The sequence below is a fragment of the Crassostrea angulata genome, chromosome 7, assembly GCF_025612915.1.
Source record: "Crassostrea angulata isolate pt1a10 chromosome 7, ASM2561291v2, whole genome shotgun sequence".
NCBI lineage: Eukaryota > Metazoa > Mollusca > Bivalvia > Ostreida > Ostreidae > Magallana > Magallana angulata.
In genome coordinates, this window is record NC_069117.1 from 8,329,953 (window position 1) to 8,452,561 (window position 122,609).

Consider the following 122,609-nt stretch of genomic DNA (forward strand, 5'->3'; position numbering starts at 1 on the left):
CCGCTCGTAAGGACGTAGAGAAGGAGTAATGGCTACCAGTAAATTGTTATTATAATTATATATGCAATATGTTGTTCAATATAATGGTGCTGGTGTGTGTTGTTTGTAATGAAATATACAGTATAAACGTTCTAACGAGCAGCAATCCATATTCATGAGTTTGTTATTTTTCGATTTATTTAGCATAGTCATACTATCATAGAGTATAACTAGAGCAAAGCTCGTTGCAAAGCAACGAGTGGGTCTTCCTTTAATGTCGGAAGTAAAGCTGGAAGTTCCTGTAAGAAGCAGAGCTCTTAAACCAATAACAAGAGTAACAAAAATAAAAAGATGAAAAAATCGAATTATTCCTGGTACGACTTAACAAAATCCGAATGATTTTAAGTACGACTTAACAAAAACCTTTCCGATTTCAAGAACGACTTAACAAAAAAAATCCGAATGTGTTACAGTACGACTTAACAATTAATTTTTAGGTACAAGTTAATTTAACCAAGATTTTGATACTAATTTCTTAACGAAAAAACGCGGAATCAAAATTTCCGGAAAAATCAATTTTAAAACCCCGATATCTCTGTAATGCATCGTCCGATTTTAAAACAGCTTTCAGTGTTAGATTCAGCTTATTAAGCTCTATAAAACACATATTCATTTTTGATTTGATCAGAAAATTCATTTTTTCGAAAAATTTGTTTCACTTCCGGTTTCGACCGGAATTGACAGATTTTCATTTCGAGCCTTATTACAGAGGTAAATCGACCAAATCATAACCATTGAGAATTTCAAGCCTCTATCTTAAAGCGTTTTTGAGAAACGCCGCGGACAAAATGACTTTTTGAAAATTTTAAAAATGACGTAACGTAAAAACGGAAGTGACGTTTGCAAACAAACTTCACAAACTTTGAGGTATTATAAATGCACACAACCTCTGAAAATTTCATCAAAATCGGTTGTAAACTTTTTGAGTTATAAAGCCGAAAAGGAGTCAGAAAAAAAAATAAAAAGAACTAGAGCAAAGCTCGTTGCAAAGCAACGAGTGGGTCTTCCGTTAGTGTCGAGAGTAAAGCTATAAGTTCCTGTATGAACCGAAGTTTTAAAACCAACTACAAGAGTAAATAAAAGAAAAAGATAAAACAATTAGAATAATTCTTGGTACGACTTAACAAAATCCGAATGATTTCAAGAACGAATTAACAAACACCATAACAATTTCAAGAACGACTTAATTAAAAAAAATTCCGAATGTGTTCAATTACGAATGAACAATTTCCGAATTAATTTAGGTACGAGTTAATTAAACTTTGAACATAACACTATTTCTTAACCAAGAACGCGGAATCAAAATTTCCGAAAAAACTCAATTCTTAAATCCCAATATCTTTGTAATGCATTTCCCGATTTTAAAACGAATTTCAGTTGTAAATTAAGCTTTATAAAAGTTCCTCTTTTGGTTTATGAATAACATAAAAATATTGCTCGGAAAAGAGTTATTATAAAAAAAACTTAGTAGCCCTTTTGTTCCCTAATTTGAGGGGTCAGCCCCTTATTTGATATCAAATAAAAGGTCTCGCAAATATAAACATATTTTATTCTACAAGTGTTCACGAATTGTGCTCGAGATATCTGAACAACTGTGTTTTAGGGACCGACCCCTAAACTCTTTACCGGGACCACAAACAACAAAATTTTAGGTATCATATTGTTGAGAACATTACTCTAAACAACTTTTGTTCTACATTGCTTTTCAGAATATTTCTCCTTTTTCAGATATTAATGATCAAAGTTTTGCATTCCTGGCCCATTGAAACCCGTAATTACGTATCAAATAACTTAGGTATGGTAATGTATAGATAAACAGCTGTACAATAAACATTTTTGCTTCTATAATTAATAACACATTATTGTTCAGTAAAGAGTTATTGTAAAAAGACATAAGTGCCCCTCTGGCCCCTAATTTGAGGGGCCAGCCCCTTTTTCTTGATATCAAATAAAAGGTCTTGCAAATATAAACATATTTTGTTCAATAAGTGTACACGAAATGTTAACTGTTCTCGAGATATCTGTACAAATGTGTTTTAGGGGCTGACCCTTAAACTCCTTAATGGGGTCATAAACAAAAAACATTTAAGGCAGCATTTTGTACAGAACATTATTTTGAGCAACTTTTGTTTTACATTGCTTTTTAAAATATTTCTCCTTTTTCAGATATTAATTATCAAAGATTTGAACTTCTGGCCCCTTGAATCCCCTAATTACGTAACATAATAACTTAAATATGTTACTGTATAAATAAACAGCTGTACAATAAACATTTTTGCTTCTATAACTGATAACAAATTATAGTTCAGTAAAGAGTTATTATAAGAAGACTTTAGAGCCCTCTTGGCCCCTAATTTGAGGGGCCAGCCCCTTTTTCTTGATATCAAATTAAAGGTCTTGCAAAAATACACATCTTTTGCATTACATTATTTAACAAAATATGTATACATCAAAAGATATTTCATAAAATGTTCAAAAATTTCGTAGAAAATTTTGGTGCTTATTTTCAGGTTCAGGCGAGCTTCAAAGCCTTGCACAATTGTCATAAGTGAAGGCAATGGGGTACATCTTTATACATTCATCTACAAACCCTGAAAATTTCAAGCTTCTATCTTGATTAGTTTCGGAGGAGATGCGTGGACAAAATGACCCTTAAAAATTTACAAAATCGTCAAATTCTGAAACCGGAAGTGACGTCATAAGTTCAAATTTTAATAACCTCGAGTATTTACGATACCAAACAAGTTCTGAAAATTTCGTGGAAATCGGTTGAATAGTTTTTGAGATAAAAGCCACAAAAAAAGTCAGAGGAAGAATAATAATAATGAACTAGAGCAAAGCTCGTTGCAAAGCAACGAGTGGGTCTTCCGTTAGTGTCGAGAGTAAAGCTAGAAGTACCTGTAAGAAGCTGAGTTCTAAAACCAATACCAAGAGTAACTTAACCAACAGGAAAAAATTCGAATAATTCTTGGAACGACTTAACAAAATTCAAATGATTTTAAGTACGACTTAACAAAAACCTTTCCGATTTCAAGAATGTCTTAACAAAAAAAATCCGAATGTGTTCAAGTACGACGTAACAATTATTTTTGGGACGAGTTAATTTTACATTTCACTTTGCGCTATTTTTTAAACCAAGAATGCAGAACCAAAGTTTCCGGAAAAATCAAATTTTAAACCCTAATTGTTCTATAGTGAATCGTCCGATTTTAAAACGAATTTCAACGTTAGATTAAGCTTAAAAAGTTCTTTGTTTTTGCTCAATGATTAATATCAAATTATCGCTTAAAAAAGAATTATTATAAAAAGACTTTGTAGCCCTTTTAGCCCCTAATTTGAGGGGCCAGCCCTTTTTTCTTGATATCAAATGAAAGGTCTCGCAAATATAAACATATTTTGTTCAACATGTATTCAGGAATTGGTAAACGTTCTCGAGATATCTGAACAACTGTGTTTTAGGGGCCGATCCTTTAACTCCTTATCGGGGCCAGAAACAAAAAAATTTAAGTTGCCATATCGTTGAGAACATTATTCTTAACATTTTGTGTTCTACATTGCTTTTCAAAATATTTCTCCTTTTTCAGATATTAATGATCAAAGTTTTAAACTTCTGGCCCCTTGAAACCCCTAATTACGTAATATATGACTTAGGTATAGTACTGTATAGATAAACAGCTGTACAGTGAGCATTTGTGCTTCTATAATTAAAAACAAATTATTGTTCAGTAAAAAGTTATTGTAAGAAGACTCTAGAGCCATCTTGGCCCCTAATTTGAGGGGCCAGCCCCTTTTTCTTGGTATTAAATTAAAGGTCTTGCTAATATAAACATATTTTGAGCAATAAGTGTTCACAAAGTGTTAACCGTTTTCGCGATATCTGTACAAATGTTTTAGGGGCCGACCCCTAGACTCCTTAATGGGGCCATCAACAATAAATTTAAGGTGGCATATTGTACAGAACAATATTTTGAGCAACTTTTGTTCTACATTGCTTTTAAAAATAATTGTCCTTTTTTCAATATAAATGATTAAAGTTTTGAACTTCTGGCCCCTTGAAACCCCTAATTACGTAACACATGACTAAGGTATGGTACTGCATAGATAAACAGCTCTACAATGAACATTTTTGCTTCTATAATTGATAACAAACTAATGTTCAGTAAAGAGTTATTGTCAGAAGACTTTAGAGCCCTCTTGGCCCCTAATTTGAGGGGCCAGCCCCTTTTTCTTGATATCAAGTTATAGGTCTTACAAATATAAACATCTTTTGCATTACATGTTTTAACAAAATATGTATACATCAAAAGTTATTTCAGAAAGTGTTCTATAATTTTGTGGAAAATTTAGGTGCTAATTTTCAGGTCCGGGCGAGCTTCAAGGCCTTGAACAATTTTCATTAATAAAAGCAAGGGGGTACATCTACATACATTCATCTACAATCCCTGAAAATTTCAAGCTTCTGTCTTGATTAGTTTCGGAGGAGATGCGTGGACAAAATGACCCTTAAAAATTTATAAAATCGTCAATATCTGAAACCGGAAGTGACGTCATCAGTTAAAAATTTAATAATATGTAGCGCCGGTGATGCTCTATAAGTCCTGAAAATTTCGTCGAAATCAGTTGACTATTTTATGAGATATAAGCCACCAAAAAAGTCAGAGGAAGAATAATAATAATGAACTAGAGCAAAGCTCGTTGCAAAGCAACGAGTGGGTCTTCCGTTAATGTTGGAAGTTAAGCTGGAAGTTCCTGTAAGAAGCAGAGCTCTTAAACCATTAACAAGAGTAACTAAAATAGAAAATGAAAAAATCGAATATTCCTAGTACGACTTAACAAAATCCGAATGATTTTAAGTACGACTTAACAAAAACTTTTCAGATTTCAAGAACGACTTAACAAAAAAAATCCGAATGTGTTCAAGTACGACTTAACAATTATTTTTGGTACGAGTTAATTTTACTTTGAACATTACACTATTTTTTAAACCAAGGACGCGGAATAAAAATTTCCGGAAAAATCAATTTTTAAACCCCGATATCTTTGTAATGCATCGTCCGATTTTAAAACGGCTTTCAGTGTTAGATTCAGCTTAATAATTTCTACAAAACACATATTCATTTTTGATTTGATCAGAAAATTCATTTTTTCGAAAAATTTGTTTCACTTCCGGTTTCGACCGGAAGACACAGATTTTCATTTCGAGCCTTATTACAGAGGTAAATCGATTAAACCATAACCATTGAAAATTTCAAGCCTCTATCTCAAAGCATTTTTGAGTAAAGTCCGGGACAAAATGACTTTTTAAAATTTTTAAAAATGACGTCACGTCAAAACGGAAGTGACGTTCTCTTTAAAACTGTAATATTTTTGAGGGACGCCAACTTGCAAAAATCTCTGAAAATTTCATCAAAATCGGTTAAAAACCTTTTGAGTTGTGAAGCAAAAAAGGAGTCAGAAGAAAAGAAAAAGAATAATAATAATAACTAGACACGATCTCGTTGCGAGCAACGAGGAGGTCTTCCGTCCGATTTTAAGAAAAGGAAATGAAATTGCCTTTGATCTTCATCAACGAAACATATCAGTAAATGCGGGGGGATCTAATTTTGTTCAACGAGTGTTTCGAAATTAGATTACGTTCTCGAGATATCTGGAAAAGATCATTTTAGGGGCCGGCCCTATAACTCCTTTAAGGGATCAGGTAACAAAACAATGATGGTTGCATATTGTTAAGCATTCGAAATTTTTCTCCATTTTAATATATTGAAGATCAAACTTTCGGACTTCTGTTCCCATAAACCCTTATTACGTAACAAAGGAGCAAACAATTGTCATTTATAGGTGTATAGTGTTTCGATGAATATAATTGCTTCTATAATGTATTACAAAATATTTCACAATTAAAAGTTATCATCAAAAGACTTTTAGCCCCTTAAATCCCCTAATTACGTAACATATGAGATTTCTTTAAATCATATATCGATGCATAACTGGAAGATAAACATTTTTGCATTTTAAACATATTACAAAATACTTCTCAGTAAAATGCTATGGAAGAAAAACTTCAGAGCCCTTTTGGCCTCTAATTTTAGGGGCCGGCCCCTTTTTCTTGATGTCAAATGAAAGGTCTTTTGATATTAAAAATATATTTTGTTCAACCAGTGTCTAGAAATTCGTTACCGTTCTTGAGCTATCTGGGAAAGAATAGTTTTAGGGGCCGACCCCTTATCTCCTTATTAGGGCCACAAAACGAAATTATGATGGTTGAAATCATTCTAAGCATCTTTTATTCTATATTGCTTTTCAAAATATTTGTCCTTTTTGTGATACAAGTGATTGAAATTTTGAACTTCTGGCCCCTTAAAACCCCTAATTACGTAACGCATGAACTTTTTTATATTATGAATAGTTACATAACTGTAAGATAAACATTTTTGCTTCTTAAACATATTACAAATTACTTCTCAGTAAAGTGCTATGAAAAAAAGACTTTAGAGCCCTTTTGGCCCCAAATTTTAGGGGCCAGCCCCTTTTCTTGTTGTCAAATGAAAGGTCTTTTAATATTCACTATATTTTGTTCAACAAGTGTCTAGAAATTCGTTACCGTTCTTGAGCTATCTTGGAAAGAATAGTTTTAGGGGCCGACCCCTTATCTCCTTATTGGGGCCAGAGAACGAAATTATGATGGTTGAATAATGTTTAGAACATCATTCTAAGCATCTTTTATTCTATATTGCTTTTCAAAATATTTGTCCTATTTGTGATATAAGTAATTGAAATTTTGAACTTCTGGCCCCTTAAAACCTCTAATTACGTAACGCATGAATTCTTTTATATTATGAATAGTTAAATAACTGTAAGATGAACATGTTTGCTTCTTAAACATATTACAAATTACTTCTTAGTAAAGTGCTATTGGAAAAAGACTTAAAAGCCCTTTTGGCCCCTAATTTTAGGGGCCAGCCCCTTTTTCTTGGTGTCAAATGAAAGGTCTTTTAATATTCAACATATTTTGTTCAACAAGTGTCTAGAAATTTGTTACCGTTCTTGAGCTATCTGGGAAAGAACGTTTTAGGGGCCGACCCCTTTTCTCCTTATTGGGGCCACAAAACGAAATTTTAATGGTTGAATATTGTTTAGAACATCATTCTAAGCATCTTTTATTCTATATTGCTTTTCAAAATATTTGTCCTTTTTGTGATATAAGTGATCGAAATTTTGGACTTCTGGCCCCTAAAAACCCCTAATTACGTAACGCATGAAACTATTTTTATAATGAATAGATAAATAACTGTTAGATGAACATTTTTGCTTCTTTAACATATAACAAAATATTTCTCAGTGAAGTGCTATGGAAGAAAGACTTCAGAGCCCTTTTGGCCCCTAATTTGAGGGGGCAGCCCCTTTTTCTTGATGTCGAATGAAAGCTCTTGTAAAAATAAATTTTAATTGCTCTACATGTCATACCGAAATATTTTCGAGATAAGAGATATTTAAAGAAAACTAAGAAAAATCACTACATTTTTTGCATCTCAATTTTCGGGTTCAGGCGAGCTTCAGCGCCTTTTGCGCCAGACACAAATGGCTCACTTTAGACAAAGCTACAATCATTTGTCTACAATTCCTGAAAATTTGAATTTGATATCTTTTATTGTTTAGGAGGAGTTCGACGGACAAGCTGACCCTTTAAAAATCGCTAAAACGTCAATATCTCTGAAACGGAAATGACGTCATCAAAATAAAAAATTTCCAATAAGGTTTAGATCATTATCTATTAGATCTGAAAGTTTCATAAAAATCGGCCAAGCCATTTCCTAGAACTTGCGTGCACAAAATTTGAAAGAAAAAAAAACAAAAATAATAATAATAGGGAAGAAGAAACCGAAGAAAAACAATAAGGTCTTCCGTTGGAAACGGAAGACCTTAATAATAAAAAGAAACCGAAGAATAACAAGAGGGTCTTCCGTTGAAAACGGAAGACCCTAAAAAGAATCCATAGAATAACAAGAGGGTCTTCCGTTGGAAACGGAAGACCCTAAAAAGAATCCGAAGAAAAACAATAGGGTCTTCCGTTGGAAACGGAAGACCCTAATAATAATAATAATAGAAAGAAACCGAAGAATAACAAGAGGAACAACGGAAGACCCTAATTATTTTATATTCGGACGAACGGAGTGAGGGAGAATATATATAATGTGGGTTGGGGGAAGGGCCGTAAGAGGCAAAACCGTGAGAAGACCCGCAAATTAATGTACCGATGTGAGAAGATAAAAAAGGCTACGTATTGTTAGACATTCAACTGAATTGTAGTTATCATTTTTCTTTACAGAATAACAACGACGCCACTGAAATCTGAACCTATGACTGACTTTTCCCGGGACATCCATAGCTGTATCGATTGGTTTCTTTTCAACTAGTTTTTCACACCTGTAATATCCGGTTTTGAATGATCGATTCTTCCTGATCTCCAAGTGAGTGAAAAATTCAATATGTAGCTCAATAAGAAAGAAATGCTTAAACTTACAAACTTTTTAAGGAGCAGAGTCTAAGAAAATTGCCATGCTCTGTGTCTTGCATCCTTATTTATCCCTGTAGCAACATTGCTACACGGGAAGCATATTCAAATACAGTACTGCGTAACAGAAAGGTCTTTAGCTGTTTAGAGTGACAGGTCACTGATAGTGAGTTATGGCAGGGGACATGTTACAAACGTTTAAAAACTGCTTAAAGTAAAAGTACAATAGAAATAAACGAAAAAGCTGAGTTCGGTCAACATGGAGTCTGATGAGCTTAATCTCCAGGAAACGCTGGTCAATAAAAATAAAACGAACAACGATGACTCCTTTATACGGGACATCCAGGACAACCTGCCTTCATCCTCCATCTACGTGTTCTTTTTGTCGATTTTCCTGGCCCAGGCCTGGGTTATTTACATCACTCTTTACAACTCACGGGTATTTGGGTTGGTAATTACCTGGATTCTCAACAAGTTTGTCAAATATGGACACATCAGTTTTGGTAAGTACATGTAATATTTGTTATCTTGCTACATATTTTCTGCATTTATGGCTAAAACAATAGAGAGGTTGAGATTTCAAACGTGTATGGGTACGAGTACTTGAACTAGGGGAATCACCTAAATTCTTCGCGCATTACGTCATCAGTTTTTGTGACAATATGGTTTCTACACGTTCTCTAAACTTGTGTCGTCTACATGTAAGTACAAACGTGTAGCTTTTTACAACAAATAAAATCTTATTGATGAGTGACTGTATTCTTGTGATACATTATATAGATTTTAAACTTTATTTGCATGAAAATTGATCAGAAATTTACCATTTGTTTGGAATTTTCAAAATAAATTCATGTCACAAAACTGTGTCGATTTACGTACTCGTTTATATCGTACAAGTTAAGAAATCTCAACTGATAAATTACAAAAGCGTGTACGTGTAGTTTTAACACATGCTCGCGTACCCATACATGTTTTAAATCTCAACCTCTCTAATGTTTCCAAAAGGACTTCACACATATATCACAAGTATCATAATTATTTGTATAATGTAAAGGGTTGCCAAGCTCCTTTAGTTTATATAAATTTTACATCACTATGATTTAATGCAGAAAAATATTTTCTATTTTAGGATCATTTTCCTTTTCTGTTTTGTCTGGAAAAATCATGATACGAGATTTCCATTACATAACAGAGGATTTCTCAGTGAGAATACAGTATGGGTGGATTATATTCAAATGGTGGCAGAAATACATTCCGAAAGATCTTACTGAAGGTATGTTGTTTATATTAAGTTTTCCATATGACTATATTTTGAATGATTTTGCAAACTATCAATAAAAAGATTTTGTTGTGTTGAAGTATTTAGCAGCAAGTGCAATTATATGTATTAGAATATCAATATTTTTCATAAGTTGTATAATTTCTTAAAGTTATAACACGAAGGAAAGGCAAATTGATAAATTTTTAACATGCATCATTTTCTTTCTTGGCAAAGTACTGTAGATTTCTTATTTTACCTGAGTACTTATAAATTCTGCAATTCAACCATTTTGCATCAAAGTGTGAGAATATAAAATAGCAAATGCTAAAGTTTTATAATAGTTATGTTTAGTTTATATCTAGATTTATATCTGGATTTTAAAATCCACAAAGTGTTCTTCTTACAATGCACATATTAATTCCTCGCATTTATTTAGGAATCTACAGTATTCTTTCCATAAGTGAAGTAACTTACTTCAGTCAATAAAATAAATGGTTAAAGTTTACTACCAAAATCTGCATGATCTTTGTTTTCAATTCAGAATTTATAAAATTGCAATATCATGTCTGTTATTTAGGTAAGTGTAATCTTTTTAATACCAGTAACATTTTACAACTGTTAATCACAACAGTTAATCATAAGTTTTTGTTTTCAAACTAATTCTAATCATTGATCAATTGTATTTTTAGACTTGTCACACATGGAAACAAGGGTTCAGATGTTTTTAGATGGATTTCAAATACATGTCTACAATAAAGTGGGCACATACGACCGACTAGATAAATTGTTTGGCAGCAGTGCAAATTTGACTGACCCTGTGGAAGCAAACTCTAACACTAAAAGCAGGTAAATAGATTGATTTCACAGGGGTTGTCGATATCTTTCTAATTTCCCCACATGCCTTTGTAAACATGAACAATTTTGAAAGGAAGACATTCTATTTGACAAGGAAATATTTATGAATTTTATGTTTGAATACTTGCAAAGATTGATGTATATATTAAAATAACATCGAATATCTGTGAGTTCTTATGTGAATAAGTATATAAAAAAGTAATGTCACCTTGATTACAGCTTACTGCTCTAATATGATATTCTTTAGGTCCGCTCTACACTGCCCTATAGTTTAACTTAGCATTTATGTCAGTTAGCAGATCATTGCTTCTTATGTCAGTCATCACCAATGATTTAATCTCAGAATGAAATCCTAGTAATAAATATTAATTGCTTTTTTTTTCTGGTTCATGCAGATATATAGATTGAAGAATTTGCTGGAAAACAATACAAAATCAACACTCTTTAAATTCTCCTAAATCAATAATGAGTACTGGTCAAATACATCAAAATATTGTTATATGTTAATATTTGAAATATTTCAATCCTATCTGTATGAGTTGTTAAAATGTAGTTAAGGAATTCATTTATTAATACATGAGCAAATTTAAAATACTTGATCTAACCAGATTTTTAAATGGATCGTGAATAACAATCGTTTTATTTTGGAAATTAATATTCAGTAGATGTAAACATTTGATATTTTAAATTGAGGTATCAAATGGCAAATAATATTAAGCCTTTCACAATTAAGTTTTCAAGTAATGAAAAACATGCAGTATTGCCACAGTTCCTGTATGATCTTTATATCTGTGGCAATTTTCTCCTTACATTGTATATAGTCAAAAAGTGCACAGGAGATGATTTAATTAGCTGAAATTGGATGCACTCTATTTAAAATTAATTTTATAGTGTAACTTATTTGGGTTAATGAACTTAAAATACGCATTTCTCTTTGACTCCAGTGCTACAAATGTGTCCAATATAAACTGGAGGGATCTCTTTCCAGTCATCAAAGTGGAAATGTCATCAGTAAGTCCCCCACTGCTTTCAAATCAGTCCAAATCAAATTTTAGAATCATTTGCAATTATTTACATAAAAACATAGTAGAAAGACATCTCTTCAATATGAAATATTATTAATTCATTTAGGCATATTTTGTTCATGAAGATGATATTTTAAGCTTTTAAAGTATTAATGTTTCTTGTTTTATTAAGTAAATGTATACTGTTGTGATATAGCGAAAAGTTATGTTAATTGTTATAAGCTATCTTTGCAAATTATATTTATGTTTGTTGTGGTCATAAAGATTTGTGAATAGTTTTCAAATGATAAGAACCATGTATTACTAATTTATTAAAGACATATGTGATATTATTTTCTATAATTATGCAGTATGTTCATTGATATATTTTGAATATTGTGTGTACATACTGTAAGAAACAAGATGGCTAATTATTCAACAAATTGAAAACTGGGATGGAATATAATGAATATTAAAGATATTCACACAATTATTGTAGGGAAGAATCATTTTTGGAAACCACCTAGTTCCACATTCCCTGATCTTCAGTTTTGAGGATGGTCACTTTACCTACACCACCAAGCCAGCTTCCACTCCATTTGACCAGTTCATGCACGATGCCACGGGGAAAGCAGAGAACTTCAAGCTCATGTTTGTTCAGAGCAACAAGTACACCGGCCCTTTAGATGAGTGAGTTATGTCCCCTATGTACTTTATACAATCATGCAGGAATTTATTGATAATGAATTTTAAAAAATCATAAGATAATTTCAGATGTTTCACTTATACGTGTACAATACATGTGAATGAGTTTAGTGTGTGTCATAAGATTGCATTTTTTAATTAACATTTATTTTTGAAACTTTTTCACTGCATGCTTTGAATTCAGAGCACCAAGATACATGGGAGAAGGATTCATAGTTCTACAAACCAGAAAGATTGACATTCATTTTTATATGGATGAACCAGGTATTGTTGCTACAAGTAGTCAATCAAGTTGTTTCCTTCTTTGTCTTTTTGCATTAATTAGCTGTATAAGTAGTAATTGTTGAATGACCCTTTGCAATTATTTCCCCCCAGGAATCGTTCCATATGAACCAGAGAGTGTGGAGCTGGCTGATGGAGAAACCGTGGTCCGCAGGACGTACCCCTGTCTGGGAATGGACGTAAAGTGTGGCAAAAACACAGACATCAACTATGGCCCTTGGGTTGATAAACAGAGGTACATTCTTTGAAATGCTGTTTATTATGAATTGTTCCTTTTAATATGTCTGTCTTTTGGAGGGCTTAATCGTGATGTAGACCCACCTGTTCCTCTGGATGTCCCGTTTTTCTGATAATCTGTTTGTGTCTGGTTCATACTCTGAGCAATATGGCAAAGGCATAGAGCTGTCAATTTCTTTGCATTTGATTCTTTACATATGGTTAGTTGAAATTTAAATTTTCTTCATAATGTTTTTTTTGCAGGGAGTTGCTATGGTTTCAAAATTTTGGTCTTTAATTCTTTGGAGGATTTATGTACTTTTCCTCTTTGTTCCTTTACAGGGAGTGCTGTGGTTTCAGTCTTTTGTTTCGAGCTATGTTTTTGTTCCATTACAGAGAGTTGCTGTGGAAGTTTTTCTACCCCGCCGACTACCAGGACATGGTCCCCACAGAGGAGGCCAAACCGGGGGAGTACAGGAACTACAAGAAGTTTGAATTCATGATGAACCTCATGCAGACCTCAACCATTGACATCCTGTTTACAAAAGATTCTGTAAGATTGGAGTACTGTTACATTTTCTTTCATTCTTAAAAAAAAAGATTTCAATATCATACTACTGTTAAGAAAAATGGAACTTTTTCATTGTACATCCTATTTACATTATATTTATTATATGTACTGTGTATTGTGACAGTCTTAAATTTTTATAGCATTTGGAAATGATATAAACTAATGCATATCGACAATTCTGAGTTTACATTAAGAAAACTACTGGAACAATAATTACTGACTTACATCACAATTTATGTGCACAGTGAACCTGTGTACTACTTGTATATACTAATACATGTATATCTGATTATCAATTTATGATTGCAGGAGACCCAGGCCATTCACATGAGCACAAGTCAGGGGTCGTATGTAGAGGTCACGGTGCCCTGGATCACCAGCCCCGATGGTTTCACCAGTACGGTCCATGGTCAGTTGCTACTGGTGGATGCCACCACTAGTCTACAGTACCGCTCACTGGTCGAGTGTGAAACTTTTGAGGTATTAACATACTATATGTAACAAACGAGTATGGTATATGTATGTACTTCGTTTATTAACTATTGTTGATATTATGGTGACGCTCCCTAAATAAGGGTGAAAGGAACTGTATACAACTGTACAATTACATGCACTGGTAGGCAATGTAAAAATGTTTTCAACTCCCAACTGTCCTCAGCAATGGTCACAAACAAAATGGCTATTGTCCGAAATTTATAATCTCTATGATAATTGAAAATCTAACAAAATCAATTTCTTTATAAAATTACTTTCAAGAAAAACTATTAATATCAGTACACTATATGAAAAGTACCTTGCATTAACATTATCAATATAATACTAATTCACATATGTGTTCAAAATGTTCAAACCACTTTCCTATAGATTAACTAACAGTATTATGATGTAATAAAAAAAACACATCTTGTTACATAAGCGTCCGTAGCATACTGGATAAGACAGTGGTCATCACATCCAGCGGCCAGGGTTCAATCCCCAGTGGAACCTCTTTTTTTTTATTTGAATTTTAAACTTACAGGGCTCGACATTAACGCTTGTCCGCTTGTCCGTTACCAGTTTTAAAAATATACGGACAAGTAAATATTGCTTGCCACTTGTCCGACTGGACAAGTGCATTTTTATGTAAAGAAGTCTCCAACATTTTAAAAAGTAAAGAAAGTTTTGTGATAAGTTTATCCGTAGTCCCGTTATAAGTTTATCGATTAGTTAATTTGAATTTCGATCCCGACTTGAAATTGAAATGCAATTGAGTTACTCTTGATCGAGATTAAAGTTCACTAATTACAAACAACTTTCAATATTGAACTGTAAAGGTGTGTATCTTAGTTCTTACACAGTACCAAACACACGTTATGAAAAAGAATTAAAGGAAGAACAGGTAGCAAAGATAAACTTAAAGGATTATGGAAAGAAATGTAATTTATATAAGGTTTCATTCATCATTGATAGACTATGATGACTTTCCATATGTTTAGTTTAAAAAAACAGATGAGAAATCAATTTAAGAGTTACATGTATTTTAAAACCTGATGCTAAATTTAAAATGTCTTGTAATTTGCCATGACAAAGCTACAGCTGACAAATCATGTTTAATGTTGTATGGAACCAATACATTTAGAAAAGGCACTTTCAGTTTCCATTTAAGAAGTCGATCAGGTTATTAATTATGGCAAGAATAATCAAATGACTTTATTTTAGTAATACAGAACTGTAGTTTTCAAGTTGACAATATTTGATCTTTAATATTGAAAATTTTTTGGACAAGTGAAGTTGAAGTTCGGACAAGTAAATATCTTGGTCACTTGTCCGAATGGACAAGTAGGAAAAAAACTTAATGTAGAGCCCTGACTTAGATATAAAATATTTATAAAAAAAATATGATATACAATTTTTCATCTCACATATACAAAGTACAATGTGTTTTATGTTGTAGAGCTCCAAGATGTGTATACATAAACTACCACTGTCTTAGTGAATGATTACAAAATGTCAGTTTACTGTGACACTGTTGATATGAATGTATTTATATTGATTTTCATTCATATTGCTGTTAAAAGATCTTATTGAATTTGTCCATATAACAAAAAATTAACTGAATTATATAGTGAAGGTCTAAAGTTTGATATTGTTTCACAAACCTCGCTCACAAATTTTATGTATAGATTGTATAGCTAACATTCACTTAATAACAAAGTATTTATACCTGACAGTTTACAGTGAAGGCGTCCTACCCCCTCTCCTGGAACAGCCATCAGGACTGGACGTGCGATTTTATTGCCTGCAAAACGGCCTTTTGTCTGATATTCGATCACAAACATTTTTTCTCAGGTAAAGAGAACTACATCTTTATAGTCAATTGTACAGAAGATTCTTTTAGAATTTGAAGCAAACAATTTTTGATGATAAAATATTCAACATTCTAAGTTAAGTTTATTTTAATTCAAGTATTTAAAGTCAAACTTCACATGTACATGTATTTTAGATGTTGCAAATACATTGTACAAATAACTGTTTTTAAATCCAAACTCAAAATTATTCTTTTATATGCCTTATAGTTAATCTTAAAAAAGTTTATAATTGAATTTTAACACCTTGTGATTTTTTTTTAACAGACCTGATCAATGATTGGTCGGTGAAGACAGTCCCGGACCTTTATCACTTCGTGCCGTACACCTGGACCATTAACTTTCAGATCAAGGAGTTTGAGCTGATTCTGGTGACCAATGAGTACAACTGGATTGACACCTCCTCTCATCAGCCAGAAAATGGTAGCCATTTATCGGTCATGCATAATGATAGACACTTTACATGAGCATGTAAAAATGTTTCTGAGATAATTTTTCTTTCAAAATCTTAATTTACATTGACTAGCCTTTCCATGTAAATTTCTTGCTATGTGAGCATTGATTGATTATTTCTACTTACAGCACAGATAGCTTTCTGTGGAGATCTTCTGGACATGTCCCTAGTTTTACCCTACACCGACTTTTTACCAGATACAGTTCACGTTGGACTTGTCTTCAAGGTCAGTGATAAAGTCCCATCAGCAGTGTGTAATATACTGTTAAGTTATTATATACATGTATAGCGTGTACAATATTTGGCAGAAATGATTTTTTCAACGAGTTAGGTTGGATTTGAATTAACGTATTCTGAGTGTGCCTATTCTTGCACATATATGAATAGCATAATGTGATGTTCTTAAGTTAATAGCAGAAGTGGCTTTAAGCCAGAAACATTAAAAAGAATACACAGCCAAATGTAATGTTTGCAGAATTGTCCTCTTTGAATGTTCTAAAAACTATTAATAGTAATTGCTTTTGATTAGGGAGAGAATGCATTTTGTCGCCTGTATCTTCCTGTTAACAACACAAGCCGCCATGTTCTGGAGGCTTTGTCAAAGAACGTGAAGCTGATGGATCGAAATGGGCAAATCATGGAGGAACCGTTCGGTTCAGAGAAAAAGCAGTGGAGAAGGATGACTCAAAGGAGGTCTGAATTTATACAAGACATAGGTTTATGTTTATGTTTATGTTATGTAGAAAGTTTTGCTGCAATGCAGTTCTCAACAGTTGATTTGGTGCTCTGATCTGAAATTCTTGATTTCAGCTGAACTCTAATATTTTATTTCTTGATGCCAGTATACATTTCTGGTAGTTATTGGAAGATTTTTAAAGGCAATGTTTATCAGAATTATTATGATAAATTCAGAGCACAGACCAAAGTTTCTCTTTTGATTTTTGACAGTGACGGCTGGGTTGACTGTTGGACCACTTCCAATGTGGCCATCAGCATTGGCTACAATTACCACCCAATGCCTGTCCTCCTCCAGCAGGCCCCGGCGGATGAAGAGTCCCTCACCGCCCCCCTCCGACCCTCCAAGTACCTCCACCTCCAGCCTCCAGACAACTTTGACCCAGGAGAGATGGATTCTGACTTGATCGCTGTGGAATTAGAGGTGGCTCCCTCCATGCTTTGTGTTTATGGGTCATTGCTGAGAAACTTCCTCCATGTCAAGGTAACATTGCTCTTCTTTTGGTTTCCATACAGTATCTATTAACATACAAGTAAACAACCAGGATATTAATATTAATGGTCTTTATTGTATACAAAATACAGATATAGGAATTGAAGTAAATGGTAAACTGTTAAGAAAACATCAGAAATTTTGACAAATTAATTCTTTTTCAGGAAAACTACTTAGGAGAAGATCAGAAGTTTACAGATTTTGAAGATGCAAACCAGACCCCTAGGAAGAGTGGACAGGGTAATCTAGGTCCCCTGTCTGAGGAGAAGTATTCACAGCCAAAGCCATTTGATGAGAGATATTATCGTCCATTTGCTGTCACTGTGTCTGTAGCTATACATGAAATTCATGGCCATCTAGTGAAGGTAGATAATGATCTATACATCTACTTTTACTTTCAATCTACATACATGTACATGTACATTTTCTTCAAACATGCATGTCAGACAATTGTGTACACATGAAGTTTATATGGATATTTTTCAATGAAATGTATATTTAGTTACCTTCATGAAGAATACATAATTGATATACTGTAGAACTGTAACATGGATGACTTGCCATGCCCAAGTATCATGCTGGATAGACTGTGCTTTGAGATGGACAAAGCGTACAAAGAGACCAAGCTTCAGCTACTTCTGTCTCCAGTCATCCTTATAGCCAAAGACACAGTGTCAGTAAGTGTCATTCCATTGTGCATCTACCGTATTCATCTGCCTGGCAGTATTCTAAAACTATTTACGTTAACAACAAAGAAGGAAGATTTCAAATTTGCTTTTACATTTGTATGATATACATTATTTCTTAGAATGCATTTGCTTGTAAATAAAACTTTATTAAAGAACTATATATGATATTAGTCAAATTTGGCCCCCAAAATTCGTTATTTTTAAAATGATTCAGGTACATTAATTTGTTGTGTTATTTTATAAAAGAGTTGACATGAAATATGTTTTTCACCTATTTATTTGATTTATATGCACTCACTGGCAGTATATGACGTCAGAAGTGACGCTATTTTTATAATTTAATCAAAATCAACCAAAAATTGACATTTTTCTGATCTTTTTTCGAATGGGAAATATAGAGCGACTCTTTGAACAAGAACGAACTTTTTGTCACTTATAAGTATTGGAAAGATACATCTTTGGTGAAAATATTTTGTTTGTTCAAGTAGTCGCTCAATGTTTCCTTAAAGAAAAACTGCCTCAAAACAAGCCGTTTTATGCTTAAAATGAGAAAATGGCGGGAAAAGGTATACTTTATGATATCATATTTTTAAATTGTGGGCACTAAAATCAAAATGAAAATTATGAAAAAACTTCAAATGTATATTTGTACAAATAAAACAAAGAATTGCAGTAAAATTACAATGTTCATTTTAGGGGGCCATTTTAGCCTCAAACCATATATAGTCCTTTTTATGTACCGATAAATATTATTTTTTAACTTTAAATTCAGTTTAATATGTACATTTTGTAGTTGATTGACCTTTTATTTTCAGAGGGAGAATGGCTCAAAACAGCTCAACGAGGGTCATCTTGGGTTGTCAGGGTTACAGGTCAGAGGTCATGCTATGTTCTCACACGAAGGCCTGCCATTGGACAGTGAGACGTTGGAATATGGTTGGTTGGTGGAGGCCATCATAGGGGACTTCACTGGCAAACTGACCTCAGCCCAGGTAATCAAAAGTATTTATACCAGTTTCTTGTGGACATCATATATGTACTAGCTGTTTTCTTTTGATATTTACTGACATTTACATGCAAATATGCAAAGATAAGTTTCTTATTTATATTATATTTCTGAACAGCTTCAGAATCTGGTAGAGTTTATCCAGACATTTATCATGTTGGTGGAGGACCCAGAAAACAGCATGGAGAGGCCCCAGCCCCATAAACAGTGTCAGCACATGCTGCCCCAGCCCCACTGTCGCATGCTGACCCAGTACAACTTTCCATGCCCCACTTCAGAAGAGATCAAGTACGAGATGGTCCGACTATCACTTGACTCTGTCAACTTCTCTCTGGTGGAGAGTGGCACTGCCCTCAATGTACAGGTATGGGGAGTCATCTTACCACCTCAACCAAAAAGATAACAAAACAGTTTCGGTGCTATCTTCAAAGTAATTGGTTTTTTTTTAAATTAAAAATTAGATGTACAGGTGAGAGTAGCCATATAACTACCTCAACCAGAAAGAAACGATGAACAACACTCTTAAACACAAATGTTCTTATTTTTTAATAAAAATGATTTCATAAGTTGGCCCCAATATTTGTGTACAGTTATTTTGATTTTAATAGATTAAAACATGACATGTATTTTTTAAAAAAATTTTGAGATTGATGTAAAGTGTATCAGATTTGTTGGTCACATCAATTATTTTAATTTGAAGAAACATTGACTGACATTTAATAATTCTGTGTAGGTCAGTACAGTGAAAATGTCAACCTGTAACCTTCATGGAACCAACACCAGGGCAGGAATCACCGGGCGGGTTGAGAACATCTCACTGCGACAGTTCATCGCATCATCTGTCCTCAAATACCAAAACACTCACCCAGAAATATGGCTGGAATCCGGAAGCTTGATATTCGGACCTCTTGATGCTGAAGCTGCTATGGCTCTGCCAAATCCAGATTTTCATGTTCTGCAGGACAGATTTTTAAGAATTCATGACAAAAAAACAAAACGGTTGTGGTTTCTTTGGTCAGTGAATGAACTGAAAACTCAGCCAACTGTTGTTGGAAAATGTGGTTGTCATGGAGGATGTGCATTTTTTGGAAGAAATAGGAATGGAGTTGGATTTTTCAGTCATCGAAAAACAAAGGAAGCTACCTCTAAAGCAGTTCTACAGGTGTCCCCTCAGGGACAGGACCCAGGGTTTGGACAGAGCTTGTTAGTCACAGACAAGCTTGTGTTTGATGTTTTACCAAATAATGGGGAACTCTCCCCAGCAAAGAACTTCTCCTTCACAAGGGGCTATATGAGTGATGTATTGACTCCTGAGTCTCCCGGAACCAACATTACTGTGATAGAGGACCGCTCATTGAGCCACAACAGCTCCACACTTACTGTAAGCAAAGCTGAACAGGATGCTTCACTCACTGAAACCAAGGATCATGTGGACTCCAGTTCAGTGAGAGCAGATTTCTCGGACAAGACTGTGAGTCCAGGATCAGAGTCCCTGCCACAAGACTCACTCACTAGTCCCGTGTCGGAAACACGCAGTTTAGTATCCAGACTTAGCAGCATGGAAGAGGGCCTTGCCAAACAAATGCCCAGTATCTCTAGCTCTCCTCTTTTGGAAGGCAGGCGGAAAGTATCTATGGACTTGGGAGATGTCCATTTAGCAAGAACTTCGAAATCTAATGTTTCTTTGCCATTATCAAGTAAGAGTCTGAGACAGGAAAAGACTTTTTCTGTTGTGTCATTGGAAAGTGAGAGATACTATTCAGCTGAGGAAGACAATCTAGAGAACACTACCGCTGTGTCTGGTGGGAGCATTGATGACAGCATGTTATCCACCGGAAGTCAAGATCAGACCCTGAGATCGACAGAAACTGATATGTTCAATGAGACAGTTGTACCAGGAACAGTCAGGAGGCCAGTGACAGAGAGACAAGACAGTGAATCAACCACAGGATCCTCTTCATCTTTTGAGTCAGCTGCCACAGATCAGAGTGATTCAAGTGATGATTTGGATGAAATGGACTCCCCAGAATTCATGGAGAATATATCCATGGTTGATTTACATGGACAAGTGAACAAACCAATCACACAGTCTCCAATACTCATGAGCTGCTACTCTGGTCACCTGACTCAATACGAGTGCAAGGATTGGTCCTCTTCTCAGCCAATCCAAGGATCTGGTGAGATGAAGCATGACCAATCAGCTTACTCCTTGTCCTCGGCCTGTCATTCTCTTCAGTATATTCACAGTCCAGCATGTTTACCACATTTTAAAAGATTGAGGCAGGGGTTTTCTCCTGGACTTATGACTGCCAAAGAAAAACTTGTCTCTAATGTTCATGATCAGGGGACTGCTGTAGATGGAAAAAATTCACAAGGTAAAATTTTACACATATGTAGAAATTAGTATTCATTTGTTTTAATTAATTTTAATGTATTGATAAAGTTGATCTTTTTAGGGGATACAGTGGAAGAAACACTTTTGGAAAATGCTTCCATCACAACAGGGGTAGTCAAACTTCATGGATCAATGGATATCACACTCACTCCCCTATTTCTGGAATCTTTTCAAAGGTAACATTAAAACATCTTTCTGGTTTATAACAAAATCTAACTACCATGGGACCAAGTCTTGGCAAGTACTACTTCTTGCCATTTCAATGAACAGTTACAATAAAGCAAGCAAAATTAAATCGTGGAAAGTGAAAGTACTTCGCAAGAATTGGTCTTATGCCAGTAAGTCTCGAGACTGAATTATAACTTACTTTAATGGTGGATAGATATGCTGAGGCTGTGACTCCCACTCTGATGTTGCTGCACCCCTCCTCTATTGTTGATGGCCTACACAGCCAGTGTCTGGAGCGCCTGAAGCGTCAGAACCGCCTGAAGAAGGGCAAGACATCTGGAGAGGAGGACACAGAGAAGCAGGTCCCAGAGAGACAGTTCAGTACGGACAGTCGCAATCAGGAGGGGGAGATGAAGACCTCCAGTATTCAGGCCCTACTCACCGTATCTAAGGTTTGTTGAGTCACCCAAGAAAGCATGTGCATCAGTATCAGTCATTAACAAATGTTTAAGATCTTGATTTTTGTTCATTTGGTAACAATATACATGTACAAGTTACTGTAAGTCATCGATCTATAACCCTAAAGTAGATGCCCGAAAATGGTTCTTTAGATGTGCAGTTTCTGTTTTCATGGTTCATACACATGTTAGTATATGGATATTATTTATGATTAATCTGTATTTCTGTGGGTTTTTTTTTTTTTATAATGTAGATCAACATTTGTGTTCTACAAGCTGGTATAGTAGAGGAGGTGATCTCTTTCTCTGCCCTGGATAACCTGCATGACCTGACGTGTGTATCACTGCTGGCTCTATGCATCGACAATGTGGAATGTCAGCTACTCTCCAACAGTCACTCGTGTAAAACTTTCACTGATGTCTCCCAGGTCAATAACCCACAGATGTCCCCAAAGAAACGGGCCGGCCGAACAAACACTGAAGTCAGTTTTGCAGAGAGACAGACAGACAAACAGCTGATAGAAGTGTGTCGGGAGGAGGATGTAGGAACGTTGAATATAGCCAGAATCCATCTACAGTTACAGAGACTGTTGAAAAACAGCAACTACCTGGATGATGATATTCATTTGACAGCTATCCCTGAACACAGGTCGAAGGTTCTGTTTAAGTTTGATGAGTTCCCCTTCTCTGGGCTCATGAAGATGAGGAGACACAGTAGTGCTCGGCGCGAGTCCATGTTACAGTCCCCAAAAACTCGTGTGGGCAGGAATGCATCGTTCAGCAGACAGTCAAGTCGAGATAGTGATGGTAGAGGGGGAACTCTTCCCAAACTTTTCAAACAAGGCAGCATCGAAGAGGAGAAGAAAACTCCTAAGCTCAAACGTCAGGAAAGTAGGGAATCTTACCGAGGTCATGATCGAGGTATCGGATACATCATGTTCGAGTGTGGCTTGGAGGATATCAAGGCCACTGCAGTTAGAAGACTTGGCTTCAAAGACATTGCTGATGCAGATTTTCTGAAGAAAATGGACAATATTTCCCGTAAATTGGAAGACATTCAGAATTCTACCAAACAGGACATTGAATGGCATCTGGGAGAGAAGAAAGAGCCAGTGTCTCCTACCAAGAAAGCACCCCCGAAACGTCAGGATGCTACAGAGGAAGCTTCACTTCATTCCTGGGATTCAAGGTAAAATATTGTTTATATATTTTTATATTTGATATAGATAAAAGTTGGCAAATATATATGAATTTGGAATATCCAGATACTGTACTTAATAAAAAGTAAGTTTTTGTTTAATGGTGTCTCCATTTGCCCATCTGACCGTTCCAGTACCTTGCTCTTTGAATTTTTTCATGACGAGAGTTCCCCCCATCATCCTTTTGAGAATAACACTATCGTATATGTTGTAACCAGAACTCCCCTTAATAATATTTTTAATTTTAAAAAATCATTGTTTTCAAATGGGTTAAATGTTAAAAGCAGATGGATATTAAGGTGCAGATTTTTTTTTCTTTTTCACTCTGGTCATAAATCATACACTTTTATTTCATGCTACTCTCTATACACAGATTATCATGAAAACTTTGACTGTCTGTTGTGTATAGTATGACTGTATGACTGGTCGCATCATACAGATGAATCATATAAGATGTAAGAACTGGGCATCATGTAATTAATTTTTCCATTCTCCCCCAGGGTGTCCATTCCCTCCAGCTGTTCCAGTATTGGTGACCCTCACATTGCTGAGGATCTTGAGGGTGACGCCTCCAGTGGAATCCTGGAACTCAAAACCATCTGGCTTAACTTCGCTGCTCCTCCTCCAATCTCCATCAAACGGAAAGTGGACTTCACCAGGTTATTTTTCTACATTATCATATTTTAAAGGAGAAAACCTGAATCTAAAAGAAAGACTTCGATTTTCTTTGGTGCTTGATGCAAACTCTGTACTGCACTAATGCCTTAAACATTAAAGCATCTAGATAGTTACCTACCAGATCTATTAAAAAGAGAATGGTTCGTAAAGGATCTCTGCAGATTTAGACATAAGCATGTTTTGTTAATTCTTGGTTTAATGTACATTTCATATGAGTTTCCCACACCATTTCATTATGGGATACATGTGCTATTTACTGATGACAAAATGAGTTTCCCACACTATTTCATTATGCAATACATATGCTATTTACTGAACACTGACAGGTTGGACTGGAACTTGCTTAGTACTGCAACAACTGCCATCAATGCCTGGCTGAATCCTGCTGACCGTCTGATGTGTGAGATCCGCTGTATGATGTTGACCCTCACTCGGAGAACCAGTGCAGTCATCGCCTGTATCATGACCAATGCACTGGAAGTAGAGGGAATCAAGCTCCCAAACAAAGTAATTTATCCAGTCAAACATTATTACTTTCATTCAGAATTTGCCTAGATTATCCAGCACTCATTTCGTATTTTTTTATTGCTCAGTAGAAATCAGATATTTTTATTTGGCTCTTTAGAGTAAGTACAGCAAAGTAACAACCCTAGCCCAGATTCTACAAGAAGAACCTTCTTGTCAGCTCCTCACAGCCCTGAGGCGGTACCTTAACAAAGTGGGAACAAAGCCAGTGGAGGATGCTGTAAAATCGGACACCATGCCTCAACTGATCACCATCCAGAAAGGCATCCTTGCCCTCACCAGGCAGTGGAAGAACCTGCTGTACATGCCTCAGACCAAAATGAGTTTCAAAGACCGGAAGAGTATGAGACCGTACACAGTGAAGTTTGCTGTTCCAGAAAATGGGGAAGACCATGAGATTTCTTTTGATATGGATAGCAATACTGAGTTACTGGACACAGTGGATGAGCGGGCCTCACTGCTGCTGTCAGAGGAGAGGTCTGTCCACCAATCCGCATCTATCCCAAGTCTTGCGGAGCACGTAGAGGTTCCTGAAGGGGAAAGCAGGAATTCCTCCTTCAAAAAAAAATATTTTGGAAAACTGCACCAGACTGGCTCAGGAACTCCCCCAACTACTAGTTTGTTTGATTCACCAGTCAAAACTAATTTGTTTAGTAAAATCAGTGCAAACCTCCAGACCCCAAATTTTGCCAGGAACGATAGTACTTACAGTTTCCACTCAGCAGCTGCAAGCTTAAACAGTATGGAAGACACTCCTCCTCCAACCCCAATGAAACCAGAATTGCCCAAGTCCTCCATCTTGAAAAACAAGGAAGATAAGATCAGTGATCTCTACCAGTGGATGTCCATGCAGAAGGACGACTTCAAGCAGCCTTTTGATGATAACCCTACAATAAAGCGGCATGACTCTTTGATCAATGCATTTGGAAGTGCTTGGAGTCAGGAGGACAGCAAACTGGATCTGACAGATGAACAGTTTGCTACCCTGACGTCCATCATGCAGCTAGCAGATGCACAGAGCTTGTTCAGACCTTTCTTACAGAGTGTGGGTTTACATGTTGAAGGAGTCAGGCCCTCTGCAATGATGAAGAAATTTGGTGGAGCTCTATCTTTGGAAGGGAAATTAAAGTTCTTGAAGATTGAGATTTCTGATTCAGGAAGAAGAAAAGGGAAAGGAAAGAGCAGGAAACATCGCACAAAATTGCTGAACTTGACAGATGAAATGCCAGCTTTCCTCTGCCAAGATTTCTGTGTTAGTGTTGGAATGAAGGATGTAGTAGATTTTGAAACCAAAGAGTCAGGAGAAGCCTTTGATCCAAACTGTCAGCTTAATTTTGCGATGCACAAACTGGAGGCCAAACCAACAACTCTACAAGTAAACTTCTCAATCAACTGTAATTCAGTAACACAACATGTAGATATGCCTCTCCTAAGGTTGATTCATCAGTTTGTAACAATGGCTGAAAATGTGGAAGAAACAAGGAATGAACTGAAACAAAACCATACTGCTGATGACTGGACCAAAACACACCGAAAACAGGAATCTAAGGGGTCGAACTCCAGTGGTGATACCGATACATCAGATGGAACTAGCCCAACAGAAATGGTCCAAAGTACATGGAAACCAGAGGCAAGGTTGCCTGTTTCTGTTAAATCTGATATATTGGAATCAGATTCATCTCAAGAATTAGGTAAAACAGCACCAGGAGGAGTTGAGGGTAGAGATGGAAGGGGGAACCAGTCCAGTTGTGTCCTCACCCCTCCTCAGTCCCTGAACCTCAGTAAAACTGTAGCAATCGACATTGAAGAAACGTCCTCACCGGCAGTGACTGAGAAAACATTTATAGATGAGCTCAATGCCACCACTCCCAAGTGTTGGAAGACCCTGTGTCATCTCCTGGAACTATATTCCACCATGCCAGAACCCAAGACAGTCAAGAGGAAGCCATCCTCAAAGTTGCCAGTAATTGAGGAGGAACCAGAGGCTGAGGTACAGGAGGAAGGTGAGGAGCAGCTGGAGACGCCCTCAGACACGAGTAAGACAGGAAACCATGCCAAGCTTGAGGAGCTAGATGAGGAGGAAAAGAATATTGGAATGCCACGTAAACCACGGCCATCCATCAGCCAGTCCAGGTTCAAACAAAGTAAGATGTTTTATAGAACTTCATTATGATATGATATAAAATAGCAGCATGGATAGCGTCTATAATTTTTATTCAAAATGTAATACAAAAACAAATATTTGCTGTTCAGTTCCTCTGAATTTTGATAATATTAATGATGTTAGGTAAAGTGATCAATGACATGTATCAGATGACCATGAGAAATTTTTTAAGAAAAATACATTTATCTCTTATGATATGGTTGTATGAATTTTACTGAGCTGGTTAAGCATCCATATGTCAGAGTGTCACTTTTAAAGCATACTATATTTCCCATTAAACTTAAACCAGTTCAGTGTAACTTCATTATGTACTATTATCCTGACAGGTATCTATGTGGGGGAAACAATTCCATTGGTTGTTTTTGGGATTGCCAAAGTACAGGAAGTGAAGATCCTAGCTGTTCTTAGTGGTCTTAAACTGGAAGCCTCTCTGAGAAATGTCCACGCCAGCGGTACATACAGGGAAAAGGTCAAAGGTCAGTGGTCAACTGCACATGGGTTTTCTCAAGGTGATAATTTCACTTGCTGCCTTCAAATACAATGGGTAATTTGTACCAGTAAGTAAATTTATGTTTGATCTTGTATATCTAGGTTTTGTCCAAAGGAAGTCTTCAGAATCGTCAGTCACTGCACACATCGGAAACACCCTTGTCCAGCTGTTTGAGGGCATCCCCCCAGAAATGAAGTAAGAGATGTGATAGGTAGAATACCGGTACACTAGTCTGGTGGGAGGGGGGAGAGAGGAGATGTAAAAGTATGGGACAGAGGAGTTGGAAAATTAGGTCTATTTAAAATAAGGTTCATATAAGCCCTTATGGGACCAAGCTCTTGGCTGGATGGGGCAGTGCAAGGGAGAAGGGTTAATTAACCTCCATGAGATAAAGATTGTAGAGAAAGCTATTCTAAGCTTATGTAAAATATGGTCTAAGGGAGGTATTATAAGCTTGTATGGAGTAAGGTTCTTAATCCATAAAAGTACATGTAAGTATTGGATGGAGATATTAGAGGAAGGTAATATATTTTTGTTTTGAAGACGGGATAAAGTTTTTTGGTAGAGAAGAATTAGAAATAATGAAATGGTACTGTGGGCCAGATATTTCCATAAACTTTTTGAAAGAATCATAATATTCTCAAAATTTAGATAGATTTTTTTTATCACTTAGAAATAGATGTATAAGCAATATTTAATATGTATAAATTGTTCCTACAACAACTCTTAAAGTTATTTTTTTGTAATTTGAAAGAATTTGTTGTAGTTATTTATGCCCCTTTTGAAGAGAAGTATTTTTCGTGTGGAAGTGTACCGGTTATAAGTTTCTCTGCTGTTTGACTAACTATCAATCTTGAGAACATTTGGTGCTAAACTCATGAAACTTCATACACAGATTGACCATGACATATTGATGACCCCAAAATTCAAGGTCATTGTAATAAGTGCTCTACTAAACATATGTTAGATAATTCCTAGCTGATATTTGATGTCATCCACTGCAGTTGACCAAGTGGAGGACCTCCATTGTTTTTAAATCAAATATCTCCAGGTTAAATTTCTCACTACCAAATCTTGTCAATATTTAAGGCATATATATTTCACAAACATTTATTGTGAGTAATATGGCATTGTTGATTACTTAGCCAATATATTCCTCGACTGTTCAAATTGTAAGTAAACTAAAACAAATCAAATCAACCATAAACGACTTTGTATTGATTGAGTGTGTAATACTTGACTTATTATTCATCTACTTAATACAAATTACTCATTGATATGAAGTGTGTATTTTTGCTTTTTATCTAAATCTTGTAAATATACAATATCATAATTTTCAATGTGTTAACACTAAGATATCAATATTTTTGTTACATGTATTCAGTAGTACATGTATAAGTGCATGAGAATATTCTTGACAAATACCCACAGTATATACATACATACATATTAAATAAAATATATAAAATTAAATAAAACATAGTACATTTATTATTATTTGTACAGGAGTGTATTATGCAAAATATCATTGATAATAAAGTTGTGTAATTAATTACTCATTGTAAATCCATAAATACAATATACATCTTATTTTATTATCATAATGATTATAGTATTGGTTTTGATTTTATGCATTTCAAAGTTTGAGCAATTGAGAGGGAAAGTATTTTTGACTTTCTTTAGAAAAATAAATCCTGAAATAAAAAGAAAACCAGGATAATTGTATGTGACTTGTTGCTATAGAACTGTGGTGACCATCACCATTGATAAGACCCAAGCTCTTCACACCACCATTCTGAGGAGGGGCAAGGAACATAACTCTGCCATGATCTCTGTCGGGCTAATTGAGGTGGATATCCCCCAGCACCCCGTCGTCTTGCATGGAATGATGACCAGGGGCTCCAAGCAAATATCTAGTACCCTGCAAGAATTCAGGAGGCCGGTTTCTAGGTCAAGGTTAGTCTCATGGAGGTCAGAGGTCAAGGTTATTAATTTTGTTTGAAATATACTTGTGTCAAGAGGATTATAATGTACATGTACCTTTTATACTGAAAAGAAGTAAACTGTATAAACTTTTGTTTGGATTATTTTGCAGTCGTAATTTGGATACTGTACAGGAAGTTAGCAGTGCAGAAACATTTACTGGGGAGGCAGTCAAGAAACCCAAGACACCAGCCAAAGAAGGAGAGAAAATCAATCGACCTAAATTCCTCCACATTCATGTCAAGGCCATATTTCAAGGACTCATTACAGGAGCTTCTCTCTTGCCCTCTTTAAAGGCTCAACATAAGGTTATTTCTCCTGATTAAATACATTCTAAGTTCCTACTGAATACCTGTTAATTCAATTAAGAACACTGTATAAATGAGTTGTATACCGGTAGTAATAACTCTGTTTGGTTTCTGACTGACAGACCGGTTCCATCACTCTGAGTGGTATGACCGGCAAGAAGTCCAGGTTCACAATGGATCTACAGAAACATCAACTCAGCTTCAAGTCCAAGGTAAGTCCAACTGTATCTTGTCTGTAACAAGTCTGTTATAATGGTATCTTGTACAAGGGAACTAAGGCATTTGCTATCTGGCAACTATTGCAGGATTTGATTACAAACGTTTTATGTGTGTTTATTGGGAGTTTTTGTTTTGATTTTTTTAGGGGGGTGTGTTTTGTTCTTTTTTCAAGGGGGTGGTTTGAGGGGGGGTGGGGTTGAGGGTATTTTATCAAATGTAATTTATATGAAAACATCATATATTCTATCTGTTCTGACTCCTACAGCGCTTAGAGACACAGGTAGGTAGTCACACCTGAGTGATCTCATGTCTGGTGATTACGCATTACTGACACACCTTCTTAATCTGTGGAGAGAAACACCTCTTGCTTCTTTACAAGTTCACTACAGCAAAAATCTAACTTTTTCATATTGCCTTAAATCTTTCAAGATTTGATATGAGTGTATCATTTGTGCAAATTTTACCCCTTAAAATATTGAATATAGAAATAATTTTTTTTCAAATTAATTTAATTATTAGTGTAATAATGCTTTGAAAGGTGGAGAGGGGGCTTTTTGCTTTAGATGAAATTATGACATCAAGAGTCAACAAACACAAAGTCCATTACTAGAGATTATAAAACTTAAATATGGTAGTTACATGTTTCAATTTTAGTCCATTATTTATGTGTTTCACTTTTAAATAAAATTTTGCGTAAAATTTAAAAATGTATGGAATCTGCACTGAAGTGAGAGTAGAATTGTGTGTTTTCACTGAGTGGGTAGATTTGGTTAAAGAGAGTGATTATTTGTCCACAGGTGTTACCAAATACAGCGTTTACCTTATCAGTAATTTTGACAGGGCTTTTTATAATTCTGTAGTTCTCTACAAGGCTATGCACACCCAGTTTTCTGTTCTCTTGACACTCTGACAAATCAAAAGATGTTAAAATAGGCAGATTGTTGCTTTATTAAAAGTAGTCAGCTATGCAAGAATAACTCTTAAAATTTTGTTTCGTTCTTCATTCATTTTCAACCAATATACAAATTATAAACAGCGACAGGTTTTTTTTTTTTGTTTACGATTAGTTAAGGAATATAACATTATTGAATTATTCTTCCTTCAGGTGCAGACAACTGAGACTTCACTTCCCTCCGAGGCAGAGATAGAGTTACCTCCCATCCACATGTATGCAGACTACCGACCCCACAAGCAGGGTGAGACCCCCTCAGATAAGCTCGGGGAGGGACTGGTGCTGAAGGAGGGGGATTTCCTGCATGCTGTGGCAGAGATAGGGATGCTTGAGCACAGTCTCACCACAGATCTGCTTAATCACCTTGTCTTTGTTCAAAAAGTTTTTATGAAGGTAATATTTGTGTACTGCTGACAGATATATAAGATAAGAAATAGGCGATTTATGGTAGTACATCTTATTTACTTGTTTTCCTTTAAATCCATCAAAAATTAAGCTTTTGTTTTATCTTAATGATGGGAGTTATGGAATGAGATATAAATATGCAACGTTATTGATTATGTATGACACCATGACCTACGCATATTATTTTATTGTATTGTTCATCAATGAATTATTTTGATGATGAGTTTTGTGTTTGTTGTGTAGGAGGTGAATGAACTGGTACAGAAGGTTTCTGGGTCGGACCAACCCGTCCCCCTGTGGGAGGAGGGGGAGGTGGAGAAACACACCACGCAGGATCTCCTCTACTCATTCAGCTTCAGGTTCAAGGTCAGGGACTCTACTTTTGTACTGAGCTGTAATTTGTACTGAGCCTTTTAGTGCAGTACTTAACAAGACTGAAGATAAACCACATTGTTTACATGATATCATTTATTCATTAAAATATAAAAACATATCACTTGATAGCACTCAAACAACTATAAAACTGCACTTAAGATGAGCTTATAAATAGTATCTTTTCACATTTGAAATGTGGCACTGTACATGTAATGGTACATGTATCATCACAATGTCTCAGGTGTTTGATCACTGTTACTGAACCTAATCCTGAGCTAGTCCACTCGGGAGAATGAGCACTGTGCAATCATCATTGTCTGAGCAAACTTCTCCACTTGGAGTTCTTCATGCCTGGTCTCAGGTTCCATGTCTGGTATAATTGCATTCTCCCTGAGACTAGGTATGGTTAGGGACAGGGCTGACACGAGTTGTTGACATTTCCTCTGTCGGTAGACAGAGTACATGTGTTTCATGCCATCAGCAACACACCTCCTCTTCATCAGCAAGAGTGCTCTCCCTCGATTCCCAATCAGCATGAAGTTACGGGCCTTGGTTGTCAGCTCCTCTCTGTAGTCATCTAACAACAAACAAACCACAAATTAATTCATTGATAACTTAATTCGTTGTTATTGAAAAGTGAACTTATTGATAAGTTCATTTTACATAGTTTGCTGATAAAGTTTAAAATATCCTTACTAGAATGTACTATATTTTTCCTTGCATCAAGAAATGTTGGGAAGTGTTTTTTGCTTTTATTTAATATTTAAGTCTTGCACTGCTAGATAAACTCTATCAAACAGTTCAATTGCTTACTTACTCAACTGTATGGTTTGCAGAAGTGCTCTGTCATGCAGGGATAGAATATAATAGACATCTCTCCCAATATCTGAGGGAACTAGAGGGTCCATGTTCAAACTTTGCGTCTTGCTTGTTTGTGATCTGTATTGTAAATAGCAGTGAGCTAGGGCTTTGTGTACCACAGGGATCAAAAGGTCCACAGCTCTAATTATCCCGCTCTATATTACAGTAGAAAAGTGAAGGTGTTGTTTTAGTGGGAGACATATTATAATTACAGTGTACAGGTACCTATGTTTGGCCTAATCATATACATGTATTACAAGTTTTTAATTGCTTTTGATCAAATGATCACATTAATAACCTTAATTGTAAAAACAACAAATCTGTATCAAAGGAATTGCTTATTTTGCTGAATCTGTGTACCTCTCTTTTGTTAAACATTGGAACAGTAATACATGTTGGATAATTTATTGTCCAAGCAGAGTACCATTTGTTTTACGGACATTATATCCCCAAATACATATAATACAAATATACCGGTACTACATACAACTGACATCAGGCACACAAGTATTGAATAGTCCAAGCATGCACAGTAGTGCTTTATTAGGAGATAGACAAACTTAGGTGATGGTCACTGATGAATGAATCTGTTTATTACCAGGGCGTCCAGATCACGGCCACTACCCCCACCTCTAGTGCCGTCAGGCTAGAGACGGGCTCGGTAGAACTGGAGGTGTCCAATCGTGTGTTGATGGCTACAGCGGAGGCTAAAGATAAACGTAAATTTTATACTTTTAATATATATAGGAAAAATAAGATTATTAGGGATGTTTAATTTGCAAGGACAGAGTAATAAATAAGAAAGTGTAATCAAATGTATATTTTTATTTTCTTTCAGCTCCTAAAGTCAATGAGAAGATGTTCATAAAGGCCCAGGTGAAACTGAATGTTGCCCTTGGACAGCTGATAAAGGTAAGAGGTCATCAGCGGTGCTGGACATCTCATCAAAAGACAACTCGCCGAATGTGACAACTCATCGAAAGTCAACTAATCGAAAGTAAAACTCACCGACGCGACATGTCAACGAAAGACAACTCTTGGATGACGACAACTCATCGATATAAATTGAAATAAAAATATAAATGTTTGAACACTTTTCAGTCACGATATGGCTAAGGGAGGAAGCGATTTTACATTTATTCCTTCACAAAAGAATAAAAACAAATTAGCTTACAATGGTTTTATTTACATTTTTGATCGGAAAAATGAAAAAAAAAAAAAGTTATTGGAAGTAAGGGTTGGCATAGACGGTTTTTGTATGTCGTCGATATTTATAAGTTCCTCACGTCGCTGAAAGGTGAACAAGCACGAACCGAAATGATCATTGGTGCCCTAGTCCGAGGTGAGGAACCTGATGGGCTGCGAAAGAAAGAAATTAGAAAAAAAAAAAGATTTACTTGATCGTTTCAACATTCGGAGAACAAGTCGCGAATGGCAATTATTTACCATACCTTTAAGGGCTAGCACACAATATAAGGTATTAATGTAAATGCTATCAGTGTGAATACAATTAGAATTTTTGATAACTATTAGTTATTGTGTTTTACTTTTCACTTTTAGTGTCTACTTTTTCACTTTTATTTTTACTTTTGATAAGTTTCGATGAGTATCGATGTATTGTCGTATCCATGAGCTGTCCATACAGTGAGTTGTCACATCGATGAATTTTTTCGATGAGTTGTCTTTCGATGAGTTGTCATAAGATGTATTGTGGTCACTTCTGCTGCCTCTGTGCATATGATGACACATATCCTCTACACATTCTAACTTTGAGTGGATGGTATTTTTAGAACCCCATGTTTGAAGAAGCAGAACCAGAATTTCAGACCATGGCTTTCTTTAAGACAAAGATTGGAATCAGGAATGCTCTGCAGGTAAGCTTACCTTTAGGTGAAACTGATATCTAATAGAATGCACACATTTATACAGGAATTTGAGTTCTTGAAGGGAAAAAAACATTATATAAGGTAACTGTCATCCATATAAAATAGGCATGCATAATGTAAACACATATTAAAATGCCTCTGATATATAGAAATGAATCAGTGATGATGCATGCTTTTAAACAAATCTCAGTTTGACAGAACATGCATTAAAAATACATGTATTCAGTGATTTTGATAAAACAGAAAGGCTGATTTATCTGCATATAGTCTTTGTTCTCTCTATTGGTTGTGTCCGTGGTTTATTTATTACACAACTGTGTGATCTTGTTTCAGGACGAGCTGATCCCTGGGGCGGCCCAGGATCAGGAGGCCCTGTTGATTACACTGACACGCCCCATCATACTGGCCCAGCCCCAGGCCTTTGATAAAGGTGAGAGAAACATATCCAGGTACATGTAAGTAAAAATGCAGGTAGATTTCTCTCATTCTTAAACTGTTCACTAAACTCAACGTTATATTTTTACAGCTGTTCTTGTATGGTTGAATTACAAGAACGCTTATGAATACTGGACAGAACAAAGGATGGCCTTAAACACAGAGGTATAGAAATAAAACCTTTAAATGTTGTTGTACCTGTACATAAAGACGTGTCTTATGTAACTTGTATGATATACCAATACAAAATAAAAACATATATTGAATATGGTCTGTATTTTTGGGGATATTTTGTAGTTGGTCTTGACTCTCATATTACTGGTATATCAGTTATTTGTCATAAACACAGTGTATAGAATGTTAAATAAACATGAAGCATTTCTTGTTGATCTTTCCGTCCAGGTGTTGAATGCGACAAGACAGGTGATTGACAGGATCCCAGCGGTCAGGTCCCCCACCTCCCTCAGTACACTGTTTCTCCAACTGACCGTCGACGACATGGGGATATGTGTTCCTGTCACCTCTGTCTCCCAGGTAATCCTCATCAAAAACTTCAATATTCAATGTATTAAACATGCATGAATTGAGGTGTTACAAGAACTAAATTTTTACTTGCAGCTTCAAGTGCTGAAAATAACTTAATATAAATACTTAAGATTGACTGTCTTTACACCTTATTGCTTAGAGTGGTTAAAGAAATGAATCTTGACTGTGTTTACAGCTGTACCCTACCACCCCTCAGACGGTGTTTGTGGACAACGAGCCGGGGTCAGCACTAGTGCTGACCATCAAGAGCACTCAGATCTCTGCCTGTTCATCTGGGTCACTGGTCAGCAAGGGCAGATTTCAAGGTCAGGAAGTCAAGTCTTGTTTGTCATAGTTATTTTCATAAAAATGTTTTAAGTATGGTAATTAAATGAGCAACTGTTTTTTCCTGCAAGTAAATACTAGTAATTTTATCTATTACTCAGATTTCTGTTTGAGATTTGCTGATGATTTCGAGACGTCGTGGGATGATTGGAAGCCCGACCCCAAGGAGAGCCCAGTGATGAATGCCTGCGTGGTCCCTGAGGGGACTTATGAAGTGTGCTCCCGGACCATCAACAAACAGGCCTCAGGTAGTTTTAGTTCACAGTGTGGTAAATCACAGGTGTTTCCTGTCTTATTTAGAATAACAGAGGCTGGTATTTGTTGATGGAGTTTTGTAATCTACATGTACCAGTTATTTATCTACAAAATTTGTTGGTTTTAAAGACCAACATATGTTTATTTAGTAAATTGTAAGAATGATTAGCATTATTTTAATCCATCAATAAGGGACAAGTTAACTTGATCTGTCTATATGAATAATCTCTTTAAAAAAAACACATTTTTAAAAGGAAAATTAATCTTTGTAAATATTTTGTCATTAGATCCATTGAGTAATGCCAAGTGGATCCTGAATGTGAGGTGGGAGATGCAGGGAATTGCAGTTCACCTGAACACCAATGTAGGCAAATGTTTCTCCTCCCTGGGTAAGACACTGACAACCCTGGCTGGGGAACCAGACGAGGAATTATCGGAGGATGAAATGGATGCCAGATCTGACCATGTCTTCTCAATGGATAGTCCCTCAGAGGTTATCTCCCCTTGAAAATTCAAATGAGAATTCAATAGTGCTATCTAAGTTGCATTAAGTAGTAGATGTTCATTAGTTTGAAGATAGATGTTATTCTGGTACCTGTACATATATTTGAGTGGTGGAAATAATCATTTTAAAAAGAAAGGAGAAAGAAGTAAAGACTTTGAAAGAGAAGGAATTTTTTAAGAATGTCTGCGTTGAATTCATGGACAACAAACTTACTTTTCTTTGTGTGTTTGACCTGTTTACAGTCGATGACCTCCATTAGAAGACCCAGTCAGATGATGGACACTCTCCCACCCTATGTGTATGACACCACTATGGACCCCAAACTCAGGTTCCGCCTGATCGAGAAAGAAATGAACGAGCAGGCTCGAGTGGTGCAGGATCTCAAGTAAGACATAGTTATGTTAATATTGTTTAAATATACGAGTACACTGTACAGGTAGGATCTTCCATGACTTGTGATGGTACATGTATATGATATAATAAGGCATGTTTTTATCCAACAAATTGTGTATTTTCTACATTGAGCCTTGATGAGGGGATAGAGAACACTCAACACTTAGGATAAAACACATATGGCATCACACATCTGGGGAAATTCCTTTTATCACATGTTTTGATTTTTTTAAATGTAGAACAATATGCTCTTGTTATACATATATATTAGGGATGTCAATTTTACTCGGTTGGCTTAGTCGGTTAATCGGAGGCTTTAGTGGAGCGGTAGTTGAGTACTCGATGATTTATTTGAAAATGGGTGTCCTTTTTAAATCAAATAATGTTACTGTCATATACACCTTAACTTAAAATAAAAAAAAATTTAAAAACTTATGATAATACATGTATGTATTAGATGTATTTAATTTAAAATAAATTGAGAAGTATTTTATTCAAATATCCATTAGAAAATGTCCTGGCTTTTCCTTTTTTTCTTGTGACGCTTACACATAATTGAGCTCCATATCATCTTAATAGGCAAATCAAATATGACCTGTTTCATGTTAATTAAATAATTGTCTGTGTCTAATTAATAATCAAAGATTAATGATTATAAAAGCAAACGCCTTGACAAAATCAATATTGATTTAATTTTTGATTATGCAAACATCTTATCAAATAAATAACTGATTAGTGGAAACACAAATTGTTCTCAAGTACATGTCTGCCCATGTAATTCGAAAGAGATCAATTATTAGCCGCTTTAAATATACACCATGGACACCAATGGAAAAGAGTTTAACTTGCAGTTTAAACATGTGGATAAAAAAAACTGCTTTGTTTTGGATTTTTTTACATTCGTAGCCAAAAAAACTGCCACATTAAGAAAAAATAAATAGTATTTTTAAATTCTATTCACTTTATTACTAGTAATCCACTAAGAAAATTTAGTCGATGATCGTTATGACCGAGCGATAGTCGAGTACTCGTTGACATCCCTAGTATATATATTATGCTTTAAATACAAAGTTTTTCACTCATAAGTCTTTTGAAATTGTTATTTACAGGCAACTTGGAGCTAGTTTACAAACAATAGAGGTAGAGTCCCGGAAACTGGAGGAGCTGAAAGCCATTGTGTTCCAGGATTTCCGACGGGAAATGGTCAACAAACTTAAGAAACAGAGTGAAAGTCGGGTGAGTTACATGTATATTGGTCGAATTGTCTTACATGGGGAAAGATGGATTAACAAATATCTGAATTCAAAAGCTTTGTCTTCATTTAGCCTAGGCAGCTTATCAATGTAGGGGTTAGTATCAAATTAATATTATATGGATTTAAATTATTACCTAATTGATAATTAGGTAATTGATGTATTTTTCTTTAAATCAGGCATCTGCTCTGAAGGACCAGCTTGGTTTAGGCAATAGACCATCCCATGTAAGGTCAAAGTCTTACGGAGGAACAAGGGAGAGGAAAAGGTAGAACTGTGTTTACTCTGTAGGGTAATGTTTAATGTAACCAGATTATCATTAACAGTAGCCAAGTTAAAATAAACAACAGCATGTGAAAGAGTATTTGGAAGCCTCATTTTCAAAATTCATTTTCAATTTGACTATGAAACATTTATTGCTCTCTGTTCACCAAGTTTTTCTGATTGTGTTAATTGATTTTTTAAATCTGTTTGCAGTGCCTTTGATTATGAGAGGATCGCTGGTCAGAACAGGGGCATCTTCAACAGAAACAGCGCGTGGGATGGAACACGCACCCTCCCCAGTAAAGTCCAGTTTGGGGCCTCTATCGCCTACTCTCCTCCAGAGTAAGTAGTTTGTCTTTACATTGGTAGAAGATAATATGATTTAGCTGGAAATAAACAGTTTAGCACCGAAACATTACATCAGTTTTTTGTTGTGAAATAAAAGTTGTAACTGTTCTTATTTGTAGGACCCCTGATTCCAAATCTTCCCACCCCTACTCCCATTACAGTCCTCAACTTGAGGACCACTCACTGCTCTTCAGTGACTCCTCCTTTACCTCAGACACCTCATCAGAGAGTTCCTCAGAACCAGAGGACAAAGGCACACTCAAAAGGGTCTCGGTGATAAAAGAGGACATCCAGTACGTACAAGATATTCAAAATGTATTGTTTGGTTTTATTTTGTTATTCAACAAATATTGATTTAAAATTGATAGGACAGTGATTTATTACCATATGAATTTAAGGACATGAAGGTTTTGAATCAATGCTTTTTCCTACTGAATATGATATATCTTTTCAGAAACTTACTTTTTATGAGAAGGTACTCTGTAATATTGATTTCAATGATTTTTGAAGTAATTATACATTTTATTGGTAATATGTATACTTCAGGGCATCAACAGAAAGCCTGGACTTTTCCAGTAAATACAACACCCTGACCCCCAGTCTGGGGAGTGGGGGGTCATCTTCACGGTCCACCACCGCCCCCGAACCCAACATTGACTTTGAGCTGGATGTAAAAGTCTTTATAGACAGTGGAAAATGTGTGCTGCACCCCAAGGACACCAAGGAGGAAGATGCAACAAAGAAGTGGGTGGTTCAGTAGTTTTATATCATTTGAACATTTGTACATTTACAGAAGTTAAACCCTGAGCTTTACGTTACTGGTAGTTTATTTCATCACTTAATATTTAAAATATTTTTTTCCCACCTCTTTCAGACAACAGAAGAGGGAAAAGACACCAGACCCCTTACTGTCTCCTTCTTCTAAGAAAAAGGGCAAGAAGATTGAGATGACTTCCACTCCAATGTCAGTGCCAGGGAAAAAGCCACAGGCACCCCAGCAGATCGAGGACACTGTGTTCTTCCTGCCAAGTATTGACCTCAAGGTAAGGGTCAACATCCAAAACACATGAATTTCATTTTGAATTCCTACGATATACATGTATGTGTACATATTTGGTTACAATAAACTATTCACATTGTTTTATTTTTCTAATCAATTTTTTTTCTACATTTACATGAACTTTCAGGTGCATTACAATTCCAAAACTCATAGCAGTGACCAAGAGATGAAGTCCAAATCATCTGCCGACTCATTTGAAGGAGAGGAACCAGGGAGGAGGAAATCCCCCACCCCTGAACCAAGTCCAGGGTCCAGCCCTCTTGCTGAGGAATCATCCAACTACAAGACATCCTGGCCACCGCCAGACTTCCCTAAGGTGATAGTGAAGATTGATGAGGAGCAGGAGGAGGTGATGATGAGGAGGAAGTTCAGCCCTCCTCTACCTCGAGTCCCACCTCGACCTCAACCTCCGTTCAGTCTGGAGTCTATAGAATCCAGGGAAAGTACCTCATCTGCACCCTCCAAGAAGTCGGGGGTCAAGAAAGCGAACCTATATGCCTGGTTGTCCCTGCAGTCTCTACCTGAGGTAGGTTTAAGCTTCATGAATCAGCAAGTACATGTTCTCTATCAGGTGATGTGTACTAAATATATGTATTTAGTTAATTTAAGATCAGTTAAAGATACATGTATCCTTTAAGTTTTTATCAGTCATTTTAACAGCATGTATTTGTAACATTTTGTTACAATGTCATGTATTTAAAGAACACTTTTATGTGTCTGCAAAGTTTATTTATAGTTTACCGGTATATGCTTTATCTGAGACTTTTTTCCTCTTCATTTTGAAATATAATTTAGAATTATGATTACAAAATGAAAAAAAAAATTGGAAGTAAATATTATGTACCAGTAAGAACATTGTATGGATTCTTATATTTTGTGAATCAAACAATTATTACAGAAATCTGATGCATCTATGACAAGAAAGGTTTGTAGTGTAAATCTAACGAAACAGAACTTTTAGTCTCCCATCATGTATACTCCAGAAACAATCATCTCAACCTTTTACCCTCAGAAATTTTCTAAAGTTCACAGCCTTCTATTCCATAGACAGAAAATAGAAAGGGCTCTCTATCGAATTTATATTTTCATTTTGTGATTGGAGGATACAGGTAGAGTCCAGGGGGTTATCAATTTCCATTTATGAATGTTGAAGGAATTTGTTGGAGATTTTTTTTCAATCCCAAAAAGGAAGTTCTAGTTTCATCTATTTTGTATTTGTTGTCATTTGTTGATTTTCCAGTGTACTTGTATTTTCTGATTTATTACCATAATGGTACATTCTGTTTTTAACTTTTTCATTTATTTAAGATTTGTTTTCAGTTATTTACTGAAAGAATAAATAAATATTAAATTTTTGGCACAAAACAAAAAATTGAAGTTCATAATCATTAATAACAAAATTCTTGACACTCTAAGTTTACAGTATTAGAAAATCTCTAGAAATGACGCCTATTCCAGCTACATTGTATATTTATTTCAGTTTTTAATAGCCTGTTTTCTACTGTATTGACATTAACTTTTGGAAATTCCTCTCCAGGAAATGGTTATCAGCCCATGCTTGTTGGATTTCCTTGAGCAAGCTTTGGAACCAATTCCAATTGGTCTAACAATGCTCCAGCAAAGCAAGAAAGGTATGTTTTCCCTGGCAATTCATTTCTAACCAAGAGGATGAGTCTTAAAATTCAAATGGTTTTATCTAACAAAAGAGGAAATTTATCTTAGTAATTCCATTTCATACATTCACCAGAAGAGGGCAGCACTGAGCACCTGGAAGCGATGGACAGCTCCTACAGTACCCTGGGTAATATGGTATATCAGACATCGTTTCCTGTGGATGTGGTGGTGTTTATCCGTGTGGAGCCCTCCATCATCCGCTTCAACTGCCTGCCAACCTCTCGAGTGGAATGTTTGCTGAAGTTACCAGCTCTAGAGACAGTGTTCTCCACAAAGAGTACAGACATTGAGTCAGGACTAGCAGAAGGAACGCCTCCACTGAAAGCAAAAGGTCAGGTTCTGCTGCTGTCTTGCATTTTAAGAAGGATTTGAAGGCTTGTTATTCAGTAGGTGTGAATGTAAATGTGTATAACATTCTGATATAATAATAATATCCTTGTAGCTTTTGAAGTACATGTATGTGTAAAACTATGGCAGTTTAAAATGTCTGTTTACAGTCTCCAAGCTGCGTGAGAGGCACCCCAGTGGATCCCGAGTCTATGGTGAGGCCCGACCAAGGGCCAGTAGCACCACCTCGTCCAGTGACAGTGGTTCTTTGTCTGTTGGGGGACTTAGTTTTACTGGGGCCATGTCCGACTTCTCCCTGTACATCTTCCATCCCTATGGCGGGGGAAATCAAAGGAAGCCAAACATTGGTGCCTCTCCTGGATACAATCTTGGTAAGATTGACCAGTGTTAATAGGGATATTACCTACAGTCTGACTTGCAGTAGAATAATTGGGTTTATTTCACATTAAGCCTCAGTGTAAAGAATTTCTACAGACTTTTTTTTGTACATGCAAATCATTGTTCACTGAAAGAAACTGTTTGTTATTGAATCTTGTTTAATTGTTTTTAATATTCTTTTTAACACATTGATTACAGGTAGTATTCAGGAAAATGAGCCCGCCTGGTCAGAACAAACTCGCAGAGATATGCTCAGTCTGAATGTTGAGTTTGTTAAGATAAACATTTCCCGTAGTCGTAAAATTGAATTACGGAGCTCAGACAAGGAGGCGAAGTCTAATATTGTCAGATTTTCAGGTACAAACATCCACTTCATATTCTTGAGCATATTTTTAACACATTCTCAAATTATGTGTCTCTTCACTTCAAGAGTGATAAACATAAACATAAATTGTAAAAGAAACCAATATACGTTTACTTACATGTACATTTAGATGCGTGAAATGTTTTTTTGATAACTTAAAATATTTTGTCTGACTCTTACAGCTATCTGTGACATTGGATCTGCTGCATTTAAATATGACATGAGAAGGTTGTCGGAAATTCTCTCCTTTCCAAAGGCCTGGTACAACCGGAGTCTTGCTCGAAGGATGTTCCTTGGGGACGAGAGTTACACCCAGGTCCCAGATGAAGGTCAGTGTCTGTTCTGTGTAGTTGGGCTTCTCCTGTGGAGTTGTATTGCTGTTGTTAAGTGCTAGACAAGTGCTTCTTGGTGTTCTATTGTTAATCTATTGCTGAATTCAAATGAGTTTATGATTTTAATGCATGCTCATATTTTAATTCATTGATATTTTCACTTTTGAGATGGTTCATTTCTTTAACTTGCATTTTAAAGAACAATTATGCTGAGTTTTTTCAAATTTCATTTTCAATTGTAATTTTCTTTTGTGTACAGTTCCAAGCAGAATATATTTCATTAGAAATGATGAAAGTTCTCATATTTTCTCAATGGCAAATAACTGTTTTACAAAGCTATGAGTATTGATTTTTCTTAAATTGGATGATATTGAATAATTATGTAGATTCCAAAGAAACCTTTTCATTATTTTCCTCCAGGAAAGGTAAAAGTAATAAACTTCCACAGAACCAGAAATTATCTACTTTTAGCTCAGTATACCTACAAACAAAATTTGTCTATAAATGATTAAGCATTATGTGGTACATACTATACAGACTTTTGATAACAAATATTTAATCTGAATCGGTCACTATACACCAGTACATAAATTATACAACTTCTGCTAACTATCATATAACTGCATCTTTCGGTCTCTTAATGAGATTCATTGTACACCGACCCCTGCCAGGAACTGTACAGCCCTAGCTTGTGTAATTAGCCTGCGTGTTGTGTGCTGCTTTACAGAGTATGACACCACCTCCACCGACAGCTCCCAGGGGGACAGTCCCGTCCGCCCCCCCGTCTCCAAACTCTTTACCTCCTCCCCCTCCCTCTCTCAGTCCAACAGTCTCAGTGTTGTAATCCCAGGCCACCATCGGCGGAGTTCCTCTGGGGACAAGATCAAAGTCCAGCTCAGCATGGACCTCAAGCAACAGATCGACAGCAAGCTCCCGCGGACAGGTCCGGTATTTTGTGAATCAGGGAGGGAAACTGGTCATAAAAAGACCCACAGGTTTTGTTGGACAGTAATAACTTCCTTTGATAATGCTAATGAAGGAAAGACAAACTTTAAGATAGATAAGTGATACAATACCTCTAGGAGATTCCACTGTCAGTGAACACACTGTTTGCTCGTTCACTAGTCTATAATCAGAAAACGCATCAAAAACTTAAACATTTGTAACAGGAATATATAATTACAAAGTTTAATAAAAAAAAAAATTTGATATACCTATCAACAATTTGCATGGTTATACTGATATGAAATATTGAATTAGGGAAAAGGTTTCCAGAAGAGTATGTATCAATAAAATAGTATATTGATATTTGCAAGTATTATGTTCTGTAGGATATAAGGTCATATGAATATTGAGTGTTACAGTTATCTTTGCATTGTGTTTCTTAACTGCATTAACTGTTTTTATTTGTTATAAAGACTTGAAAAAATTTAATCAATCAGACATATATAATTTACATTCTCATTTACTAAGTAATCTTTTTAATAAGTGCTGAATTTAAGCTTTAAATTGACTTACATGTAAGTTTAAAAATTATACTATACAACTGTAAATTTGTATAAACTCAATTTTAATGAAGATAAGAAGATTGAAAGGTTTTGTTTCACTTTTATTAGTGTACTTAAAAAAAATTTCTGGCCTCTTTCCTGTAGCTTACTTATCGATCTCATGCTTTGATGTTAATGAATGATATTTTTGTAATGTTGATTTGTAGCTTCCATGCCCCAGTCCCCCACGGATGGACTTCCTTCAGAGTCGTTCAGTCACACACACACCGGGACCCCGGGCTCCACAGCCAAGACTCCCGGCAAACAGAGGTCAAGTGTCAGCCATTCAGAGGGCAGCAAACACAAGGGTCATCATAGCAGCAGTCACCTGACCCCTAAGTCTGTATCCTGGGAGACGCTGGTGTTGTTTGCCGTTAATCTGGCCAAGCTGGATCTCCATGTCAACATGAGCAACGTGATGGGCAATACAGTGTAAGGGCCTTAGTGTGGTCTTATATCAAGCATGTCTAAAGCAGTAATTATCACTGTTTTATGAATTTGTAATGATAATAGGGGTGAATCGTGAAGTACAATGAGTTATGGATATAGTGAAGTTAATTCACTGGTCCCCAAGAGTTTACTTTGAATAGATTTCCCTGTATTTACATGATACTGTATATCCGGTAATTTTCGTGATGATCTAATTTTTACTTTTTTTGTGATCTCTTTTAAATCGCAAATAATTTAATACGCAGAAATTATATCCTGTATCATTTTCTACATGTATAAGAAACTTTTTAAATCACAAAAAATGACTGATGCAAAATAAAAATGTTACAGGTTTTCTCCATTTTCACAAATTTTGTGACATAAAAAACCCCCAGGATATACAGTATATTCACGTACTAGTATTTTGAAACTGGAAATATGGATATTTTTGTTAGGAAAATTTTCAGATATTTTAAGTTAAAGAAAGTGATTGCATAGAAGCATTTTTTAAAAGTGAAGAAGTATTTGTAAAGGCTTTTGTTTTGCAATTTAAAATCAGTTGTCAAGAGTCTCCCCAATTTCTTCACAATATTCACTGTAAAAATCTGTTCACATCAATGCAAAGTCTTTTTCACATGAAAATAAATTTTGTTCTATAATCTGTACTAAAGATTAACCCCTCTATACATTTTCCAGGTGGACTACAGAGCAGATAAAGAGCCAGGGCAGTCTGTCTATTCATAGTAACGGCCATCGAGACCTGAAAATTACAGCAGGGACAGGAAATTCCCACTTTGACTCCAGGGGCGGAGTTGTTGGAGGAACCATTGATCTTAATGACCTTAACCTTTTCGGTAGATTCATTTTCTGTACATTGATTATGAATTTAAATGTCTTGCGTTTTAACAAGGTTCCCTTGATTTACACAAACCCTTTTGGGTACTGCATGTAAAATGCAATCATCCAATATTTTACCTTATAAGCAATACCAAAATGTACATTTATATATGTTTATAGATGCTTGTAGACATCTTTAGGAGTTTCTTTTTTGTTCTATTATGGTAATTATATGGTTGTATAAAACATACATGCACATTTTATGATATGAAACATATATGTACACTAGTCTTACTTTCTATGTTATGAAACATACATGTACTTTCTATGTTATGAAAAAATACATGCACTGTTTCATTAAACATACATGCACTGTGTGTTATAATACATACATGTAGAATGATGTTGATTTTGTAGTTGAAGTAGATGAGGATCCAGAACAAGGAAAGCAGCCCCTGCACAGTATGGGGGTCTCACTGCACACGATCGAGTGTCGGATGGACTACATGGGCTCTAGTGTACTCATGGCTCGCCTCAACGAGCTCAGGATCTCAATGAAGGATGAGTGGCATGTTCAGAACAAACCCAGTAGTGATACCCCACTGGCTACAAACAGGTGCTCTTATAAGAGAACTCAGTGTCTTTATTAAGTTGTAATGTATAGATATCTTTACGATATGTATTCATCTAATTCAAAGGTAACTATGGCATTGTAAAGTAAAAAAAGGGGCTTGTTCAAGATTTATTAGAATACCCTCATACAGAACTGTTGTAGAACTCAATTTGAAGACTGTATAGAGATCCATGTTGTTTTCTTTATAGACCAGCCATTCTTTTTGCTCATGGAGACTTGAACTGGGAACAATTTCACATGATGATCTCCCGCTCCACCACGCCCGACATCATCAAAATGGTCTCCAAGATCGAGGAGTTCTTCATGAATCAGTTTAACAGTAGCAGACGCGTCCTGTCAGCATTTGGTCCATTGCCAGTGACAAAGAGAGGATCTGACCGTAGGAAGATGTCTGATGATCTTGATTGTAAGGGCATTCTCCATGTTCATGTCTAAAGATTGTTTTTTTTTTAATTTCTTACCATTAGCATTGTGATGCATGAATAGGGATTTCAAATTTGAACATATATTTTACATAAATAAAAAATGTCTGTATCATACAATCAAATACCTTGTAGGCCATTAAGGTAAATTTTCTGTAAAGTTTTCTATAAAACAAACTATACAAAATCTCTATTACTATGTACCTTTTAGAAGGTTATTGTGGAAGATATAAAATTTGTTAGTGATTAGAACAATTTGGTATTAATCACAAAAATTACCCAGTTTTAACATGATAGATGAATAAATCATAAACCATGTCAATCTTTCTCTTTGCTAGGTATCTGGGACATTCGGCACCACCGACATTGGCAGAGAGCCCTAGAACTGGTGGTCGGGTGTCGATTCTCTATGCTGCCAAGCATGATCCCTAAGCAGGGCACCATTCTAGGTGGCAATATGTCCTTGAAGGGTAAAAACCTGACCTTGGCCTGTTTCCATGGAATGAATTTTAAGGCCAAGTCCTGGGCTCTTTTTATCATGCATGAGCCATACATTATATTTGCTACGGAGTCTCAGCAGCTTCCAGAGGGAGGTATGTATACCATCGTATATCATGTATACCTGTAAAAAAAAAACCGTCTGAAATATGAAGTTGATTTCCTCAACTTTTATTTCATGCTATGTTGCCTTTGCTGATAGCTCTCCCGCTAATTTTGCCCCAGTAATGTTGCGTATGTAGCCTATAATGTTTAGTCAGGGATCAGTAGGATACACCAGAGACCTGTTCAGCCCAGCTATAGCTCTTAAGTGTCAGCAAAACACTCTACTATGAGCCCTTTCTCTGCTGATCAGGCCTCTGAACTTTTACATTGGACATTTTAATGTTGTTTAATATGATTTGTGTATATCATGCATCATGTATTCTAAGGAATCCACGTGATCCAGAACTTGCCCTTTAACTTGGCCACTTAAAACTAGTCTTGTATTTAAAATTTTATACGTGTCACGTTTTGTCAGAAATCCATATGATCCAGACCCTGAACTTTTACATGGGTCACTTTAATCTTGTATATGGATAATTGGGTATTATATATCAAGTTTTTTTTTTCAGGAATCCATGTGATCCAAAACCTGAACTTTTATGTGGGTCATGACCTGACCCAGCACACACAGGACCAGCACAACGCCTATATCTGCATGCTGAGTCGCGGCCACTCCATGCCCCCCTCCTTCACCAGTGTCCAGGAATGGTTCCACTACACCCTGGCCGCCTCTGACGTTAAAGGTAGTAGACAAATCCTAGTGGTCATAACTAATGATATTATTTCATTGTAAATTGCAAAAATGTGTTCAAACTCCATGCAAGATTTTATTTTGTAACGAGACAGATATGATTATAGCATTTTCCATTTAAGAGAGAACCAATTGATTCTTTAATGGAAATGCAATTTCTACCAAATACATGTAAATGTAGTTACATGTTTGTAGATTTTTCTTAAAAACAGATAACAGACATTGTGTACATACCAGTATATGTATTTAATTTGGACATAGGAAGTGCTTTATGCTAAGCTGTTTTATACTTGCTATGCACTGATGAGTTGGTCAGTAATCAGCAGTAAGACTGATTAAGTAAATCTATCCAGGCTTAATATGTACACTTTTACTTGGACAGTCATAGTATTTTTTTTGTTATTCTGTCATTAAACATCATTTCTTTCTGTACTTGCAGGTCTTGACTGCTTCCCCCAGACGGCCTATGAAGACGATGCTCTAGAGGCTCGGAGGATCAGAAAGGTCCAGGCGTACAGCCATGATACGGAGATTATCTTCCTGCTACCATCACTTCAGCTTCAGCTCAAGACCATCCATAACCAGTCCCAGCATGAGCCTAAGGCTGACGGTATGCAAACCTCCTACGTCATTGTCCTTTTATCTTAGTTGTAATGATTGAAATATGAATGAAACCATCAATGTCTCTCTATTTAGGTTAAAAAATTGAAAAATATTAAAAGAGGGAAATGTCTAACCATCTTGCTCCATCCTTTCAGCTACAGCCATTGAAAGATTTGGGAAGCATCTGACTTTCTTTTTCTCCCTATCTTAGCTGAAGCAAAGAAATTTTGGGGGATAGATTGTCTGTCTTTAAGATTATTATGCATTTTGAATTTGTATTAAGTACATTCTGATACTGTGTAGTACTTGACTGAAAAGGTGAATAGCTTTAAAAAAATTAAAACGATGCTTATAATACACTCTGGAAAATGTTATCCTGAAAAAAATATCTGCTTGTGGTATATCAGTTCAACGCTAGTAGTTAGTTTAACAACTGCGTGACCATTCCTACGTTGTACAATGTCATGTACTTGTACCAAATATCACTGTGTGATGTGTCTGTATTAGTAATTTATTATCCATTCTGTACAGAGCCCCGCCCGGTGGTGGAGTGTAGTTTTGTGACGGAGTTTGAGGACCACATCTTTGTTGCCATGGACGCAGAGGTCATCCTCTTCCTTCATGACCTTATCTTGTCTTACATCAAGGAGAAGGATAAAGGTAAAACTTTAGAGGGATCCATGTTCTGTGCATCTTATTATAAAATAAAGATTCAGAAATAAACCTAAGAAACAATATTTGAGTACATTAATTGTTCATATGAGTCAAAAGATTATAAATGACTGATGATTTATTTAAGGAACAAAGCCTCCATATGGCACAAGTGCCAAGTCACCGAGAACTCCGGAGTCGGAGAGGAAGAGAATCACTGACCCAACTACAGCACTGAAGGAGGACTGGAGAGTGTTCGAATGCAATACTTGGCACCTGGAGCCTACTGTCAGGTACAAAGTTTGATATAAACCAACAGAGGTACTCCATCAGACTCTATACAACTCAGATATTAGGATGTATAATTGTACTAGTGCAATGTACCATTCATATCAAAATGTGCATACATGAACGTGTTAGCTGTATATCTGTAGCTCCTTGGGGGAAATAAGGATGATTGACCAGAGAACTACAATTTTTGTTAAAAAATAGTGCATACCCAGTAGTTCTGTATAATGTATAATTTCAGCTTCCCATGTCTTTTTGAATTGACTTTTCTGTAGTAAGGTGTCTAAGAAATACACATGTAAGTACATGTATTTTTTATCATTGTTGACGTGCAGGCTTCTACACTGGGCGAGTAAAGGGAAGGAGATTGACACAGTGGTTGTAGATTACGTTCTACAGAAGCTGGGATTTTCTCACGCCCGAGTCACCATACCAAAATGGATGCAGAGAGGGTTCATGGATCCCCTGGATAAACTCTTGTCCTTCCTTATAGAGAAGCTGATTCTGGCCCTCAAATCCCCAGAGGAGGAGGTTGTGGACTGTGTCTGAGAGGGACGGGCCTGCATGTCTAGTCCCATAAAGGCTCTGCCGGGGTTTAATTAAAAGCGGGTCTATAGAATGAAGTACATAAGAACAATTTTTTGAGAGAACTATGCAGCTTTTCATCGAAGAGATTTAAGAGAATGAAGTTGTTAAAATTCAAATGCATGAATAGATATATAGATAAATAGGTGAACTTGAATTGTAAGGCTTGATTAAAAAAATATTTGATGTGAATATTGTAACTAAATCAATGTTTTTACTGTAAGGTGTTCCTAGAAGCACCTGTATATAGCTGTCAAAAGAGATACCTAGAAAATGTTCATAATGTATCTGTCTTATATTAAGAGTGATTAAAAAGTGCATACCTATTGTAAATACTTGTACAATTACACTGTACATGATTTCACATGTACACCTGTATCATGCTATTTTGATGGCTTTGAAATTTACATCATAAATACCATGTCTATTGAACATGAAGATGTGCCATCAATGCTTCTCAAATTTATTTAATTTTGTGATATGTGTACCGTATATTTTCATGGGCATAGTCAAGCTTATTTATTTGTGAATGCAATGAAATGGAATTTCATGTATGAATGTCTTCAATTTCATTTTCATTTAATATTTCAAAATGTATATATGTATTACCAAATTATGACATGGTAACTGTTGGTGGGTTATGATTTATAGGGGTAAATCTTTATTGAATTGTCATTGACTCCATCTAGCACTGAGATTTTCATCATTTTTTTGCACAATGTCTATGTTGCATAGAACATCATAAGAAGATAATACTCTAACTCTCTGTGATTAGTTTTTGGCTTGTGCCTCCTTCAACCACCCCCCCCCCCCCCCAGCCCCTCACCCTCTTTCTAGGAATGGAAAACGACCAATATTTGTTATCTACTCACAGTGCTGTTTCAATGAGCATATTTAATAGAGGTTTATTGTTTTCAAGTTTTTTTTATTATCTAAAACTTGTATCTTTTAATCATACAAATAGATGTTCTTTTAAAGCAGTGAGAATCAACATCATCATGGCTGTCTAATAGAGCTAATTTAAAAAATGGTCTGTATGACTCAATGTACTCAATACAATCAGAAAATGATTATAATTTATGTTTATATTGTGAACGATTATGTAACTTAGGCTCAAAATGTATAGAGTTATTTTATTCTACATAATTTTTTTTAATGTCTACCCATTCCTTATTTTATTTACCTCTACCTTTTTTTTCTTAGTTATATTTTATATGGATCTCATTTTGTATGATGTAAGATGTCACATGATTTTACCATTCATGATAGTCAGATGATGTCGTGAGACATTAAGTCACTTGAACTAAATTTGTATTCTACTCTATTCCCCCCCTATTAGTCTACGGCTGATAATTTGCAAAAATAAAAATTTTTGTATACACTCATTATTCTATTTTACAACTAACATTTGTATTAACTACAGTGAACTACTGTAATATGTACTGAATATTACTTTAAACCAAGCACTAGTAAATGTACATATATATGATACATGTACATGTTTTATTTAGAATAAGTAATCATCCTTCCATCTGTCTGTCTGTGTTTATGTGTATGGGCATGTCTGTATTAGTGTGTTTGTATATGGTTCTTAATGTGATGACATATATATAGGTTGTAGAATAAGGGATGTCAAAACAATACAATAGCTGTCACTTGATAAAAGGCAACTAAGATAACATTAGTATTATTTTACCATTGTTGGCACTAAGTGTACTTGTATACCTTATAAATTAACTACAGGACCCATGACGCATTTGCTACAACGGTGTATACCAGTATGTATTTAAATTTAGTACAATAACAGTCATATAACTAATTTAAAAGTGTATAATATCCAATTAACAAGTTATTTAATACAGTACAATAACCACCACGAAATCTAATGATTCCACAGTATGTACATGTATTGAACTTGTTCTTATCTTTACAATTGTCAAATTCAACTATGTGTGTACCCTGTTTGCTAAACTAGATCCTTTTACAATCATGTAAATTCCCAATACAGTTATAAATTGTATGTACTATTGATGTAACAAACACCATTTTACACTATAGATTTCAGTTTTTAGGCTCTCCTATTGCTGCTGCATTGTAGAACAGCATGGTCCTCTCCCAGACAGATACCCTAATTACCCACTGTACTCCCTTGTTAAATTGTTATCTGTTTGTTATAATATTACCAATGAATAAATTATTGTAAAAAAAAAATCAGATTCTGAGTTGTGACACAGATTTATATTTCATGATCTTTCATCAAGACTGATTATTTCACTCTGGACTGACTTTATATTTACTAGTAATCTGTATGCAAGATAGCTTACTGTTGTACTTGAGTACCTCATTATACAAAAAAACTAATGGAAGATTGAATTTTGTAAATCAATATATTGTACTGATTTTGATTTCTGCTAATTTATGAAAAAAAATACAAGCTTTTGAACTTAGTCATTTTTTGGCAAAATATTGCATATAGGGTACCCTCATTGTACGGATAACTCCTCCTACAGTTCTCAAGATAGGAAATTGTTCTTTTGCAGATCAATTGTACATATATCAGAGGAGCTGGTAAAAGCTTTTGGAGCAGGTGCCCTTTGATGGCCATATATAAGTTATTACTGATCATAACTTCATGAAAGTGGCATGGATGGTGCAACTTATGATCCTGATGCACTTGACAGGCTTGAATGCTGAATATGAGCCACAGGTTTCAAATGCTGAAGGTTAAAGTTTTTGGAGCAGTTGCCTTTTGATGACCTTTGATTATGTTACTGCTAAAACTTATATGGTTGGTGCATCTTTATATGATACATACTGGGTATTCAACTGACAACCTTGTATGCTGAATCTGAACTGTAGGTTTTGGATGCTGAAGGAGCTAAGTTAACGTTTTTAGAGCAGGTGCTTTTTGATCTTAGTTATTACTTATTCTTCTTCACCAAACTTGCATTGATGATGCATCTTATGATACTGATGCACTTGACAGGGTTTGATGCAAGATCTGAGCCATAGGTTTCAGAAGCTGGAGGAGGTTAAGGTTTTTTGAGCAGGTTAAAGTTTTTGGAGCATATGCCCTTTGATGGCCATATCTAAGTCAATATTTGCCCGACTGACAAATGACTTAGTATCCCTTATTTTTTACTTTCTTAAGGTACCTCAAAACACCTAGACTTATACTTTTTAGGACTCTCAACACAAGATGGCATTTAAATGTTTTTATCATTTGATTTGGTTGAATATCCTTAAGGATAGCTTAGTGGTTAAAATATTGGGACTGTGAACCGCAGATCATGAGTTTGAATCTGCCTGGGGCTTTTGTTTGCATTCTCTGAATTAAATTGTTAAAAATATAATTTTTCATCCAAAATTGTGCATTTTTTTTGCAGATATTTGACTTATATACTTCTTTTTCATTATGCTATCATAATCAATTTCCTGCTGATTTGAGAAATTATTTCAAGGTGTAGCGAGCCACCTTAAGGTCAAGATCTAGTAAATGAAAGGTGCCTACAGGTTCATAAAATTTAAGATATAAATTCTTTCAATGATGTTTCATTACAATAGCTTTGTTTGAGAGGGTATACCAGGGCTAAAATTTTTGGTAAACACAATGAAAAATCATGTTTCAAACTGTCCTTTTTCAATGAGATATGAAGAAAATGAGGAACAAATTTCGGGGTTTTTTCCATTTTTGACTAATAAACCTTTCAATATATCTGAATGCCTAAAGTCTCCCCCAAAAAGGAATTAAACAAGCTCTTGACCATGTCAAATTGAATATAGATATCAGGATTACCTCTCCCATGAATTAACATAGAATGTCAAGATATTGTTTACTTTTCTATATAATTCCTTTTAAGCTATAAAGTATGGGAAAAAGATTCTTCAAATCAATTATGACGTCATAATCGTTCTAGCACCAAAAAGACACTCTGGAATCATTTAATAGATCTTAACCTTACCAGACAATCTGAACTTTAAATTGATCCTTTTTTATCCTTACCACATACATGTACATGTATATAACATTTCTTGTGAAGAGTAGATTTCCTTATGAATAAGTGGAACTAGATGGTCCATTGTGTTTTCTCAAATTACATTGATAGGATTTTTAAAACAAGCTAAAGGTAATTTTTCATTAAATTTATTTATCAACATTAAGACAATTTAAAGAAAAAATACATAAATTTAATTTTATCGAAAGAATTTTTTGCTACCCCCTGTAGATAGATTGGACTTTCTACAATGATAAAAATACATGTACATGTACTAGAATTAGAAAAATTACGAAAAAAAATTACGTCCTTATCAATATCCATCATTACAACCACTAATAGAATGTGTAAATAAACTAGAAATAAGAAAAAAAAAACCCAAATCATTCATCAAATAATAAAGTAAGTCAATATAAATGCACTAAATAATTTAAGTCAAAAGGGACAAAATGGATGGAATTCAGCTGTGACTAGTCACAAAAAATATCACAAATAAAAATAAAGTAATAAATAATTGTTACATTTTTCTTACAAGTAGCAACTTGATGAAGCAAAGCAATGTACAATAAAATCATTTGAATCCAAGAAGGAAGTTCTACAATCAACAAGTATTAGTTGTGTACATCATTGTCTGCTGAATACTGATCGTTTGAATGGAATTAGTTGTGTATCACTAAAAAGAAGTGTTTTTGTAGGATAAAGGTTGTCCAGCAGTTTGTTATTTACAATCTGAGTATGACGGCTAACTCAATGATGATCAGGGTCCACAGTACGGCAGCAAGTCACTGTATCACATCCTCTATATTCGCCTCCTTCTGCTTCCTACAAATCAAGGAGGACAACTTTTAAAAGATTTTCAACACTTGAAGCAACAAAAGTATTTCTCAACATAGCAGTAAAAAAGATGCTCTAAATTTATATCTTATGAATAAAGTTCTGCCTAAGGTCATGTAAGAGTGGCTTTTTTTCCCCCCAGTAAACTTTTTTCATTAGCAAGATTCATGAACCTTATTTATATACTTGTCTCATTTATTCTTCCTTGTGTTTTTAAAAATAATGGCATTAACCCAGGAGATATTTTTCATATCATAGCTTGGTGAATCTTTTTGTGTATAACAATCACATTTAAGAATTATGTAAGTGGCTGATACTAACTTTTTGGAACTTTTGGGTCGGCTTGACTTGGGTCGACTGGACTTTGGTCGAGCTGACTTGGAGGATTTGGGTCGCATGGCTTTTTCCATTGCTTTCTCTGCCGTCTCTGCTGTGTAAGCTAGGTAAACATTGCTGAGGTCTGGAGCTGTATACTGTAAAACAACCATAGAGTTTTAAAGTTATATGTACATGTAAGGGACTCCATACCAAGATCCACTGTCAAAGAAAAAGTCTCTGGATTTGTCATAATATTGTCAAGGTAAAGTTAAAATGGGTTCAATAGCGCATCAGAGGAACACTGAATTAAGATTTCTTCACTCCCTCTTCCCTGTCAGATAATGAATAGTGAATCAATAATAAAGACTGTTGAGGGGTACACCCCTAACCTGTAGACACTCACCTTCTCCTTATCTTTGTCTGGTTGCGGTGACTGTTTCCTCATGTTGTTACCCGAGTACGCCACACAGCGCAACTGCCACTCCCCAATATCGTCATTCCATGACACATTCTGTTCAATCATGTCCTAATAAAATATACATTTACATGTGTTATCTTATGAACACTCACCAAGCAATTGATAAGTTCAGATCAAATGTATGCATGTAATAGTGACTGTAACACAAGTTCTATGTACATTTTAATTAGGAATCTACAGTATCATAAAAATGAACATAAGAACATGTGTTACCTGGTACTCGGGTGGTATAAAGTTGTCAATGATGGTCATCTGTAGCTTGAGTTCGCGACTCAGTTGTCTTACATTCTCCAACAGACCCTCCATCTCCCGCTGGTGTTCCTGCTGTAGATCTGCTATCTACAAGTAACAACAATGTCAGCATCAGTCATCTGATATACTCAACAAAGGGAAATGTTAAAAAGTATTCCACTAAGTAATAAATAAAATACATGTATAGTACTTTTGGGTAAACACTATGGCCTAATTAGGAGACAAACATGCATCTACAGGTTACATTTTTGATACTTGACTGGCACTTTGTTAAAAACAAAGTTCTTATAAATTATATAAATAAAAAAAACATAAGCCAGTACTGGGCCACTTGATGATAAAAATAAAGTTATAGAAGTTTGAAATTCAATCAAACAATACAACTCAGTGACATAACACATGAGGTGACCCCAGCATAACTACATGTACCTCAGACTTGGCTTGCATCAAGCAACCCCAGCATAACTACCTCTGACTTGGCTTGCATCAAGCAACCCCAGCATAACTACCTCTGACTTGGCTTGCATCAACATGGTCCAGACTTTCTTCAGTTTTTTGGTCTTTCCTTGGATTTCTTCCTGCAGGGAGCTGTATTTCTCCTCAATGTCCACTTGTTCTTGCTGTAAATGTATAAAAACATGTAACCACTTTAAGTTTTATCATCCTTCTGTTCGAGTAAAAACACAACATTTTGCTTCTGTAAGAATTGTTTCAGAAAGAAATCCATCATCAAATTGGAAACAATACCAGAATATCTTTTGGAAGGAAAACTTGCTGGTATAAATTATCTCCTATATCAAATAGTCATTGTACCTCAATTGATACACTACAATGTTACATACCGGTACTGAGAACATAAAACTTGTAACAATGCACTTTATACCATACTGCATGCTGTATTTGAACCACGCTTACCTCCTTCTCCTGCAGTGCCTTTCGGAGCGCCTCTTCCTTGACCTTCCTGGCCTCCAGTTCCTTGGCCGACTCTTCCAGCATCCGCTCCTGTTCTTCCGCCTTCTCCAGAAGATTTTCTCCACCCACTATTATCTTCTTCTCCAGGGCAGCCAGTTTATTGGTTAACTGGTCCTGCTCCTCTCTAGAAGAGACAACACATACAGTATGAACATAAAAAAAAAAATGTTTTAGTACATGTATGAAGTTAGCTTTCATATTGTTCATAACATAGCTGAACTAACAGTTCTGCAAACATAGATAAACACAATATTTTTCTGGTGATTGTAGTGAAACATCTCTATATTTATCTGCAGAGCTGCAGAGTTTGTCAAAATTTTTCAATGAACCCGCTGGAATTTCTTGAGCTTCATCTATTTTTCAGAAACTTATACATTTGTGTAACCATTAGTCAACCTATTTGTGAACCTACTTTAATTTCTTGAGCTCCATCAATTTTTCAGAAACTTATAGATATGTGTAAAGATTAGATAACCTCTTGATGAACCTCTTGGAATAACTTATAGATATGTGTAATGATCAGACAATCTGTGGGTGAACCTACTGGAATTTCTTGAGCTCCATCTCTTTCTCCTCCAGGTCCTCTTTGACCTTATTCCTCTCCTCCTCAGCCATGTCCTTCTTTGATTCCAACATCTTTCTATCCTGTTCTATCTTACTCTGTATTTGGGCCATCTTTTCTTTTGAAATATGTTTGTGCTCTGAAATCAAACAACATAATGCACAGTGACTACGATTTTCATCAAAATTTGAAAAAAATCCTATGGGTATAACACTGCTACAACAGTGGTAAACATTTGATTAATGGAAAAATATATAAACTTTCTATATGATGAGGATTGCTTTTTCAAAAATAGTTTACACATAACTGGTGAAAGGGGATCCAGTGTTTGTAGTATTTTACCATCAGCAAAACATTGCAATTTCTTAATCTTTAGACTACAGTTAAACCATTGCAAAAGCATGAAAAATGATTCCAGAATATAAAAATCTGGGGCAATAAAATCATTAAGAAAGCACAAGCCATTGTATTGTCTTTCTATAATATGATGGAACAGACTAATAAATATTCCTCATATCTGTTTATCTGCTCAAATTTGGCCAAGCGTTAACTTGAACCATTCCTATTCAAACATTTAAGTATAAATTTTGCATGCCGAAAACATTCCTCTATTTTATAAAACTCAATAAAAAGCAATTGAATTTAATTGCCCTTCATTCAAAATCAAAATGCGAAATTAATACCACAAAGGGCTATGCAATTAACCTAAAAGGAACCATTGCATTGTGGGTAGACTTACCAATCTCTAACATGTCTGAATGTCCAAAAGTTGAAAACAAGAAATGTACATGTTAATTATAATGCTCTCTCTCTCTCTCTCTCTCTCTCTCTCTCTCTCTCTCTCTCTCTCTCAATGCTGGTAACTAGACATATTTAATGTATATAACAAAAGTCATTGCATACACATGAAAATGAATTATTTTTATGCTTGATATAAAAATATTTTAAGGGTGGATCCCTGAGAATAAAGATAGTGTATTAAATGTGTGCTGCATGGCATGAAAAAAATCATTCTTTATTGTGATGAATTAAAAGAGAAAATTGAAATCAAATTAAGGAAGGACAGGCTTCAGAAATAAGGACAAGATATAAATGTTTACCTGGTGCACGTAAGTGGCGATTTTTAATAAAAAGGGATGGAAGTATTTGAATTAACCAGACGAGTGTACAAAAGGTATGGTGTAAAATTAACAGAGTTTTAATTAAACAAGAAAGAATGGAAATCTATGAAAATTGAAGATAAATGAACTTAACAAAAATAACTAAAAATTCTGTAAAAATTAAATTATAGTAACATTATAATTTCAATAAGCCAAATCAGTAGAAATAACTGTTACTACTGACGACAGTAACTTAAGATTTACACCTCACAAAACAAAACTGTGAACACAAAAATAAGACAATGTTTTGACAGAAGATAAAGGTGACTCTCATAGACTCTGACTTTGACATCAAACCTGCTTAATCTCTTCAAGAATGGTAACTTTATTCCTTAAAAAACATTTATATTTCTGGCCCTATAAGCTGGCCAGAGAAACCCAACATTTATATTTTTGGCCCTATGAACAGTTTGACATCAAAGATACAGGTGTGCTGTGCATTGTGAAGAATGTTGTTTTTTTCTGCCACCATGCCCAAGTGATAAGCTGATCACAAAATATATTGCACAAAACAAATGACATATCTAGTGAGTATAAAAACAATTAAGTAATTTATATTATTTAAATTAAATATTTCCACTATCTTTCAGTTTATGTTTTTAATAAAAATAAACTGATTTTTTTAATAGAAACCTGCAAATTTTTAACTCATTACCCGAAACACCAATTTTTCAACTTTTTAACAAACTAAAATTGTTTTCTCTTTTGGAGCAATCAGATTTTGAGAGTCACCTATCTATAAAAAGCTTGAAAGAAAGACTGATGTTGACAACAGATTAAAGAGCCACAATGAAGTAGAGTTGACAACAGAGAATGCAGTGTGCTGTACTCTAGTGAAAGCTGCTGAACAGGATGAGAGGGTTACCTTTCTGTCCTTTCCCTGTGTGATGTGAAAGACAAATGTCATCATGATGTCACATTGTAAGGTCACACCGAGGTCATATTATATGTATTGACTATATTATATGTGAAATAAATGAATTTTGATGTACATGTACAGGTACCAAAACTAAAATATTTTTTATCTTTCTTTTTTCATACAGAATATAATGATGATTACATTGAGAAAATATAAATAACATTTGATGTTGATATCTCACCTCGCTTCTTCTTCTTCTTTTTCACCCTTCGGACCACACCATCCTCACCCACCTCTTCCTCACTCTCCTCTTCTTCACTGTCTCCTGACTCATAATCAGACCCTAGAAAAACCAGAGAGTTTAGTAAACATGAGTTTTGAACAATTTTCAAAAGAAAATTAAAGAGTAATCTTATGAAACTGCAAAGTTATTAAACAACTTTTCCTTGGCATGTGATATTATGAAATTACTTCATTGTTATCATTTCAGTATGCAGAATGCGGTGAGTTGTTTGTGATTAAAATACAAAAACCAATTTATTTTTTTAAAATGGATTCCTCAACACGTACCTTCGTCCAGTTGTTTACGGAGTTCTTCGATCTCCTTCTGGAACTGTCTCAACAGTGCGTCCTTTGGATCCTCATTGATCTTGGCTTTGTTCTGGATATTCTTAGCTCTGTTGGCATAGCGGAGAGTGCTAATGGACTCATCGTAGTTGTAATCAGCTGGTCCTATGTTGGCAATCTGAAATTTCAAATCAATATAAAATGATACCATTTAAAACTAACCTCTATATATACCTGTATGTATACCAAGTGATTTCTGTTTTAAACCTTACATCTATATTTATCACAAGTACTGACAACTCTGAAGTGAAGTTTAAGAAAGAAACAGTTTGTATATCATACAATATTTCCAAGACTCTACTGACCATCGCTGTTTTAGAGTTTCCCCCGAGTGAGTCCTGCAGCAGACGGGTTAGCTTGGAGTTTCTGTATGGAATGTGAGTACTTTTCCCATCCACCAGGGCCGAGATGACGTTACCCAGGGTGGAGAGGGACAGGTTAATCTTGGTGGCCTCCTTCAGTCTCTGTCCTGTGGCTCCTGTCTTGGCCTGTCTCTCTGAACCCTGTAATATTTGGATGGTTAATGAATTATCCAAAACTTTTTTTTTTTATCTATTTATGTAGCAGTCTATTACATGCTCATACTGATATAAACAGTTTTTTCCTTCTGTCTATCATGTTTTTAAACACAGCATCAGAATTCTTTATAAAAATCATTTTTATGTAAATTTTCATGTTTTTAAATGTGACCATTTACCATATTTATAAATGGAAAGAACAGATAATGTTTTCAATATAATGTGTAATTACCGCTAGATCAACCAAATGTAGCTTGCCCACTCGTACATGCTGTTTACCATCAGGATATTTCTCACTACATTCTATAGTGACTGTGAAGATGGCATGAGATCTAGAACTGTGGAGATTCATATTGGTGGCTCCAACATGTCCTGTTGAGAAAATTATTTTGAATGGAGTCAAATTTTCATAATTTCAGATGATATCATTTACTATGCATATAAATGCATAAGTTTCCCAATCATTTAGATAGTAGTTCTCAAAACAGTTTCATTCTGTTTACTTTGGTTTTGGCTTACTTTGGCTTTACATGCTCATACAAGTACAGACTAATACTGACTGTTTTTGTTCCCGATGGTCATGATTCTGTCCATGTCGTCAGCATTATTGACACTGAATGCAGACAGGTCCTTCACATACACCCCCACATCTGGTCTCTCCTTGACCTACAATCCAAAATCCCTTATTAACAACTGCTATATAAAATAAACAAGTGTACAGCTCATGCATAAAAAGAAGAAATGCACTGAAATGTAAAGTTTACAGTAACAAGCTAACCTCCAGCCTAGCGGCTTGATCTTTACCAAGCAGATCTCTAACTTCCTCATTGTAAATTTCTAGATATGAAACTCGCACCAAAAATCTGCAAGAAAGATAGAAAACATAGATTCACAACTATTACAGTATTTACACAAACTTTGTAAGGGATTTAAGTTTACAACTTGGCAATCTATAGCTACATTAGAATATCATAGTCAAGAATTTTTATTACAGGAAACTGGTTCATGTAACACTTTTATTGAGACCCTGACCTAGTATCTCCTTCTGCCTTTGCGATGTGACCAAATATATGGGCAAATGAGTTAGGAATGATTCCCCTTAATTCCGGTACAGATCTAACCCCTTCCATGGTAAAAGTCTTCCCCGTGCCTGTCTGTCCATACGCAAATATGGTTCCTGAAAATAAATATTGATATATATGCATATTTGACCAGAAATCAAATACAATTCAATAAACACTTGCACCAGCTATAGCTTTTATCAGACTTTAAAGGCAGTTTATTTTAATGAATTTTAACATTCCAGCAATGCTATAAATTGTGGACGAACCATTGTATCCCTCCAGTACACAGTCTACAATAGGCCTGGCTGACTTGTTGTACACATCAACCTGTTTACAGGATGTGTCAAACACTGTGTCAAATGTGAAGGTTTTAGGAGGTTCTCCAGAGCCTGTGTTGGGGCCTTTCACCGTGATGGTACCTCTCATCTCATCTACCTGCATGTATACAAGTATATAAAACTTTGAAATTAGTAACAATAATTAAAAGTTTCAAGATATCTAGAAATGGATAGAAATAGATAATTCTATGATGCAATCAATATTTATTGTGATTCTTTAAATCATATTAATTTCCTTCAGGTTTAAAGTTTTGTCAATTTTTGTTTAATCTCTATTTTTGAATCTTTGACAATTGATACCTCCTTTTGGAGACCCATGATAAGTGAGAGACATAACACATTTTATCCTTGAAAATGCTTTGAAAATACTTTATTTTGTGTACACTAAAGTGTGAAAAGAGCTATTGCATGGGTATTCCAGACCTTAACACACATTGTACAGCTCTGGTCCTTCTCCTTGTCATTAAGTGGTCGACATCTGACACACACCTGCACACAGTCTGACCCACTCGGGCCGTTTTTCTCCTAAAAAAAGAAGCTGACACTATATGATTTGTTTTTTTTTATCTACCGTTGTCCTAGAGAGAGAGAATTGGGATAATTGAGAAAATCTTGACATTTAATAAAACTCAATTGTATGGGAAAAAATATGCATTGCAGTTAATAAGTAAGATAATTCAGATACTTCTTGAAAGAATAGTCTTGAAATGTTTTACCGGCATGGTGAACGATCAGCTAAATCATACACACAAACGTCGAATGTACTCCCAGTAACTCTGGATGACTGTCACAAAAATGTTTGCAATACCTCGCACTAATAGTTATCTAACTGCTGATTGGTTGAAATCAGTTAAAACTCGGAAGGCTTCTGGAGGTTTCAGTTAAATTATCTTACGAAAGAATAAATATGGCTGCGCCCTTGAGTTGACAATTTTATAAAGTTTGGTATGTCGCTATGCGGAATTTTGCTCGCATACAATTATTTGCTTGTTTATTGCTTTTCAAAGTGTTCAAGTACCGAATCTTTCAGAATTTTCCATGTGTTGTAGATAATGTCATCGACTGATGAAGCGAAAGAAAAGGAGAAATCCATCTTTTTCTGGAGAAACTGGGGAAGAAAATGTGACAGAGTGAGGAAAGAATTGTACGAATGTGTGATAGTTACAGACTGTTGTCAAAAGGTAGGGATGCATTTTGAAGACAAACATGCTGATAACTTTTTCATTTTCAGAAGATATCATTCTTATATGATAATGAATGAAGATGGTTACAGTGCTGTCTGTCTTCAAAGATGAATGCTGCATGCATGCTTCATTCTCATCCGAACCGTTCAAACCAAGATGTTGATTTTTATAAGTCATTATAATCGGGTTGTTCATTATTGCAGGAAAGGAAAACACCTAAAGAGTGCTTGAAAGAGAAACACCCCGACGTAGAACATTGTCAGAGTCTAGTTTACTCCTTGTATCGATGTAAACATGGCACTGTAAGTATGACAAGCATTTACATCTATTGAGTATCTATTCCTTTATTTCTTTGATGATGAACAGTAGAAGACAGTAATATAAAAAAAAAAACATTTGATTCGTTCTTAACAGAATTTGTAATATTTTATCAGTTTCATATAATTTTAAGATAAGGGGATTTATACTGACCTTGATGTGAGTTTGTTATGAGCATGTTTAACTTTAACATACTATTAAATTGATAAAACACTTTTTTCAAATAAATGTATAAATATTAAAAGGGAAACAAAAATATGAAAAATAAATGTAGTTTTATAAGGATTTATATGTATTCTGTGATCACTGAAGAAATATCAATCCATGGAAGTAGGTTATATGCATTTTGCCTGCAATGCCTGCTGCAGTTATATCCCAATGTACAACATCAAAGAAAGACTTATCATTGAAGAAAAGATCCACTTTTCCTTTCTTAATTCCAGTAAAACTAATTTGCAGTTGTTTATACTTATTCTCAAATGAGTAGTTTTATCATATACGATACATTGAACTTTCATTTGTTTTTTATATTTAATTATTTTCAGTTTGATCGAAGGCAACAGTTTAGAGGGATGTCTAAAGACTACTAGACTAAAATGAATCATGTGAATTGTGTGGAATTGAATGGAGTAGGCTGAGTGTGAAGTGTGAATGAAAGTAACTATAATTCATGTTAATATTGTGTGATACTTTAAACATTTTATACATGTACATTGGATATACAAAAACTGAAGGAAACATAATAAAAAATAATAACTTCAAATGTTTGTTTATTGTTTATTGATTGTATTTTTTTTAAATATATCATTGATATATTTTTCATAATTCAAAAATGCCTTTCTGGGAAAACCTTGTGAGGTGAAATGAAAGTGTTAAAAAAAATTGTAATTCTTGTATAAATAGTTCTTATAAAGACTTTTAAATTAGTTTTTACAGGATAAAAATCAATGATGAGAAAAAGATATTAAAACAAAGTGAAAAGTCTACTACTTAATCATCAGAATATTACAGAGATAAAAGAGTAAAAGTGAGAAAAGAAATCAGTAATAGAGATATTAAGTTGTTTTATTAAGAAAACAACAATACAGTGACAATGTAATGAATAGTATTACATGTAACAAATACTTATCTCATGATTGCATCTTTTAGCAACTTCTTATGTAATACAATCATTTAGACTTTTAAAACTTGTTATAACACTTTATCATGAATTACTTTTTATTTCATTACGACCCCTTATCTCGTAATAACGATATTTTACTTTCGAAGAACGACCATTTACTTTTTTCCAGTACTCACTGGGCTCTCGTACCGTTGACCAAGTAAATTATAACGTTTAGCTTTTTTTCTCTCATTCAAACCTGCTTAAAATGTGGACCGTCAAGGGTACGAGAGGCTATTGAGTACTGAAAAAAGTTTAATGTTAAAGGAGGATTGGAAACTAGGCACAGCCTATGTATATATCCTCTTCTCGTACATGTATAAGCAGGTCTGATAAAGGAGACTGATAGATGTACATCGAGAACTTTTATTTATAGGGAGGAACTTCATATGTCTTGTTTTCCGATTGGAAAAACAAATTACAATGAATTACCTCAGTATGTTAATCTCCTGTGAGCTCACGTTTGATTAATGACACAGTCACTGATTACCATTTTACAGGTTTATTAACCTTTTAGCGTAAAGAATTCGAAATCTGAACATCTTTGACATGTGTATTAAATTGAATTCTTTTCTTTTATCTAAAAGGGCAGCAAAACGAAGTATTTCATAGTTAAGAATCAGCAAACAATTTTAAGTTCATATTTTATTATGTTTTTGAAATATATAAGCAACAATGATAATTTAGAAAAGCATTCATTTTTATGTTCTATATAATTCGTTGCACCCAAACAAACATAAATTGTTTACAGAGACGTTTTGGGTTTTTTGTTTGTTTTCTCTTTTTTTATGGGGGGGGGGGGGTGTAAAAAAAAAGATGCATGCATTTATTACAACGTACTAATACATAGTCTTTCGCTTTACTTCTTTCGGTAATAAAAAATACAAATTAATTATTCAAGCACAGTGAAACATCGATTTTTTTATGGTCTTTATCTTTTATGGTGTTATCTATATTTGCCTCAAAACTTGGGTGGGTTGCGCGGAGATAATGTAAATGCAGCAAAGTGAATGAAACTAGCGCTGATTAACTTGTTATGAATATACGTTCTACAGGGTGTAGATACTAGTATGAATAGTAATTTATCCAAAGCCATGGCTTTAAATAATTCGACGAAAATATAAAACACGTGAAACTAGTATCCATGATAAATTAATCTATACTATCGTGTACATCATTGAAGAGAAATGTTATCATTACAGTAGTTCAATTGTGAACACTCTCCAATTCTTGTGCAATATTAATAAAGTGTCAACAAGCTGAAAGGATTAGAATACTGTAAGCTAAAATATTACACAGTAAGTCAATCATCACACAACATTTTACGTTGAAGAATGCGTGATGATTAGTAGATTTACATGTTTTAGATAATAAATAGCTGATTTCCATGTTGCGAATAATTATAAAACATGTTTGAATTGTTAATTTGTTTTGATATAGGACCGACAGTAGTTTATTGGATGTGGAGAATATAATGTATTCATGTATTCTGGGTGGTATACAATATATAAATGCACCCATGAGTACACCTGCTAAACCCAGTGCTTTCAATTTTTAACTAATAATTCAGCTACAGTGTACCATAGACCCCAAAGGTATGAGCTACATTGTATCGAACATACATTTGTTTTTTTTGTTTGTTTGTTTTTGTTTTGTTGGTTTTTTGTTTTGTTGGTTTTTCTGTGGTTGTTTTCTTGGTATTCATGTACCTATAAAACCTATTTAATAATTTTTTATCTCCACTATAGATGACACTAAGAACTCTCCTGTATGTAGCCGCTGTTGTCTCCCTTTTGTGTTACGTCAAAGGGGGTGATTATGGGGGCCATAATACGTACACCGGATACGGATCGAGATACGGCGGTCGGTCAGTCCGCCCCATATCTGTGATTTATCCGTCTTTATACCAAACACAGTGGAGTAGCCTCCCTTACCAGTACCCGACATCCTATTACTCCCCACCGGTCAGCAATCCGAGCTACCCCCAGTACTACCCCTCATACTACCACTCCCACCACACCCACAACCTAGACCCATTCCTTTTCTCCACCCCCAGCTCGGGATTCGGCGGGGGAATTTTTAACAGTGGTTGGATCCCACTTATCGTCATGTGTAAGTATACTTTTTTTCTTTTTTACTGATAGATTAAGTTGTTACAATAGATTGGATTCCCCTTTCATTTGTTTTTATACAACTGTTCCATAGTTTTCCTACTGGCTTTCTTTGCGCCCTGGTTAATCTCCTCCCTAACCATGAGTAACGACATTTTATACTAGACTACTCACGGTAAGTTGTTACAAATACCTTAAGCATATTTCATGAATGTTTACGAGTCAAGGTTTACCAATATAATTTTGATGAAATGAAAAAACCGCATAGATTTAAACCTTTATCGATCGGTAAATAGTTGCCATTTTAATCTTTCAGAAAGACGAAAACAACGAAATAGAAGATACATCAGATTGTGCAGTTGTAGTGCATGGCACAACATGCCCGGTTCTTTTTACAATGCACATAAAAATAGATCTAAAGGATTTTTATTAGATTAAAGAGTCGCTCTTCACTACTATATATACTAATTTAACGGGATTAAAGCATAATCGTGTTCGATTGAATATACATGTGATAAATGTGTATTGCTGTACCGTCTCTTTGAAATAAATTACTGTAGAAAAAAATGTTATTGTTTAATTGTTCAAAACATTCTTACAACTTTTTAAATGGTGTTTGCGGGAGAACCTTTGTGAAGAAATTCAGCTTCTTCATTGTTTCGCTTTGTTATAGGCATACAGGCATACTGCGGGGGGGGGGGGGGGGGGGGGGGGGGGTGATATTCCAGTCATGTATAGATATATTTATTTGCCACGTGATATAAATTTGTAAGAAATAAAGAAAAAACTGACGGTATCTACAATGTAATTAAATGGAATGTAAAAAGACTATTTTAGTCGATGTTTATAATTTTAAAGATTTTATCACTTTTTTGGACATAAAAATGCATTTTAAAATGTTAAGCTTACTAATGTAAAACTCTTTGTGCTTGGGGCTCTCTCATCTCCTTTTAACATAGAAATACCGGCATGGAAAGTTTTAAATGAATAAAATTAATGTTGATATTATTTTCTGTGGCATCAAATTAAGATGCCATATAATCTTGAATAATTAGATAGACAATAAACGATCAATTACCTTCATGAAGTGGAATCCCCTGTTTAATTTACATCATTACAGATAGAATTATTAATACATACCGAGTTATCGGCTATTAGTCGAAAAACAGTACACGTACTACACATTCCCAAGTAAGAGATTGCCAATGCGTTCGCTACATTTAGAAACGCGAATATTGGGACTGGTAACATATTCCAAAATGAACCTACTTATGATGTACAGTATCATATGAACCGGTATTTATTGTAGTATAATTTTGAAACTCACGTGCACATTTGTTTAAAAATAACTTCCCATAAGTCATTATGAGTGAGAGAATTTGCATGGAATAATGGCTATATGACCATATATCGTACATCCACCCGGTTGCTCGACGTCGTATGTTACGTCAATAAGTAACGTAATGTGCGACAGTCACCCAGTGCCATTAACCTGTGCTATACTGCGATTGTACGCATAATACAATATACTGACCTAACATGAACCCACCCATTGCCGAATTTACGTATGTACGCCAGCATGCGGATCATACTGCTACAAAACAAAACAACATACATGTATATAATAATTAAAGGTATATGTAATGCGTTCTACAATTTTCTCATATTTGTTTGAAAAATTCCTTTTATGACATAACAAAAAGAAATGCAAAGACAGAAATATTACTTTAAATATGCATGTAGTATTTGAGCATTGTCATTTTAAAAGTTTTGTCCTCGCGCAAAAGAAAATTTTCTTATATTTGTTGCATAATGGTATGCCACACATATATACATGTGCATCAGATACATTGTATATCCAGTCTGGCGAGCACCTGTCCTTGTTCGCCTGGTCAGCTGGAGATGTCTATCTCTCCGTTCTCTTTGTTCCTGTAGATGTATCTGCTGATCAACCTTTACATACAGCCGACCTGTGCAATGTCTTCCGTTCTCTACACGTGACGTCGATTACTGTCAAAAGAAGACCTCCAACTCCAGGAAGGGCTTAACAGGAAACAACGCTCTATCGCAAAAAACAATGGCATAGGTCCGGTGGCAAGCTGCTGTGTATTGATGGAGGAGGACTTTGTCACCAAACTGCTCCGGAACTCGGGAAATTCCGCTCCGGACCAACAAAATCGAGGAGCGTCCGGAAACACTTCTGCTATTGGCCCTTATCAGAACCTGAGAGTTCCGGAAGTGTCAGGATTGTGGGATTCGACCATCGACCTCTCACGGAGTCATGATGCAACGACTACAAAAACCGCTCAGGTTTGTTCACTTAATTGTTATCTTTAAACACCATTATACAAATCAAAGATATTGATAGAAGTGAGTAAGTTGAATGTAACTTTAAACAAAGTGCTTGTGTACTATATTAGATTAAATAAATTGAATATTAAAAGAACTAATTGTTAAGATTTTATCAAATAAGCAAAAATCATCATGAGCAAAAAATGTTGAAGAAACCGTCGGTTTTTTATGATATAGAATTAATCTAGTATAGGACGTGCAGTTTTCTGCACCGAAGACCCCATGCTGTTTTGGGAGGATGTGATCAGATTGCTCCAAACGTCAAGTTTAACGGCGTCTTTGTGGAAGTTTAAGGTGATTGACATCGTTTGACATTGCTGATATACAGAACTTGGCCTTCGAGGATCAATGTGGTACATGTAATTGATATAACATATGTAGCACGCAGCTTAATGAAGGCATCTCAACACAACTCTGCGCCTCTGAAAGCATGCACATGCTGCTATACAGTTCATCATTACTTGTTTCAGGAGAAGGAGAGGAAAATCAAACCTTTTACTAAACATAAACATTTGCTTGTTTTTATAGACCTACACTTTCAGTTTTTTTCCCAAAATATTAATGTTCTCTGTCGATTTACTGTTCATGTTTTTGGGTTATAATTTGGAAAACGAAGAAATATTATAAGAGAAATTTAATTATTTCATATACTAGAAACAAAAAACCATGAGATCATTTGTTTTGAACAAATGCAAATAAGTAACGACGCGAAAGTAAAATAATGATTATGGTTTTGCAGAATTGCAAACCGTGTAATGCGAACCGATATTGCCTACAGAGGAGATATTGTATATATTACGGGTTAATGTTCCGTGTTAACGGGAGGACGTTGGCAACAGGTGGCAACAATCAGTATAAACAACAACAAAAACCGGCAACTTGGTTTGCACCCAAAGGTTATATGGTTAAATATGGTTATTTTCTCTTAGAGGTGGTATATTATCCTTTCCTATTTCTTGAATAAGATCTATGCTCGTATCTTGGTACTCTATAAACTTTTAGAAAATCAATTACCATAAGGGGTGCTGCAATGTGTTTGTACAACCCACCTCTCGACGTTTTGAAATTACATTTAGTTTACTTCTAGAAAATTAGAGTATTTTCTTAACCGACACTTGAGGAGCACTGAGTACTTTTGATCTTTTACTTGTTGAGAGTACCACACGTACACACGGGTCACTAAATTCCAAGCAGTCCATGACCACTAGATCTTTATTGTATCTTTCAGCCCCGCTGGATGGAGGATACAGAGTATGCTGTGATGGCCTACAGTATCTACGGTTGTATTCTCTTGGTTCTCGCTTGTGTTGTTACAGCACTTCTGGTCGTGTATGGAAATATGAGATAGGCTGCAAAACGCGTGTTTTCTACATAAAACGGTTTGACACAACCCAGGTGCCAGAGAACTTCCTTGTCACGTGGAAAAGACTAAAGAAAAATAACCTACTTCCTCTGAAGAATGAGACAATCACGTAATATACTAATGCCATATAATATATTTGTACATGTATACATATATACTTATTATTTTGAGTACAATAAATGTTTTCAAAAACGAAATGAAGTTGATGTCAAATATTGGTCTCGATTGGGTTCTTGGTGGATAAAGAATAGATGGTTAACAGTCTGCGCCAATCAAAGAGGTTCAAAATAAGACATGAAATGCTAAAACTGTTTAATCTACGAGACAGAAGAGTTCTTGATTGTCAGAAACAAACGAACATTGAATTTAAAGAAGGTCTTAATGAGAAAATGTTATAAAGTGTGTGCCGGCGGTCTCTCCAAGACTTGTGGACAAAGCGAGGCGGACTTTAATTTCTGTTTATGGCCAGTTTTACGGTATTTGGGCTGTAAACGAAAATACCACTGGGATAGGAAATTAAACTTTGAAATTATCATTTCCTTGGAGCACAGCCAGGGCATAAACAACAAATATAAACCAAGAATAAAGATGCAAATAATTCATTGATTTTGGCAGGCAGTTAAAAATCGTTTGTACGAAGCTCGGGCGGCCGTCTTAATTCCACTGATTCCCCCGAAAATCTCCCTGTCTTAGTGATTACACAGGGGTTAGATCCATCACGGATAAGCAGTAAGTATATCATATATTTGTACAGCTCTTGTGTGTATTGATCCATTGACAATTGCAGTTGCTTATGATTATTGAATATGTCAACAGTGAAACCAGTTTACTTATTGGGATAGTCCTAGTCCGGATGACAAACCAGCGGAAAGATGGAAGTTTATGTTTTCTACCACCCAGGAGCAAATTAGTAAAGATTGAGTAGAGAATCACTATAATACCGCAACCATCGCTCGTATATTCTAAGAATTCTGTAAACGTTGACTTTGACTTCAGTCCTCGATTACATTTGGATTTTAAGGTGAACATGTATAGTGCCCATTAGAATAGGCTGTACAATGGAATCTAATGGTGAGGTCCCGGAAGAAGACTTTATAGCGACACTTCTGAAACAATCGTCTGGAGTGTCACATGTCAACAAGGCGTATTCCACGACACCGACAGGAACTTCCGGTCCCCCGGATCTTGTCAGAAATTGCCACCACCAAGTTAGACACAATGGTCACCACTACGGAGGTAACCACGTGACGATATTGGCCCCCAAGGACAATGCCAGCCCCCACGCTAGTCACTCAAGTCTGACGGTGAGTAGCTTTCAGTTTTCCATGACTTGTGAGATGCAACGTTTCTTTACGGTATGAAATGAACCTAGTGTATGATTTTATTATGTATTGATTTAATAATTTCATGTAACTTTTGTTTATCATTATCTTAAACGATATCTCACCAAGATATCCCCCACTCATATAACATTGTTCGATCGGTTCATGTTCTTTAATTAGGAGAGATGTAACAGGTAATTTTACATCTCTCCTAATTAAAGAACATGAACCGATCGAACAATGTTATATGAGTGGGGGATATCTTGGTGAGATATCGTTTAAGATAATCACTTTTGCTGCTTTTGTGTGGATTGAACATTCCTTGTGTTGGGGGGGGGGGGGGGGTTAACCGAGCCTCCAGCTATCTTCGGCTTCAGGTGGGTGTGTCTTCTAGTGTAAACACCTCTTAGTTGATGTTGGGATAAAAGATGATAATTGAAAACAGAGTTGGAGGCATAAGAGAATGGACTTTCGAACCGAATACACATGTACATTGTACTTGTATAATTACCTTCAGGATATATTTTATCCCGTAAAAATGAAATTATTCATTCATTCATTTTTTGTCAAAGTAAAACTTTGGCTGTTGTCTTAGAACAATTTTCTTGACTCTATATAACCATTAATGTACATGTACATGTATAGTAATCAATCGACTTTCCTTGCTTTCAACAAACATGATTGGACACTCTAAATGCTTGTGTAATTTATATAAACGTTAATGGACCCATTGGCAAATCCGAAAGGTCTTTAAAAATTGTTTGGACATTTTTGTAAGCTTCGGAATTTATTCATTTTGCTAAAGATTCTGTAACATTTATTCAAAATTGTTAAAATATCCCGGAATCGAGAACCTGGGACAGACTATAGACATTTTCAACAGTTGCTAAAATTCACCGCCTCGCAAAAACACTTTTTAACAACACTTGCAATATATTAATAATATGGATATGAATGATCATAGTATATTTGCCATTTCTTTAAATTATCATTATTATTATCATTTACTATTTTTACATTTTTTGGCTAAGTATTAATTGTGTGAGATTAATCAATATCAGGTAAGGAATAAAAAAATAGATTTCATAATACGCTGTACATGTATCCTTAGACAAACAGATGAAATTACTAGTACATGTAGAGTGTATCTATGTACCTTGGTTACAGCATTGAGATTGATTGCTATACTTTCATTTTTATGTCTGTTCATATGTAACACAATATATTCTCAATCAATATTTAATCTCAGATCAATGATAAGAACCTGCCCAAGACAATCCAAATTAGAATATCCACTCCAAGGGTCCTCGCAACAGTTATAACTCACAATTAATGTTTCATCGACGGTTAAAAATAAATTTCTTAAGTGGTTCATAGTAATTTGTATTTCTTTCAGGATCCCTTGTTGGATGACAAAGTTTATTCAGCTCTAGCTTACGGCATGTACGGTCTACTATTGTTTATCCTTACCATGGTAACGACAATTTGCTTGATTGTATTCACGTGAATTACCCCGTTTTCTCATTACAAAATCATCAACATGAGGAAATTAATTTCATGGCATCGTGATATTTCCTTTAACTCCTTACTCAGATCACGAAGAAAAATAAATCGGATTTTCCAATTCTACACGCAATGGCAAAAGTCATTGTACCATCGATTCGGGATCAATGACAGCATACCTAGTGCAAAAGAAACTCTGGACAACCTTTACAAATCTGCAGAAACCGCCTGTCTTGGCGGAAAAAACATCCAAAGATATGTTCCCTAATTCTATTCAAAGGTACAACAATGCGGTGTAATGTGCTATACTGGAATGAGAAATGCTGGATCTGAATAGGTTTACTTAAACGGGTTTTTTGCTGGAACTTTTAAGTGAAAGACTGCTTAGAAACTGTCAGAAACGGTCCTTTAAACAATGCTTTTTTTTTATTTGTTAATAAAGAAATATTTTACTTGATTTGTTTTGTTTGAAATTTAAGTAAGATCAATGTCTTCCTTTTTAAATTAACCAGTCAGTCACTTTATAATGTATCTGTATTAATCGTCGACGTCCGAGGTTTCTTCTTCCGCTTGATCCTCGCCAAACTCGGCATCAAATTCCTTATCAGCAAGCGCAGCTTTAAATGCCGATTCCTCTTCCGGTGAAGGGTCATCAGCCTCGGTGATTTCCGGTCCACTAGGGAATTCTTCCATAACATCCGGTGGGATTTCAGGTTCGAAAGCTCCACCTAGATTCTTTTGCCCCCAGCCAATGTATAACGATGTAAAGTATCTACAGAAGAATTTTGATTACTTTACTATGATATCACGTACTATATTAGAACGCCATGAAAGATGTTTGACATAATCATGTGTTCAGTACGTCTAATACAAGTGTCGATTTTTCACAGAACTGACCTCCCTCTCTCGGCCCCAAACGTCCACGAACCTGGCCATGTGTTGGACTGAAGCATTGCTACAGCAAACTCCGGCACTAGTCGCGAGGAAATACGCGGAATCCAGGCAGGCGAATCATGTACAGCTTAAATAATGAAGGAAAAATCTTACAAACCAAACACATATACATGATCTTAAGATCTAAAAAAAAATCACAAACAAAAGTACGTTGGTCTTCCGAGACAGGTGTTAGCAATGGCGGTCCAACTTCCGGCTCTGGTTCATCCGGTTCATTTCGTTCCTCCTCATCAGAATCCTCCTCACCACCTTCACCGGACTTTCCTTCCATTGGGTTAAACCACGTGTTTCTACCCTACAGGTATATAGACATTACATTATATACTTTTTCTATTCCATAAATAGTTCAAGGGGAGGGGAAGGTGGGTCGTAACATACCTGTGGTAAGACGGACTGCATGTGGTGGCACCAGGTCTGTCCTGTAGGGTCACAGAGGTCACGCAGGGGCATTCCCTCAAATTCCTGGTCTATGATACAAGTGTTCCTACCGTTTGATCCTGAAACATATTTGTAGGTACGGCACTTAACGTTAATATTTTACACTTATATATTGTAAATAGTAGCTGCAAAACTGTTTCTCTTCATGAACAGTCGGGTGGACAAAGCGTATAGCTACAGTACAACTCTCTATAAATTTGAATTTACATGCTATATACATGTAATTTGAAATCAATACATTGGTACACTTGTAAAACAACTTGTGTCTTAAATTGGAAATTCGCCACTCACAGCAAGATTGTTAAAAAATATCTGAACCTGATTCTTCTGCATCTTCCTCTTCTTCATTGTCGTCAAACCGGAAATAGCCTATTGGTGATACCGTTGTGGCTGCGCTAATACGTGCAATTTGCGCACGCAATACGTTCTTTTCCAGACCGGGAAATGGAGGATGACTCACAATCTGTTTTATTAAGAAAAACGTTAATACCTTAATTTGTTTGCAAATTCATCAATATCAAACAAAAAAATCAGAGAGTGGCGGAGCGATTATTTGAGCATGTTTCAGAAATCCAAGGAGTCTTACGTGTTCACCAAGGTCCCCAGTAAAGAACCGCCTGATCTTGCGGGCCGCGACGATCTGCGCAGGATTTATATGTGGAAGTCTTATCCAGGGTAATCCAGCTGAAACCATTGAAATCAAATATTGTTCAGAGCTTTAGAATAGTAAAACATTATATTCAAAATGAAACAAATCACGCCTGGAGACAAGCCTTAGATCTGCAAACCCATGAGGCACGGAATGATAATTATTCCTTTAAAATATATGTTGGAATAGAGTTGCAACATTGCTGTAAATTGAAATGACAAATTGTACACTACAGCCAAATACAGTTGAACCTAATAATGAGAAAGGAAAAAACCCAATAAATATGAGTAAATGCGCATATACCTTTTATTTTTTAATTGTACTTTGATATGCGTAAGAAATGTCAGCTTTGAGTTTTGCTGTGATCTTATAATGCATGTATCAAGAATGTATCGTTATCTATGCAGCAATCATTAAAATGTTATTTCCTTTCATACAGAATTGAAGGATGGTGATGAGAATGTGATTTGATAGATTTCTTTTTGATAATACTTACGTTCATTGCAGACAAAGTACACATGCTTGTTCAGTCCGGTTCCCATACTTTCGCAAGGAATTCTGGGAGGTGGTTTATAAAACGGTTTAATTTCATCTGTGACTGTCGTCGATTCATCTAAAAAACGGCCATACACAGCAAAGTCAGACATCGATACCATATATATTTATAGTATTAAATGGCGTCTTTGGTAATTACATATGGTTCTATACCTAGTATGCTTGTATGACATCTCTTCATTGAATATGAATTGGCGTCTACGGTTACCGGAACTATATCTTGCATATATTTTTTCACTTGATTTTAAAAAGCTATTGGCAGTTAATTGTGAATGTAATGTCTACCACAGTAAAATACTCAGTTTGTTGCAGTTTTCTGATTGATGAAGACATCAAACTCCAGAATGACGTCATTCGATTTCATTGAGATTGATGTTCAAGAACGCGAGTATAGCGATGATGAAAACCGACAAAACGTGTGGTAAAGTAAATCATTCATCAAGTGCCAAGAAAAAAAAACCCGCATGCCTTTTGTTTTGTTAAATCTTCCTAGCACGTATATTATACAATCAATACATATAAACAAAGCTTTCAGATGGCTTATCTTCTTGTTCGAACGTATTGCGTGAGAACATCTTGCAAAAATAAACGTTACCAAAACAATTCTAGCATATTTATATACGGTCATACATACCATCAAAAATCATGCTATCCTCAATCTTGAAATCATCAAAAAAATAATTGAATTAAAACATGTTTTGTGTGTCAATGGAAGAATTTTGGATACATTCCCTAATGTCTAATTCAATTTTAATAACAGTCTCCCCCTACTTCAATCTCAGCATTCATTAACATGTTCATTAAAATCAGTTAAGATTTGAAGGCGGGTGTTGCAAAGAGATTTATCTCTCTATTTGTAAACAATATTTTATTTACAGTACTATGACCGTGATGCTGTAATTTCTTTAAAATTTTGTTGATCCTTTAAAATGCTGAATTCTATTGATAAATCGCATGATTTATTACGATTAATGTACAAAAGTGTTCAAGTATGACTTTTCAGTTAAAAAAAGGTAAGATCCAAGAGCCAGAACAATGTTAATTTCTTTTGATTAGGTACAACATAATGCAACCTTGAATGTTCATTAAATATAAGGTTAATTTGAAACTAGAATCAATTTTTTCGTCGAGTGAAATGCGAAAATTGCGTGTCCTTTAGATGCTTAAATAGTTAAGTTGCAAGGGCATGTAAGAATTGTAGTGCACTACCTAGATCTAAAGGGTAGAACGAAAATCCTCGCTGTGATGTACATCAACAATGGAGATTTACCTTGTCGTTCGATGACTTATCTTCGTCGCCCTCGTCATCACTCAGATCGCTCTCATACTCGCCATCTTTAAATTCCGCCTCCACCACATAATAGTTTTTCCGGGTACCTAAAATTTTCCCCCAGAACCTCAGAGTTTCAATCGGCCATTTTTCCACCAGTTCTCGCATGGCGGTAGTAATCCGAATAAATTCCTCCCTCGGCAGCCCGACTCCGGCCTGTTCAAAGAAGAGGGCCTGCTTCATCAGGTTTGGTATCAGTCTATAAATGTCCTCCTCATCCTCGTCAGGTAAATCTGGGAAAGTGTCACACTACAGTCATTATATATAGGAAGACTAAGAACATACGGTATGCTATATCTTTTGTTCCATGCAAATGCTACTCACCAAAACTTTCGTTGGGTATAAATTTTGGGTCACCGCAAGCGGTCTGAAAAATGTAAGTATTTCATTTGTAAGAATTTGTTCAGTTTCAAAGAATAGGGTGTTTCGCATTAGTAAATTATAACAGTTTAAATTCTTTTTCTTCAAAGCTCCGCAATGTTACCTTCATCATTTGCCATTGCGCATGAGCTAGAACCTCGGATGGCGTTCTTCCTGGGTTGTCTTTGATGAATGGTTCTTTATAAGTAAACTTTTCGCGCTTGAAATCTTTACTTTCATCTTCTAATTTGTTCAGGGCATCATCGGACTTTTCTACGAGGATCTTAGTTAGAAGTGTGCTCAAGTGGTTGTACCTGCATCAAATAAGCAAAATTGTAATAGTGCGTTCAGGTAGAGAAGATGTATGCTGAGCATTCCTAGCGTCAAATAATAGCAATATCTTTAATTATCTTATATGAAAGGTAAAGGTTTTGTTGTTGTCAAAAATATGATTTAAGAGCACTGTCTAACAGAGTGTCGAACCGTTTGTTGAACGTTGTTTCATGTATACTTGAACACTTACAAGTTCTGGCCATCAACTTCGCTCCCCTCTCGCATTAGAAATAACTTAGCGTTGACACATCGTTGCTCCTCGGGAGGTAATTCTCGGAATCCCTCTTCCTCATTGTCGTCGTACCTTTGGGACTGGTTAGACTGATCTTCGCTGACGCTGTCGTCGTGCGGCACGGTGCTCCGTCCTCGCACCTTTCTCGACTCTCCCTTCATCTTCTAGATTAAAAATACATCAATTGGCATTAACGTTCTTTCTTTAAACTCAAAACTGTATGCAATCGTTTATAACGTTTTTTCGAAGTGAAAATTATGAATCCTACACTTGAAAGATTTCAATTTTTTTTCTTTAGTATTTCTGTAACATTTCATTGCTTCTTTAATTTCATTGTGCTTTATTATTATTCAACGGACTGGTACAACAGAGTCTCTTCAGTTCATGTGCACTGGCTTTGGTCATAAACAGCGGTAAATTTCTCAATATGTGCATCTTCGCTAGCCAAGGGTTTACGATCCACTCTGCTCCTCTACAACGTAGAGGAGCAGAGTGGATCGTAAACCCTTGGCTAGCGAAGATGCAATATGTGTATAATTACAAATATTCTAGAATCTAGAGTGACAACAACAACAATTGATGATTGAACAATAAGCAGTTTCCCGTGTACATCGTTTTGTAAATTTTTTATTTCATTCTTGCTCTTTTTTCTTTAAAAGATTTGACAACCTTTGCAACATAGCTTCGTCCAATAAACGTTCAAATCATAACATTTTTTTTGTTAACTGGTTGCAGTGTGTAACTGTGTGTACTAGAGTACATGCTTAATAATGATTTATTGGTATGACCAACATAAAAATACATTATTTTGTTTTGGTATCAATATCATTTTTATACCATGGACCGTAAGGTAATGTATATTTGACACAGCGATGTGAGTAAAGTCCTCACTGACACAAACAAAACATTGCCAATAACCACATATGAGCGTGTTCATTTGTCGGGGATCATTTTTACAGCTATATATTCTTTATCAAGACCCAGATATTGCGTCCTTGCCATAGATCGATGTAATTATATACGATACTGTAGTGATAATCTTCCTCTCTGGAGCCGGCGATATTGAACACAGCGGCGAGTCCGCTCCATCATTGTGTCGCTTTGTATTGTTTAACTTATTGTTATTGCAAATATCGTACTAGTACTAGTGACAGTGGTTTCGACACTGTGTCGTTTTTATGGTGAATGTATGAGTTTCTACTTCAATAAGAAATAGAGAATAGTATATTGAAATAGATTGGCTGGCTTTGAAATTATGGGTGTTTTGCTTAAAATCGCAACACTTTCAGACAAGAGAAAATAGATTGAATAAAATAAATAAATAGAAAATAAGTAATTTAATAAAATGGGCACTATATGTTCGCATATTATTTTCTCCAGAAATAGTTTTTCTTACCTTGCAAACGTCGAGTCTGGTAACTGAGGCACAAATCAAACATTTATTCTTAATCGTTGATTACATTGAAAACGAGGGACTAGAAACTTAACAACCAGATAACGTATCGAAGCCGATTCGGGGCGGCAACATTTCATGAAGGGGTAAATTGTTATTTTTATGTGAAAGTTTGAATTTGGAGAGATTTTTGGATGAAAATTACGATAAATACCTGTTAGCTGCAAAAGCCTGCACGCGCAAATAACAGATAATTAAATGAAAAGAATAGTAAGCAAATAGATTTAAAACAAAAAAAAAAACCACCCAAAACAAAATCAATACTAAAAAACCACTCAACAAAAGGCCGAAAGGAAAGATGGCTCAACAATGAATTACGTCCAACTCTGATCAAAGTAGCTAAAACTGTTATCTAATACAATTCAATATAAACATACATGTAATACTACCGATGGTGACATTTTCTCACTTATGGGTACACTAGCTTTGATTTGAACTTGAAACCTCTTTAAACCATTCTGCAGCTTTTTACTTTCACAAATTTGAAGATGGGTGGAAAAGGCGTGTAAAATGCACATACACGGTCGGACAAGCTACTGAAAAATTAAAATATCAATAAATCTGATGTTTTGTTTAAAAATCATTTAAAACAATATACATCTACATATCATTGATTTTTAACCTATTAACATTTTCAATACTTGGAATATGTTGACTCAAACAGGCGTATACGTATCAAAACCTGCAAATACTGTCATTTTTTAGAACTTCAAGGCATTTTCTTTTATAGAGTGGGTCTGTGCTCCATATTTTTCTCATTGTCTAAATAAGGTCTATTGGAAAACAAACCGATTTCAATCAACAAAAACGTGGAGAGATGACCCACTATACATTATAATCATCATTATCATTTTGTATTCCAACAATTGAACGTTTTTGAAAAATAGTACAAGTCCGTAAATTCGTGGTAAAAGTCACACATAATATTTAAACATCCTACTTTGTAGTGTCTGAAATAAGCTAACCTTATAAACCTAGGGTTTTTATGTTATGGGTTCGATACCGCAAAAATTTCTGGCAATATTTTTTTCTTCTTAAATTATCTTTGGTTAAATATATTAAAAACTGAATACCCATGTATGTAGTTAGAAATTGTGCTTTTGCAAACTTGTATTATTATACATGTATATTGAATATATTTAATTGGGAAAAAATAAATTTTAAATTGTATTTCACTTACTACTAAACCGAATGGGCATTTGCGCCATCTTATTCCCCCATCTTCTTCACAAATTTTAGATTTTGCTTTATTCACAGTTTTTTTTTATCCATATTTCAATGATATTTAATTTAATCCCTCTTGCTACCGTTTTTAACGAATTATTGCTTCCCTTTTTTCTTTTAGAATAATTCGCATATAAACCCCCCCCCCCACCCCCCACCCCCTTAATTTTGGTCTTTCTTGGTCGCATATAGCTCTTCTAAATATATTCATTTGAGCACAGTTTTGAGAAAAAAAATCATAATAGAAATAATTTTTCCGAAAATGTTAGATATCCTTAAGGCTTAGTTTTGATTTCATAATAAATAATGTACATCATAGAGAAACGGTGCACTGGCTTAAATGTCAGAACTTTTCCCCTAGTCTCATGTGAATGTGAAATATAATGATATATCTATAATAAAAACAATACTTCTGTTATTGCATATATTATATTGGGCCCTGCCAATTATTGCAATTGCGATTGTGCCAACAAAATATTTGTATTATTTGTATTACGATTTGAATGAACTTATTATGAATGAAATAATTTAAATAATAAAATTCTGTAATGCACATTAGACACAAAAAATATAACATGATCGAAACACTCCCCCGCAACCTTCTATCCGTGGCTTTTTGAACGAATTTGATATTTTACTTGCACATTTCAGACGTTTTCTCGGCGGTATTTCGTCAGATATTTCGGACTACCTCTAAACCCCACCCCCGAAAAAAGGAGGTAAAAAAAGAGCCCGGAAAATATGGTTCGATTTTGATTTTAGCGTCTGGAAAATAACATCCGATATTATTCGGAGGATCTATTTCATCGTGGCGAAATCTTGTGTCAGTTGTGAAAGCTTTTAAGTTATAATTGCTCAATCATAACCATTGAAAAATAAATAAATTTTGTTTCCCATTTTACAAAGTAATTGGACTTTGAGTTATATCTATTTAAAGTGATGACGACAATATCTCAGCGAACGGAATTTACGACAGAACCTGCTCACCCCCTCACCGACTTTATTGAAACAGTCCTCTCGTGATATATTGGCCTTATGTCAGATCGATCTACTGTAGCCACCAAGTATGTAGTAGTTTTAAGAGGTTGGGGAAATTTAAAGTTGGGAAATTGCAAAATTAAAGATTTTAGATAAATGTATTTTTAATAAGCAAAACTGAAAAATGACCGCTAGGCCTATCTTACTGCATAATTGATATACTGATAACGTGCACGTAGTCCACTAGTCGGTGCATCATGCATAAAATGAAGTGTGATATGACATAGTTTTAAGTAATTTGTAGCCTAATTGCAGCTGGATTTTCTGAAGGAAAAGTATGGCGGCAAATTCAGTAGATGGGCGAAACGTGCAAGTGGATGTCCGAGAGCTCTTCAACTTATTAGAGTCAAATCAGCTGAAGACTGTGGATGAAATCACAGAGGAAATTCAGCAGCATCTTAGTGCTGGTGGGTGCATTCACCAGCTCTTTTATAATCTATGAACTGTGTAATGTCTGGCAGAATTATGAAAGAAGTTGTCGGTCTGGCTGTGTTCAAGTAACTAACTTAATAGATTGACAAATAAAAGGATTAACTATACACTGTTAATGAGATTCCCTTGCATAAATTTCATAAAAATGATATTTGAAATTCAGCATTCAGGGTTCACCCTTCTACATCTGCTATTGGTTTCATTCCATCTTTAATTTGCCCGGACACACTTGTGTTGAAAAGAAACAATATGAAATATTTTAGTTCACCCAGTGTTTAATTTGCCAGTGACAACAAGGGCAAAAGGGGCAAAAATAAAACGGGGGCAAATATTTTCCCGTGTACAGTACCTAGTACTAGTAGTTAAATTATTTATACCTAGTTGGGTGTCTTTAAAAGAAGCTTTGACCATCCCCGACAAAATTCATGGGTACTGGGCAGCTGTATCCACTGTTGTTTCAAACATTAGGGATATTATATTTATTTTCATAACGTCGTCTTAAGATTGTAGATAATTATGTTGTGAAATTCCTGTCAATAAATGAATGATAAATGTTTTTGACAGTTAAGGAAGCTTGGCTGATCAACAGTCTGGTGGACTACTTCTACATAGCCCAGACCGATCGTGTGATTGACATCCTTACCTCTGTCAGGGAGCCACATGACAAGGTGTGCAAAATCAACCAAGCAATTTCATTCTTTTAACATGTAGCAAAGAGAACCAGACACATTGCTTTTATAAGAAATAATTTCTTTCATTTTACTTCGTTATTGCTAATGATGCAGAGTTGTCTTTCGTAGAATTTTAAAAAATCATTTTCTTTCTACAAGTACAAAATGTGCAGATTAATATTTCCTTGCCACATTTCTAAGATTTGATTCAATCATGCCTTGAATATTTCAGCATTTGGTTGAAAAATTAGCCGAGGGGATAAAGAACGACAAGCACCAGTTGTTGGCAATGAAACTTCTTCTCCATGTTGTGTGCAAACAACCTATGTGGGTCCATAAACTGATCAAACCACCAATATTTCCAGCCCTGATCAAATGTTTGAAGGTCAGAAGACTTGCACTTATCATCAAAATATTTCACAATAGGATAATGACAATAGCAAAATTGATAAATTGATAGCATTTTATGAGTGATTTCGATTTCATACCCATCTTTCTTTTATTTTGCTGTGATTTTACATGTATATAAATGTGACGGTCAGACTGGATTGAAAACTGGTACCAGATAGTTCAGTTGCTTGAGCACCTGACTAAAAATTTAGGGGGCATGAGTTTAAATCCTGGTCTGGTCTGACATTATTTCTCCCATCGCATTACCGGTACATATGTATTCATATTGGATTTTAGTTAGATATATTTTGAGATACCACCTGAAAGGCAAGATTTAAGGGTGTGTTCAAAACAAGAAACTTTGATAAAGTTGTAAACTGTAGAGCTTTATAAAATTACCCCCTTATTTTAGAAATTTAGAAATATGTATTTAAAACCTTACTTTACTGGTTTAAAGATGGAAAAATTTGTCAGTTTGAGAAAAAAGCCTTCACCGATTTGGTTGGATGTTGCAAGTAAAATAAACCCCTAGTTTAAGATATTACATTACATGTATTTGTTTACAGACAGACACTGACATTCCGCTTCTGATGACGGGCGTCATGGTCATCACCATCCTACTTCCTGCCATCCCGTCTCTCGTTGGAAAATACCTCCCTGATATTTTTGACATTTTTGGTCATCTGGTTAGCTTCAATATCAGGAAGCCAAGTAAGTTTCATTAATTTGGCAGTTTAAAGCACTATATTCATTCAAGCCCCGTATTTTGGTATGTTTGTACTTGATGGATATGGATATTTTACTCCTGGCTTTTGGTGCAGACAAATTGCACCATGGGAATGATTTACAATTACCTAATTAGCTTTTATACTGTGCAATTGTTCATTCTTGTAACGAACTGTCTGAATCTTTGAAATCTGAATTCTTAAGCACTGGAAATGATATTGCTGTATTAACAATACATATTACATGTATGTATCACCTATGCATGGGTTGTTTTGTTTGTTTTTTAAATAATTTGATGTATTACAATAGGTTCTCCCAAAGAGGGTAAATATGGTGTGTATGGTTTTCATAATAGCATGTTTCCATTGGGTATATGGAAAGCTTTCTTGAATAACATTCCTTTATTTCAAATTTACATGTGCATCCTTTGTTGGTACCGGTAATTACAAGAAATGAATTGGGATCCGTTAATATAAAGTTTGTTTTGAATGAAGGATACAGCAATTTTATAAACATAGTGAAATTTTTTGAAGTTCCTGGCAGCAGTCATAGAGCTATTTTATCAATAATATAGAGTTTTGGTATTATGCAAATACATGTAATTATTATGTTATGCATGAAAACCGTGTAGAATTGATAATGTCCTCAATGAAATCTAATTTCTGTTTCACAACTACCTAAAGTTCATGGTCTTGTTAAATTTGCTCTTGCGGTTTCTTATTATAACATATATTATTGTGTTGCATCATACATGTTGTAATTTTCTTGTAGAAGCGTTGTGTTGTAAAAAATGTAGTAATAAAATTCAATTAATATTATTAAAACTATATTAGAATTTAAATAAAATTGTAGATTTGGGGAATAAATGAGAGTTTGTGGCTTGTGTTTATGCATAACAAATGAAGAGCCGTCAGCCAACCATATTTGTATGATGATAATTCACTCTGTGTTAGATGAACTTGAATACTGGTATATTGAAGTTTTATTTATTATAATAAACAAAGAATAAACAAAGAATGTATCTATGGGTGGGTGGGGGTAGAATCAATGAAAGGATTCACTGTGTATGGCCTTCTAGTTGCCTGCTTCTCACTGCTCTGTGTGTGTGTGTGTGTTCATCTGTGTGTAACTGGTAGTGTAGAATCAACAGATGTGCTAAAAGTAGGTCAGCAGATTTACTGGTACCTGTATATGCTTTATATGCAATAAACCTTCAGCTGAATAGTAAAAGACAATAAATATCCAACCTCATCTTGTGATACATGTATTGTTTTGATTTGAAAATGTTTTTGTTTACTGCTTGTTTCAGTTAAGATAAGCACAACTTATTAATTATTATTATTATTATTATTATTGTTTTAGTTAATGATTCTGTTGTTTGTCTGTATGTCAATTACGTGAATTGGAATGTGAATTTTGTTATTGATTATGTTGATTGATTGATTTTTGTATTTTTATAATATATGGTAATCATGTTTATAAATAAGTAAGATACCCATAATCCGGATCTTTTACAAGTGGCATAGATACATGTACTTGTAGTTGGAAGTTTGTAGAAATATTGTCTATTTTTAATGATGATGATGATGATGATGATGACAGATTTATGAAATAACAATCTGTATTATACATGTACATGTATATGAAGTATAATATTTGGAATTTAAATTTTGTGAGGTATGATTGCTACAACTACTATATATTGTAATATTGCATGTCAAATTCAACCACTATTTGAACAGATTATTAAATTAGATTGTCATGGAAAAAAGTAAAAGTTTGCATCATGGATTAAATGTTGCAAGACCAGTGTTGGGTAGTTGAAATTATCAGAACTTGTGATGGCTTAACTTTCCTGGATTTCATGGCTTCAGTCATACAGCATATTACATGGCACTAGTTGACTTTCGAATGTGGTTGTAAAGTCAGATTTACACTTTAATAAGTATCAAAATTACAAGTTAGTCTCTTCAAGATAATGGCCAATATCTGGCTTCTTGAGATTCTAGATATATTTATATGACTGGTTTTTGTTTACAGGCAATGCCCCGGACATTTTCCTTTTACATCTACAAGTGGCTCTGTATGGTCTGTTTCATCGCCTCTATGGAATGTTCCCCTACACCTTCCTTACTTACCTCAGGCATCACTACTCCAAAAAAGATAATGCGGCAGCTTACGAAGAATCCATTAAAGTATGTTAATTTTAATCCTAGGGTGCCTGTTACATAAATTTTAAGGTACACACTGGACTTTATTAGCATTCTGTGACATTTAACCACTGTGTGCCACAGATAAGCTATAAATGACTGCACCTATATCTGTTTCACATGTATTTCTTTTTGTCTTCCAGCCAATGCTTGAGAGGGTAAGGCTTCATCCCCATCTCATCAGTGAAACAAGAGAGAAGGAAATGGATGGTAAAAGGTAATAGCAAGTAGTCATTTGACTCTACAGCTTTTGATACACCTGTCTGTTTTCTGGGTTTGTTATATGGTATGATTTTTTGTTTTGTAGGTGGAAGTCTCTTGAGGACCATGACGTGATTGTTCTATGTGCTAAAATGTCCATTGACCAGATAGAAGGGACTTGGGAGGAGATGTCTTGTCCAGTCGTCTCTTCCTCCTACAGGTCTATCATGTCGGTGGAGGGAGGGCGGAAAACATCCACCAGTGGTATGTCTGGAGTTCTCAAGAATCTTGCTTACCATTTATTATAATCCTTTCTATAACTGTCCTGATCAAGGATTATCGATAAACATGTATCTGAAATTTATAGTTTGAAATATTCTGAAATAGTCCTATAAATGGAAATCTTGTAACTTTGTTATGTTACTTGACAGGGCATCATTTTCAGATCACTACAGAGAAACATTCAGATTTTAAAAACAGTGTTTTGTTTCTCTGTAATGATGACTACTAAGATAATCTGTATATTATTTAAATCAAATATCCTGATTGTGTGGTTCCCTAGATCCTTGATAATACATATTTATTAAGTACTTGTTGTAGTGTCCATTTGTTTTGTAGATGGGAAGAAATCAAGAAGCTCAATCTCCTCACCCCCACAGCTGAGCCCCCCAGTTATCTCCCAGGACCTGATCTCCTACTGGAGCCCCTCCCTGTCTGTAGGTCTGTCCACCCCACCCTCCTCCCAGAGAACCACCCCTGCCACCAGTGTATTAGAGAACAGCCTTGCCAGCCTACATCAAGCCATACCAGGTACAAGGTTTACATGTATCTAGAGCAATTATATTTTCTGTTATATGTAATTCTGAAAACTCGAATGACAAGTGAATTTATTTGGTATAATGTAAATATTCCTGTATTAATTTGAAAGGAACCAGTGCTAACACCTCCACAACTGCTACTCCAAGAGCCACGCCCCCTATCACTTCAGAGGACGACAAGGTACTGCAGTCTTCAAATCTATATGTTAAGTATTTCATTAATGATTTTGATGGCTTACATTACTTAACTGTATAGTAGAGCTGATATTTTACTCACTTGTAGAACAAAGGGAGACTGAAAACTTACAGAGAAATGCATGTCAAGAAGCTGAGTCTGTCCAATAAATCCCTCCCAGGGTCAGCTGATGGTAAATCAGGCTCCTCCAGTGTCCCTCCCTCACCCCTGAGGGCAGAGTTTACTACAGAGCCCCCAAGAGGAATCTTTAAATCACTCCCTGTGAAGCAGGCCGCCAGAGAGTTGCAGTTTGATCCGGGATCAAGAAGGAGAAGTCTGGGCACGCCTGATCTGTCGTCTGAGAACTTCCATGACAGCTCCCTGACAGGGGATGGGTCGTTGAGGGACGTGGAGGGGGAGAAGTCGCAGGTAGACCTCATGGAGTCATATTCTAGAGATGCCATAATCAAGATTCAGACTGCTGAAGAGGGTAAGAAATTTTAAATCATAGGGAATTTCATCATGCTAATTCCAGAATGGCAGACAAAATCTTTGGAGTTATCACCATGAGCTTGAATTGTATTAGGAAATACTTTTGATTTTGACAATGTATTTAAAGATAAAAGCAAACTTTTCTTACACCTTTTATTGATGAAAAATATTTGTGTTATATTGCAGTAGATACAGAGGATCAAGAAGTTTCAGACATCACTAAGAATCCAGTTCCCCCCCAGTTCCAGACTGCAGAGTCTGTTGCTAAGTTCATGAGGAGTGTAAACCGTATCAGATTCAACAGTATGTCAAATGAAGTAGAGTCCTTTCTTGCCCAGGAAAAATTTTGTAGCAAGAGAAATTCCAGGTCTTGTCCTAACTTGGATAAAATGGCTGTTGCTGAGGAAGAAGCAGAAGATCAGATGTCGCGATCAGTCTCTACCACGTTTAAACAGTCATCAGTGGTCAACTTGCCAAAGGTCGGTGGCATTAAAGACTCAGAACGAACTTCTACCCCTAACACCGAGGCTGATACCACCAAGGCCACCAATGTGACCATAAACTTGACATCCAATGTAGTCAACAACATCGCGTGCCAGAAAGTGGATGCTGGGAGCGGTGAGAGGGAGAGGGACATAATCAGCCTGTTAAAGTCAGTCCTGGTCCCAACCAAAGTGGCTGTGTGTCAGAGGTGCAGTGCTCAGTGTTTAACCAATGAATCTCCAAACAAGTCAGGTAAGATTATCTATGAAAACATTATGGTCCTTTACTAGTGATTAAATGTTCTTAGTATTTACAGTTTATTCATTTATTGTATGTTTTTTGTAATTCAAGAACTGCCAATCCCGGTATTTGAGACTTTTTCACCCCCAGAGCTACTAGACAGGCACCTACAGATGGGTGGAGAAATTCATGCCAAACAGCTCAGCAAGATTCCCCTCACAAACCAGGACTCCATCAACTGGACACACTTTGGAGGTAGAATGGGAAATCGTGAGCAAACAGCTAACCTGAATTTTCATTGTTTGGACAGAATTAAATAATAGGGAAGATTTTCATTGACTGATTCACTGTAGGCATGCCACCAGCTGATGAAGTGAACATTTTGCGAGGTCAGATTTTCATGATGAAGAACCAGATTCTCTATGAACGGAACAAGAGAGAACTTCATGCCAAGCGGAATCGACGTCTGCTCCGAAAGATCACTACAGCAAATGCATTAGAGGAACAAACCAAAGCTCAGGTGAAACTTTTAAACCAATTTTTTACTGGATGCAATTTTTTTAAATCCATGGTCGGTGTTTTTGTACGAAGTTTGAATCTCTCGAATCAGAATCAAATTAACAATGATGTTCAGTGTATATGACAAAGCTTTGCTTCTGTCATTATAAACTGTATATTTTCAATCAATGTATATAGCTGCCAGCAGATCTGTTAGATTTATTCCTCAGCGAAACCTAATGAATAACAGGAAACATTTGTAGAATCATAGTGAATTGTTAAAATAAAATTCATGTTATTTTCTTGACATTCATTATTCCAATGAACTGACTTGAAATGAAAAAGATCATTAACGACAAAATCATGGTTGTTTATATTTCATCCTATGGATTTTTCTTTTTTCAGGCTGAGCAGATTCAACTGATGAATACAGAGATCCAGAACCTGACGCTGTCAATGAAGATTCTACAGGAGGAAAACCGGCGGCTGAGGCAGACCAATGAAAGCAACGAGTACGAGACGCAGGTCAAACTCAGGTAGGAGGTTATACTGGGGCAGTACGAGACAAAGGTCAATTCAGGTAGGAGGTTATAATTAGACAGTACGAGACGCAGGTCAAACTCAGATAGGAGGTTATACTGGGGCAGTACGAGACAAAGGTCAATTCAGGTAGGAGGTTATAATTAGACAGTACGAACCACAGGTCAAACTCAGGTAGGAGGTTTTTCTGGGACGGTACGAGATGAAGGTCAAACTCGGGAAGGTGTTTATACTGGTACGGTAGCTGTTTGACTTAAAAGTAATTCTGTACAAACAGCAGCAAGCGCCTGTTAAATGTTGGGTTTTATATTACCTGCAAATGTGTTTGATATACTGGTAATGTACATGTAAGTCATTTTAAAATATGAGCCGTTCTAAAAAAAGCCAGTTACACTTAGTGGATTGGGGAATTGTATAAGTACAATGTACATTACATGTACATTATCTCCTTGCTTAACCTCTTTATTAATGTTGGTTTACTTACTAGTCTTATTAAAATGCTTTTGGTTAGAACTGTTTAGTGTCATTCACATTTACAGGAAATAAGTATTAAAATGTAATTGAGGATTACCATATTTACATTATTAACATATTTTAGGTCCTGCCTAAATGAGCTCGATGAACTGCGATCAGCCAAGACAGAGATGAACACACTCTTAATTAGACAGAGGGAGGATCAGGATGCCCTCAAAGCTGTAAGTCCATCTCAGGTGGTTCTGAAATGCCAACAGATTAACATGTTTTACTACATGTACATGTATACCAGTGTTAGCCGAGTGAAGTGACTTAGTCGCCATGAAGTAGCTCAACTTTTATAATAAACTTTTGGGGGGAGATTCATGGAGGAATTTAGATCTTTTTGCTTTGTCATTTTGTTCAATAATTATCTGACATTATTTTACATGTAAATAAGCCATGTAGTTTGGTCAAATTTCTAGTCACCAATTTTAGGTATATTCACTACTGTTAGTATTCAGTGAATTCCTGTGTGTGTGGTCATAATGCATGTACACATTTCTTTAAATTTGCTGTAGCCTTTATGTTACAATTTTCTTTTGTTTGTTATTTGATTTCATTTTGACTGTATGCCAACATGGTGATGTCAATAAACCATTGAATTGAATTAAATTTAATCTTTGTAGAAGCTTCAGAACAAAGAGGCCGAGTTGTTTAAGGAGCAGAGAATAAACCAACATCTCAAAGAACAGGTCCAGATGACACAGAGGCTGAAGGAACAGGTAAAAAATTCACCTGGATTTACTGTAGATTCCTTTTTTTACGCGAGAACTTCATTATGCATTTCTATCAATTTGCATCAAATCGCTAGAATATAAAATCGTGAACACCAAATTTTTATCATAATTCCTAATAGTTTACATCTGTACGAAAAAGTAAAGCGAGATATTAAAATCCGCAAGATGTGCTTCTCGCAATTTTACGCAGACATTAATTCCTTGCATTTAATTAGGAATTCACAGTACCCTCAATGTTGAGCAAATTCAAAAGTTCTTACAGCCACTTACCATAGATTCCCCTCATTCATCAGAAACCTACTGTCAATCTTTTTTCGTACAATTAAGGCACAAAGGTGCAGTGTATGTTAATAATGGTCTTACATTTAAAAAAAAATGGATTTATAGATACCTCCTCATTTGCTAGTGTTTGAACTGTGTAAGAATTGGAACTTGTTTATGTTGACCTTGACCTTTGATCTGTGATTCAGGTTCTGCAGCTTCACAAGGAGCTTCTATTGATGGGAGAACTTCAGGGTAAATACGAAACCAAGCTCCATGTCATCCGCAACAGCCATCATTCCAAGCCAGAGCAAGAGAATATGATTGCCACCCTGAGGGCAGAGAACAAAGGTAACCCTTTTGCCCTATTGTATATATGACATGTATCTTGTGGAATCAATGTAAGTCACATGCTACACTGTATGTAAATGATTGCTAATGAACTTAATCAATTCAACAGATAGTTAAATGTACATTGAATAAAGAACAAATATTGAACCTTATGCTTATCTTATGCACATGAAATTTTAGCACTGAAAGAAAAGATGAAGACAAATACATTGAATCTGGATGGATTTGGGAAGAAACTTCAGGACATGGAGGAACACTTACAGAATAAGGTAGTAAACCAGATGATCATCTCTATTCTACACCTGTCTGTAATTTATGTACCTGTACTTTACTCAGAGTTAAATTACATTTGCAGCAATTGACTATTGAAGAGTTACAAAGGCAACTTCATTATGCCAAAGTCTGCCATGAGGATGAAATCAAAGTATGTAAACATAAGCTATATTTAGTTTAGTAAGATTTCTCAAGGATAGAACTATGCTATAATTGATTTGAATATGATGAAGGGGACCTTGCATTTGGCAATTGAGCATTTGCTCATATAGACATTTATTACTATGTGTAAGCCTTAGGGTACTTGGTTAAGTATGACTATTAATTTTGTAGGCCGTGGAGGACAAGTACAACAGTGTGTGCAGCATCAACCAGAGGCTGGAGGCTCACGTCATGTCCCTGTACGGACAGATCGACCAGATGGAGCGGCCAAGACAGGCCAAAGGTAAAACAGCACGGTCACGTTATACATGTAATGGGCTTCACTTTACACAGGTTATGTACATCAGAGGGGTCCTGTAACACATAATGTAATAAATCGGAGGGATTTTGTAACACAAGTATTGTAGTATATCAAAGAGACTATGTAACACATATAATGTAGTACATCAGAGGGATCATTTAATGAAGTACATCAGAGGGATCATGTAATACATTTAATGTAGTACATCAAAGGGATCATGTAAAACATAATGTATTACATCAGAGGGATCATGTAACACATATAATATAGTACATCAGAGGGATCATGTAACACATTTAATGTAGTACATGTAACTTAATAACTCAGAGGGGTCACATCATAGGGATCATGTAACACATATAATATAGTACATCAGAGGGATCATGTAACACATCAATGTAGTACATGTAACTTAATAACTCAGAGAGGTCACATCAGAGGGATCATGTAACACATATACTGTAGTACATCAGAAGGATCATGTAAAACATACAATGTAGTACATCAGAGGGATCATGTAGTACAAGTAATGTAGTACATCAGAGGGATCATGTAACACATATAATGTAGTACATCAGAGGTATCATGTAACACATATAATGTAATACATGTAACTTAATAACTCAGAGGAGCCACATGAAAAAACATAATGTAGTACATCAGAGGGGTAATGTTACACATGTAAAGTAATAATTCAGTTGGTTCACATAACACATGAAATGTAGTGCATCAGAGGGGTAATGTAACACATGTTATGTAATCCTTAAGTGCGGCCACATAATGCATGTAATGTAGTACATCAGAAAGGTCACTAAACACATGAAATTTGTACACCAGAGGGGTCATGTAATACATATTATGCAATATTAAAGGATTCACACAACACATGTAATTTTGTATATTATAGGGGGTTATGAATCATATGTAATATAATCAATCAGAAGGGTCTCGCAACACATAAATGTAACACATGAATGTAGTACATAGGAGGAGTCATGTCACACATGTAGTATAGTACATCAGAGAGGTCACATGATATATGTAATGTATTATAGCAGAGGGGTTATGTAACACATATAATGTAATACATCAGAGGGGTCATGTAATACACAATGTAATACATCAGAGGGTCATTTTGTACATGTAATGTTTTCTGTCAGATGGGTAATGTTATACATGTAATTTATGGTATACCATCAGAGATGTCATAGAATACTGTAATGTGGTCTGTCGGAGGTACCACAAAAACATGTGATGTCATTTTATGTAATGTGTTTAACAGAGTTTTATGTTGCACATGTTATGTGGTGACTTTAAGGAGTCATATTGTCCTTTATTGGTGTTATCTCACAACTCTTAAAGCAGACCAAAGTTACACAAAAAAAATCCTAAAAGGTCTTGTTTTAATATTATTTGATATAAAGATGATTTTAGATGGAGATATTAGAGATGTGATGCTAAATCTAATTTTGTGTCACAGACATAATTGTATTCCATGATCATGTTACTTTTCAAAAGTTTGAAATGTATGTTGAATTTGAGGCATTAGTATGACAACTTTGTTTCTCTTAGCAGAATAATGCATATCAGGGGTGTGTAAGTTTACATGGCATGAAAAAAGAACTGAAAAATCTGCTTTATTTCATCCTCTTTTCTTTTTTCAAATTCTACAATATTTTTTTTATTATCAAAAGCATGCAATTTTCAGCAAGTTCATGTATGCACATAGAATTGGATAGTGAAAATACTCCTTGTATGAACAAGGACAGGACTTTGTCTTTAAGATCCCTGGTATTGGAACACGGTACATAAAGCTTATATTGTTTATAAGATGGAGAATAATGAGCATTCCCTGACTGTATAATAATTTATATGGCCTACATAAGCTTAATCAGATCTTACTAAAAGATAAATGCACACCTGCATTGTGACCGTCCTACCTTTACCTTTCTACCTGCCTTCTGCATGCTCTTCTACATACAGTAGATGAACCAGACAATATGGAATTGTGGCACTTCATGAAGTTGGCTCTCAATTTTTTGCAAAAATTTTGAAACCAAATTTTATTAAATACCAGGCATTAATTTTTCTTATTGATTCTCATGCCTTTAGGAAAACTAATTAAACATGTTTTGCTATTAAAAAGTATGAGATTCTGGCAAGGTTTATGACAAAAATATTTTGTAATATTCAATTTTCTTTATAAATACATAATGTATAATGTATGTTTAAGTTATTTATGATTATAAAAGAATGTAACTGAATGAATTTTAACTGCAGCATCCAAACGCCTGCCTTCACCTGAATCAAAAGACAATGGTGCCAGAGAGAGGACAGGGTCATTTCCCAGAATGCCTCCCAATACCAAACCACCTCTGACCAAGATGAGCAGTGTCCCTATAGGGTGTGGGCTAGCGGGATCTACTCCCACCACAGGAAAGACGGAGCCTGAACCATCTTTATCTCATCAGAAGGAGAAAGGGAAGGTCAAATCGGACGTGACAAGAACGGTGACCAGTGGACGTGTGGTCGTGGATCAGTCAGAAGACACAGCCTCCATCTCCTCCGTAGAATCAGGTGTGTCTGTGTCACGCCGGGGGAATAACCTTTACAGTGATGTAGAGGAACACTCTCAGTCCTCTAAAGACAGTGGCTATATCAAGTGACCAGTCTTCTACAGGTTGACAGGTTCATTTTTAAAGGTGTTTTGGTTTAATTTAGCCAGTTGATATCTTCTGTATCATTATAAGTAACCTGAGCCAGTATTAAATAAAAGAACTTTTTTCATCAAGGGCCATTTTTAACTAGGTATAGATGAACTTTTGTTGATGTTATTTTACCATGTTGTCACTTCTTAGCATTCAGATATTAACCAGGATATGCATCTCAAATGTGAATACACATAACTGAGTGGTATATTTGTAATGTGTTAATGTATGGATATATAGTTTTGCTTGGTGTTTGGCAAACTGGCATTTAAAAAAAATATTTTTTTTAAATTGCATTATTAACTTATTGATTTATTTTGAATGTTATAAATTGTACCCGTTAAGAAGAAAGACTCCATTTATAATAAATGGATATATAAGATACCGGTACTATATGTAGCTTAGATGGAGTTAATTTTTTTTAATTCTGAGCTATAATAATCTAGTCAGCTGGAATTGTTGTCTTTTCAAGCCACGCATGGAATTTGTCGGACTGTATGTACTTGATGTGTGTAATTAAATAAATGCATTTATAAATATGTATGCTTGGTTTTAGTTTTTTTCTAAATGTGTTCTCCCAAACACGTGCTTCTATAAACGAAATATTCCCATTATTAGGGCCCTGCTCTGTTGGCGACCTATAGTGATCATGTCTGCCAAGGTCACTTGTTCACAACATATCTTCTCTTCCCTTTGCCCAATCTGGGTCATGCTTCACCCACATAGTGCCTTTAGGTAAAGGGTGCACTGTGACCTTGAACAAAGTTTCTAGGTCAAAGGTTAAGGTGGTAGAAGAATCGTAAAAAATCCTTGTCCAGATCATTATATTCCCTCCCTCGGGTCCATTCTGGCTCATACTTCAACCACAGAGTGCCTTTGGTCATATGGTGTGCAAATGACGTTGAATATTTCTAGGTCTAGGTTGTATCAGACCACACAAAAAATCTATGTTGAGAGCATATATACCCATACTCTCCTCTTAGCCTGATTTTGTTCATACTTAAAATAAACTAGCTGAGCTATTTGATAAAGGTTGTGAACCAAGTTTCAAAGTAAAAAAATGTCATAGCAGATCTTTATAAAATCCAGTTGACAACCATAAATTACTTCCCAATGGCTTTATCTTGCTAGGATTAAACAACTAGGGATGTACAATGAACATGCATTAAATTCTAAACGGCAAGGGAAAAATGTTTTTGCTATCCGTTAAGGTCAAAGCAAAACCTGATGAAATACATTTCATTCAAATGTTAGCTATATAAGCAGGGCCTTTTGAGATGGTCACCTCTCATTGATGTCTAGTTTTTATATGCAAATGACCAACTCACAATCAAAGATTATATGTAATTTTATCAAGTTCTTTTGCAGTTGTTTGTGATTATAACTACCTGTGATCAGAGGTTATTTGCTCCTTACATAAATGTATGTCACATGTGTATAGCACTAGGTTTACTTTATGACATAAGCAAAACCTTGTAAATTAGATGTAGTCGGATAGTCCAGGAGGTAGTTTACAGTTTTCTAAGGCATGTGACAATTTTAGAGCATATGGTACATCTTAATTCTAATAAGGTTTTTCTGTGAGTCTGAGCTGTTGATAGCACTTTTAAGAGCTTGAAAAAACTGGGGGTCTGAAAAATGCTTCGATGCCCTAGTTGATTATAGGGCAAGGGAAACCATACGTGGGCTTGAGCAATAAAAAAAAATACTGAAAGGGATACAAAGTAACATACATACAAAGCATACAAAGCCCTACCAGTACTACAGCAGAAGCTTGTCAGACTTTGTGGTAAAAAAAATTGCAGTTATCCTGATTTAGCTTAAACCAGAAAAAAGCTGTCAATGTGACAGCAAACCTGGTTTTCTTTTGTGTGAACAGTATCCATAATCCATTTGTCAACCCTGAATTGATAAACACAACCTATCCAGAGAAACAGGGTACCTGTGCTCTATATGCAATATTTTATCCAGATATGATTAAGTACAACAGTTGGTATTTTTTTTCTTCATAAATTATCAAAATCTAGTAAGTAATATGCACATTTCTGGTATATGTACAATTGATCTGCAAAACAACAACTTCCTATCTTGAAAACTGTAGGAGTTATCCATACAATAGGAGTACCCTTTTGGCATCCTGCCCACATTTTCACCATTTCAATAACCGAATTTTCCTTTTGAAAACACATTTAAAAACACTGCTCCAAAATATTGGCAAACAGTTGATATCGTAAAGGATAACAAGAAATGTTTAAATTAAGAACAAATTTACACAATCTTGCTTACTAGATAATCTTCATAAACATATTTTAAATGTTTTACGAGCCTTGATTGCGTTAAGAAATATTTACGAAAGTAAGAATTTCTAGATAACAACTTTTAATTAATCACATTTGTGTAATTATGGGGTGTATTATTCCATAACGAGAGAGCAAATTCTGTCAGCATGAAGAATTAAAAACCAAATAAAGTATTGAATTAAATAAAAAGCCTTTATTTACAATACAATCACTTTATCTTTTCAAATTTTGGTGTTTTCTCTTTCTTCTTTAAGTTTTTCCTTTCTCTCTTCTTGCTTAGCTTGTGAGTATTTCTTAATAATGTTATATGGAAGTAGCTCTGGGTTTAGGATTTTGAATGGAACGTCTGTCTTTTCCTCTTCCTCTGTTTTGTTCAGCAAGGATCTGTAATATTCCATATCGTAACCTCTAAAGGTCAGAGGCCCTTCCATGAACCCTAGGAAGAAACAGTTTCAAAATTATTTGCAATTAACTTCTTTTAAAAGTTAACATTAAAGCACCATTGATGCATAATATGGACAAGTTTTTTTAGTCTTTCCTATCTGGCACTGTTTGAAGGTGTAGCTTATTATAACATTGAACACTAGGAATAAACCATTCTGTTCATGTGGATTTAGTAAAATTTGTCATTTTAAGGGTATGTAATTAAGAGACCATGGTTAACCAATAAAAACTTATGTTATTCTGTTTCACTGAGTGAAATTTGGAGCTCAATCTAGATTAATAAGATCACAATGGTCAGAGATTGACCAAATTAACCTTGAATATTGCATCAAATCACAGTTTACCAACATGTTAATATTTCTGGTGTACATTTATAGAATCAAAATGATCCATTCCTAGTTTGATCATGTCACATATTACACATTTTAAATGTACATGTACATGTTTTGATGGATATTACTAGTCCTATCAAAATTCATTCCGTTATATTTCCTCAATGTCAAACTTTTCACTTTCTCACTTAAAATAAATTTTGGGAGATTTGTCACAACAGATTTCGTAATTGAAAAATTGAGAAAGTCCAAAATAAAATTTATCGCAACAGACTGGGTAATAAGATAGTTGAGACGAAAAATTCTTATCCACATTAACACCAAAAGTGTCCACAACATGATAAATAACAGCACAACTGCTCATCTTGCACACTAACCTTCCTCAATTGCCCTTTCTGTCGCTCGAATCAGGTTTCTCTGCTGTTTATTACAAACTCCAGTTTTCATGTTGTCAGCTACATGAACTGTGTTGGTATCTAGGAACTGCTTTAGAAGCTCAATGTGCTGTAAGCAGAAATGGGTACATGCACTTATAGAAATGTTAAATTTTTATCAAGTACACTTTTATTATCAATTGCTCTGTTGCCCTATTCCACGTTTTAACCTTTACATATGATTTGTGCAATTTCATGGACCACAACACTTTGCATAAAAAGCAGGAGTAATTTCAAAATATTTGTACATATGCTACTACAATTTACTTTTAAAATATGAATAAACAAAATGAAGATATATGATTACCCTGTGGTCCACAACAAAGTAGATATCTCGGCATACTGGACAAGGGTTGTTGGTCAAGAAAACTCCTTTATGCTGCAAGAAATGAATGTCAAGAAAGTTTGAAATCAATATAAAAGATGATGAAGAAAAACGAAAATAAAATTCTGGAACTCTCAGCAATCAAATAATCCAAATTTGTAAGAGATGTCATGGTTTGATCCCTGTAATAACCTGAACTTTGATCCAAGTTGTTCTTTATGGTTTTGGTTCTGTTCTTCTGGATTGCTATTCAAGGTGACTTCATAACTTTTATAACATTTACAAAACAAAACACATCTGGGACATTTACTCGGTAGATGGGTAGTTATAAAGTTGATATAGTGGAGGTATTTAAAATTGAAAAAAATCAGCCTTTCCTTTTTTACATCATTTAAGGTGGTATGGGACACCTCCTTACTGTGACGTACTTCCGATCGAAATAAACAATAAAATCAAGCATAATTTGATAACCTTCTTATTTCTGGAAATTATCATTGAGCATCGTAGCGTTTATTAATTTTAACCTTTTCAAAATTTTTCTTAACATTTTTTTGGGTAAAATTTTGCAAACTTTGAAAATTCTAAATCAGTTTAAGTATTTTGATTATAATGTACTTTAATCTACATTAATACTGGCAGGTGTCCCATACCACCTCTTGAAGAACTGAGCCATATATTTAAATCTATGCTGTTTCTCATTGTCTTACATCAAATTAAAGATATCCAAATCACATCATATATAATTTGATGTCAATTAACAAGCATTTTTTTTTTGGTTCGTTGGTCAGTCATATTTAAAAACCTATGTTGTCGAGAGGAGATGGGGAAGTGCTTGTTTTGGAAAAGACTTGCTACATGCCATCACCCAGGGTCAGAATAATTCTACCTTATTGTTCATGAAATGTCGTACTCATTACAGCCCTGAGTGTCTAGTCATTTGATAAATACATGCATCTATACACATGTTCTACTATTTGAATCTATTTTTGACAAAAGTAGATTTTTTTATCTTCATTATTTTCAATAAATGTTCTATGCAGTATTGTAGGGGCATGATATTTACTTTAAATGTTTGCAGTATTCTAGCCATTTGTAGGGGTATGATACTTACTTTACAAGAATAGCGGGGCTTTGGCATGATGTTTCCTCTGTAGTTCCTCCTGTATCTCATCCAAACTTTGTCTGTGCCATAGGCTTTCCTGTATGCTATAAGAAAAATGAGAAACAAATAAATCCCTTTATTGGTTCTTGCATTCTGAAGATGAGGCCAGCAGAGCGACAGAAAGGTGAAAAAACAGTTTTCACATGCCTGCACTAGAGAAATACTCCATGCTCTGCTCTAGCGTGACATTAGGTGTTTTCTTCCTCTTATATTCAATTCCTCCATAGACACTTGGCAGTTCATCTGATTTCTTTTCATCTTCTTCATCTTGCCTCCATTTTAGTCTCATAGATCTATTGCATGATACCCCTAGCTACAAATAAAACACTTCATTACACCAAGGCTGACAGTGCAATATATACAATAAAATATGTTCAAATCCAGTGACAAACTAAATCTATTCAGCAAATGTCTTGTACTCTATGGATGATAATGTGGTTATTCTTTACACATATTAAGTCGTTCATAGAATTATTTATTCAATACTTTGTTCATTTTTTATTGAAATATGGAACAATAATATTTCTTGTAATCATTGTTTGGTTTTGCGTTAAAGTTTTTTCTAAATAAATATAGTTTTATAGATACTTTTTTTTGAAATGATAGTTTAATTCTTATACATGTATCTGTTAACATCATTGCTGGTACAAGCTTCCGTAGTTTTCATCGTCTTCCCAAGATCCAAAATAAACACAATTTCTGCATTCATTTTCAAATTTCTCTTGCATGGTCAAGTTGTGTCAACTCATTGAACACAAACTCTATATTATGTGGTCTTTAGGCAGAGAAAGCAAACTATTAATGGAAAATTCACGATCAATGCAAAAATACCCACGATTTCCACGACTTTAAAATTGTCTTATATTCGTTTGCAGCAGTGAATGGCTCAAGTTTAAGGCCATGAAGATCAGTTGTATAAAGTACTTAACTTTAGCACCACATTGCATTTCTCATGCGATTATTTTTATTTATAAGTGGGATTTTTTTCATTTATTTTGCACACATTGAGAAAATTCCGAATTTGCAGGAGTTTTAATTTTTTTTTACTGAAAAGAGGAATAGTTCCCGTTTAGCGTAATCATTCCTCAACAGGTTGGGCACTGAGGAATGTTTACGCTTAACAGGAACTATTCCCCGTTTAAGTAATTAAAAAACTCCCGCAAATGCAGAATTTTCTCGATATATGCCAAATAAATCAAAATCCCACTTAAAATCACATGAGAAATGCAATTTGGTGCAAAAGTACTTTATACAACTGACCTTCGTGGCCTAAAACTTTAGTCCTCCACTGCTGCAAACGAATATAAGACAATTTTGAAGTCATGGAAATCATGGGTATTTTTACATTGATCGTGAATTTTCCATTAATAGTTTGCTTTCTCTGCCTAAAAATCCCAAAGTTTCAGAGTTTGTGTTCAATCACTTGACACAACTTTACCACGCAAAAGAAATTTACATATAAATGCAGAAATTGTTGTTTATTTGGGATTAAATATTTTGATCTCATGAAAGACCATGAAAAGTACAGAAGCTTGTACTAGCAATGATTTTAACACATATCGTAAACTATCATTTTTTAAAAAGTGATATAAAACTATGTTTATTTAAAAAGCTTCAATCTAAAACCAAACAATGATTATAAGAAATTATTGTTCCATATTTGAAAAAAAATTAACAAAATATTGAAAGAATAATTCTATGTGCGACTTAACATGTGTACAGAATAAGGTGGCATGGGATAGTTTTTTTTATACATTTCATTGTAGCCAGCGGAACTCTGTAACTAGAGTTTCCTCAGTTTCCATTCAGCACAAATACCTTTAATTCACTCTTTATAAGGCCAATTACCAATTTCTGAAGAAAATAAATAATCAAAACCTGTAAAATTTTCTACATACTGGTTTTCATGAGATTTTGACCCTTTCATATTTTGCTAATTTTTCATGATTTTTCAGCTTTTTAGACCTCCCACAGCCAATTCCCTGCAAAGGGCTGACCTTCCGTTCCATGTGCATGTTGCACCATCACATGTCAGAAACTTCCCGGTGTATAGTTTACAATGTCCCATCCACCTACTTTTCGTGTAATTTACCCTCCCATCTGTAACTTGCAAATTCACTGTGTAAAGTCAACACAACAGTCATAGCCGCAGGTTTTGCATTTTACTTCTGATTCTCATGTTCCTAACATATGGGGCCTACATATTGCATAAGAGACATCCCTCTAACTAATGATAATCATTAAAAATCATTTCATGAATTTTAGCAACACTCATATTCATGAGCCTTCAAGTACAGCAATTCTCAATTTTACAAAAATATTGACGGGTACTTTATCCAAAACTGTCCCTTGCTACCTAACCACATTATGATCCATAGAGGCTACCGTAAGAAATTTGATATATAGATTTTGTTTGTTTCTGGATTTCAATGAAACGCCGCTGTGAATGTGAAAGTTTGAAGCATACACATAGTAAGTGGGTCCTTGTTGATAATAAAATGTAAAAATATTCTTGCACTTATTGTTCAGGTTAAAGAAAACAAGACGTGAGTGTAAAAACGGGTCAAAATTCCGCATTTGCGAGAATGTTTTTATTACTGACACAGGGAATAGTTCCCGTTTAGCGTAAACATTCCTCAATAGGATAAATGTGCCCAACCTGCTCAGTGCTCAATAGGGTATTGTATTGTCCAGTACAATCTCCAGATTTAGCTATATAGCTTGAATAAGCTAAATAGCTTTATTAAGCTATTCAGAATAGCTTCATTTAGCTATTATGTCATACATTTTTCTTAAATGTGTAATTTTTCCAGTATGTATAAAAAATCGCACTTTAGTGCAGTGATAATTTTCAACTTTGAACTGTTCTATAAACAATGCATGTAAAGATTACTCAAAAGTTTGCGTCTCCTTAAGAGACTTTGCACTAAAAGTTTTGGGGCAACTGATTCATGACCACACAGTTACTTCTTGAATGAAATATAAAGGAGGTCAGTTAGGAATCAAGTCAAGTTGTACCCAACCCGACTCGCACCCAAACCAACTCGTACTCAAATGGTCAGGTCGTACCCAAAACTATGTGGTTCACTCGTACCCAAATATTTGAGTACGACTTCACTAGTCAACTCGTACCCATGGAGAAAAATATATTTATACCAAGAAAAATAATATACAATAGTTTTCATTCATATGTTATGTTTTTTATTTATGTTTTATTTAACTTTAAATTAACTTTGCCTAGCTGTTGCCTAATCCATTTGATTACTCCAATATCTAATATAGTGATTTACTTACTGTTTTCTTGCAGGAGACACACCTCTCTAGAACCATGTTGATCTTCCAAAAGTGATGAAAATGTGTGTTTCTTCTTAATTGTGAGCAACCTGCAGCATGTTTATTTTATGCTGACAAACTCATTGGTTGATCGGTTGAACGGAATCACATAAAACAATTAATTTTAATTGATGATAGTTAACCTGCTCATAATCATTCTTTAATCCGTCCGCATTCAAGAACAGGACTATAGTATACTAGATTTTTATAACAAATTCTTTTAAATTTGTTATACAATTCACATATTAATGTTATCGATAATATACAAAACATAACAACATACGAATAAAAGCCATTCATTTGATTTTTTTATAATAAATATTGATCTGCCCGTATTCAAATACACTGAGATCTAGGGATGTTTGTATATAATTATATATATATTTAAATTTGTTAAATAAAGCATAAATAAAAAACATAACATATGAATGAAAACTATTGTATTTTATTTTCTTAGTATAAATATATTTTCCCCGTGGGTACGAGTTGACTAGTGAAGTCGTACTCGTACGAGTGAACCACATAGTTTTGGGTACGACCTGACCATTTGAGTACGAGTTGGTTTGGGTGCGAGTCAGGTTGGGTACGACTGGACTGTAATTCGTCAGTTATGGTAAACAAGATAATTGATTGGGAATAATTTATCACAATGAGAAGAAATCATACTTATCCACGCCTCATTGCACACAAAGTGGTGAACAGTTACCCAAACAATGGAAATGTATTTTTTGCTTAAAAGTGTTTAAAAGCTGCAGTGTTAAAACTATCTTGCATTTGGGTCAAGTTTATAATGGTCAGTGGCGCAAATATGAGTAGCAAGTTAATTGCGATTTTTTGTCCATTTCTTACAATTAATATTTTCTTCAAAACCTGCATATAAATAGCTTTATTAAGCTATTTTGAATAGCTTTATAAAGCAATATAGCTTTTTCAAGCTATATAGCTAAATCTGGAGATTGTACTGGACCTTGTTATGGTCAGATGGCTATGGGTATGGCTACTGTGCCAAAAACAATCTAGTAACACATGCTCCCGTCATTGTAAAGACCATAATAAATACTTTGCTCAATACACTTACCAATTTAGCATCCAGTGACAACAACTGAGAGCACGCTTTCTGAAAAACCTTCAACATGTTTTACTTTCACTTTGACATTGTCATCTCGATCTTGAGAACGCTTAGACGAGTCAACTCTGAAAAAGGGGAAATTATATGTATTTTACCCATTCTCATTGAATAGAACCATCCGTTGTGGAAAAGTGTTGCTGAATGCAAAATAAGAGCATTCACAAAATATCTTTTTATCATTTTTCAATTTAAGTATTTATCACAAGAATGCTAAAAGCATTGAAGATTCGAATTTCTACTTGTTTTAATTGCACATTATATATGTCATTTACCTAATTTTGTGCAAAAAAAATTGAGAACCGAAGGGAAATATTAAGAATCCGGATAGTGGGTGACAGTTTCCAGAAAATAAACATGTTTATTTGAATTATCAAAAATAGCTACATATATTGATATTACTTTGATTTATTTTGAATGCACCTTGAAGCTAATTTTTTTTGGTTTAAAAGATTTTTTGTGTTTTTGTTTTATCTCCATACTGTTCCCATTTTTGAGCTCCGTCAGTGACGTCACAGTATTTGCCGACGAAGAAATTCATTTGATTACTGTAACCGTTAGGGATAGGTTGAAACGTACATGAGATGATTGTGTAAATTGTACTCGATTTTGATGATTATTTCTTAAAATTTCTATTTTATACTGTAAGATAATAATTTAATCATCCATATTACTCGTTACATCTCCACATGTGACAACGACCTCAACAGTTGGATTTTTTGCGATAAGAAGACCATATTGTTTGAATACTGCTGTTTTGATCTATATTTCTTATGTATAAATTGTGGAACATAATAATTCCACAAATTCTCTTTGACCATTAGTAACCGTATAAAGGCTGAACATAAAGCCTAGACAGGACAAGGATTCACTAATTCGATCGTAAGTTGGTTGGATACCATATTGTATTTTTTGATAACACGTTCACTTGAATATTAACCGTTAAACTATAAACATGTATTTTATTCATTTTTATATAGCTAAATTTTTACAATGTTAATAGGATAAATGTGGTTGAGACCACCAATCTGAAGAAAAGAGTTTTGAACGTGCAGTTTTCACAAATGTTATTTTACTGGTTATATACCGTCACCTGACTTGATATACTTGATTTTAACGTTATAAGTATAATATGTACACATTTTTTGATGACATGTATTGTGTTTTGGTATACAATGAGTATTTTTTCTTGAATGGGAAGGGGGTTCAAATTATGCAAGGCAAAACAGCCAGAGGGTGGAGAAAATATGGCCGCCGACACGTGGGATCTTGCGCAGGCATGGTTAGGCAAGAGCAAATAATCCGAACACGATGTAATCTCTGAATTTCTAAAGACGGCGATTTAATGGTCTTTACTTTAAATTGTTGGTCATCGAAGCAACATTGTATGATTTTAACAGTGCTATTTCTATACAAAACATGTAAACACGAAAATGTCAACAGGTGTCGGATATATGTAAAATTATAGTAAAGTACTATTTTGACAAAAATGCATATGCACTGTCGGGTTGCTCATCTCTCTCTCTCTCTCTCTCTCTCTCATTTATGCATATATTCCATACATTTTAAAAATTCAATATTTTGTACTCAATTATTTACATTTATTTATTAAGCTTTACTAATATTAAGATTTAAGGAGTGGAGTAGAAAGTATTAATATTGTATTGTGCACTTTATACTGTAAAAACAATATAACATATTTTTAAATTGTAAAAAATGAAATATTTGTCCATATTACACACAAAACAAGGTCTACCACATATTATAAACATTAACAACTTTTGAATTCCTATCCACTACTCATTCATGATCATGGTCTCATTTGCAATGTCCTCATTATAGATGACATGCGACATGGTGACAGTTCAACAAGGGTGGTTTTTAGTTATTTTCTAATTTCTATGTACTGAGCTACAGGTGTGTACCCCATCAATACTGTAATTACCGGTATAGTAATGTACTATCACCCACTTTGAATCAATGCACACGATAGATAAACTTACTCGGATATTATTTGTTTTTATCAATAATGAAATCATTATCTACATGTAGAGATGAACAAATTTGAGTTATGTACTGTATATTATTATACCTGGTATTATTTAGTATGAAAGGATGTTGATGTGAGCATTTCATTCATTTATTACATGCGTGCATTGCTGTACATGTCGTGCAGATCCAGAAAATTTATTTTTTTTGGGGGGGGGGGGGGGGATAGTCCTTTTATGGTAAATGAATTATGTGAATTTTCCAGATCCATGCATGCCTATAATGTAACAATGAAGAAAACACCACTGAATTTTTAACTGAAAAGGTTTTAAGTAAAAAATAATACAGCATAATCCACAATTGATAAAAAAATTTTTAAAACTAATTAGAAAATTAAATAAGTCAAATTTAAAGTTTTAAACAGTAACAGAAAACAAAGATAGAGTTATCTTAATAGACATTAATGCTGTCGTATAACCAATTCTTGCCAAATATCTTTTCTTGCCAGTGCATTCACTTAGTTGTATTAATGTTACGGTATGAACACCTAACATATAGTGGTGGCAGAAAGTGGTACTTGGCAAGGATTGGTCTTTGGCCACTACAGAATCTAAAGTCTAGCACAGCCTGGACAAGAGATATTTTTACCAGACGTTCGCTTGGACTTCATTTATTTACGGGGTACTCAAACTTTACTCAAACCATGTCTAAAACCAGAATTATTACTTGAAAATAAGAATTGATTGTAAACATTATGATTTAAGCCACTCCTCTGAAGTTGTGAATTATGGTGACATGGTCGTGCTATAACTCCAAGGTACATAAATAAAAATTTGAATACAATTTAAGAATTTATATAAAAAAAATATAGGTTAGAATATTATTTTTGTATGGCTTTTTAAGTTTATTTAGCTGATATGAAAAAGAGAAATATATATTTGTAATTATTAATTATTATTATTATTAATTGTTAATTAATGAACATATTACTTACAAAACAGGAAAGAGTAGGTTATATATTTATAAAAGCTTGACATTCTTAAACGATCAAATGTTTAATGTGTAGAGCAAACAACATTTTCAAACAATATTTTCATTTCAGTATATAAATTCAAAGACTGCACAATTAATGTATTAAAACATGTAGGCATATTTATTGTCAGAAAACTAGGACAAAACCACTCAACAGACTAACCAAAACACAAAGTCAAATTGATAAATGGATAACTTTTTTCAATTTAAAAAAAAATGTAATGAAGCAGGTATTTTAGTTTTATTGCCATTCTGAATAAAAGATTTAATGTTTTCATCAATAGAATTGAGTTATCCCCCTTTTCAGTTATTGGCTTATTGCACAACATTTTAAACAATCAGGTGATGGCAGATAAACTGATTAATTTTTCATACTTGGTCCATATTTTTACCTAAACCCTGTACATTTGATGCACATTTCTTTGTTTATCAATGTCATTGAGTTATCCAAATACTTAGTGTTAGACTGTAATTATATCCACACTTTCTTAAGAAAGTTAAAGTATATTGTTGTTCTATATTTGATACTAAAATACCTTTTCTTTTTCTCTTTTCAGATTGATGTTGCATCCCATGTGGAAATCAACAATGGTTGATTAAAAGCCTACAAAGCAAACTTTTTACCCTGCTATCAAAAAATAATCAACCAGATGAAAAATATTAAAATAAAATGGTAATTTTATATGATAAAAATATTCTCGCCGTAAACAATAAAAGAAAAAAAGCTGCCAAGTTGACAAAAAGAAAAGAGGAATGAATGTGGTGTGAAAGAGATGAATCGGGCCTTGCAGCATATTTTATTATTAAAAAAAAAAGATTTGAATTTAAATATTTACTATTCACATAATATTAGCATAATTTTGATTGCATTGGTCATTTTGATAGGATAATTCCAGTATTATGAGTTCAGGTTGATATATTCTAAAGGTATGTATTTGACAAATTGAAAAAAAATCATGCTGGGTGCAAAGGTGTCCCACCTAACTTTCAAGAATGTGTACAAGACAACCAATATATGATAAGCATATGATGAGAATTAATTGCAGAAACTATGAAACAACAGTGCCACAAATAATAGATACCGGTAATAACTTGGGCTCATAGAGAAAAACTATCCTTAATGTGATTTTGTTTTACAAAGAGACGGATATTGGCTACAATCAATAAATTGAAGTGCCACCGCCATGCAAATATTGGCAAGCAATTAAGTTTATAGTGACAAAAATTTAGACAGTTATTGCACAAACATAAAATTAGGACAGATATATATATAATTTTATTTTGTTGATTTTGTTTTGGAAAGAATGGGGGGGGGGGGGCACAAGCATATGTTATTGAATTGGTCTTTTGACCCCACCCCCACCCCCTGGAAAATTCAAATGAATTAAATTTGCATAGTAAAGTTACAGTAAATAGCCACATTGAGACCCCCCCCCCCCCCCAGGGAAAATTTCTTGATCTGTGCATGCTTTCTAGTTATGAAAAGTTGTAAATCCAAATGATATTGTGTGTCCAAAAAAAAAAGACTAATGTGCTAGTAAAGCAAATTTCACTGAAGGTATCATCTTTTAGTCCCACAAGATATCTGAATGGCAAAATTCCAAAGGGCTTTATTTGGAAGACCCATCACATAGGCTTTTTCGTGATTCTCTCCCTTGAGACAAGTTATGAAGTTTAACTTTTGTATTGTGAATTATGGGGGAAAAAAGGCATATTGTATTCTCTCTTCTTAATTTGTTTCCTAAAAAAACTTTTTTTTTTAACTTATCTTGTAATGACATATTACACTTTGGCAACAAAAACGCCCAAAGGCTTTGTAATTATTACCATTATAGATAGAAAAACCCAGTATGTTTCTATTTATGATACATTATCGAGGATCTTTGGAACATAGGAAGGATATCTACTTAAATTTATTTCCTTTAGAGAAAAAAAGTCAAGGCGACAACTTTTATGAGTACTTGAACTAGACTTTAAAATTCCATGAATCTACACACAGAATACATTTTATTTATGCATTGCTTCATGCATTTGATAAACAGCATATACACATAACATCCTGGTTTATGGGGTTACTGATGGATAAGCAAACAATTTAGGACTTGAATATAACATCCTGTTTATCATTGAAAACATACAACTTGATATTGTAATAATAGGTATTAATATCTGACCGAGTTGTAAAATGAGAAAGACTTCTTAAAAAAGTTAAAATGTAGAGTGCATAAAGAACAGGTACTGGAATTATCCCTGTTAATTAATAAAAGAAATTCTGCATGCAAGGCCAGAAAAAAAAACAATTGTGTGGAGGTCTATATCAACATACTGCAGCACACTAATTGGTATAAGGCCAAGAGCAAATTTTTGATTTCCTGCGAAATCAAAGGTCTGTCTCTTCATGAGGCCAAAATATATACAGAAACACACATAATGGTCAATTTTGATGATCCCAGGATCTTGTAATATTAAAGATACCATGTTAAATTATGGTTTCTGGAGTATATATAATTCAAATTGCTACATAAGGCACATCTTGTTCTGTCAAAAATTTTAGTAGTTTATTATTGGGAGTAGACAAGAATTGAAATTCAAAATAAGATGAAAGAATAAGATAATGCAGCATTTCAATTGTAGAAATTGATCGATTACATAAACTTTTTACAGGCCCCAATAGATCCCCATCAGTTGTTAAAGGGATTAGCTCCCTTGTTAACTCCCAGTGGTGCCGTCAAAAGCCCAACAGAAACCCTTAGAATTGTTGGCTTGATGAAAGAAGCAAACAAACTTGTTAGCAGATGCGTTTACATCAACATACTTCGAGCTACAGAGTCTGAGAACACTCTTGAAAAGTAAGATTCTGCACACCGTCTACATAGCTTTTACAGTGTAATATGATAAAAAGTCAAAGTTTACATGCTGTATGTTTTTGTTACTTATTTTGTGTATGCTTTTGGTGTAGGTTTATAGAGGTTGGAGGATGGGAGGTCCTCAACACATGGTTACAAGACTGCAAGGAATCGGAGAATTACCCAGTCCTTATAGAAATGCTTAAAGTGTTTCATCAATTGCCTGTCACAGTAGAACTTCTAAAGAAAAACAACTCAGCAAAGACCATCAAAGCCTTCTCTAAAAGTGAAAATGATAGTGAGTTTCTTTAAATTATTCTATCTTGCTTTGTTGTCGACTAAAAAGGCTATGATTTTCTCAAATATTATTCTTTTTGGAGCATGCTGATTCCATTTACATTTGAACCAACTGAAAGCATTGTTTGTACTTTTCATAGCGGTGAAGACTATGTCCGCAGAGATAGTAGACAAATGGATGGAAAAAGTCAGAGGAAAAAATAATGAAAACTCAGGTGAGTAAAACCTTGTTTCACGTAACCTTTGATCAGTGTGAAGTGTTTCATACATACATGGAAAAATCATGTTAAGCTTCACATCTACCATAATTTCACTGTTTATAGGTGATTCCAAAAAGAAGAAATCTGACAAAGAGAAAAGTAAAAGAAGTGACAAAGATAGTGATGAGAATCGAAAGAACAGTGATAAATCTAAAGACGATAAACATTCCAAGCAAAGGAGTAAGGAAGAAAAAAGTGATGGTGTGATTAGCAAAGATTCACTGGGGGTGGTCACTCAGACAAATGGACTTAAACTTCATATCAAAATAGAAAGACCTCCCTCAGCTGACAGTGACAGATCAAAAACCGATGCCAAACCAGACAAAAAACGGGCTTCCACAGTAAAAAGGCCCAACACAAAGTTCAGGTCAACAGGTAGGGTCATTTGGCATGCAGTAGCAATATAGCTTACATAAAAGATTTTAAAAAAAAATTCTATGTCATTTTATAATGATGATTTTCAAGTTCATAAAAATGATTTTCTGCAGGCTTAGAGGAGGACTTAGTCACCAAGCCAATAAAGAAGCCTTCCAATGACCAGTCCAAAGCCCAACCAAAAAGACAAGGGTAAGAAAATATCTACAATGAACTCATTCAAAAACCTTATTGAAAGACTTTTGAACAATTATCACTGTGAGATTATTGACATCTGAATTTGATATACTAGTACCGGTATTTGTATCATCAGGTCAGAACTGAAACCCAAAGATGAGCAGCCTCCAGGAAAGCGGTCACGGTTGGAGGCTGGGTCCACAGAGGAGGCTGGGTCAGAGCAGCCACCCACACAGTCTCCGACCACTGCATCCCCTGCCGACGTACACAAACAAATCAAAATAACACCCCCAAAACCCAAAAGTAAGTTAACTTTGTAAAGAAAAGAAATCTGGATAATAGCAATGAAGCTTCAACAAGCCTAATTCACTTTATTTGTACATAAAAAATGCATCTTCACAAATTATGGTTGGTATACACATGTAGCTTTCTACATACGTACCATAGCCGTTTCATCATCATCATACATGATGTATTAAAGAATTGAATATTTGCTTGAAATATGTCACACCATGTTCAACCAATCAAATAAAATGTTTTAATTTAGCTTTGTATATACATGTATTAGCAACAAACAGCATGTTTTATATACATGTACCAGTAAATCAGAGGTCAATCTCTAACCATACTTTCTCATATTGGTCAATATTTTAATGAACTTCAAGATGTCATGTAGTGTTAAACATGTTATCAACGGTTTGACATGCATGTCTATTTACATTTCCAGCTGTGATACACGAGAGTACAAACTTCATTGACTCTCTCTTACCGGACCGTCCCACTGGAGTCATACGCAGGAAAAAGAAAACGGGGGCTACTGTCGCAATCACATCAGTGCCTGGTGCTGTCAATAAAACTGGTCCCCCAACCCCTACTACTGCCAAACCCCCAACGCCAACGTCACCCCATGTTCCAATCTCACCAACAACTGCCATCAAAAACACACTTCCTATCGTTCCATCTGTAAGCATATATTTACCTATATGGTTCAATTCTATGCAAAACAATCATGATCTTCTCTGTAATGAGAAATATACTTTTTAAGATTTAGACTTGAATAAGCTTAAAACATTCAAATGTTTTAACAGTTTTATAAAGACACATTGGAGACACCTACTGAGGAGAAACGAAGCCCCAGTCCTCCTGAGCTTGACAAGAGAAGCCCGTCTCCCACTGAAGACAACAAAGAGTCTGCCCCTCCCACTCTAGAGGAGACCAAAATGACAGAAGATGTAGAAATGACAGATACTACCAAAGATGGTAAGTTTATGGATGTTTTCATTGAGTGGTGCAACATTGATAAGATAATCCAAGGCTTCTGTGAAAAGACTTCTCTAGTATTATACAATACATTCTATATAAATGATAAGTAGAAAATGTAATTAATTAATGACTTGAAAAATAAATCACAGGTGCAGAGACAGGTGAGGAGTCTATGGACACCAGTGAAAAGTCGGAGGAAGTCAAAGGTCTCCTGACTACTGGAGCCACAGGAAAGAAGAAGAAGAACAAGAAAGTGTCCTGGGCAGAAGATTCCAATCTTAGAATTTTCCACTTCTTTGAACTGGATGAAACAGAAAGAGGTAAGCTAAAGTTCTGTTACCTTGTATGCAAGAAGGGCAGTCAATGTCCAGTAAACTAGGGAATTATTTTGAGGTGTAATTTTGTGCTGAATTTTATGTATCATTTTGTGTCTTTATAGAAAATGTAAATAGACCAAAAGACTTCAACCAGCTGAAGAAGCAAGAGGCACATTTGGATAGAAAGGTAAAAAAATCTGAAGAAAATATCAAAGCTATTTGACTACTATACAAAGAGAAACACTGTGTTGATAAATGACACTTTTAAACTCAACAATTTGATTAAAAAGTTTGTACTTCATTTGAATTGAGAAGTAAAAAAATATTTAAGTACAGTATTTTGTAATGAATTTGAAGATGTATTTAATATGTGAATTCACAGTTTATAACTTGGGTTATTATTTAACAGGTGATGGAATCAGCCAGGCGATCAACCAAAGATAATATGAATGAGGCTATACCTGTAAGTACTAATTTATATATAACTTACCATCTTCTCTTGATTTCAAGTAATTGTGACACTTTTTTGTGATTTTGTTGAAATAGAATGAACATGTGTATTTTGTTTCTGTAGTGGAGGAGGCCACCTTTAATCACCGGGTTAGTGACAACTGTGGAGCCAGGATCTCTAAGTAAAGAAAAACAGATCCAGAAAGAACGAGAGAAGGGGGTTCTACAGGCCATCTTCTTTACCAAAGAAATGTAAGTATAGTTGAGCAAGCATTCACACAGGTTCAAATTTTGGGAGGCTTCATGGTAAATATTATCACTAATTCATGAAATACATCTTATCACTGGTTCATGAAATACATGTACTTTCTTATGTATGTTTGATATGTTGACAATGAATTAGAACTTAATGATAATATCATTTATTGTAGGCTTCCAGACACCCCAAGTGAACCAGATCTGGAAACAGTAGAACCAGCTGATCCAAAGTTTATTCCACTGGAAGATGTATGTACAAGCATTACTTATTTTCAAATATTTTACAAGTGCTTTCAATAGAATTAGTATACCAAGTATTCTTCAGACAAACAAATTTACTATTTAATTTTCCTTATATTGACATTGCAGGAGAATTCTACTGGGGAAGAAGTTATCTCCCATGAAAAACCAACAGTACCTGTGTCCACTGGTGCGGGTGCACCCCCTGACCCAAACTCCCTGTTTGGTCAGCTCAATCTACCTCCAGATTTGGCTAATGTACTTCATTCATTCCAACAGGGAGGGACTCTCCCACCCAATCTTGACCAAGGCAGTGCCCAGAATATACTGGCCTCCATGATGGTGAGTAGACATTCTAATCTTGTGCCATGAAAATTTTTTATTTATTGATCAGTTTTATAATTATAGATACATTGTATGATAATTTTTTCTTTGTCACTTACAGGGAACTGTTGGGGATCCAACCACTGGGGATGCTTTTGAGAAACTGAAACAAATTCTTGAGCCCTTCCAGTCCATGCAAAACCATGGAGGTATTCATTCATTATCTTTTAGTTAACTCTCTAAGTCGTATATAATTAAGTTAGAATGTATAATTCATATGATAGACAGGTTCTAATCAACCCTCTTTGTTTTGCAGTGATGGGACCTATGCATCCTCCAGGCCCAATGAGAATGATGGGACCACCTCCAGGGGGGATTTTAGGAGTAGCTCCCCCAGGATTCAACCCAATGATGGGACCAGGAGGCCAGAGATTTCCAGGTGTGTAAAATTATCCATTACAGTCCTCTGTTTTAGAAACTCTATGTTGAAAATTGTCACATTTATAAACACCTGTTTGGGATGACTATGTTTACATTTTATTGTTGGTATTGTAGGTGGCCCTGGTGGTGATGAATGGGGAGAGAACATGATTGGAGGACCACACATGAGGGGCAGAGGAAGGGCAGGGATCCCTATGAGAGGTGGAGGTTTACGAGGTCCACCTCCTGGAGTACCAGGAGGTCCTCCAATGGGACCTCCAATGAGAGGAGGAAGAGGAGGCAGAATTAGACAAGGTCAGTATTGCTGATATTTTATGAATACAACAGATTAGTTAGTTATGTAACTATTTTAATGTGCAAATTTGTTTAATAAGTATGTTAAGTATTTCTTTAACTGATGGTATAATAATGAATCATAATTTTAATATTTATTTTCTTTTCAACTTTCAGTGACGGGCGATCGAGCTGTATGTCGACATTTTGCAGCAGGGGGCTGTAGGAGAGGAAATACGTGTTCATTTCTACATCCTGGTGTTAACGGTCCACCCGTGTAGCACAACCAGTGCAATACACTTACTACTGAACTTCATCGCAAGGCAAAACTTTGCCCCATTGTTCATGAAATGTGTATTGGAATTGTGCACAAAACATTTTCAGTCAAAGAAGATGGAGAGACCAATTTGTACAGGCCAAAATCAAAGATTTTTTCCAATAGAATTTATACAGAGCTGCCATGATTTATAACATGACATAATCAAAGACTTCCTAAGCAAGGATGTTATTAAAATGCAAATTGGATAAACACTTATTGAGGGTTAATTGTGACCCCTGCTATTTTGATTTTTGTTACGATTACATAAGGTTGTAAAGCCAGAATAATATTTTGCAAATACTGGAACATAGAATGTTCATTGGTGTTCAGTGCTACAACTATTTGGCAATGGCTACCCTATCAGTGGATGCTGGAAATTTGCTTTGGGCTTTTTGAGATGTGGCATTATTATTTGTACATGTCAATAATCATGATTTTGATGATATTATGTATATAAATGAAAGGAAGATGTACATCAGTGAGATGTTGGTATGTGTATGTATCAGTGAGATTCAAGATTGACAGGTGTGAAAGTTTATAATGGATGACAGTCTATATTGTGTGGGAGATGAGCCATTGTGTGACAAAGAGAAGAATTATTACGTGTTAATACTCCATCTGATGGAGTTACTGTTCTTGTTACAAACTTACATACAGGAGATGCCAAAAATAAAACAGAACTCAACATAAAAACTTGCATCTTGGTCCTTTCTTGTCCAATTTAAAGATATTTATGCTCTAGCAAAGACCATTTTTAAAAAGGAGAGAGTCTTGGAATAATTGTTGCAGGTCTGCCATGTTTTATGACCTTATTTAGAATTTGTAAATGTGTTGCATATCATCTGAAGGGAAATAAACATAAATTGTGAGATTCATTATCAACACCCTGAAAATGATTTTTTTGGCAAAAACAGTTAAGCAATTTTCTCTTCTCTCAAAAATCTGCATGACAGTAAATGGTTTTATTAAGCTAATGTTGAAATCCATGGACCCTGCCTCAAGATTTTTGTTACAGTCTCGGTTGATCATATAGTGCACAAGCTACTCTGACATGAGCGTCAAGTGGCAATATTTTTGCGATTAAATAAGTTTTGGATTCCCCTACCCATGTTGTGAAATTGTTGACCCTTACTTAGCGATTTTCATGCTAAAATGCATGTATTATGAGGTAATGATAATGCAACAATTTCTACCCGTGATTTATCATGAAAAAAGAATGTAAGATATCCGTGAAATGAAAAAAACTCGTCGAAAGAGAGGTAACTCACACTGGAATATACACATTTTGCAAGATTGTCAAATTCCAAGCCAGCGTTGTGTTGTTGTGGGGGAGGGGTCACGTAGTTCATGAAATTCAGCATTGTGACTTGTTCTTAATATAATTACCTATACGTTGGTATAATCTTTTAACATATTGTGTGTGTGTGTGTGTGTGTGTGTGTGTGTGTGTGTGTGTGTGTGGTGGTGGTGGTGGTGGGGGGGGGGTGATATTAATAATATGCGTATATATGTGAATTCTCTGTTGTGTTAGTTGTATTTCATATGACGTACTTAACTTAATTTCCCCATGTTCATCATATGTTTATTTAAGGAGTTATTCAAAGGAAAGAATAGGAAAATTTGCTTCAAACAAATAATGCGTGTATTTATTTATGTTTTACATCCACGAAAGTTGTGTTTAAGCCATTTTAAAGGATTAGTAATACATATAGGATTAGAATGAAGAGAGTTTCCATGTGACATTAGAATCCAATGGGTTTTTAAGCCTTGGGTGAAATCGTTTTTTATACTGTATAATCTTTTATGTTCATAAAAGAAAAGGAAACCAAGGCTAAAATCTTGACAGCTAGGGATATGATGTTGATTTGTCCCAGGTTAAATCCCGACTAGAGTAGTTGGTCAAAAGCTAGCTAGTCCTGTCTCAATATCCCAGCGAAGTGTTTCACAATGTGATGAATGCTTGCCTTTTAAGTCCAATGCCAACTCTTGAATTATATGCAATGGAATTCTGATACACTATAAAATGTACATGTGTATTTAGATAACAAAAAGTGTTTCGCATATATTTTCATAGCCTTTTCCGGATCTTTAAGTACTATCTTTTAATTTGTGATTTTAAATATACATTTGCACTCAATGTCTTATAGGTGGAAAATAGTAAATGAATTATCTGAAATTAATTCTTAACGTATATTATACTGTGTGGAACTTGGTGCTCGTATTTATCGAGAATAAGTACCAAAAGGCGGATAATCTCTTGCCAAGGAAATCCATGTACCATCCAAATGCATTTAGGTTTTCACATCTGTGTATGCATTTTTAAACAGTATTTGTATATACTCATATGTATCATAACATTTAATCATATGCACATGCAAAATTTTGTTTTTTGTGAAACACTATTTGAACATTTCAAATTTTTAATGTACGACTGTCTGAATGGTTATTCATTATAAAAGAAAATGTACTTTCCATATTATAATACACCATTTTAACCTTTGCATGATTGTTTAATTGTAATCACTTCGTATGAAATCCTCATTGTGACTATTACTGTATGCTACTACGTGTACATTGCTATTATGATGTATTACTATTTCCTGGTGTTTATATTTCTGATCTTTGTCGACGAACTTAAGCATACTTTCACATCTATATGCATGCTTAATTAAGAGGATATGACGATGATTTAGCCTACATAATATGTAACCGGGTAACATTTCTGTGTAAACGATTTTATTCATGACAATGTATTTGGTGAAATAATAAAGATTGAAACATTTTAAAAATATTTAAATATCCGAATTTCTTGTAAGCCAGACCTATGTAGCCCCCCCCCCCCCCCCCCCCCCGGCCGTAGAACAACCCAATGTTTCCATTGTCATACAGTTATTCATTATGAAAAATTTGATTTAAAAAAGGCTTTGTTTTTGTGTATTAAACTTTTGTTTTAAACTTATAACAATAACAATGCATGTGTTATAATAGCAATGTATTATATACCTTTTTAATAAACAACTTGATATTACAAACTATATTTATTTTTCTAATAATGTTATTACTGATGATGATTCGAACGCTCTTATTGACATTTACACAAGCTGAGGATATCGGCACGAAACTTCATGTCAAAATACCCGTATATGATTGGGTTAATCACGTGATTAATGACGTAGAATCTCTGCAAGATGAAGAAGACAATCATCTCAGCAGCTGAGATGTTGTACCAGAGTTCCGGCGAAAGTTTGCTTATAATAAGAAAAATACATGTCGGCGTATAGGAGATTAAATAACACACAATAATGGCGAAGAACATCATGTTAAAGTTAATTTTGCTTTCTTTGAATGTCCGCGACCTGGAAAAGTCTTTAGTGCTGCTTTGACTGGGCTTGTTGTCAGACAGGGAGTCAAACTGGAGGGAGGGAAGGTCGACACTCTGCCGCTGGCGAGCCTTCCGGAGCTTGTTGTGGCGGTAGATGACGACTCCGATCGGAATGTAGAGGAAACCCACAGTCAGAATGTTAATTATCATGAGAATAAAGATGATGTAGTAGTATATCGCCTCGTAGGTAGGGTAGTTCCCTGCCCCCGTGAAACACGTCAACCCTGTGACGTTCTCCCCCTCAAACACTCCCTCCACTCTCATGTTCCCAGAAAACAGCAAAACCGGAGCTGAATACAAGATAGAAAATCCTACAATTATTCCCAGACATAGCTTTCTCTTGCTCTCGTTCATTTGCTTCCCGAGTGGTTTGCAGATCTTTAGATACCTCTGAACGGCTATGGCTATCAGCAGCAAGGCCGAGAGGCCCGAAGTCGCCGTCATGGTGTATAACATCCCCTTACAGAGTCCGGACGATGGAAAATCCACGAAGTACATGGACTCGAACACGTAAAAAACGGAAGCCACGGTGCTTGCAAGGAGATCGAAAGTGGCTAAGATGGGTATAAAGTAGCGGTCATCCCGACTTGCCTTCATCCGTAAAATGTACACAAGAAGCACTAAAATGTTCCCTACCAGTCCAACGAAGCAAACAATTGCCTGGAATACAACCGTGGGTAAAAGTTTGTCGGCATAGTCAGAGTTCCATCGCAGAGTGAGGTTATTGGTTTCATCCATTTTGTATTCCAATATTGAAATATTGTTCATTTACGAAAAACTAAAAAAATTACATTTCGTTAATATGTTTCCATCTGTTTTGGAATTTCCGGATAAGAATGTGGAGCTCTACATCTTACAAGACAATCCAAATACCCTTGGGTCTTTAATACCAGGGTATATCACAGCTAAGTACCTCCATCAGAGCCTTTGTCCTCCTTCTGTGTAAGACCTGCAATTGGAACAGAAAGTTTTATCTTCTATTGCCCTACTTAGTTTGCCATTATTCGATTTCACTGTGTTGGTTTTGTATATTTTCATTGTTGAACCACGAAGCGTGAAAACTTCGGAGACCCTTAAGTGTTTAAACTGTGAGCTACTTGTCGGATGTAGAGATTACGAGGTTCCATGGGGCCTCAATTGAATGAACCTATGACGGACTCGCGGATACACTGCTTACATTCCTTCAGCCAGTCATCACTTTCTCACCAGCTTTATTGTCTACAACTCTGATATTTCCTACTGGTTCGAAAACTTTATAATAAACTTTATAAAATAAGTTAAATATGCAGGGATTACCAAATGTTATTAAATGACATTATAGCTGTCATAAAATGACTTTTATACAAACTAACACGACCGTGGCCTCTGTATATTCCTCTGGCGTTGGACAAGTGAGGATGTTAAAATATTTTAGATATTATGTAAGGGCATTGTTTTCTTTACCTTAATAATTATATGATATGACTAATCTTTAGCTTTGAAAGTAACATAAGGCCAGCGTATAATGATAACGAACTAACTTAGGAGTGTACCTGTATTTGTAGATCAAAGTTAAGTACAATCCAAACGACATAAAACAGTCAATTTGAATGTACTTATTCAACTGTAGATGTGGACAGCAAAATATCACTCCCACATACCATGATAATAAATAAAATTAGTTACCTTTGATCCGGTGTATTTTTCCAAAATGTGAATTAAAACATTTTTGAGTCTTGGTTTGTAATACGTACAAGTCAGCTAACACCCAAATATAAAATAGACTTACCATAATGTGCATATTGTGTTGATCAAACAATTATACCAACATATTGTATAACAAGATGCGGGACATTACATGTAACTCTCTAGATGATGCACACGTTATATCAATATTTGAATCATATACCTTCATTTATCAAATGTTATATCGAAATGTGAGAAATATGAACACGATCCTTCATGCATGATTAATATAATTAATCAACTTGTACATGTTTAATTAAACATGTGTAATATGATTTTTAAGATTTGTAAATTCAAAATGCTTTTAAACTATATATTGTACCATACATATACATGGAACCACGTGACCCTCCCGTATCTCAGGCCGCCGTCCCGCTTATGTGATGATTAAAAGCATATCACGTAACAGACCGCTCCCTCAGAGAGAGAGAGAGAGAGAGAGAGAGAGAGAGAGAGAGAGAGAGATGCATTTCGAAATTCAGAATCTAATGAGCATTACTTAAATTATTAAGAATAAACTTGCACAATATCACATTCGCTTATCCACGCGGTGAGACCAATTTGAAAATATATAATGCGTCAGAACGACGGCAGAACCGACATGCAAAATGTTTATAGCATGTTTTAGACACACGTGCAAATTGTCTTCAACATGTGTCAGACCGACATGCGATATCTCTATATCATAGTCAGACCGACGGGTAAAATTTCTATATCACTAAATGATATCCAGAGCAAGCACGGGAATTAACACTTCACGCATCAATATGACACAACGCTTAAAATAATGAACCCTATTTCTTTGTTCATTATTGTACATACTTTGTCCTAATTTTTTTCTTAATTGCTTTCTATGTTCAGACAGACGTGCAAAATCTCTCAATCATGTTTCAAAACGACGTCAAAAAATTCTATATCGATGATAGATCGTCGTGCAAAATTTACTGTTGAATATATCGTGTGTAATCGACGTGCAAAACTTCTACATCACATGTCAAACAGAGGTGCAAAATATCTCTTTACGAGGGATACTACTCGTATATTGAAAAATGATAGTTAATAAAATATAAAGCAAATAATCAAATATAAAAATAAAGACAAGATCTGCAATTCACAAAAAATGAAAAATAAATGTGTATGATAAAAAGGAAAAAGGAACAAGAAAGACAAGTTCCTTCTAATAAATAATTACGTAGTTACGAGAACATAAGCCTTCATATTATTATGAGATAATCATATCGAGAAAGAATCTCGTCAAAGTCCAAATATTTAAAATAAAATCGTTTTAAAAAATAATTCAATTTAGATATTTCATGATAAAAAGTTAAAGCAATGATCAACATAATTTTCTTGTTTTTCCGTTTTATTTTTGGGAGTTGATTTTAATCAACTCTCCTATGCAGTCACTCTGGCAAACCGAAAGTGAAACAGTGTTTGGACTTAAGCACAAATCATCACCGCTGACAAGTCTTAGTTCTTGAATATAATAGAAAAATTCGATGTAATGTATGCTGAAGCATTGTTTTTCAAGGAAACTTATCCATAAACACTTTGAAAATAGTAAGATTTTATATAATACGAACAATTTAGATATTTATGTAGTCTCATGTATTCCTACGCCAGAGTTTAATATAGTCTCGTTCAACCAAAAGCTCGGCTGTCTCCGTAAATCTCCGACAAACAGAGAGGTTCTGAGCATCTGGTTGAACGAGACGTGAGTTCAATATCAATAGTGCTTGGATCCATACAATTTTTAGAATTGTTTCGATTACTAATACATAGTTTGAAATCTATCTTTAAATATTGCGCAACATGATTCATATGGGGTTTCTCTAAATTCTTGTCTGAAAAGTATAATTAATATTCATATTATAAAAAAGTGCGTAATTTAAATACAGACTAGAAACTTATTACCACGCAAGATAAGTTGATTTTAAAATAAATGATAATCGATAAAATCAACCCCCGTCAGTACTTCAGTACTTTGATTTTTCTATCTACGCTAGTGTGTTCGGTTCCGTTATTTCAAAGGAAACTTGTCAGAGGACTTCGACTTAAGGCAGTCGAGATTTTTTACTTATATTACTTGTATCAGTCTTACCCAACCAGGTTTTTTGTCCACCATACAATTGTGTGCTGT

At 35.0% G+C, this 122,609-nt stretch overlaps 11 protein-coding genes and 1 long non-coding RNA gene across 29 annotated transcripts; 7 read left to right on the forward strand and 5 right to left on the reverse strand.

Moving 5' to 3' along the window:
• Positions 1-8,478: 8,478 nt before the first annotated feature.
• Positions 8,479-51,859, forward strand: LOC128192955 (transmembrane protein KIAA1109-like). 4 transcript variants are annotated; one of them, XM_052866078.1, is made up of 66 exons: positions 8,479-9,054; positions 9,681-9,824; positions 10,502-10,658; positions 11,612-11,678; positions 12,171-12,361; positions 12,561-12,640; positions 12,752-12,893; positions 13,271-13,427; positions 13,755-13,925; positions 15,656-15,773; positions 16,058-16,213; positions 16,373-16,470; positions 16,774-16,937; positions 17,193-17,463; positions 17,637-17,837; positions 18,012-18,149; positions 18,977-19,153; positions 19,286-19,531; positions 19,901-21,542; positions 21,624-21,738; positions 21,945-22,182; positions 22,443-23,377; positions 23,888-24,046; positions 24,392-24,572; positions 24,691-26,734; positions 27,081-27,230; positions 27,346-27,439; positions 28,988-29,200; positions 29,340-29,535; positions 29,658-29,747; positions 30,020-30,034; positions 30,860-31,099; positions 31,355-31,477; positions 32,949-33,066; positions 33,186-33,259; positions 34,138-34,221; positions 34,567-34,663; positions 34,760-34,833; positions 35,071-35,202; positions 35,390-35,519; positions 35,640-35,786; positions 36,081-36,286; positions 36,541-36,683; positions 37,801-37,927; positions 38,124-38,212; positions 38,422-38,550; positions 38,676-38,849; positions 39,103-39,300; positions 39,431-39,599; positions 39,744-40,142; positions 41,154-41,247; positions 41,364-41,621; positions 41,788-42,009; positions 42,215-42,373; positions 42,563-42,709; positions 43,440-43,655; positions 44,427-44,691; positions 45,385-45,542; positions 45,943-46,141; positions 46,348-46,565; positions 46,920-47,174; positions 47,694-47,867; positions 48,315-48,485; positions 49,010-49,138; positions 49,278-49,422; positions 49,753-51,859. In XM_052866078.1, the coding sequence occupies exons 1-66, from the start codon at positions 8,811-8,813 to the stop codon at positions 49,964-49,966; spliced, it is 14,871 nt and encodes a 4,956-aa protein (XP_052722038.1). In that variant the 5' UTR covers positions 8,479-8,810; the 3' UTR covers positions 49,967-51,859. The 4 variants fall into 4 exon arrangements, with proteins under 4 accessions (XP_052722038.1, XP_052722040.1, XP_052722039.1 ...); XM_052866080.1 differs by lacking the exon at positions 43,440-43,655; XM_052866079.1 differs by lacking the exon at positions 30,020-30,034.
• LOC128192956 (uncharacterized) lies at positions 31,576-32,893 on the reverse strand. Its single transcript, XM_052866082.1, has 2 exons — positions 32,304-32,893; positions 31,576-32,063 (listed from the first exon to the last, which is right to left on the reverse strand). Exons 1-2 carry the CDS (start codon positions 32,392-32,394, stop codon positions 31,762-31,764), a joined length of 393 nt encoding a protein of 130 aa, XP_052722042.1. The 5' UTR covers positions 32,395-32,893; the 3' UTR covers positions 31,576-31,761.
• A 2,273-nt stretch (positions 51,860-54,132) lies between the features above and the next one.
• LOC128192960 (kinesin-like protein KIF3A) lies at positions 54,133-112,757 on the reverse strand. 4 transcript variants are annotated; one of them, XM_052866096.1, is made up of 19 exons: positions 112,747-112,757; positions 62,696-62,746; positions 62,403-62,504; positions 61,908-62,076; positions 61,610-61,754; positions 61,356-61,440; positions 61,138-61,243; positions 60,810-60,949; positions 60,365-60,562; positions 60,003-60,177; positions 59,674-59,775; positions 59,439-59,453; positions 57,396-57,552; positions 56,795-56,975; positions 56,389-56,499; positions 55,841-55,966; positions 55,553-55,675; positions 55,153-55,304; positions 54,133-54,819 (listed from the first exon to the last, which is right to left on the reverse strand). In XM_052866096.1, exons 2-19 carry the CDS (start codon positions 62,699-62,701, stop codon positions 54,780-54,782), a joined length of 2,133 nt encoding a protein of 710 aa, XP_052722056.1. In that variant the 5' UTR covers positions 62,702-62,746; positions 112,747-112,757; the 3' UTR covers positions 54,133-54,779. The 4 variants fall into 4 exon arrangements, with proteins under 4 accessions (XP_052722056.1, XP_052722055.1, XP_052722057.1 ...); XM_052866095.1 differs by lacking the exon at positions 112,747-112,757 and having other exon boundaries at positions 62,696-62,762; XM_052866097.1 differs by lacking the exons at positions 59,439-59,453; positions 112,747-112,757 and having other exon boundaries at positions 62,696-62,762.
• Positions 62,808-64,244, forward strand: LOC128192966 (cytochrome c oxidase assembly factor 5-like). Its single transcript, XM_052866103.1, has 4 exons — positions 62,808-62,924; positions 63,029-63,160; positions 63,367-63,465; positions 64,027-64,244. The coding sequence occupies exons 2-4, from the start codon at positions 63,032-63,034 to the stop codon at positions 64,069-64,071; spliced, it is 273 nt and encodes a 90-aa protein (XP_052722063.1). The 5' UTR covers positions 62,808-62,924; positions 63,029-63,031; the 3' UTR covers positions 64,072-64,244.
• Positions 66,144-66,928, forward strand: LOC128192963 (uncharacterized). The gene is made up of 3 exons (XM_052866101.1): positions 66,144-66,238; positions 66,392-66,755; positions 66,849-66,928. The coding sequence occupies exons 2-3, from the start codon at positions 66,392-66,394 to the stop codon at positions 66,917-66,919; spliced, it is 435 nt and encodes a 144-aa protein (XP_052722061.1). The 5' UTR covers positions 66,144-66,238; the 3' UTR covers positions 66,920-66,928.
• Positions 68,530-70,660, forward strand: LOC128192965 (uncharacterized). Its single transcript, XM_052866102.1, has 2 exons — positions 68,530-69,064; positions 70,335-70,660. Exons 1-2 carry the CDS (start codon positions 68,867-68,869, stop codon positions 70,452-70,454), a joined length of 318 nt encoding a protein of 105 aa, XP_052722062.1. The 5' UTR covers positions 68,530-68,866; the 3' UTR covers positions 70,455-70,660.
• On the forward strand, positions 70,956-73,751 carry LOC128192967 (uncharacterized). Its single transcript, XR_008244580.1, has 3 exons — positions 70,956-71,198; positions 71,286-71,773; positions 73,188-73,751. It is a non-coding gene; the product is annotated as an uncharacterized LOC128192967 (long non-coding RNA).
• LOC128192961 (radial spoke head protein 6 homolog A-like) lies at positions 73,807-79,626 on the reverse strand. The gene is made up of 13 exons (XM_052866099.1): positions 79,542-79,626; positions 78,104-78,309; positions 77,705-77,894; positions 77,545-77,587; positions 77,161-77,453; positions 76,525-76,549; positions 75,832-75,948; positions 75,273-75,370; positions 75,005-75,149; positions 74,627-74,745; positions 74,399-74,543; positions 74,192-74,315; positions 73,807-74,066 (listed from the first exon to the last, which is right to left on the reverse strand). The coding sequence occupies exons 2-13, from the start codon at positions 78,304-78,306 to the stop codon at positions 73,832-73,834; spliced, it is 1,737 nt and encodes a 578-aa protein (XP_052722059.1). The 5' UTR covers positions 78,307-78,309; positions 79,542-79,626; the 3' UTR covers positions 73,807-73,831.
• LOC128192957 (hamartin-like) lies at positions 81,622-95,586 on the forward strand. 11 transcript variants are annotated; one of them, XM_052866090.1, is made up of 24 exons: positions 81,622-81,886; positions 82,116-82,267; positions 82,857-82,960; positions 83,196-83,348; positions 83,920-84,064; positions 84,389-84,412; positions 86,120-86,274; positions 86,433-86,506; positions 86,597-86,754; positions 87,109-87,300; positions 87,419-87,489; positions 87,592-87,973; positions 88,162-88,710; positions 88,810-88,968; positions 89,052-89,218; positions 89,602-89,732; positions 90,335-90,431; positions 90,879-90,974; positions 91,460-91,601; positions 91,782-91,870; positions 91,957-92,025; positions 92,208-92,319; positions 93,910-93,933; positions 94,618-94,757. In XM_052866090.1, the coding sequence occupies exons 2-23, from the start codon at positions 82,138-82,140 to the stop codon at positions 93,915-93,917; spliced, it is 3,207 nt and encodes a 1,068-aa protein (XP_052722050.1). In that variant the 5' UTR covers positions 81,622-81,886; positions 82,116-82,137; the 3' UTR covers positions 93,918-93,933; positions 94,618-94,757. The 11 variants fall into 11 exon arrangements, 10 of the variants coding, with proteins under 10 accessions (XP_052722050.1, XP_052722049.1, XP_052722052.1 ...); XM_052866089.1 differs by having other exon boundaries at positions 93,910-93,929; XM_052866092.1 differs by having other exon boundaries at positions 93,913-93,933.
• On the reverse strand, positions 97,517-104,596 carry LOC128192962 (uncharacterized). The gene is made up of 6 exons (XM_052866100.1): positions 104,454-104,596; positions 100,190-100,355; positions 99,992-100,086; positions 98,863-98,934; positions 98,499-98,625; positions 97,517-97,781 (listed from the first exon to the last, which is right to left on the reverse strand). The coding sequence occupies exons 1-6, from the start codon at positions 104,508-104,510 to the stop codon at positions 97,567-97,569; spliced, it is 732 nt and encodes a 243-aa protein (XP_052722060.1). The 5' UTR covers positions 104,511-104,596; the 3' UTR covers positions 97,517-97,566.
• Positions 105,026-116,059, forward strand: LOC128192959 (serine/threonine-protein phosphatase 1 regulatory subunit 10-like). The gene is made up of 20 exons (XM_052866094.1): positions 105,026-105,383; positions 108,080-108,195; positions 110,187-110,371; positions 110,482-110,666; positions 110,806-110,880; positions 110,989-111,300; positions 111,414-111,492; positions 111,614-111,780; positions 112,205-112,440; positions 112,566-112,737; positions 112,890-113,060; positions 113,180-113,244; positions 113,467-113,520; positions 113,632-113,759; positions 113,939-114,014; positions 114,135-114,347; positions 114,451-114,538; positions 114,646-114,768; positions 114,885-115,064; positions 115,221-116,059. Exons 2-20 carry the CDS (start codon positions 108,193-108,195, stop codon positions 115,322-115,324), a joined length of 2,616 nt encoding a protein of 871 aa, XP_052722054.1. The 5' UTR covers positions 105,026-105,383; positions 108,080-108,192; the 3' UTR covers positions 115,325-116,059.
• Positions 116,060-118,290: 2,231 nt separating this feature from the next.
• Positions 118,291-120,528, reverse strand: LOC128155293 (neuropeptide Y receptor type 1-like). 2 transcript variants are annotated; one of them, XM_052816928.1, is made up of 2 exons: positions 120,513-120,528; positions 118,291-119,693 (listed from the first exon to the last, which is right to left on the reverse strand). In XM_052816928.1, exon 2 carries the CDS (start codon positions 119,510-119,512, stop codon positions 118,445-118,447), a length of 1,068 nt encoding a protein of 355 aa, XP_052672888.1. In that variant the 5' UTR covers positions 119,513-119,693; positions 120,513-120,528; the 3' UTR covers positions 118,291-118,444. The 2 variants fall into 2 exon arrangements, with proteins under 2 accessions (XP_052672888.1, XP_052672887.1); XM_052816927.1 differs by lacking the exon at positions 120,513-120,528 and adding an exon at positions 120,410-120,428.
• Between the last annotated feature and the right edge of the window lie 2,081 nt (positions 120,529-122,609).

Bases quoted from the DNA above. Each gene is read 5' to 3' on its own strand.
- LOC128192955 (XM_052866078.1), top strand. From the start codon at position 8,811: ATGGAGTCTGATGAGCTTAATCTCCAGGAAACGCTGGTCAATAAAAAT. The intron at 19,154-19,285 runs GTAATCAAAAGT...ATTTCTGAACAG, and splicing joins GCAAACTGACCTCAGCCCAG to CTTCAGAATCTGGTAGAGTT. The intron at 19,532-19,900 runs GTATGGGGAGTC...AATTCTGTGTAG, and splicing joins GCACTGCCCTCAATGTACAG to GTCAGTACAGTGAAAATGTC.
- LOC128192962 (XM_052866100.1), bottom strand. From the start codon at position 104,510: ATGTTGAAGGTTTTTCAGAAAGCGTGCTCTCAGTTGTTGTCACTGGAT. The intron at 100,356-104,453 runs GTAAGTGTATTG...TTTTATTTGTAG, and splicing joins TGTCACTGGATGCTAAATTG to CTAGGGGTATCATGCAATAG. The intron at 98,935-99,991 runs GTAAGTATCATA...CATTTCTTGCAG, and splicing joins AGCCCCGCTATTCTTGTAAA to CATAAAGGAGTTTTCTTGAC.
- LOC128192956 (XM_052866082.1), bottom strand. From the start codon at position 32,394: ATGGACCCTCTAGTTCCCTCAGATATTGGGAGAGATGTCTATTATATT. The intron at 32,064-32,303 runs GTAAGTAAGCAA...GTTTGTTGTTAG, and splicing joins TCTGCAAACCATACAGTTGA to ATGACTACAGAGAGGAGCTG.
- LOC128192957 (XM_052866083.1), top strand. From the start codon at position 82,138: ATGGCGGCAAATTCAGTAGATGGGCGAAACGTGCAAGTGGATGTCCGA. The intron at 83,349-83,919 runs GTCAGAAGACTT...ATTTGTTTACAG, and splicing joins CCCTGATCAAATGTTTGAAG to ACAGACACTGACATTCCGCT. The intron at 84,413-86,119 runs GTGTGTATGGTT...TTTTGTTTACAG, and splicing joins TCCCAAAGAGGGTAAATATG to GCAATGCCCCGGACATTTTC.
- LOC128192966 (XM_052866103.1), top strand. From the start codon at position 63,032: ATGTCATCGACTGATGAAGCGAAAGAAAAGGAGAAATCCATCTTTTTC. The intron at 63,161-63,366 runs GTAGGGATGCAT...TCATTATTGCAG, and splicing joins TTACAGACTGTTGTCAAAAG to GAAAGGAAAACACCTAAAGA. The intron at 63,466-64,026 runs GTAAGTATGACA...AATTATTTTCAG, and splicing joins ATCGATGTAAACATGGCACT to TTTGATCGAAGGCAACAGTT.
- LOC128192959 (XM_052866094.1), top strand. The intron at 110,881-110,988 runs GTGAGTAAAACC...CACTGTTTATAG, and splicing joins AAAAAATAATGAAAACTCAG to GTGATTCCAAAAAGAAGAAA. The intron at 114,348-114,450 runs GTGAGTAGACAT...TGTCACTTACAG, and splicing joins ATATACTGGCCTCCATGATG to GGAACTGTTGGGGATCCAAC.
- LOC128155293 (XM_052816928.1), bottom strand. From the start codon at position 119,512: ATGAACAATATTTCAATATTGGAATACAAAATGGATGAAACCAATAAC.
- LOC128192963 (XM_052866101.1), top strand. From the start codon at position 66,392: ATGACACTAAGAACTCTCCTGTATGTAGCCGCTGTTGTCTCCCTTTTG. The intron at 66,756-66,848 runs GTAAGTATACTT...ACTGTTCCATAG, and splicing joins GATCCCACTTATCGTCATGT to TTTTCCTACTGGCTTTCTTT.
- LOC128192960 (XM_052866096.1), bottom strand. The intron at 56,976-57,395 runs GTAGGTTCACCC...TGTCTCTTCTAG, and splicing joins ATGGAGCTCAAGAAATTCCA to AGAGGAGCAGGACCAGTTAA. The intron at 56,500-56,794 runs GTAAGCGTGGTT...ATACATTTACAG, and splicing joins AGGCACTGCAGGAGAAGGAG to CAAGAACAAGTGGACATTGA.
- LOC128192961 (XM_052866099.1), bottom strand. From the start codon at position 78,306: ATGAAGGGAGAGTCGAGAAAGGTGCGAGGACGGAGCACCGTGCCGCAC. The intron at 76,550-77,160 runs GTAAATCTCCAT...GATGATTTCAAG, and splicing joins ATAAGTCATCGAACGACAAG to ATTGAGGATAGCATGATTTT. The intron at 75,150-75,272 runs GTAAGACTCCTT...TTAATAAAACAG, and splicing joins CTGGGGACCTTGGTGAACAC to ATTGTGAGTCATCCTCCATT.
- LOC128192965 (XM_052866102.1), top strand. From the start codon at position 68,867: ATGGAGGAGGACTTTGTCACCAAACTGCTCCGGAACTCGGGAAATTCC. The intron at 69,065-70,334 runs GTTTGTTCACTT...TGTATCTTTCAG, and splicing joins CGACTACAAAAACCGCTCAG to CCCCGCTGGATGGAGGATAC.